General features: G+C 39.0%; 2 protein-coding genes and 1 long non-coding RNA gene across 13 annotated transcripts; 2 read left to right on the top strand and 1 right to left on the bottom strand.

Annotated features, from left to right (window-relative positions):
- The first annotated feature begins 39,229 nt into the window (after positions 1-39,229).
- LOC139075085 (uncharacterized) lies at positions 39,230-47,479 on the top strand. Of its 2 annotated transcripts, none has more exons than XR_011525133.1 (4): positions 39,230-39,413; positions 40,619-40,790; positions 40,969-41,037; positions 46,146-47,479. It is a non-coding gene; the product is annotated as an uncharacterized lncRNA (long non-coding RNA). The 2 variants fall into 2 exon arrangements; XR_011525132.1 differs by having other exon boundaries at positions 40,562-40,790.
- Positions 47,480-76,350: 28,871 nt separating this feature from the next.
- Positions 76,351-138,402, top strand: TCERG1 (transcription elongation regulator 1). 10 transcript variants are annotated; one of them, XR_011525127.1, is made up of 24 exons: positions 76,351-76,589; positions 82,590-82,815; positions 85,132-85,284; positions 86,294-86,723; positions 91,049-91,291; positions 96,176-96,238; positions 97,356-97,556; positions 98,303-98,415; positions 99,183-99,271; positions 111,102-111,262; positions 112,475-112,531; positions 112,683-112,749; positions 113,826-113,876; positions 115,265-115,400; positions 116,224-116,313; positions 122,112-122,230; positions 126,606-126,756; positions 130,879-131,043; positions 131,319-131,501; positions 133,544-133,723; positions 134,413-134,496; positions 136,064-136,164; positions 136,969-137,062; positions 137,332-138,402. XR_011525127.1 is itself a non-coding variant. In XM_070569287.1 (23 exons), the coding sequence occupies exons 1-23, from the start codon at positions 76,531-76,533 to the stop codon at positions 137,531-137,533; spliced, it is 3,324 nt and encodes a 1,107-aa protein (XP_070425388.1). In that variant the 5' UTR covers positions 76,351-76,530; the 3' UTR covers positions 137,534-138,402. The 10 variants fall into 10 exon arrangements, 5 of the variants coding, with proteins under 5 accessions (XP_070425388.1, XP_070425390.1, XP_070425389.1 ...); XR_011525129.1 differs by lacking the exon at positions 96,176-96,238; XR_011525128.1 differs by lacking the exon at positions 113,826-113,876.
- A 732-nt stretch (positions 138,403-139,134) lies between these two features.
- Positions 139,135-142,806, bottom strand: GPR151 (G protein-coupled receptor 151). The gene has a single exon (XM_008513881.2). The coding sequence runs from the start codon at positions 142,804-142,806 to the stop codon at positions 141,532-141,534; it is 1,275 nt and encodes a 424-aa protein (XP_008512103.1). The 3' UTR covers positions 139,135-141,531.
- Between the last annotated feature and the right edge of the window lie 1,373 nt (positions 142,807-144,179).

Below are 144,179 nucleotides of genomic sequence, written 5' to 3'. Positions count from 1 at the left end.
CTTGAAAAAGTCTCTATTGGAGTCTTCTGACCTGCTTCAGGCCGAGCTGGTTGCTTTCCAGGTCTGCTGACAGCTGTCATCCTAGGATCCCCTTTCACCATCATCCTAGGGGTTTCCTTTTGGGTTGAATTCTCTGTTTCTCAGAATCTATATCTTCTCTTTAGGTGTATGACCCATTTAGGTGGGACACATGCTACCTGTGGGAGAGTGCAATGGACACAGATTTCTTTGAAAATGATCAGGTCTAAAAATGTCTTTCTTCTATTCTCACACTTAAATGGTAATTTGACCAGTTATAGAATTCTAGGTTGGAATTAGTTCTCCCTCAGCATTTTGAAGAGATTGCTCCACTGCCTTCTAGCATTTGGGGTTACTGTTGAAAAGTTCAAGGCCCTTCTCATGCTTGATTTTTGTAGGAAGTCTGTGTTCTCTCTCTGGGAGCTTTTAGGGTACATTCTTTTTTTTTATTTATTCTGCTGAGCAATTTTCAGTCTTGAAACTCATTACTTTCATTCTGGGAAATTTTGGACTGGTTAAATTGCCAGAGAAGAATCTCTCAATTTCCTGTTTGGAGGATATATGTCTGCCTGCTCACGTTCAAGGTGCTGAGTCGGGGAAAAGTAATGGGATTGTCAACATTTAGAATGTAAAATATTATTTCATTCCTCTTTTTCCAATATGGTTGGTGTCCCAAATACAATAACTTAAAAAAACCCCCCATTGTCCAGTGAATAAATTACCAGTATTCTGCTAGGTTTGGGTGAGGCAGTTGCCCACCTGCGACAAGTGGGTGAGGTAATCTGAAAGTCTAACCACTTCTTAAACAAACTTTCAACCAAGCCACCCATTTGCAGCCTCATCTTAACTCCTACTTTCGGAGATATGTGGTACTAACAATGCACAAGCCTTTCAGGGAATCTACTGTGCATTTCTAGTTGCTTCTCAGCTTTTCTCACTGCTGACTTAGGATTCAGCTTTCTTTCTTTCTTTCTTTTTGCTGAGGAAGATTAGCCCTGAGCTAACATTCATTGCCAATCCTCCTCTTTTTTCGCTTGAGGAAGATTAGCTCTGGGCTAACATCTGTGCCAATCTTCCTCTACTTTTTTGCATGTGGGACACCACCACAGCATGGCTGCTGAGTGGAATAGGTCTGTAGCCAGGATCTGAACCTGTGAACCTGGGCTGCTGAAGCGGAGAGCACAAAACTTTAACTACTTGGCCACAGGGCCAGACTTAGGATTCAGCTTTCTTGAGTCCTGTTAAATCAATGACCTCTTACCTGTTTGCTTTCCAGTGTACTAATTGGCTCCTCCCTCATTCTCTTTGTCCCTGATGGCTTATGCTTTAAATATCCTTTAATGGTCATTTTAAGGTTAGGTTTTTGGAGAGAGTGGAACTGATGCATGTGTCCAATCTCCTACTTCAGCTGGAGGTCTCCAGAGCCGGGATTCTGAACTAGGGTCTGAGGATGCCTGGGAGAGCCAGGGTGGTGCTTTAGTGGAGGGAGTCTTTGTACCCCCTGAAACTACATGAAAAATTATGTCTTTATTGCATATTTTCGCCCTTGCTGAGTCTATAGCTTTTATCAAATTCTCAAAATGATCTGTAACCTCCTCAAAATCTAAGTACCACTTCTCCAGAGGTCAAATATATGTTACATTGGGAAGAAGATGCCACAGGCTTGAAGATTCTCAAATTTAGGAAAATATTAGGCCAGTTCAGAGCTCTTCAATCCTGTTAAGAGATGAAGGCTCCAATCACAGGGACTGAACAGTCCTTGAAAACCAGTTCATTCCTATCCATTGCACCATGTAGTACATGGTTCTCTCCTAGGTCCAAAGAATCACCACACTATCCAAAGGAAAGATCACTCACATATTTAAAATCATAGGTGGAAAGTAACTGATGAAACTTTTGAGATTATCCAATTCAGAATAACAGACTCAAATGCCAAAAGATCACAAATGAGAACAATGAGCCACACACAGGGCGTCAGAGAAGCTCAGATTGTGGTGAACTAGAGGGTACGTCCCTGGCCTAAAGCCAGCAGAAGTTACTCCGAATCAGCCAGTGACTGCCACGTGGGGCAATGAGCCCAATGTGAGCCAATCTTCTGATTTTTCCAGAGAAGGTGGAAATCTAGATTTCTAAAATGTGTTATCTCTATATCTCTTTTTCCTTAAAATAAAAGTTAAAAAAATCAGGTAAGCCAAACTAAAATACATAGGCCAGGGACCGGCCCTGTGGCTCAGTGGTTAAGTTTGCGCTCTCCACTTCGGTGGCCCAGGATTTCGCCTGGTTTGGATCCTGGGTGTGGTCATGGCACCGCTTGTGAAGCCATGCTGAGGCGGCGTTCCACATAGCACAACTAGAGGCACTCACAACTAGAATATACACCTGTGTACTTGAGGGCTTTGGGGAGAAGAAGAAGAAGGAAAAACGAAGATTGGCAACAGATGTTAGCTCAGGTGCCAATCTTTAAAAAAAAAAAAAAAAATGTATAGCCCAGATTTAGCTCACAGACCACACCAGTTTGTGACATCTGATCTAATCCAATCTTCTTATGCATATTGGGAGCCTGTGGCCCAGAATGAGGAAGCTCCCATGTCAGTGTTTCCCAGGAGGGTTCTAGACTGGCCCTTGGAGTCCTGAGAGCAGCCCTGGATCCTTCATATACAGACCAAAGGGTGGAAATTGATGGTGTTGGAGTGTGTGTGTGTGTGTGTGTGTGTGTGTGTGCGTGTGTGTAAAAGAGAGAGAGAGTGGGGGGGGAAGAAGGGGTGCACTCTGGTGAGGAGATAAGATAAAGAAAGAGTGTTGGCTTTGGTCCCAAGAGCTATACTTCTACAAGAGCGCCACAAAATTGGGTGGGGGTGGGGATGGTGAGAGAGGCAAAAATACTTAGTAGTTTTCAGATTCTAGAAAGATCCAGTGCTGTCCAATAAAACTTTCTGTGATTATGGAAATGTTCTGTATCTGCATTGTCTGGTATGGTAGCCACTAACTCTGTCTCTGTTGAGCACTTCAAATGTGGCTAATGCAACTCAGAAACTGAAATTTTAATTTAATTTAATTTAAATTTAAAAGTCACCTGTGGTTAGTGGCTACTGAACTAGGCAGTGCAGGTGTGATATTGTAATTTATAATAAATATATGTATATATTTGGTTTTCCTCCCATTTTTGTCACAGAGCTCCTAAAATCCTTGGGATTTCCTAAATGATGAGAGCATAAAAATGTCTTTGGTTATGTTATCGAGGTGACCACACCTAAGGATGGCGGTTGGTTGCCAGGAGAACCAACCTGTGATTAGAAGGTTGAAACTTTCAGTCCTACTCCCCCCACCTCCAGGGAGATGAGACAGCTGGAGGTTGAATCAATCACCAATGGTCAATGATTTAATCAGTCATGCTTATGTAATGAAGCCTCCATAAAAACCCAAAAGGAGAGGCTTCAGAGAGATTCCAGGTTGGTGAACACATGGAGACCCACATTTGGGGAGAGTGGTGCACTCAGAGAGAGTATGGAACTCTGCGCCCTTCCCCATGCCCTATGCATCTCTTCCATCTGGCTGTCCTGAGTTACATCCTTTTATAATAAACCAGTAATCTAGGAAGTAAAATGTTTCTCTGAGCTCTGTGAGCTACTCTAGCAAATTAATCAAACCCAAGGAGGAGGTCATGGGAACCCCTCATCTATAGCAGGTTGGTCAGAAGCACAGGTGACATCCTGGACTTGCCACTGGCACCTGAAGTGGGGGAGTGGTGTTGTTGTCTGAGCCCTTAACCTGTGGGATCTCAGGCTGTCTCCAGGTAGTTAGTGTCAGAATTGAGTTGAATTGTAGGACATCCAGCTGGTGTTGGAGCATTGCTTCTTGGTGTGGGGAAATAATCCCTCCCCAACATTGGAATTGGATACTAGAATCATTTTAGCAGGATAGACCAATATCTCCCAAAGTGTGTTATGTCTTCCTCCATGGGTGGCATGTGGATAATTAAGTGGGTACAAAGAAAAGCATGTCTATTTTTGTCACTACACCCACCACCTACACACACATACACTGACACACACACAGGCACATCAAGTCCATGATTTCATGGATGTTGTTGCCTGGTTGAGATCAAGTTTACAGGCCAGATTTAGCTCACAGCCCACACCAGTCACCTACACTTCAATGCAGAACTTCATTTGAGGTGAGCAGTAATGTTATTCCCATTTTACAAGTGAGAAAACTGGCACAGAGAGGTTAAATATCTTACCTAAGGCCACAGAGCTAGGAAGGGGCCAAGTAGGGACTTTAACTAGGACTTGCTGACACCAAATCGCCTGCTCCTTCCTTTACACCCTACATACCTCACAGGGTGCGCTGAAGCTCAAGTAGGAATATGTGTGATACATATATTCTTACTTGATACGTAACAGGTGCTTAACAAATGTCAGCCCTGCCCTTAATCCCAGTCCTCCACATCTAATCCTTCAGGGTGACTTCCCTGGGGTCTTCAGGTTAAGCCCCCAGAGAGCAGGCCCCCAAGCTTTGGTCCTGGAGGGTCCTGTGGATTTCTACACTGAAATAAATTGATATGAAACGGAAGAGGTGCTGCAGCCCAGCAAACGTGCACGGGAAGTAGGGGTCAGATGAGGGCAGGAGGACATTAATCCCTACCTAGACTTCCAGGTGAGCTCAACAGAGTGTCAATCTTCCAGGGACCAAAAGCGAAAGATGGGCTAGGTCTCTGAAGACTGGTTTCTGAGCACTGCGCCGTCCCCCACCTCCCTTGCCCATTCTGGCTTGCTCCCTAATATCCTGCTCTGCATCTCCCGAGAACTGGTGCCTCAGAGATGAAAGCCAAGAAAATGCAACAAGCCATCGGCGGCGCTCACTCAATTGATTTTTACACAAAATTTGCCTTCATGCACGAAGGATGGAAAAATGATCCCATAAATAATGGATAACAAAAACAAATGTAGGGAGGAAATCAATAGTCACACACTTGATACCGCGGAGAGATGGGAAAGGAAAATATGGAGCCCAGTCCAGCTAAACGGCACCCGGGGGAACCCCTTTCTAGCACTTCCTGCTGGGGTGGGAGAGGCACAGCTTGCCCTGGCAGGCCCCAGGAGCAGTGAGCTGAGTCCCTGGGGAGGGACTCGGAGACTTGTGTCTTATGGAGCCTCGGGCTTCAGTGGGTCTTAGTGAGGTCTGGGCTTCTGCCAATGTTTTAGAGTCAGTCTCAGGACATTGGAGCCATCTGCCCCTCAAGGGTCACCCTGATTTCCAGCCCACAGACCAGGGTATATTCCCTGAGTTTTTTTCCTAAGCTGTCTACGGCCTCAGGAGCTCCAGAGATCTTTCAGAGGTGCCAAAAGGCTTCCATGCTCTCTTTGAGGTTCCTCTCTTTTTCTATTCACAGCAAGTTGCCACGCCCCCACCCCCACCCAGTTCTGGGCACTCCCTCTGGTGCTACAAAAGCCCCCAGAGTGGCCTGAGGGTAAGGGTTTGAATCCTGGTTCTACCGTTTACTCTATTTGTGTGACTCTTGCTAAGTCACTTAACCTCTCTGAGCTTTAATTTCCTCATCTGTAAAATGGGGCAGACAAAATTTCTTACGTTAGTAGGAGGGATTAAATGCCGTCATGTATCTAAAGTGCCCGGAATATAATAAATGCTCAAAATAAAGTAAGTAACCCTCCCCCCCAAAATGATACCTGAAATCTGCGCCTTGCCTCCCTGCTCACTTCCACTCACTTCAGGGCTTTGCCGCCTCATGATTGGATGGGTGCAGTAGCCGCTGGTCTCTTTCCTCTTGGCTTGTTGCTTCTCACAGTGCTCACCTTCCTGAAAAACATACTGATTATGTCATATCTTCTTTTCTTTTAAGTTTTAATTGTATTCAATTTACTTGACCAGGTGGTACATTCACATGGTTCAAAATTGAAGAAGCGCAAAAATGGTATCCAGTGAAATTTCCTCCTTCTGCACCTCTGCCCATCCACCCAGCACTATTATCAGCTCCTTCCAGAGAAGTTTTATTAGTTATGAACATAATGTATTTGCTTATATATGTGCATGTGTGAATTTATATTTATGTATATGTATTTTCATGTTTTTTTTTCTCAAGATGGTAGCAAACTATGCATACTGTTCTACACTTTTCTTTTTATATATATAGTGACTGTATCTTGGAGCTTATTCCTCCTGTCAGTATATAAGGAATTTGCACACTCTCTCTCTCTTTTTTTAACTGCTGCCCACTGTATTCCATTCTAGGGATGTACCATAATTTATTTAACCCATTCTTGTTGATGGAATTGAGGGTTTTTTCCAGTCTTACTTTTATGAGCAATGCTTGGATGAGTAACCTCGTACATATGTAATTGCACAACATGTCTCTAGGATAAATTACAGATGTGTAATTGCTGGGTCAAAGGAGATGCGTATATTTTTACTTTTAATAGATATTGCCAGTTTGCTCTCCATAAAGAGTATGCCTTGAATGCACCCAGCAGTAATGAGAGAATGTATCTTTCTCCCCACTCTGGCCAACACCCCCAAGACATCTTCAGCACGCCATCCATGTTCCTTTACCTGTCTTTTCAGCCTCCACTCCATGTGTTCAGACTCTGTGTGGATTCGCTACTCCCAACATTCAGAAGTATCACTGTTTCCCCATCTCATACTCTTTCCTCCTGCCATAACTCCCACATGCTGTTCCCTCTGCATGGCAAAATGCCATTCATCACTCAAGTCCTTGCTCAATGCCACTTCCTCTGATGCTTTCCTGTCTTCCCTAGGCTGAGTCAGTCAGTAGCTCCTTCCTCTGTTCTCCCACATCACATGCCATTTTTATAGCCCTTATCACACATGTCGTAGTTGTTTGTGTACTCACACTCCAGGTCTTACTCCTCTGTGTATCCGCAGTGAGAGCTGCAAGTGCTGAGTTAATGTTCACTGTGTGGACGTGCAGGGTATTGTACTAAACTCTGTTGGGGAAACAATGAGGAAAAAGGCAAGATCCCTGCTGTTGAGGAACTTGCAGTGCTTATTAGAACTCTCTGATCCGAGGTAAGTGGATACCTGTTCATTTCAATAATTTCTATAGCTGTCACAGAATTCACCTTGCAATGAATGGTACACAGAGGTGAGGGAATGCCTGTGTACTCTAGAGAAAAGAAGTCCATCCCCATCTTAAATACATTTTCTTTTCTTTCCTTCCTTCCTTCCTTCTTTATTTCAGGAACAGGTGAGGAAAAAATGACTTTGCCAAAGTAGACAGGAAAGTTTGAAATGTCAGGTGTGTGACAAAAACCCATTGTCCCGCTTTCTGCTTTTCAAAAGACATATTTCACCATAAGACCAAATCAGATAGATGCCAAGAAGTGACACCAAATACAGTTTACAGTTCAAGAATTCACAACAAGGTGAAGGGAAAGTTATAGGAAGGAGAAAAAGTTGACATGAGAAGGAAGCAAATACTGAAAAGTTAACCTTGAGCATGCCAGGACCAATCACTTAACTGAACTAGAAGACAATTTTGAGCATCCCATTCTTTTGACTACCTTATTTGAAACCCCAAACCTATCAGAGGCGCTTGATCCTTAATGTGGATTATTATTTTATGAATTATTAAGAAGAGCAATATCTCTCCATTTACTGAATGTCATAACAAAAGAGATAGGAGGAAAACCAAGACATTGTCTACGCAAAGAGCCCAGCATTTGGACAGTGTAAAGTCACTAAATAATTCAGCAGCTATTTGAAAGTATAGTGTTTGTAATTTCGACAGAACCATCTTAGTCTGGCTCTCTGTAGCGCAGAATTTTAAAAAGATGCTCGTCTTCGTGTAGATCTATTTCTAGGAGAAATGGGAGTTGGTGGAAGTGCTGGGCAGGAGGAAGAGGTCTGTCTAATTAGAGAGCCTTGTGTTTACTCTGATTTTAAACTTTCATGAGACTGCCGAGGGTGAGGTCTAACCGTTTTTAGTAATATCTTTGATTTCTTTCTCTGTGCCTGCACATTTGTGCTCTAAACCGTATGTATCTGTGCCCTGTATGTCCATAGAAAGGGAAGCCACTGTGTATGAGGTGGTTGTAACATATTGATGGAAAGAGGATCGGAGCAAACAAACGTAGCCCTCTGAACTGTTGTAGTGAGGCTGATCATGTCTGGTCTGTCTTGTTCAGAGCAGTCGGAAACACCCACTCAACAATGCCTGGAAGAGGCTGCACCCTGAGAGGGCTGTGGTGAGATGAGGCAAGGCACTGGGGGCCGATTCCAAAGCAAGCCCTCATTCATAATTTTTTTTGGTTGGTTTATTAATATCTGACCTTATACAGAGAGGATTTCATGCAGTTTACTCTGGCCCATAGAATTAAACAAAGCATTCTGTGTGTGACTGGGAGCTCCAGAATAGCATTATAAAGAAGAGAACACTTGAGTTGCTATCTAGACTCTACCACTGGCCGGCTGTAAGATCTTGGGCTAGTGACTTCATCTCTGCATGCCTCGGTTCCCTATTCTTTGAGATGAGGATAATAATCATGCTTACCTCCTGGGGTTGTTGTGTGGATTACATCAGAAAGTAATGTAAAGTGACAGAACCATGCCGGGCACATGGCAGGTGCTCAATAAGTTTCAGCTACTACTATTCCTTTGTCCTTAGTTCCTCTGACCCCCAGGAATTAGGGTAGGTAAGTAGCTAGTTTCAGAGAACAGCTTTGTGTTTAATGTGGCTATTGAGTGAGGGCCTCTGCAAGTACTTAGTGGCAAGACAGACTCCTGTGGATGAGTTATGTAAGTGGCATCCCAGAGGTCCCGGCATGGATGCAAACCAATTAAGTTAAGCACTTACCGCAATCTCAAGTACAACTCATAGGTTTAAAAGTGGGAAGAGAGTATATGTGAACTTGGCTTTGCAGTCCTTTGCTTTGTCAACTCTATTAGAAATATAGCCTGTGAATTTGTTCTTCTAAATTCTGGAGTACTTTTCGTCTAATGAAGTATAGAACTCTGGATCCATTTTTTACTAGCTGTGCAACCTTGGACATTTATTTATACTCTCTTAAAACTCAATTTCCTTATCGACACAAAACAGGTTGAGTGCAGGAAACAGAAATCACCCTAGGAATTTTGAAGCACAAAGGGATTTAATACTGGCAATTAAGTACTTATGAAGTTGTTGGAAGCACTGAAGGCATGGGCTGTAGGTTGGGTATGTAGAAATGACTCCCAGAATATTATGGGAGCTATGATCTTTGTCACAACTGGGATAGTAAATAATTGTCAGCTTGCCGCCTGAACAACCGAGGTCCAGATTACACCATCTTGGCTGCTACTCAGAGATCAGGAAAGCCTGCTTTGCTAGTGCAATTGTCTGGACACCCGACTGTGGACACCAGCTGCTACTACCACTACAACTGCCTCTGGAAGCTGGAGATGAGACATTAGTATCTCCATCCTTTTTCTTGCCAGGTGAAAATAGCAAAGATAGCCGGAAATTGCTCTTCTAAGTCTTGCCTGAGTGCATCTACTTTATGACAGCTAGAACCCTAGCTGCAAGGGAGTCTGGAAATCAATTATTAGCTTTCGAGCCTCTTGACAACAGGAAGGCACCTCACAGAAGATGGAAATTGATGCTGAATACCAACCGACTATATCCAGCCCAGAAAATGATAGTTACTATGTCATAGAGTTATTGTGGGGATTAAATAAAATAATGAAATAGTTTGGAGGGTATCTAGCAAAAATTAGGCAATCAGTAAGTTAATTATTTCTAACACTACTACTGTAGTGGGATTCAATGCTTCATCTACAAGAAATAAACAAAGGGAATCATTCTTTCTTCAGATGCCAGGTGGAATTTCCTGTGAGGATGGGAGAAATCTTGACCTGGCTCAGTGTCCTCAGTGACCTCAGTGGCTCCCTCCCTACCTGAGGTCATTGCACAGGTGCCCATAAAAGCCCTCCTTGTCTATGTGCCAGGGTTTAAGGGAACTTTTCCAGGCCAGTCCTCCTCTTCTCCACTCAAATCCCCTCCCTCTATCCTAGACTCCACAGTTCCCATCCTGTTGTTTGAGGCCAAATTTCTGATTCTCTGCTTGCCCCTCCCCTTGTGAGACTTGAGTAGAGTGAATTTCTTGGCTTGATCTGGGTTTCCGCTCTGACCAGTATTGTTCCCACTTCATACCCAGCCCAGGCCTTGGAACACTGCACTAAGCGTGGAGCCTAAAACCCCACTTGTCATTAAAGACACTTAAACAATCAGGTAGAAGATGGAAGAAAGTACTGATAATTCCAAGATAAAACTCTATCAAAACAGGTTGGTCTAAGGCAAACACATAGAGAAAATTTATCTCCAGTGTATTCCCACACCCATGTTGTTAAGTGTTTACCACTTACGTATTGAACTTGGGAGCTGCTTTTTCACTTGAGATCCTAGTAGACAGTCTCAACAAACCTTCTTGTTTTACATTTCCTTTTTTTCTGGGTCTTAGAAAGTGGCCAGTTAGCTTGGGGATTCTCAGCTCAAGTGGCCTCAGCTCAGCTCAGTGGAATCAGAATCTCAGTGGGGAGAGTTGAGGTCTGGGCAGCAGGATTTTTTAAAGCTCTCAGAAATAATAATTATAATGTGTAGCCAGAGTTGAGAACCAGGGGGTTAGCTAATCTGACAGTCTATCTTGAGTTGACATGTCAGTGGGTGCAAATGTCTTAATATACTGCTCCAAGTGGGGCAATTCTATTTCTCTTTCACGTGGATTGTCTGCAGGCAATGCCATAGCTCACAAAGTAAATTTGTGATGGTGTCTCCAGGCCCCATGGCAGGACAAGGTAAGAGGTAAAGTTTTCAGGTCAGGACAATATTTTGATATCCCTCAGTTTACACTATTCAAGCAGGTAGCTTTTCCGCTTACGTATAGAACCAGTTCTGGCAGTTCATTCTTAATTATTGGTAAAAAATAATTTTATTCTATAAAATGAAATTATATTTTATTCTCTATCCTTCTGTGTAATCTCAGGGAAGTTACTTAACCTCTCTGAGTCCCCATTACTTCATTTATTCAATACGGATAATAGTAGTAGCTACCTCTGACAGTTGCACTCTGATAATTATATGTGATTGATGACATATGTAAAGTGGCACATGAGAGTGGCACATATCTGGCACATGAGAAGTGAAAAATAAATTTGATCTATTATTACTATTATTGGATTATCATTTATTCATCGGCATAGTGTTTAGAAGCCATTTGAAAACTAGGTGATGTCAGCAGGTAAATAAATTGGACATTCTCAGGTCTGTGATTAGTGGAAGGAATTAAAATGTGCCCTCTCCAGGAACTCTCAGAGTGCTACTTAGCATGGAATAACTTTAATGGAAATTTCCAATAAGGACAGCAAGTTTAGGGTTACCTGCCTGGTTTGTTTATCCAAGTTGAACTGCTCCTGCTTGTAAGCTGCAGAGCCAACGGAATAAGTGACATTTTCTGAGTTGTTTGCTCCACCACTTTTCACATGAACTGGATTGCCAAGGTTCCTTATATGAAGACGGCCAACATAGCTTCAGGTAGGGAAGGGGTGACAGAAAATTCAAGATGTTCTACTTGCCATATGTTCACAACAGCATGAATGGCAATCTTGAAAATTTGGAAACAATTCACATGTAGCCATATATAGAGTGTAATTCTCTTGATATTAAAATACGCCTAGAAAAAGCCTGAAAAGAAATACAATATATAAAAATGCTGGCCAGGGGCTGGCCCCGTGGCCGAGTGGTTAAGTTTGCGCACTCTGCTTCAGCGACCCAGGGTTTCAAGGATTGGGATCTTGGGCACGGACATGGCACCGCTGGTCAAACCCTACATAGCACAACCAGAAGGACCTACAACTAGAATACACAACTATGTACTGGGGGACATGGGGGAGAAGAAGAAGAAGAAAAAAAGATTGGCAACAGATGTTAGTTCAGGTGCCAATCTTTAAAAAAAAAAAAACGCTGGCTAATAATTTTATTTAGGTGGTGTATTATGCATAGATTTTCCCCTTCAGTTCTCTAGTTTCCAAATTTTATCTATTTTTTATATATTATTTTCTTAATGGAGAATTTAAACATAAAATATTTTTTTAAGTCCTGAAATCAAACAAAAATAATCCACCTTCTATCTCTTTGCTACCTCCAGCTCCTTATCTGCCTCAGTTTAGGTTTCCTGAAGGCAAAACCCGAGACACAAACTCAGATGCAGGTATTGTCTTCGGGATGCCAGGAAGGCTGACTGAAACCATGCGGAAAGTGAGACGCAGTGAAGAACAGCTAATACATACAAGGGTCTCTCATGAGCTGCTCACCACTGGTGCACCTGGAGCTCAGCCTCCCTGGGGACCCTCTGAAGAACCATGTAAACTGTGCTGAATTGTCCCTGTGAATGATGGGAAGCTGGGCATTTATCCATTGACATCTATGTCACATTGATTGAGAATTGCTCTTAGAAGATTTAACTCCCCCCAACTTCCAGGCTGTGCTGTGTGTGGGCCAAGTTTCCATCCTCCGCCTTGGAGAAAGCCTGGAGGCTGAATAGCAGAGAGACACCAGAAGGGGCGCCAGATGCTGACCATGTACACCGAGCTATCTGCCACTGCACTGAAACCAAGTGGACAGAGGTCATGGGCAGGGTACATAAAGCCCCTGCAATATCCAAACGTGTCTCAACTTAAGGGCTCTGTCCTCACTTCTGTTCAGTGTTTATCAACAACTCAGAAACCTGGAAGGCAGGCTTATCACATTTTGGAACATCACAGAGTTGAGAGTTAAGAATAAATTCATTGACTACCAAGTTCTGAAAGATCTCAAGAGGCTGGAATGATGGACTAGATTTAAGGATGGAATTTAAATAGTGAAAAATGCAAGTTAAAAATACATAGTTCCAAACAAAAAGTGCAAAGGCAATAGATTGGAAAACATGACAATACCAAAAAAAAATTTCATGCAAAGAAATACATGTGGGCTTGAGTTAAGCCTAAACATCAAATGTAAACCAACAGAAATTTCATTCCATTTCACACTGCAATCTCTTCACTGAATGAGGGGGATAAAAAGCCCATGGTACTCTGACCTAGCCAGCAGGAATGCTGGGCTGGGTTGTGGGCACCCCCTTGAAGTGGGGCACAGACCAAGTGGAATGTGGATATGGGAGAATCACCAGCGTTGGCCTCCAGTGATGGGGAGACAGAAACCATGTACTTTGGGATGAAGGGGCTGAGGATGTTTAGTCTAGAAAGGAGAAGCCTCAGGTAGGCAGGAGGGGAGGAGGGACATGAACACTTACTTCAAATAGCTCAAGGACTCTTGAGGGGAAGCCATGGGAAGCTGTGTGCCATTATGGTGGAAAGCATGGGATATAGAGTCAGACATACCTGAGTTTGTTGGGATCCCACTGTGATGTTTACTGGCTGTATAACCTTGGTCAGGTCACCTGTAAAGTGAGAATACTATTGATACTATGTCACTTGGTTGTGTGTGGATTAAGTGAGATGTGTACATAAATTGCTTAGCACAGGAGCTACCCACGTATAATGTTCAAATGAGGATGATAGGTAGAAACTTACATAAAAGAGGAATTAGACTTGATTTCTGAAGCCACAAATTGTTGAACTAAGATCACAAGAAGCTAGTGATTTGATCTTAGTCTATAGAAGGCTTCCGGCACTACCGGAATGGTCCAAAAATTGGATAGGCTGCTTTTGGAACAGTGAAGTCCCTGACACTGGACTGAACTCTTGGAGGAGATTAAGAACTCTTTAAGGGCAGGCCTGGTGGCACAGCGGTTAAGTTTGCACGTTCTGCTTTGGTGGACTGGGGTTCGCCAGCTCAGATCCCGGGTGTGGACATGGCACCGCTTGGCAAGCCATGCTGTGGTAGGCATCCCATATATAAGGTAGAGGAAGATGGGCACAGATGTTAGCTCAGGGCCAGTCTTCCTCAGCAAAAAGAAGAGGATTTGCAGCAGATGTTAGCTCAGGGCTAATCTTCCTTAAAAAAAAAAAAAAAAAAGAACTCTTTAAATCTTCTACATCTAGGGTCTTCACTGGGCCTTTGCTGCCCCCTGTGCCCAGCCAGGAGTTGCCAGCAGCAAGGGTTTCCGTGGGAACTCTGAGGGGCTCAGAACTCTGTGTCTGAACACTGCATCCCAGAGGAAGGAGACAAGCACTGGAGCAGTCTCCCTGGTAATAGTATGCATTTTTTCAAACTGTCTAATTAAATATTAACCCCAGAGACGGAGCATTAACGGGTCTCTTATGTAAACTTTGTGCATTTCATAACCATCCGGGAAAGGGCTTAGGTAGAACACTCCAAGGAAATTAAATCTATATACCCGTCTACTTCCTCCATGCCATCACTGACAAATGGCACAGTGGGCCGCCCTGGGGTCACTGCTCTCTCTGTATCTCCTGTATTGACCACAGCGGCCCTTCCACTGGTGCTTGGGGTGAGGGTGGGGTGGGAGTGTCAGCAGGGAGGGCCAAGGGCCAAACCTGACATCATCTTTGATCCTTTCCTGCATTTCCTTCTCACCTTCTGCTTTTTCTTCCATCTCTGGAAACCCAAAGTATTGGATTCCTGGGAGGGGATGCAGGCAAGAGGCAGAAGAAGTAGTGTGTGTGGGTGAGGAGAGGGTATTAAAGAGTTAGAGAATAGAGGTGGGTGGGAGGCAGGAACATGGGTGGAGAGCTGGGCATCAGGAGACAGGTTTCGCCTTGGCTTTGTGTCTTGGGCAAACCCAGTGATCCCTCTGAGCACCTTAGAAAAAAATATATGAGCATTTGAACTACAGTTCATTGATTTCTTGAGCAAAAAATTTTGAGCATCTGTTATGTGCCTGGGGTACAGTGAAGAAAAAGGCCCAGTTCCTGCCTTTGAGGAGCCCACAGGATGGCTCAGAGGGTCTCAGTCTGGGGTCCATGTATTCCTTAGTGATCAAGGAACGGCCTTCAGGGCACCTGCAAAACCCTTGCCCTTGCACCCTAAATTTATGAGTATGTGTATTTTGGGGGTGGGGGAAGTCCTCTGCTTTCATGAAGTTTAAAAAAATTTTTAAATTAAAAATAAAGGCTTTTTTCCATCAGGTATTTATAGGGAATCCATGACCCTCCAAACAACGAAGACTCCCTGGCCCCCTTCCAGTTCTTCCTGAACCTCTGTCATTTGTGTGTCCTTTATTATCTTTGCCATATCTGCATATCACCTGACATACTTTAATTTTTCTCTAAAATAAAGTTGGATGCAAGAGTATATCTACCTTAATAATAATATCTGTGTAATTGTGAGTGTGGGTTTGATGAGCTCTATCGATTGATGCATCTATCACCTATCAACTTTAAAATAATACAAATCCATTAAATAAAAAGTTCTCCTTAGTATACCACCCCAAATACATCCCACCAGTGGCACACTTCAGGAAACACCGGTCTGCTGGTTCTCCCAAAACCATCCAGCTGTAGACTCCTGAGTTTTCCACCCACCCTCTATCTACCCCCTTCTCAACCTCCTCTGTAGCCAGCCAAGGGCAGATACTCATGTCCCTCCTTTCCACATTGTCTGCCTTTGTGATCAGACATTGTCTGAGGCAGCTGCCAAACCCTAGAGTTGTCCCCAGACCCAAGTTGGCAGCAGGGGACCCCGAGTTTCCACCTTGAGCGTCCCCTCCCCGCTGCCGGGGCCTGTGCCGCTGGCTTTGCCTCCGCCTGGCTGACTTTCGTGTGAGTGACAGGGGCTGGCGGAGGGCTGGCAGTGAGTGGAAGTAGTCCTGACACCCGAGCTGTGTGCGGCGCGCTAATTACTCTGATGTGGGGTCTGGGCCGCGCGGTCCTTTGCTCAGAGGAAGGATGCGATGCAGGCGCGGGGAGCGAGCGGCACTACAGAGGAACCGGGGAACAGCAGCACCTAGGCGCATCCATAATTTATAAAATGCCAGCAGCAACAAAGGCAAAGAGGGACCAGAACCAGGAGAACAGAATAGCATAAAGCTTTTTAATGGTCTTTTTCTATTAATGTCAGATGGGCGACCGTTTTTCAAGTGGGTGGAAGGGTTCCAAGCCCCCACAGTTCAGTCACAAAAGCTAAATGCTGCCATTTACCCCTCCTCTGCCAGCTTTATGCAAGAGCTTTGCTGTCCTATAAGCCAAGTGTAATATTTGAGGTTCAAGTGGGCATCTGATCCTTCCAGAGAAGCTGCCTGCTCTTTTAAAGGAGTTTCCAGCAGAAGAACTGAAAGCAGCTCTGTTCTCTTGTAATAACATCACCAGCAATTTAGTATTTCTACCATTTGTAAGAGGCCGTACAGTGAAGACTTTAAGAGCACAGTCTCTGGAATTGGAACTCACCAGAGGCGACATCTTGAAACCTACTAACTCTCTGTGCCTCACTTTCTTCACTCATAAAATGGAGATGATAAAATTATTTACCTCTTGAGACTATTGGGACAATTTGATGATAACGTACGTAAACTTACCTGGCAGAGTAAGTGGTTGTTAGCAAGCACAAAGCTTTTAACACTTTCTGAGTGCTTCCAAATTCAATCTTATTTTTTCTGCTATTCACATTCCCCCAGAAGTAACCACTATGCTAAAGTTATTTTACCCATGCATACTTGAAAACTTGTTTTCGCTATACAAGTATCCTTAAACAACTCCATATTTTTGAGATTTGTCTACGTTGCTACATGCAGCTCTGGTTCATTTATGAACTCTGTTGTATAGAATCTCATAATTGATTTTTCCATTCTTCTATTACTATTCAAAATGTGTAATAATTCGGCCCTTCCAATTCCTTTGCTTTACTTATAGCCACACTCTGTCTGAATTTCCCTCAACTCTTTCCTTTATGGATCTTGCTCTTGGCTTTTAAGTAAGGAGACCACACCATGCCCCCAGAGGTATCCTTTCCAAGGGATCAACATGACTTAGGCATTAGAAGTAGGAAAAGAAAAGTCCATGATCAACATTTTACTCCCACATATTTTCTAGAGGCAACTTTTCTCCAAGACCCTCCCCTTGAATCCAGGAACTCCTTGGAATCAAGGATCTCTCTTATGCCTAATGTATACTCTTCATAAGCAGCCTGAGCCGCTGAATATGAAAACTGGCAAAATTCTCTTATAGTAAGCAGGGAAAAGGTAAATGCTATCAGTTATACTGAACAATAGCTAATTGCAAAAGTGCTGTACAAATGTTTTAAGATCAAAGGAAATTCAAGGGCTCAGTGGATGGAATTAGGCCAAAAGAACAAAAAGCAGAATGATAAAGAGCTAAAAAAGACAAAAACAAAAAACAAAAAGAAACCAACTAGGGTGACAAAAGAAAGAGAAATTGATGCCAAAGCAGATATCCACTAACTTCAAATCATTGATCTTTAATTTGGATGCCAAGATGACTCATTCCAGTGTGTACTGGTTTGCTAGGGCTGCTGTAACAAAGTACCACATCCTGGGTGGTTTAAACAACAGAAATGTATTGTCTCGCAGATCTGGAGGCTGGAAGTTCGAGATCAAGGTGCAGCAGGGTTGCTTCCTTCTGAAGGCTGTGGCGGGGAACGTGCTCCAGGTCTCTCTCTTAGTTTCTGGTGGTTTTCTGGCAATCTTTGGCATCCCTTGGTTTGGAGATGCATCACTCCAATCTCTGCTTTCATCTTGGTGTTCTCCCTGTCTGCATGTCTCTGTATCCAGATTTCTCCTTTTAATAAGGACACACTTGTCTTAACTTGATCATCTGCAAAGACCCTATTTCCAAATAAGGTCACCACCACAGTTACTTGGGGTTAGGACTTCAACATCTTTTTGGTGGATACCATTCAACCCATAACACAGTATAAATTATGTTCTTTTCATACTTTCCCCACAATGTCCCAAATCAAATTTTTCCACTCAGTCCATGTTAGAGACTGTGTGGGCCTTGAAGTCAAGGAGTTTACAATCTCTACAGACAACACTGACACAGCCAGGCGGTGCAGAAGTGTGCTCAAATGAGAAAATCTGACTTTTGAGAGCTATTTGGCAAAATGAATTAAAGTGGAAGATGTGCATATCTTACACCCCAGCCATTTCACATCTAGAGTCACAAGAAGACATGCACAAGGATGTTCACTGCATCGTTGTTTATATTAACAAAACCCAGGAGACAACCTAAAGCTCCAGCAGTAGGAGAATGGATAAATCTATTACAGAGTTCTGTACAACAGATTAAATAAATGCACCAAAGCAATGTGTAGCAACAAAGATAAATCTCAAAAATATAGGATTATTTAAGGATACTTATAAAGCAAAACTAACTTTTTAATTTGATTTAGGATAGTGGTTAATTCAGGAGAGCTGGAAGGAAATGGAATGCAAGGTAAGTTCAGAGGGCATGTTCACTTAATATATGGGTCTGAGACAAGAACGTTAAAATATTACGATTTATTAATTTCTGTGATAAGTTCTTGGTTTTATTATATTATCCTCTGTGCTTTTCTTATGACTGAAGTATTTAAAGATAAATTTAAACTGCTTTATGAAAAGAAGTTTAGGGATATACTAGATTTTTTTTAAGTTTTTACTTTTCAAAAACGCTCACCACATATGTCCACACAAAAACTTGTAAACGAATGTTTATAACAGCATTATTCATAATAGCCAAAAAGTGAAATCCACCCAAATGTCCATCAACTAATGAATGGATAAACAAATTGGATTATACCCATAAAAGGGAATATTATTCAGCCGTAGGAAGGAATGAAGTATTGATACATGCTACAACATGGATAAACCTTGAAAACATACGCTAAATGAAAGAAGCCAGACACAGAAGGCCATATATTGCGTGATTCTATTTATATGAGATGTCTAGCGTAGACAAACCCTTAGAGAAAGAAAGTAGATTAGTGGTTGCCAGGAGCCAGGGGGAGTGAGAAACAGGAAATGGCTACTAATAGGGATGGAGTTTCTTTTGGGATGATGAAAATGTTTTGAAATTAGATAGTGGTAATTGCTACGCAACTTTGTAAACATACTGAAAACTGCTGAATAGTACACTTTCAAAGGGTGAATTTTGTGATTTATGAATTATATCTCAATAAAATTTTTTCTAAAAAGGGATTCACCTATGAGCAGGGTTCCTTAAATTAGCAGTTCTTTTACTACTTTGAAGGACTGAGTACAAAAAAAGAGCATCTGCACACACAGATAGCATCAGAATGTTAGGGATAGTTATCTCTCAGAGGTGGGATTAGGGGTCATTTTTATGTGTTTTTCTTTGTTCTTTTTTACATTTTCCAAATTTTCTACTACAAACATCTTCTAATTATACAATAAAAAAATTTTTTTAAAGAATTGTTTTCAAGTGGTGTTTAACACAGTTGGAGAGCACAGAAATGAAAAGAAGAGTTAGAAGTAATAATAATTGCTAAAATTCATTGGATGTTTACTTTGTGCCAAACACCGTGTGTTGTTGTGCATTGCTCACTAAAACAAGGACAAATTCTATTTTATAAACATAGAAAACGAGATTCAAAAACATTGAGTAACGTGCTCAAAGGGGTATAAGTAGTAAAAAAGTGGGGCTGAATTCAAACTCAGGCTGGCTGCTTCAAAAGCCGGAACACTTTACTGCCGCTATCATGCTTCTAAAGACTGAAACTTACACAGAAATGAAGCCATTCTGAACTTAGTAGCCCTTGAGAAAGGGGTATTAATTAATCTAACAACAACAAAATGAAAAAAATTTCTAAATCATTTACATGTATCTTTCCAGAAACACATCTGTTTTGCAGAATAAGACTCCTGTGTAAGAAGAGTCATATTTGCCTATAACCTTCTTACTCTGCAACTATTTCTCCATGATTGAGTTAAAAAGAGAAATATCTTGACATTTCTTTTTGCACACAATTAAGTGGTGACTGGGATGCATAAAGGACAACTGTAGTCTGGGATCACAATGAAGTGTGTGAGGTTATTTACTACAAAGGCATTAGGATTCTCAGCCTGCTGCATGTGCCCAGCACAAAGGAAAATGGGTATTTGATAGCTCTCCAGTTCCTCTTTCTGGGGATCCAGCCAAATGGAATCATCCAGACTCAAAACATACTTGGGGTCTGAATTCTCTATTTCAGCTGTCTCCGCTAATCAAATGAGCCAGGTAAGGGAGGTGCTCCATCCATCAATATCCCAGGCTGAATTTGGGGATTTTGAAACCCTAATTCAGAGGAAGGAGGAAGATTGGCCAGAGAGATGGCGATACCCTGTTTTGCTGTAGTGCATGAAGATTTATCTATATGTTTAAGTCCAGGAAGAAGATAGAGAAAGAAGAGGCAGGTAGAAATGATAGCCAAAGAGGCAGTGTTGCTGGAGAGGAAATCAAGGAGGGAATCAGTGGGGAATCTTGGTTTGAATGATTACTCTTCAGGGCTCAATTACATGAGGTCTCTCATGCAGCTGGGTACTCCAGTGTCTCCTAGGGGCTGTGGTGAATGTCCAGCCTCTATTCTCTGTTCTGGCCCCTCAGTGTTCCTTGGGTGACATCTATTCCTTGTCTTGCCAGGACTGTCCATCAAAGTGTCCTTCCCTTTCCTGGCCTAAGGTAGATTTGTGACCTGCACAGATCGTGCTGCACCCTGAGAGTGCTACCTTCAAGAGAGTTCTTATGAATACCTGCCATATGGATGCCCCAAGCTGCTTTGGTTTCTGTCCTTTCTGGTTCTTTAAGCTTTGTGTGTTTGTTTTTGTGAGCTCCTCTATAGCCTTCTGATGTGTCCTCTCACTTTTTTGGCTTAAGTTAGCCAGTCAGTTTCTCTCGCCTAGCTGATGAGTCCCTACTACGTAAACTTTCCATTTTATGATGCTACAGTCGTTAAAGAGAAACTTGAAGAATTTGGAAGCATCTTGATGGGGCCGGCCCGGTGGTGTAGTGGTTCAGTTCATGCACTCTGCTTTGGCAGCCTGGAGTTTGAAGGTTCGGATCCTGGGCGTGGACCTACACACGGCTCATCAAGCCACGCTGTAGCGGTATCCCATATACAAAGTGGAGGAAGACTGGCACAGATGTTAGCTCAGGGCCAATCTTCTTCATACACACACACAAAAATAATTTGGAAGCATCTTGAGGATAGTCACAAAAATGAGCAGAGGGTGCTAGAACTTATGAAAACATAACTTTGTTCCAAGAAAAGAAATTTGAGCTGAGTTAGAATAGCTATCTATGACTGAGTCTATGCTCTCAAACAAGACAGAGAACTGAGGAAATTGTCTTGGAAACTCATGTAAAAATGTTACCCCTGAGATATTGTGACACCTGGGATCAATGTGTCTTTTGAGAGAGAAGTCATGTGAATATTTGTACCCAATTCTCCATTTTTTTTTACACGAAGACATAACAAACTTCTCAAAGAATTGCTTACATTTGCTGTCTACAATTTTTCATCTCCATATAGCTCTTTAGTTCACTGCAGTCTGGTTTCTGTCCTCACAGCTGCCATAGTCAAATCCAATGGACCTTTTCCAGACCTCATTTTATTCAGTGTCTTGGCAACATTTGACACTGTGGACCACTCCTTCTTTCTTAAAGCACTCTTTTGCTTTGGCTTCCGTGACTTCACATTCTCCTGATTTTTTTCCTCCTGCTTCTCCAGCTGATTTTTCTCAGCATCTTTCAGAGGCTTCTTCCTCTGCCCATTCCCTAAATGTTGGTGTTCTTCAGGGCTTTGATTTAGGTCTTCCTTTCTTCATACTCCACACAGATGATGGATTGCTTTATCCACTCCCATGGCTTCAATTACCATCGATTTGCAGATTATTCTTAAATATGCATCTGTATCTCTCTTTCTTTCTCTCTCAGACCCTGTCTACAACAGCCTTTGAAAGCACTCTTTTGGATGTGTCATGGGCACTTCAAACTCAACATTTCCAAAGCTGATTTATTCCCTTGTGAGCCATATTTCAGCAGATGGCATCACCAGCCACCCAGTTTTCAAAGTCAGAAACTGGAGTATCCTCTTTGACTCTTCCTTTTCCTTGTTTCTCCAAAGCCAATAAATTACCAAGACCTTTTGCTTCAACCAACTAAAAGATCTCTTAAGTCGATCCACTCCTCTCTAGCTCCATTGCCACATTCCTAGTCCAGGCCACCATCATCTCTCACTCCATGACTGCATCAGCCTTCTAGTTAGTTCTGCTATCCCCAGAGGTGTTTTCCTCCAACTCTTTACCCACACCAGGCAGCTAGAGTGAACCTTTCAAAGCACAGATTGGTGATGTCACTCCTTTGTTTAAAACTCATCGATGCTTCCACTGCCCTTAGGATAAAGCCCAAATTCTTGGTATAAACAGGTAGCCCTTCCTAACATGCTCTTGCCAGCCTCACTAACCTCATCTCTATTGGTTTTCTCCTGCCTCCCTGTACTCCTGGTACATTGAACTTCTCATACTGTGCTCTCTCTCTTTCCCCACCAGCCTTTCACATATGTCCACACTGCCTGAAATGCTTTTTGTCCCTCCTGCTTTTCATCTAACTCCTGCTCAACTTCCACATCTCTTCTTCCTGGAAGCCATCCATGAGCTTCTCCTTCCCTCTTTCTCCCCATCAATGGGATTAGTGCCTCTGTTATGTGTTCATGTAAGACTCTGTTCCTCCCCAATCATATCCCTTATCAAAGCATATTGAAATCAGCTGTCTTTAGCCACATGACGATATAGTTGGGGAGACAAAGGACTGTGGTTTCCCACCATTCCTACACCCAGTACCTAGTTCATAGTCAGTACTCATTATACATTTCTTGATTAATTAATTAATAACATAAAAGAATATAAGGAAAGTTGGCAAGTCATTCTTTATCACTGCCATGAGTTTAAGATAAGGAAATATTTAAATAACAATAAGGTAAGTTTGATTAAGTTATTTTGGAAATATTTCCGTAAGCTTAGGTTACTAAACATTTGTCCTGGTTTTTTCTGGGAAATGGTGGCATCTTCTCAGGAAACACAAAATACAAGAGACTGTCACTTGCTTAGGAAGGCAGACAGAAGGGACTAGGTGACATCTCCATGTTGTTCCTATGAATTCATGAAAAGCTTGCCAAATTTGGGATCTGGCTGACTCAACAAAGTGCTTTTTACCCATTTCTATGTTACAAGATTATACCTACATTATGAAAATGTACATTATTAAAAAATGAATAGCTTAAATCCTGAGAGGAACTCTTATAATTATTCTTTTTTGTATATCCTTAACTCCTTTGCTATTCTTTGGCTTCTTCATACTTGATGAAAACCATAGCTTTGGTTCAATCTGACACCTGTGTACTCTGAGCCGTATCTAGGCAGCTGAATGTGCTGGAGAAAATCCCATAACCATATTAACTGGTCTCACTTTGAAAGGAAGACTTTGAAACTCAAGTGGCCCCCTACCAGATAATCATATTACTTGTCCTTGGTTCATTCATCCTCCTATATCTTAGACAATTATTTCACACATTTCTTCTCCGAGTCTCTAATACCTCCTCCCCAATCCTCATTTTCAACTGGCAAGTCAGTTTTATCCATCACTGAGAAAACCAAAGCAATTAGCAACCAAATCTAAGCCTCCCGACATTTTCACGCACCTACTCTGCCTTCCTTCTTGTTACCGTACTCTTATCTAAAGCCAATACCTTTGCTTCTGTACCAAATCCCTTCTCTTCTCACTTATTTCAAGGTACAATTCTGGCAAGTTTGTATTCTTTCCCTTAACAATCATTTTTTTGCTCTCTACAGCATATTGTTCCCATCTTGCAAAAATCTTCTCTTGACCCCATTCCCCTCACCATCTACTATGGCTCCATTTCTTTGCTCTTCTTTTCATCAAAACTTCTCAAGTGTTGTCTGTGTCTCCTTTCTTCAGTTCCTTTTCTCTCATTCTCTCTTGCACCCAGTTCAGTCAAGCTCCACCCAAACTGCTCTATCATGTTTATCAATGACCTCCACTTGGCTAAATCCAATGGTTAAAAATCAGTCCTCAGCACCCTAAACCCATCAACAGTATTTGACTGGTTGATCAAAGGACCAGTTGATCCTTTCTCTTTGATACACTTTTTCACTTTGCTTTCAGCTTGGCACATTCTCTTGGTTTTCTCCTACCTCATTGGTTAATCCGTCACAATCTCCTTTGCAGGTTCCTCCTCTTCTCTCCAAACTCGTAATTCCAGTGCTCCAGGCTCAGTCCTTGGGCCTCTTCTCCATCTACATTCAGTCTACTGGTCATCTCATCAAATCTCATCTCAGTTCTGTTGACTCACATATGTACGTTTCCAGCCTTCATCTCTCTCCTGAACTTAAGACTTGTATATCTAACTGCTGATTTGACATCTCCACTCGGATCAAACAGACACCTGAAACTTAATATGTCCAGGCTGAACTCCTGATCTTCCTCAGTAAAGCTGCTCTAGCCCCAGCCTTCCCCATCTCAGTGTATTGTAATTCTATCCTTCCAGTTTCTCAGGCCAAAAACCTTAGAGTCATTCTTCACTTCAATTCATCAGAAAATCCTGTTAGCTTTTGAAAATATGTCTGCCCATTTCTCACTACCTCCACAGCTACCACCTAATCCAGGCTATCATCATCTCTTACAATAGCCTCCTAACAAACAGGTTTCCCCCTTTGCCCCTCATTCATCTGTTCTTAACAAAGCAGCTAATATAAGTCAGATCATGTCATGTCTGTGCCATAAACCATTCCCTCTGGGTAAATATCAAAGTCTTTACGTGGCTGGCCCATGGCATAGTGGTTAAGTTTGGTGCACTCCACTTCAGCAGCCTGGGTTGCGAGTTTAGATGCCAGGCTCAGACCTACACCAACTGTCTGCCATGCTGTGGCAGCAATCCACATGCAAAATAGAGGAAAGTCTTCACAGTGGCCCACAGGGCCCTGCATGATCTAGATTCCTGCTCCCTCTCTGACCTCATCCTCTACTGCTCTCCCCTGGCTCACTCTGATGCACACTCTGGCTTCCTTGTGTTAGGTAAGCATGCCAGGCCACTCTGACTTAGAGCCTTTGCTGTAGCTGTTCCCTCTGCTTGGAACACTGTTCCACAGATATCTATTTGCCTATCTTCCTCACCTCCCTGAAATATTTGCTCAAATCTCGCCCACACACCTTCTGACCATCCTTTATTATACTCCCCAGGCCCGGTACTCTTGATTCTCCTTACAAAGTTACTCAAGTTTGTCTTGTTTTGTTTTGTTTTGTTTTGTTTTTCGGTAGTACTTATCACTTTCTAATTTACTTATTACTTTTACAGTCTATTTTCTGACTTCTTGTAGAACTTATATTCTACAAGAGCAAGGATCTTTGCTTTAAGATTTTGTCTGTTTAACTTTTCCAAACCTCTAGAACAGGGTTTCTCATCCTCAGCACTATTGACCTTCAGGCTATATAATTCTTTGCAATGGGGCGCCACTCTGTGCATCAAGGGATGGTTAGCAGCATCCATGGGTTCTAATCACTAGTTGCCAGTAGCGCCCCCTAGTAGTGACAACCAAAAATGTCTCTGGACATTGCCAAATGTCCCCTGGGGGGCAAAATAGTCCCCAGTTGAGAACTATAGTTCTAGAAGAGTGCTAGTCACTAGCAGACATTCAATGATTATTTGTTGAAAGAAAGAAAAAAAGGATGAGCAATTTTAGGTCCATCTATTCCACATGGATTCTCCCAGCATTCATAATTTACCATAGTCATCACTACGATTAGCTTTCATCCCAGAGCAGTGAAACTTAACTCTTAGTCACTCATGCAACACAGTGGCTGTCTCTGTTACTGTTTTTGTGCAAGACAACTTGTGGGGGAGAACGGTGCAAAGCGAAGGGTAGTGAAATAAAATTAGGCATCAGAGTGAAGCCACACTGAGAGTCACGCTGCCTAGGAAGGTATTGCATGTGAGGGTTACATGGATTTGCCCAGTAGGGTTTATAGACCTTGGGACACAGCAGTTTTCCATACTGCTTCCATTCCCTTATACAGCCATATTTCCTCCTTAATACATCCGTAAATCAGTTTGAGGTTTCAACATCTGGTTCTTTCCAAAGATAGTAGTAATAACAGAAATATTAATAATAACAAAAATGTTTGTTGAGCACTTATGTGCTAGGCCTAATGCACTGTCATTTAATTCATGAAAACCTTGTGAGGGAGATCCTATTATTAGCCCTCATTCTACAAATGAAGAAACTGAGGCTCAGAGATGTTAAGTAATTTGTAGAAGGTAGCACAGTTGGTAAATATCCGAGGCAGCACAGCTGGGATTGAGAACAATCTGGAATAACATAGTAAGTACGTTAATTTAAGTTAATATTATATTTAACACTACTTATAAGTAATAGGCATAGTAAGTAATATAGTACAATCACAAGACCTATGCAAAAGTCAGTCTCACTAATTGACAGCTATACATGCCATCTGGGGCTATCACTTCTTTTTCATAATCAGAAAATGTATAGCACACCAAATCATAAAGACAATAATAATTTAAGACTTTTTGCTGGTTCTTTGATTTGAATGCTCTTTTTTGTTTTTAAAGGAAGAATATTCTGTAGGAAAGAATGAGGCCATCAGTTCTGCTCAGTGAAAAGACTCAGTGGGCTTCGGCATGATTTTAGGATAAGGAAAGGTCACCCTTACTGAAGAGCAGTTTTCCTAAAGGATGTGTCCCAGGAGACAAGGCTCCTTTGAGCTTATTAATTTATTTATGTTTTATGTTGAAAGGTAGATCATGCACAAGGTACAAGATTCAAAAACACCCAGAAAGATCCAGAGTGAAAAGTAAGTTCTCCTTCGCGCTCCTTCTCCTAGTCACTGAGCTTCTTTCTCTAGCAGGAACTCCTGTTTCCAGTTCTATGTGAGTCCTTCCAGTTCTCTGCTTAAATGGGCATACAGGTGAATTCAGCGCTTCATCTGTAGAGGGTTTTCCTGTTTCCGGAGCACGCCCATGTGCATCTTCTCTTCTGACCCTCTCAGCAAACAGCCCAAATGCATGAAAGAAATTTGTGGATCCACTCTTGTCCCCTTCACAGCATGCATCCAGGGTCCTGAGACATTTAATGAGGTCCGGCATTTCTCCCACAAGTCACTGCTCCCTCTTCACCCTCTTGGAAAAATCTGAACATAAAATGTCTCACAGGTATTTAGTCATAAAATCCAAATAAAATGGATAAGTACTTGCCAAGGTTGGCTTTTTTTTAAAAAAGTAGTGATCCTTGAATTTCCCTTCACACGCACGTTTCTCCCCTCCTCCACTGGGCTCAGATGCCAGCTGTACGTTGCCATGGTCCGAAGAAGGACCTGTGGGTCTCCCCTGGCAGATGCTGCCACTGTTTTAGCCTGAGGGCCCTGCAGGCAGCCCCTGGCAACATTTTTAATTCAACATCAAACTTCAACTTGAAATTTGAAAAAGAGGGGGGAAATGACAAGATGTCAATGTCTCAGAAGCTAGCAAGTAGAGCTTGTAAATGTACCCAATCTGGATTACTTTGAGCTGGGGGAAGTTTCTTGTTCTTTGTGGCCACTGAAAGTGACTGTACCCCATCAAAGGGACCCTAAAGGGTTCTGGGAAAGCTCAAAGGGGATGCTATGTCTCAAGAAGAGACCTCCAGATCTGCTCAGAGAGCCTTTTAAATGACGGTGAGTGGAAAGCTGTCCAGGGTATATTTTTAAGTCAAGAGGACAAGTTGCAAAACAATGTATATAAAAGCCTTATCTTTGGGAAAAAAATACATGTGAATGCACAGCCAAAAGTTTGGAAGGCAATACCCCTAAAAGGTATAGCTCTAAGATTGTATAATATTTTAAATTTCTTCTTTATATATCTTTTTCCGTTACCTGAAAATTTTTGCAAAGACTCAATGCCTTACTTTTATAACCACAAAAATGCTAAATGCATACAATTTGAAAATAAAAAAGATAACAAAGCTGAGTTCCTGTCCATCAGTGCCCACAGACTCCTGGAACAGAAAACAGCAAGTCCCCAAATGTCCCCAAGGGGAGCTGGGCTTGGCGCTCAAATCTCCAGTTACATAGAGTTCAGGGGCTAGATCCTTCAGCACAGTGCTCGGCCGTGTGGGAACATGAGTTCAGTAATAATAGCTTCCATCTGAATAGAACTTGACAGTTCTTCATGGCTTTTAGCATCTCTTTTGATCCCATAGCAACTCTGGGAGGTATACAGAGCAGGCATTTTTATTCTCAATTAGCATATAAAGAAACTGAGGCTCAGAGAAATTTAGGAGGTAAGTAGTAGTCTTGGATGGAAATCTGACTTCAGATTTGAAGTCCACAGCATTTACCACCACGTGCTTTAAGATGCGTGTGCATTCAGAACAGTCTTGTGAATTCCTGCCCATAGACGGCTCCTTTGGGGTGGTGATGAAAAAACCTTCCTCTAGAACCAGAAGCGTAAACTTGGGAATCATTTAGGGCGAAGGCTTCTGAAGGTAATACGTTATCAACGCCTGTTAACTGCATTGCTGGGTAAAGATCTGATGTTCTCTGAATTGTGCTGTCCTACCTGGCCTCCCAGGAAGATTTTGCAGGATCTTAAGGCACTGAAATTTTAGCTGTCTCTTGTTCTAGATTGAGCTCTGGCACCTAGCATGTGCTTGACACAATGTGACACTCTTTTCTTGATGAACAAAAGAATGAGTGAATTTGGATGGGAGCTTTAGAGGAGGGAGAACCTTCCTTCTGTTCCCCAAGCTCTGAGTCTGGTTCTCCTCGTGGCTCACCTCTGATCCTCTCTGCTCCTCGTCTCCTACCCAGCTGCCACCCTGCCCATGGATTGGGACTTCGACTCAGAAATGAGTGGAATGGAGGGTAAAGGTGAGGGAAACGTGGGGAGTATAGAAAAGAAGGTATGCTGAAAAGAGAGAAGTGGGTAGTTAAAATCTGAGATGTAAAAAAAAAAAAGATATTAATCTCTTTGCTCCCCCATCTCCCAGAAAAGGAATGCAATTTCCCCTCAACTCTAACTGCTCTGAGCACTAACTATAAAAATAAAAAATGAGAAATGGAGTTTGGTTGTTGTCATTTCCAATACAAATGGGCATGCACATTCAGTCTTTACGGCTAGATAGCTTCCACTTCCAGTGCTCTGTATTTATTGGCTTTGACTTATTGATAGAACATCCTGGGGCCTGAAGTCCTCCTTCCCACAGAGCAAAGACACCATCAGCAACCGCTTTCTCCTCTCAACCCATGAATAATAATGTGGATGATGATGACGGTGTTATTATTATCATTTGGTATTTAGCCAATGTCTTTCCCCGAAGTACTTAAAGCACTTTATAGGCATTGCCTTATTATTCCTCACAATACCTCCCTAGAGAGAGGGCCAGAACAGAGGTTTGATTTCCATTTCACTGAGAGGAGAAGCTGAGACCCAGGGCAATGAAAGGGCTGCTCCAAGGTCACCTGGAGAAACTGGGCTGAGGTTAGGAGAAGAACCAAGGGCTTGTAATGGCTGTTTAAGGGCGCCTTTCCACCCACCACAAGGGAGAATGAGTCATTAGCCCATTCACTGAGTTGTAAGTGTAATAGGACATTAAAAGGGAAATTTTGGCCGAGGCACCTTCTAAAGTGAGGTGCTGGAATAAGCCATAAACATTATCAAAGTAGGTGGCTGAGAAACCCCCCACTCACCTTAAGGGAATAAAAGGGCCATTAGTTGGAGATTAGAGGATTTTTGAAGAGGTTTTCTTCACCCCAAGGGGAAGGGTGGGGGCTCTCCTTCACCTCAAGCACAAAGAAAAAGTCTTCAAGGGGACCACTTGAAGAGCTTAAAATGAGTCCTTTGCTCTTTCTGGTATACAGTGGATGGGTGTGAGCTGGGTCCGAGAAATCTAAGGAGCGTGAGGTTGACTAGGGTGTCCTCTGGTGCTGAACGGAGGGCTGAAACTTGGGAAATAATTGGTCTTCTAGAGTTTAATGGAGCAAAGAATGGATGAGAGTTTTCCACAAGCAGATGTAGACCATGTGCAAGAAAAAGTCAGTGTGGGGCCGTCTTAGATTCTGCCCAAGAGGACCACCAGAAGAGGCAAGGCGGACTTGGTAGTAAGAAGTTAGAAGTGGGGCTACGAGTGGAGTCACGAGCAATCAGCCAGAACAGGAATGCATTCATTCATGTCAAGGAAACTGAAGGAGCAATCTACATTGATGGGGCATTCTAAAGGACCCAAGAAAGCCACTCAAGAGAAAGTCAGCCTTACACTTCTGCCAAGACTAACATTAGCATTGTTGAGTGAGAACTTTACTGCTCTTGTAGCCTCTTCTTCCTCAGCCCACCTGGCCCTGCAGGAGTTAAGATGGGGGTGGAGATTAGAAGCACTTACAGAATCCTCTCACGTCTCGTTCCCTAACTCCAGGTCAAAGGGGAAGGGGGTTAACTTTAAGTCATATTAGATATATTTATTATTACATGACAACTGGGCATCTTAATTACCAAACTGAGAGAACGTCTTATAAATTAAAGTGAATAAAAGTTACCTAAGAGTAAACAGAGAAGTCATGGGACCTGCCTAAATTTTCATCCGGTGGCAGGAGAACTTCTCCCACAGGGCTAATTGAAATGGACAAGGGGCAGAAATTAAATTGCCTTATGATTACATTCCATGAGATGTGCTTGTTCAACACAATGGTTATATAAGCTTAATAGGGTCAGAGGTTGTGCCAAGAAACATGAAATGTTGCAAACTCGTGATGCTCATCATCATTTATACCTAGTTTTATCCAATATCATAATAGCAGCTACCATTGTAAAGCTTTGCCTCTGTGTTAGGTAGGCACTGACAAAGCATTTCACATATCATCTCAGTTAATACTCTTGGTTACCCTAAAAGTAGATTTTCCCTCCCATTTTCTAGATGAGGAAACTGGGGCATAGAGAGGTACAATAAACTTGCTCATAAGCACACAGCTAGTTAAGTGGTGTAGCTAGAATTCGTCCCAGGTTTATCTGACTCCAAAGCCTTGCTTCTAAGACACGCTATGTCCCTCCTCCAGACAAGCTGTTCTATGCCCCTTCAATGCCCAATGCGCCTCCCAGCCATGGTGGCACGTATTTAACCTTTCTATCCTTTGAAAGTCTATATCACAATCTGAAACTAGCCCAAACTGAGTACTCTGAGCTCAGTACAGTGCTGGTACATAGCTGGCACTTAATAGTAGCTACTGACTGCCTGATAACACATATACAAGCATGGGCTTTGGAGTCAAGCTGACAGCTGTGTTTACTAGCTGTGTGGTCTTGAGTAAATTATTTAACCTCTCTGAACCTTAGTTTCTTTGTCTGTGAAATGGGTTGATCATGCCTCCCTAAGAGGACAGCTGGGGGAGGATTGAATAAGCCTGTTATCATTCTGTATACCTTTAATAATTATTTGTTGAACGAATCACTGGGTCAAATGCTGCCTTGTATTGTGCCTTATTCACACATTTAAAGCCTTATCTTTCCAATCAGTTTAGAGGCTCCGTGATGGTGTGTGTCCGCTCTCATCATCTGTACAAGTGTTGGACAGACAGTGCTGGGTGGATACTAGCAGCTGATTGACATTGTCTTTGCCATGGAAGACTGCACAGTTTGGAAGCCCTGCTATCACTGTGGAGAAACATACAGTCAGGGAGAAGCGCATTTCAGGGAGGTGAAGTAAGGGCACGTAGCTAATACAGGTGCTCAATTAAGTTGTTGGATGATAAAAAATATATGTTTTGAGCCAGTGCATATCCTAAGTGCCTTATATGTGATCTCATTGAGTCCTCACACAACCCTGTGAGGTACACTCTATTATTGCATCCTTTTTTCTTGGCTTGAGGAAATTGAGGCTTAGAGAGGTTGAGTAACTTAGCCAAGATCACACAACTTTTATAGGGATGATGATATTGAAACCCATTCACCATTACTGGACCTAGGAAGTCTACCCTTGGTAATTCCTACTTCTCCCTTATACACAATTCTAGTGCTAACCTAGCATGAGATTAGTTGTTTCCATGTCTTTTCCTGCTATTATTTTGTAAGCATTTTAAGTGCAGGGACCATGTCCTCCTCTCCTTTGAGTCTTCCCCAGGCCTTGTTCAGAACATGTGCTCAATAACGTGTGCTTGTTAAGCAGACTGTTGGCCAGATCTACACCCAAAACAGGTATCAAGTCCATCTACTTCTCTCCAACTCCACGGCAACTCCAGATCAAGCTGTTAATATCTCTCCCCCGGAGAACCATAAACCAGCTTCAGGGGCCTCTCCTTCTATCCTTGGCTCCTTCAATCTCCACACTGCAACTGCAGTGATCTTTTTATACTATTTGTAACAGGAATAATAATTTGAAAATATTAGACCAAGATATCATTCTTTTCCCCGTAAAGAAGAGCCTCAAACAGCTCATCTGCCACTCAGTCTCTGGCATGAGTGAATGGTGATGTCATTCCTGGAGGAAGGAGAAAGTGAGGCATGGAGTCTACACCAGAGGAAAAGGAAGAGGGAAGCCAGCGGCTTCCACTCCAGGGGTGGGGGGTAGGATTAGGGGACAGAGATGGTGCAATGTGTGCTCGATCTTCCTTGTTAGGTAGACTGAGGGAAGACTTTCACCTGGCTTCCTGATGCTGATTTAGACTCTGGGAGGAGACTGCCATGCGAGGTGCCATCCAGGAAAATGTGGAACAGCCACATCTGGGTAAAAGCTGGTGGCATAACATGAGTAGTGTTAAATTACAAAAAGTCTAGCCTTGGCCCCTGACAGCATGGAAAGTATCCAGGAGTTCCCATGTGCTCTGTGGAGGGATATCGTAGAGCTGTTTGGAAAACTTACTGACCATGGAAAAGCTGAGGACTGCAAGGCTGCCCTGGGGTTGAATGGAAGTCAAGGGTAGGCTGCAGGTCTGCGGCACCAGCAAGATCAAGATTGAGGCCAGTCAATGGGGCTGGGGGGTTGGAGGTTGGAGAACACCACTTGGCGTAAAAGAGGCGTGCTCACCAGTTACAGCTTTCCGTGACAGGGAGGCAATGAGGGGAGAGCAAGGGCCCATTCTTGCTGCAAGGGCTAGAAAGGACTCTAAGATGCACACAAAGACTCTTAGTGAGAGTCCAAGGTTCTCCCCTGGCCAGCACGAGAATTCATGTGTTAGCTCCCCATTTCCCAGAGACCATCTTGGGGAAGAAAAGGGCCAAATTCTCCCGGCATTTTCTGAGAGTGAAAAGTCAAGAAATGTCAAGTTTCTGCTGGAGTTAGGAGATGTTTAAGACTAGATCCATGCAAGGAGTAAAGAGACTACATTTTCTTAGCATGTCTGAATGCAGTTGAGTAAGGTTTCCAATTGCAGGTACATTAAATCTAGGCTCCTTCCCATGGCCTACAAGGCTCAGCATCACCTGGTCAAGGCAAACTCCCCAACTCATCCCTGACCTCGCAGCAGTTCCTAGAACATGGGAACCTCTTTTCCCCAGCTGCTGCAGATATTGGCTGCTACTGGTTAACATACTGTACTCTTCTCAAAAGGCTTATCCTTGGTTGCAGAGAGTCTCTTGGTGGGAGATGCCTTGGAGGTTACACTCCACCCCAAGGGTGGGCATGGCATGGCATTCGGCTGACTGATGGGGAGAGCATCACAGCTCAACCCCTATCTGTGCAGAACAACCTCTGTGATACAATTTATCCTGCAGCGCTCCCACTGCGATCAAGTCTAGGCCGGACTTTTCCTCAACCACGCCTTTGTCCAGCACCTTACCCTGCTCTGTCCTCTTTTTCTTTTCCCCTCTGCCTCCCCATTACATTCTGAGATTGGTCCCTCAGTAGATCTTTTGCATAAGAATCCCCATCTCAGCCTCTGCATCAAGACAAGCCTTTTTCCCATGGACGCTGTGCTGGGCATGGGCGATGGAGGAATGGATAAGAGAAGAGACTATGGGCTACTGCTGAGGCAGGGACCACAGCAGTGTCACCTTCCTCTTCCCTGTCTCTGATTCAACCACGCAGATGCCACGGATGTGCCACTCAGAACACCATCAATTATTGAAGACGCTCTGAAAGAAGGGAATGTAAACGAAGATGAAAGATTCCAATGGAAGGCAGACAGGCCCCACTGCTTGGGGAGGACCTAAGCCATCATGTCTGGGAAAAAAGCATTTTGGTTTCCTGCCGTGAGAAAGCTCCAAATGCTTTGGAGGCTGAAGAAGCAGTTCTGACAAAGACAGGAGAGAGCGGGCGGGGCTGACACATCTTTTTCATCTCCCCTCTCTTTTGCTGATCAAGAGGCAGGCGCTGTAAATTTGATGGAAGGACTGAGACATAGCAACCCTCTTTTCATTTCCCTTGTTGTTTTTTGGAGACAGAAGGAGGGGAATCCAGCCAGGCCCAACTGTCAGGAAGGTGGCAGCCTCAGAAGGAGAGGGACCAGGCCAAGGGGAGTCTAGCCCTGGTCCTCAGAAAGGATAGAAATGTTTGTGTGAGGCAGGAGATGTCAGTTCCTTCTGAATCGTCCTCAGAATCATGTCAGGCAGTTGCAAGCAAAGGAAGAAGGAGGGCAAATTCAGGTCAAGATTAAAATCAAAGCAGGAACCTTTTTAAAGGGATATTGAAATAAAGGGTTTTCATCAGAAGCAACATTCCCCCTCTCTTTTGGAGGCCTAAATGTCAAACAACAACTACAAATATTTATTAAGAACTTATCATGCTGCAGACACTGAACGAGGCATTGAAATAAATCCCAGCCCCAAACTGAGAAATGCTCAGCAGTGGATTCAAACTAGCCAGGGAATCCAGTCATGCCAGACACGTGGACCTTCCACCATGTCTGTGGGTGAAAGGCCAGATTTGTGATTCAGGCTTGATCGGGAAGCTGGGGAGATTGCAAGCTCATTGAGAACAGGGAACTTTGTCTGTCTTCTCCAGGCGTCTCCAACGTTTAGAATGGTGGCTGGGACCTAGAAGGGGCTCAGTAGATATTTGTGGAATGAAAGAATAAACAAGATATGTGTACTGACTTTGGATTCAGTTGGTAATCCAGTTCCTTTTCTCATGAGCAGGGTTGCTTGGCAAGGTATCTTGAACTTTCTGAACTTCAGTTTCCTCAACTATGAAGTGAGAAAAACTAGTTGCTGCCTCCTAGGTTTGTTATGAGGTTTGAACAAGCTGTGATGTGCATAGCACGTTGAGTGGCACAGTAAGCACTGGCAAAGGACACTTCCTGTCATTATTAAGACGTGCATTTCTTATGACAAATGAGCAACAAAAATAGAATTTTACAGGAGCGAATTCAGTGGACATCTGTGAGTAAAGTTAAATAGGGCAGTGACCCTATTTTTCTGACCAATCATTGAGAAAAGTGCCAGAAAAAAACAAGGCTATTCTTAGTTGTCAAGAAAGCTAAAACGACAATTTTGAAATAAAAGAGGCAGTAATGTGTTACAAAATCCAATGTATCTATTCACTCTATTTCAAAAGACTCAAAAGTAAATGATCATAAAAAGATCTTTGAGAAATACCATTAAAGGAAGAAAGCAAGTTACCTAATTATGCATTGTGTGAATTATATGTAATCTAATCCAAATTTAATATAAATGCAGTCATTTATACTAAAAACTAACAATGATTTAAAAGCATCCTACTCAGCTTTGATTTTAAAGTGAAATATTCTCTCACACAGATTTGCTGTGATATGTCTAGGAGAGCCTATGAATATTCATAGCCAGTGTATGAACGACTTGTCCACATCCATATAATACACTTCTTACCCAAGCTGAAAGATGCACCCTTTTTCCTCTGGAAAGAAAATCATTAACATGTAGTTGAAAATGGAAAAGCCAACAGTCCCTTAAATAAAAGTGGCAGCATCCAGAGGGGTTGTCAGTCTAATAAATTGTTTGTTTAACTGGTTTGGGATGATGAGGTTGACAAGCCAACACGAAGCTTAAAAAGGAAATCTGCCAAGGTGGCCGATCTGCAGGCTGCCTTGGGTGCCTCCATCAGGCACGATGGAGTTCTCAGAAGGCCCCCATGCTCTGCTAGAAGCAAAGGCACAATTCTTTGACCAGCATCAGTTGGAGATCTCACCCAGCCCCTTCTGACCACAGGCAATCCTGATTGTGGGGCCCAGGAGGGTCCTCTCTACTTGGGGCTGCATCTGGCTGCTCCATCTCTTGAAGAACCACTGGGTGGAGACATCTCCAATGAGAGTTGGGGGTCTTGAGCAAGGATGCACACCTACACAGGTGCACTTCATTTGACTCACCAGCTGTGTCCTCAAAATGACTTTGTTAAAAACATTTTTCTAAGTTGACTACTGTTTTCCACGTACTATATGGTAAAAGTATCCTATAGCAAATTCTGTTGTAAAAAACAAGGAATGTTTTTGGAAAGCTATTTCCTCTTTTACAGTATAGGGTGGAGTCTGGCATTCAAGGAGCACTCAACAAATAGTGGAGAGTGGCTTCGCAATGAAATGCATGGCCCTTGGAGTCAAACATCCTACATTTGAATTCAGGTTCTACCACTGTGTTGGGGAGGGTTGTTCATCCTAGCTAAGCCTCAGAATAGAGGAATCTTCATCTCTAAAGTGGGGATAGTAATATGAGCCCTAGAAAGGAGCTGAGAGAATGAAATGAATGTGGGCCCAGTGACACAGGAAGTACTCACTAAGTGTTTGCACTCAATACAGTTGATGCTCCCTGAAGTGGGAGAGGCAGCCCACAGGATGTGGCTGAGTCGAGGTTGTGACTAACACAGGATTAAAGAGGGAGAACGTCCAGGCAGATGTAACTACTCCCTCCCTGCTGCCCAGCCTTTGCTGAACCTCCATGAAGGCTCTTATTCCGCTCTCCCCTGGTTGTTTGCATGTCTGTCTTCCTGTATAAACAGAAGGTCTTCGAGGGTCTTATTAGATTTTGTATCACTAGGGCCCGCCCAGCACAGTGCCTGGAACACATTAAGTGTGGAACTGAATTAATTCAAACGGCAGTTTTAAATATCTCCAAAGGTGGTTTTGGGCATCAAGAAAAGGAGAAAGAAGACCCTGTAGGTTAAGATTTTTTATTTATAAGAACATAAAATCCGATCTAAATTGCCTTAAACCTAGGTAATTGAAAAGTCCAGGATAAGGGTTGGCTCAAATGATGCCACCAGGAACTGATTTTTCTCCTTCTATCTCTTGGCATTCCTTTCTCTGGTTGGCTCCATTTCAAACAGGCTCTTTGCCTTTAGCTAGCAAAATGGCTGCATAGCTCCAGACCTAATCCTTATCCAGTTTCTAATCCAGCAGGAAAAATATCAAGAATTTTTGTCCTAGCAAAAGACTCATTGCAACTTTAATGTGGTCGTATGTCCACTTCTGAGACAATCAAGATGTGGTAGATTGATTGGCTTAGACTGGAGCTGCATACTCGGTGGGAACAACTCTCCATTAATCATGAATTGAGACTGGAGTTGGAGTGGGTACTCCGGGTTGGGACTTACTTTAAAACATACCCGGGATTTTGTTTTTATTCACATATGGCTAGGCCAACACATCAGGAGACCATTACCCTTGAAAAAATAGTTCGTTACTCACAGTGCCCAAGAGGAGGGGGCATGCGACACCACACAGGGCCACATGGGGGAAGCACCATGAGGCAGAAGGAGCAAGGGGAAAGCATGGGCAAAAACCTTTATTGCCATTTTCACGGGAAGGAATGGGCAAGGAAGGGCAAACAGCTGAGCAGGCTTAGGATTGGCTAGTTTGAATAATTTGAATAACATTGGTGGGCTGTGGGCTAGAGGGGTAGTCCCTAGTTGCCTGGAACATCTGGAACATGGCCCTGCGGTGATTTACGCTGGTGGTAGGGGGGAATTAGTGTCCAGGACTGCAGGAGGCTGATGAAAGGAGGTGGATGGGGGTATGGACTCAGGATTGACTGGTTTGCATATTAAAGCAGTGCTCACAGGCCAGTGGTTTGCTATTTCTAGGAATTAGATATTCCTGTGAGCAGTATTCCCTCCCTGAGTCCACAAGGCCCCAAGATGTCAAAGTGTCATCAACTATAGAAAATTAAAAGCATGATTAATACAGTACTGGGTGGCAAAAAGCACAGATATCTACTACAAAGACCAAAGTCTCATACAGGGAGGTCATCTCATTTATTTAGCCACTCATTCATTTATTCGCTCATTCTTTATTCACTCAACATTTATCGAGCATCTCTGATGTACCACACACTGAACTAGTGCAAGGGACGTAGAAATGAACACACCAGGCATGGTTCCTGCCCTCCTGACATTTACAGCCATCGATCAAATAATTAGAATTCTTCAGAATACTAAGATCAGTCCTACTAGAACCTATCCCACGTGATAGGGGATCCAGTAATTCATTTTTAAAGGTATTAATCTACTTATTTATTTTAGGCTATAGTGAGATGTTTGTCCTGAAAGTATATTCTTGGCCACTGGAGAAAAGATCTGATACTCGTAAACAAAAATACTACCACAAGTGAGGCTAATCCCTTATGACATGGATAGCATTTTAGAGATTACAGCTGCTGTAATTATTCTCATTTATTCCTAATAATATCTCCGTTAGACAGAGACTGTTACCATCTCATTTTACAGCTGGGGAAGCTGAGGTTTTAAGATGAGGTGAAGTGATTTGCAATCAGCAAGTGGCCAGGCCAGGTCTCAAAACCAAGTCCAGCTCTCCTTCTACTTTACTGGTACTTTCCAAACTGTGGGACCTCCACCAGTGGCACGTAGATGGAGCATCAAAATACACCTCACACAGTGAGAAGTGCATCTCCACTCCAGTTCTCCTTCAGTCCCTTTAGTTCCGTCAAGGGCAAAGGCTCATATCTGTGCTAACACGTCTTCAACACCTTTCACTTGCTGATCTCTCTCTCTTTTGAAACCAAGAAAGTGCAGGACTCAGTACTTTTGGCAGGTAAATTAGGTCTAGAATCTAATAACATCATTTTGCCTTATTTATCACACGCAATATTGGTTTTTCCATTTATGGTCAAGATATTGTTTCCCTTTGAAATAAATTAATTTTTGAAGTTAAAAAAGTGTTGATTTAAAATGAATGCTAAATAAATAATCGTATAGGTGGTTTGTGGAGATGTGCAAGTCATGAAACTGGTACCCAAATTACTGCAGTCTGGGAACACCACATAGACCAAGCAAGTAGGAAGGACTCCTGGAAGGAGTAGAGGGTTTCTCTCACTTGTCTCTTGTTCAGGGAGGAAGAGGACTGGGTCACATCCTGCTCCATGTAGAAGACATGGTCAGGAGCCTGTAAGACAGTGGTTCTTAATCCGGGGTCCACAGACTGATGCCAATTCAAAATGATGTTTCCAAATTCTTTGTGAGAAGAAAAATAAGGACCATGTGTACGTCAGTGCAAGAATGCCAATTGTTCTTTCTTAGGTAAGAATGCACTTTATTCTGGAATTCTGTTCTTTTTCTTTTGTTGGTATGAGCGCATGTGTTACAACGCACATTCCTTAGTGATTTCTTGATGATAGTAGATGGCCAATGTTTATCGTAGTTGTTCCAATATCTTTGCTTGGCAAAACAAAAGCTGGCAATCCTAACAACCTCTCTTATATTTTGTTCTATATATCACTGAACCTCTGTTCTAGAAGACTTCAATTGCAGGAAACAGCTTGCCTTCTATTGTGAGAGGAAGAAGATATTGATAGACCCAGCATTATAATTGTGGTTACCAGCAATGCAAAACAGCAAGCCATAAATCCTTATTGAACCCAGGCGCTGCTGTTTAGCATTGAAGAGATCCTTCTTTCTCTCCAGTGTAACTAAATAAAGATGGGAGATTAGCGAAATAAGATCGCTGTTAAATTAAAGAGGAAAAAAGTTCAAGTTTCAAGGAGGGTGTTACAAAGACAAACAAATATACAAACCAACCACCCTGTAAACTCCTAGACAAATATGTAGCTCTCAGGGACCTCGCAGCCCATCTCACTTGAAATGGGAGAGCTGACTGCCCATTAAAAATGATAGCCCCACCCTCTCTCATATTCTGATGATGGAAATGTAAACTGGTAATATCAGGCTAACTTTTTGACCTAGCAATTCCTTTTCCACTAATTGGCCTGAGAAAATGTCATAACTGCGCACAAATAATTAATTATAAGGATGCTTATCAAAAACATCACTTACAATAGTGAAAAGCTAGATACAATTAAACATCCGACCCCAAAAGGTTGGTTGCGTAAATCATGGCGCATTCATACTCTAGAATACTGTGTAAATATATGAAAATAAGCTGGAGAAAAATACTGAGTGTTGCGTAAAGATTTAAAGAATGTTGTTAAATGAGAAAAGCACAAAAGCAAAAGAGTGAAACACAGGAGGAACATTGAATACCGTATGATTTAATTTTATTTAAAAACTGGTACAATGCATCTGGATGGTGAAATTATGGGTGAGTTCTCTTTTCTTCTTTTCATGTAAAGGTATTTTCTAAAAATGTCTACCATGAAAGTGTACTGCTTTTACTTTAAGAAAAAAAGTGGTTTCTTTAAATCAGGCCCCATTTAACCTGTTTAAAACAGGTCAGCAACCAGACGCAGAAGCTTAAAGATGTGGATTTGTGGATTTGCATTTTGCAGCGCTGTCGTGCTTCCCCTAGAACCAAAGGGAGACACTAAACCTCTCTGCAAACTCTTTGTATGTTCCCATCTGTGACTTCATAAATATTTGATGCAGTGGCCAGTCAACATCCCTACATTAGTGAAACTTCTGCCCAGGAGCAACTGCACAGCTCTCAGCGATGAGATCGGAGTAAGTTAAAAAGAGTGTATTCATTAGCCACTTCAAAGGGGTTGGTTTTTTTAGCTGGCAATTTTGCAGACTGGATTATTGGCTCTGCTGTCTGCTGCGCGATGACCAAAAAACATACTACAGTAAGGAGGAGCCTCCTTCTCCCCTTAACAATATTTTCTTTCCTTTGTGTTCACAGCCCAGGAGGCAAATGCAGCATGACTCACTCCCTCCGTTGCCCTTGGTTAAACAGCCGTGAATATCTAAAGTGAGTTTGGGATATGCCCAGCAACTTTGATGCCCAAAACCTGGAGTCTGGTCTCCCTGTCTGATACGGATTTGTACAAAGCAATAGACCACTTCTTCTCTCTACACCTCCATGGTTACAAATGATAATTAAAAAGTCAGTACTTTTGTCCGTAATCTCCTGAGTGGACAAGTAGAATGGATGAACCAAATGTAGCCAGGCAGAGAAGGGACCTGAAACAAGTTAAAATTAATCCCAGCTACAGGGGCTTTTAGAAGGACCCGAGCAAACTCCTACTCATTCCTCAAACCTCAGTTTAGATGTCACCTCTCCCAGGAAGTCTTCCAGGATCCATCTCCACTGTCCCAGGCTTGGTGCCCCTCCCTCCTCTGAGCTTCCATAACTTTTGTGCTTCTCCTGTGAGAGCCCCTAGGTTGTATTGTAGCTACATGCTTGTTTATGTCTCTCCCTAGCAAACTGAGTTTCAGGAAGACCATCCTGTCCAGCACTGCCTAGTATAGTACAGTATCTGGCACTTAGAAAAGTGCTGAATAAATATTTATTAAATCAAGTACACTTTTCTTGAAATTACTGCTGCAGAGGACTTTGAAAATTACAGGATCCACAGGGTCAAATTTAAAAGTCTCCTCCATTCGTTGCTTGATGTCCTGCCTCCCATGGCTCTCCAAGCAAGCAGTTGTCCAGTCTGCTTGCATACTTCTGATGACAGAGAGTTCACTTCCCTTCAAAACAATCAGAGGTAGACTTTGAAATAACTAAGGAAGATGAGTAAAATAAAAGACGAACAGGGCAGGTCCTGAACTAAATTGGGAAGAAGTTAATTCAGCTTCCCCTTTTTCTGCAGGGCCTTCATCTCCCCTGAGGGTAGAGTAAACCCCACCAAGGTGGCCCCAGGTAGCAGTTAAAGGCTCTGCTTTTCAAACCAGATGACTGGACGGTACGCCCAACAGTCCTTGAACTCTGATAGGAACATGGAATCTCTTCTGAAGCATCATTTTTATTTGAAGATCTGGAGGGAAAATATTTTTATATTCAAAATATGTATATATAGGATGGAGAAAGATAGATGCACGATTTTAAAGAGAAAGCACAAGATTTGAAAGAAATTGATCAGAATCTTTCCGGCTGAGCCCACAGACTCCTGGGGGTTAAGAATTCACTCTTGGTCTGACGGGTTCCCTTGATGGAAAAAATATGGGAAATATTACTGGCTTTACATGCTATCATCATACACCCCATGGGGGTATTTGCGTTTCCAGTGGTTTCTTTTGGAGATTGGAAAGGCTTTAAAACTAAAAGGAATCAGTGCATAATAGTGGAATTTCAGGCGGCATGAATTGGAGGGGAGGGACAGACATTTCCCAGAGGAGGCCTTGCATTCATCAAGCCCACTCCCTAGTATTCTGTCAGCCCTGAACAGCTAGCCCCAGTTCCAGGTGGGCAGCCAATCGCCATTTGATTCAGCTTTGACAGGGTTGGGGCACGTGACTTTACCCCTCTAAGCCTCAGTTTTCCTGGCTGTAGGATGGAATTAGAATATTTACCTCATAGAAGTGCTGTGAGCTACTGTATAAAAAGGACCTAGCTCAGTGCCTAGCACATCATAAGCATTCAATAAATAGCTGTTCTTATTGGCATTAAATTATAAAATTAGCATATGCTCATCGGACCCACCCCAAAATTTGTGGGTCTGGTACAAAAATATAAATGGAGAACTATATGTCTAAATATTTAAAAATTATACACACGTAACAAACTGTTAAATATAATAAAATAGATTTTCTCCTTCTACCTTTGTAACAAAATCAAATACAGGTCTTTTTTGTCCCTTTTTTAAAGAAAAGCTTATTTTAGGGGCTGGCCCGGCGGCACAGCAGTTAAGTGCGCATGTTCTGCTTCTCGGCGGTCTGGGGTTCACTCGTTCAGATCCTGGGCGCGGACATGGCACCGCTTGGCAAAAATCCATGCTGTGGTAGGCGTCCCACGTGTAAAGGCAGAGGAAGACGGGCACGGATGTTAGCTCAGGGCCTGTCTTTCTCAGCAAAATGAGGAGGATTGGCACTAGTTAGCTCAGGGCTAATCTTCCTCAAAAAAAAAAAAAATTTATTTTATTGTGGTAAGAACACTTAACATGAGATCTAGAAAACAAGTTTTTATGTGACTGAATATCAACAAACTTTAAAGTTGACTGGTCTTAAATTTTTTGCATATATCTGGGAGTTCTGTTGTTTGGCCGATGTTTGGATGAGTTGTAATAAGGGAATACATAATTCATACATTACTATATATTTATTATATAAATTTTATTTTTTTTTCACTTTAGCAAAATTACTAATAATGTTGTTATAGTCAGGATTTTTACATAATTTGTGATCTAATGATAGTAATGTCAAATTAGACAACCTTTCTTAAGTCATTGTATTCTTATTTTTAAATTATTCTTATTTTTTTTTGGTGAGGAAGATAGTTGCTAAGCTCACATCTGTGTCAATCTTCCTCTATTTTATATGTGGGACACCACCACAGCATGGCTTGATGAGCAGTGTGCAGGTCTGCACCTGGGATGCGAACCTGCAAATCCCAGGCCACTGAAGTGGAGCATGGAATCTTAACTGCTATGTCACCGGGCCGGCCCCTCAAATTTATTGTAATATGGAGAAAACTTGCTGTTAACCTGATAGCAACCAAAATTGTCAATAAAGTTATTATAGAAACATTTACATTCAGAAATTTGCAATGGATTTTACATATAAAGATCAAATAGTATGATGGAGTCTTATGATAAATTGTTATCATAGAAACTATTATAAAATATTCCAATTTCATCATATAAATCACTATCACTTATATTGCAATTTTCGCTATCTCTAAAAGCAATATCTAGATCCATAAAATAAAGTTCTTTTTTCAAAATTTTCAAAGCTGGAATATTATAAGAAAGACCAAAAAATGGCAATATGTCTGTGATTTTTTTCAAATCTTTCTAATTAACTATACCTTGATCTATAATAGCTTCAAAATAGTCTCAATAGGGGCTGGCCTGGTGGCACAGGGGTTAAGTGCACACGTTCTGCTTCAGCGGCATGGGGTGCACTGGTTTGGATGCTGGGTTAAGACATGGCACCGCTTGGCACGCCATGCTGTGGTAGGCATCCCACATATAAAATAGAGGAAGATGGGCACAGATGTTAGCTCAGGGCCAGTCTTCCTCAGCAAAAAGAGGAGGATTGACAGCAGATGTTAGTTCAAGGCTAATCTTCCTCAAAATAATAATAATAATAATAATAATAATTTTCTGTTAAAGACCACGATTCTCTTTATTTAAGGATCGTCTTTTATTTCTTGTACAATTCTAGTGCATCTTGTTACCTTGTGTAAATTAACTTTTATTGCATTAATGGCATTTTAGTCAGCATTTCCTTTGTGTGTCCAAGAGTGATCGTAGTGGCAAATATGATATGTTTTTCATCAAGATGTGTCATCTTTAAGCAGATACAGAAAATATCCTATGTGAACATTGAATTGGTCCAAAGATGCCATCATTTATTGGCACAGTTGAGAACATGTCTCTGAATAAGAAATTCAAATGACACATTGTCCACGGCTCGCAAAAAATGCTTGTTCCTTACCTATTGCCATCATCAATAGCTTGCCCTCAATATTCTTTTAAATCAATGCCTAAAATTCAGTTATTTTTGCAGTTCAATTTTTTACAATGGGCATACAACTAATAAAGTATTCATAAATTTGACTTTAATTTTTATCTTCTGATAGTTTGACAACATATATGATAAATGTTAGTTCAATATGATTTGTCCTGATGTGATCTAGTTAAATTAGTTATTAATTTTAAAAATTGTATGTGTAATTTATTTTCTCACTTTTAATACTATTTTGAATTCTTTATTTTTTAATATGACTTTTAAATTAGTTTTTACTTATCTTATATGCTTGAGCATTCTGGCATCAAATTTGAAAGTTATTTTTTCTACTAAACTAGAAAATTTCCATTGTTTTCTATGAATATTGTGCTGTTGTTGTCAAGCTTGGCTAAATATAGAACATCTATGACTATTCTTTAAGGATATCACAGCAATATTTATATCAATATTTATTTGTTTACTCATTTCTTGTTGACTACTATTGATTGTTTGCTGTTGTTTCAGGCTTTTTTTTTTTCAGTTCTAGTATTTGCATATGCTGGGGTTTTGGGGGTTTTTTTTGGTGCAAGTAACATATTGTGTTCTTTTAATTGAGAACCTAAGTATTTGCAGTCACAAATAGTTTCCCTAGGGGCCGGCCCGGTGGTGCAGTGGTTAAGTTTGCATGTTACACTTTGGTGGCCTGGGGTTCTCTGGTTCGGATCCCTGGTGCGGACATGGCACCGCTTGACAAGCCATGCTGTGGTAGGCGTCCCACATATAAAGTAGAGGAAGATGGGCATGAATGTTAGCTCAGGGCCAGTCTTCCTGAGCAAAAAGGATTGGCGGCAGATGTTAGCTCAGGGCTAATCTTCCTCAAAAAACAAAACAAAAAACAAAACACAAAAAACAAATAGTTTCCCTAGCCAAAGCTGATTGTGAAGACCAACTGTGAAATATGCAATAATAGTAAAAAAGTAGTGTCTTTGACTTTAAAATATAAAAAGCTTCTACAATTTTTCCTCCACTTGAAAGTCTTTTTATTTTAATATGAAATATTAGATTTTCTGCTATATTTATCTAACGGAAAATTCATAACCAATAATTTGAATCAACTTCTGTTTTCTGGAAGCATTCTCATGATTTCAGAAGGATATGACAGACTTTTTCCAGGATCACTTTCCAATAAACAGTAAAGATCCAAAGTTTTCATCTTTGTCATCCAATCTGTCAATTTTCTTGCAATTTCTTTATCTTCTAATGGGCAGGCCAGAATTGTATTTGTTTCTTCTGAGTTGTGAATTTTCTATGAAAAATTGCATTATTCATTGTCTTCTTTTCATCAGGAAAAAAACTTCATTAGTAAAGAACGTAAAGTTACAGGTGTTTCATCTGACCTGTTCAAGTTGTGGATGCTAAGAATACTGTTTTTTTTTTTAAAGCTTTTATTTTTCCTTTTTCTCCCAGATCACCCCAGTACACAGTTGCGTATTTTAGTTGTGGGTCCTTCTAGTTGTGGCATGTGGGACACGGCCCCAGCATGGCCTGATGAGCTACTCCCATGCCCAGGATCCGAACCAGCGAAACCCCGGGTCGCCGAAGTGGAGCACACGAACTCAACCACACTGCCACGGGGCCGGCCCCAGCTAAGAATATTTTTGTATTTGTTTTCATTGTTTTGCTCAGTACCTAAATCTTCATTAAATGAAGAGTTTGTAATGCCCGTTTTGAATTGTATGTAGGTTTGCTTAGCAGATCTGTTTACTTTCATTATCTGCAATTTAAAAAATTGAAGCTGACCACCTCTTTGAATATATTCTACTTTTTCCTTTTCAGCCCTTGCTTTGCTGAGCTCCAATTCCGTATTTTTGTTCATATCCCAATCTCAACTGTTCTCATTCTCAGTGATCTGTAGAATTAAAGACAAAATGTAATCATATTCAAAAGGTTCCAACTTCATCAAAAATGTAATTAAAGTAAATGTTAAAATATTAAAAAATTAAAATTATTTTTCCTATATGGGCTCAAAAAGTTATTTTTCTTCTAAAATATTCAAAATTATCTATTAAAGCTAAAGAGCAAAATAAAAATAATTAATAGTGAACATTAAAATTTAAACAAAAATTGTTCAAATAAAGCTTAGTTTTTACTTAGTTTTAAAATTTAATTATATCTTATAAAATATTTTTATAAACAAAACTATTTGCAGTTCCTGCATTCAATGTCCGTCAGTTGCTAATGCAAAAAATTTGTATTATGCTTTATGCCTCAAACATGCTATGTCTAGAGTATGTATACAAAAGATTCAAGAATAATATTGTTTAATATTGGAAAATGTTCTTTGGCTGCCAGGTGTAACTTTTGCAAATACTGCAGTAATTTGTGAGTACTTACAGGTCTACCAACTGGAACTCAAAGAAAGCAAGAAAACAGATGCTCAGCACTCCTGGGACATAATACTTTATTATGCAAGAGTCTATAGCATTCATGACATCTGAGAGGAAGGATTTGACAAGTTAATTAATTTGTCTTTTCTCTTACCTAAATGCTTCCATGGCTCAAATTCTCCTCGCACTCCTAAGCAGTATCCTTCCATGATGTTGGCAGCAGGACAACCCACGATTCTTCATGACATCTGAATAAAATCACCTTTTGTTTCCAGGACAGAGAGCAAGAGATGTGGAGAAGCATTTCCTGGGGACTCAATGGTGTTAGTCACCAGTGTGGACGTTTAGGGTTATGGCTGCTGTGTCAGCAATGTGTATCCAATTCCATAGGTTCTTTAATAAATTTACCTTTTCATTGTGTGTTTGTGATATTTCAGACTCTCTAACACATGAAATCCAAGGTAGGAGCCCCTCTTGGCCAGATCTGAGGGCTGTCTTGAGCTCAATAAAAATTCCAACACTACTTATATGTACAACCCATATTTATAAAATGGAAATAGCTTCCCCCCACCAGTACCTGAATAAATTACCCTATAAATAGTTTGGTTGTTTCTTTTTCCAGGCATTTTTTTTTTTTTTAAGATTGGTACCTGAGCTAACATCTGTTGCCAATCTTTTTATTTTCTTCTTCTTCTCTCCAAAACCCCCAGTCCATAGTTGTATATTCTAGTTGTGGGTCCTTCTGGCTCTGCTATGTGGGATGCCGCCTCAAAATTGCTTGATGAGTGGTGCCATGTCCACACCCAAGATCCGAACCGGGGAAACCCTGGGCCATCGGAGCAGAGCACATGAACTTAATGATTCAGCCATGGGACCTTCCACCCTGGCATGTTGTATGCTGACATATACTTACATATATTTCTTATATGTAATTTAAAAATATATATAATTGAGATCATAACACAAAAACTTTGTAAGCTTCTTTTCCTACTTAACATTATATTATGCACTGCTTTCCAGGTTGTTACATAAAATTCATCAACTTAATTTTATTAATAACTACATGATATTATGCTAAATCTTTTTAGCCAATTCCTTCTTAATTGACTGTTTTTCAAATTTTTGCCATTATAAAAATTATACAGCGTATACGTTTGTATGGGTGACTTGGTTTTCAGTACATTTTTAAAAATAAATGTTTTACTTTGGAATAAGTTTACACTTACAGAAAAGTTGCAAAGGCAGTGCAGAGTTACTGTATGCCCTTCAGCCAGCTTCCCCTAATGTTAACATTTTACATAACCATTGTCCATTTGTCAAAACTAAGAAATTAACATGGATACAATATCATTGAATAAATTACAGATTTCAGATTTTCCACTACTGTCCCTTTTTCATATTGTGATAGGAACATATAATGTGAGATTTACCCTCTTAACAACTTTTTAAGTGTAGAGTACACTGTTAACTATAAGCACAATGTTGTACAGCATTATCTCCAGAAGTTTTTCATCTTGCATAGCTGAAACTTTATACCTGTTGAAGAGCAGCTCCCTATTTCCCCTCCCTCCAGCCCCTGGCAAGCACCATTCTAGATTTTCACTACTTTTAAACTCACGACTGCATTTGGTCAATTATAGCTAATTTATAAATGTTAGAAATGGGCTACATATGTCTTCTACAGGGTCGCTTAGTTCCTACTCCTGTTTTTCATCTTCTGAAGGCGTTCCTGAAGACTTTGCTGGACAAGTAAGTTCCAAATGAATATTTTACAGTAATGTGACTTGTCTGGGATCCAAGGCTGTCTAATATATTAATATGATATATATTCCTTTTCAGAAATGGCAGAAAAATTAGAAATCTATATTAACTAGAAACAGCAAATGAAAACTCAAATATATGTAACAATTCTATATTTAAATATTTTTATTTTTCTCTATTAATTTATATATTTTACATCTATCTAAAACTTCATCTTAATTATAAGCAGCATATGCATGCTGCTGGTTCCAAGTTTTGTTTGTAGCTAGAAAGTGGCAGATCCAGGATCAAAATCCAAGTTTGGCTAACACCACTGCCAACAGTCTTGCCACCATATCACGCATTTGAGTAGGTATTAGAATCTGGTGGTGGTCGTGGTGCCTCAAGGAGCATCTAGTTCTTTTCAATAGGAACAAGAATTTTTATGTACACCAAACTGATCACAGTGGCCACATTTAAGGAGTGGAGGGAGATTGAGGAGAAGAGAAATGGGATATTTGCCTTTCTGTATTGATTGACTTATTTAAGTAAAGAGAATGGGTTCATATAGTACTAGTCAAATTTTAAAAATTAACGAAAAATAATTTTGTATATAGCTGGTGGAATGCCAAACAATACAGCCACTTTTGAAAACAGTTTGGAAGTTGTTTATCAAGTTAAATATACACTTACCATATGACCCAGCAATTGCATTCTTAGATATTTACCCAAAAGAATGAAAGCATATGCCCACAAAAAGATCTGTACACAAATATTTATAACAGCTTTATTCAAAACCTCCAAAAACTGGAAACAATCCATATGTCCATCAATAGGTCAGTGGATAAACAAGCCGTGGCACATCCATGAGATGCAATAAAACTTAGCAATAAAATTAACAAACTACTGATATGTGCAACAATGTGACTGGATCACAAGAGCATCATGATAAGTGGAAGAAGTCTGACCCAAAAGGTTACATATTGTATGATTCTATTTATATGGCATTCACTAAAAGGGAAAACTTTGAGGATAGAAATCAGATCAGTGGTTGCCAGGGGTGAGAAGAGGGCATTGTCTAGAGAGTGGCATAAGGGATCTTTTTGGAGTGATGGACTTTTTCTACATCTTGATTGTGTTGGGGGTTACACGATGAATGTATATACATTCATCAAAACTCATTTAGCTTTGGTGGAGAGGCAGGACCAAGATGGCGGAGTGAGTGGTCTTCTTTGTCTCTCCCCCGTCGAATCCACAACTAATTGGACATTCACCGATTAACAAAGGATATCCAGATAGCATCTCAAGATGCCTAAGAGTCTTGTGCTACTACACATCGGAAGGCAGACAGACTTCCCCCCGGGAGGAGGTGGAAATAGGTGAAAACTCTCCAACCCACGACCCCCGACCCCCAGACAGCCTAGTTCCTGCAGGAGGCTCTCTTCCAGCGGACTCCCCCATAGCATCGCCACACACCAAGGGTGGGAGTGTGCACTCACCAAAGGTGCAACGGTGGAAACAGGTGACAACAGCCCTACCCAAGCCCCCTGCACCCACTGGCAGGGAAGGCCTCCGCTCGCCATTAGCAGGGAGGCCCCGCCCAGAATCCAGAACAAAGAGAAGCTCCTGGTGGGCCCGGCACGGCACCAGACCGCAAGCTGCAGCTGGGCTCACAGTCTCCGGTGCACGGGTCGGTGCAGGGGGCACCTGGACTTCCCGTAGATGTGCTTGGGGACATGGTTGGAGCTCCAGCGCCTGGCTCTGCGGCATGGGGGAAGGCTCCGGGGTCCCGCACCTCCCCGGCAGGGAAAGCCTCTGCTCACCATTAGCAGGGACGCCATGCCCAGAATCCAGGACAAAGGGAAGCTCCCGGTGGGAGGAAACCCCGACACGGCACCAGACCACAAGCTGCCGCTGGGCTCACGGTCTCCGGCTCACGGGTCAGTGCAGGGGGTGCCCGGACGTCCCATAGACGTGCTTGGGGACACGGTTGGAGCTCCAGCGCCCGGCTCTGCGGCACGGGGGAAGGCTCTGGGGTCCCGCACCTCCCTGGCAGGGAAAGCCTCTGCCCGCCATTAGCAGGGAGGCCACACCCAGAATCCAGGACACAGGGAAGCTCCTGGTGGGCAGATTCCCCAGCACAGCACCAGACCATAAGCTGCTGCTGGGCTCACAGTCTCTGGCGCACGGGTCGGTGCAGGGGGTGCCCGGACTTCCCGTGGACACGCTTGGGGACAGGGTGGAGCTCCAACACCTGGCTCTGCAGCCTGGGGGGATGCTCCAGGGTCCTGCACCCCCACAGCAGGGAGGGCCTCTGCTCGCCATTGGCAGGGAGGCCCCTCCCAGCATTTGGAACACCAGGAAGCTCCCTAGAGCAGAATTCCCCACAAGGCAGCAGCTTACAAGCCACCTCCAGGCCCACAGACTCTGGCCATGTCCCAGACGAGGCAAGGGGCTCCCAGAGATCCCGTGAGAGTGGAGTAGGGCAGAGTGCAGCTCTGTTGAAATGGCTACATAGCTCAGGGGGGAACTCCAGGTTCCTACAGCAGCCTCAGCGAAAGCCTCTGCACAGCACTAGTGGAGAGGTCCTGACTGGCAATCACAAGGCAGGAAGGCCCTAGGGCAAAAGCAGCACAGCTAGGTGAGCTAAAGACAGACTGTAGAAGATACCCATAGCTCTGCTGGGACCTATAGTGGACAAGTGTGATTTTGTGGGCTCTGTTAGGGACAAAGTGGTGATTATAGGTGATCCTGCTCCTGGCTGATGGGAATGCCCACAATACCACTGCAGACCACAAGGAGGGAGCGCGTCTAAGTGGGCTGCAGCAGTAGGCACCAGCAGCCTGAGGCCCCCTTGCGATTGCCCCCACAACCGACGAGGGACCCCACAGGACCACTGTGACATGAGGAGGGCTCCAGGTCCAGTCAGTAACAGCTGACAGGGTTCCTGGTTGGTGCAGTCTAAACAGCTGCCCCCCCCCCCACACCAGTCACAACAAATGGAAGCAGCGACTAAACTCTATGTCTATGCGGAGGCACAAATCCACGTCATAAAGCAGTATGAAAAAAATATATTAAATCTCCAGAACAGAAGGAAAATGATAAGCACCCAGAAAACAATCCCAATGACAATGAAATCTATAACCTAAATGACGATGATTTCAAAACTGCCATTATTAAAAACCTCAACGAGTTAAAAGAGAATTCAGATAGACAACTCAATGAGTTCAGGAGCTATGTCACAAAAGAGCTTGATACTATAAAGAAGAACCAATTAGAAATACTGGAGATGAAGGACACAATGGAGGAGATTAAGAAAAATCTGGACTCTCTGAACAGTAGGGTCGATAATATGGAGGACAGAATTAGCAATTTGGAGGATAGGAATATAGAAATGCTGCAGACAGAGGAGGAGAGAGAACTAAGACTAAAGAGAAATGAAGAAACTCTCCGAGAATTATCCAACTCAGTTAGGAGATGCAACATAAGGATTATAGGTATACCAGAGGGAGAAGAGAAGGAGAAGGGGGTAGAAGGCCTGTTCAAAGAAATAATAGCTGAGAACTTTCCAAACTTGGGAAGAGAGATGGAACTTCATGTGACAGAAGCCAGTAGATCTCCAAACTTTATTAACGCAAGAAGACCAACCCAAAGGCATATAGTAGTGAAACTAGCAAAAGTCAACGACAAAGAGAAAATACTAAGGGCAGCCAGGCAGAAGAAAAAAACTTACAAAGGAAATCCTATAAGGCTATCAGCAGATTTCTCAGGAGTGACCTTACAGGCTAGAAGAGATGGGAATGAAATATTCAAAACTCTGAAGGACAAAAACCTGCAGCCAAGAATACTCTACCCAGCGAAAATATCCTTCAAATACGATGGAGAAATAAAAACTTTCCCAGATAAACAAAAGTTAAGGGAGTTCATCGCCACAAAACCTCCTCTTTAAGAAATGCTCAGGAAGAACCTCATTCCTGAAAAATCGAAAAAAGGAAAGGGGTTACAAAATCCAGAACAACGGAGATAAGCAGAAAGACAATAACACAAAGTAACAGCTCTCCATCAGGACAAAATGCAAAAGAACTGGAAAACAAGTGATAAAATGGCAACAGTAGGCCCCCACGTTTCAATAACCACTCTAAATGTGAATGGATTGAACTCTCCAATCAAAAGGCACAGAGTGGCAGGATGGATCAAAGAACAAGATCCAACAATATGCTGCCTCCAGGAAACACACCTCAGCCCCAAAGACAAACACAGACTCAAAGTGAAGGGATGGAAGACAATACTCCAAGCTAATAATGAACAAAAGAAAGCAGGTGTTGCTATACTTATATCAGACAAAGTAGACTTCAAAGCAAAACAGATAAAGAAAGACAAAGAAGGGCAGTATATAATGATAAAAGGGACGCTCCACCAAGATGACATAACACTTATAAATATATATGCACCGAACACAGGAGCACCAAAATTCGTAAAGAAACTATTAACAAAACTAAAAGGAGACATCAACAGCAATACAGTAATAGTAGGAGACCTCAACACCCCATTAACACCAATGGACAGATCATCCAGACAGAAAATCAACAAGGAAATTATAGAATTAAATGAAAAATTAGATCAGATGGACCTAATAGATATATATAGGACACTTCATCCAAAAACAGCAGGTTACACATTCTTCTCAAGTGCGCATGGAACATTCTCAAGGATAGACCATATCTTGGGAAACAAAGCAAGCATCAATAAGTTCAAGAGGGTTGAAATAATATCAAGAATCTTTTCTGATCACAATGCTATGAAACTAGAAATCAACTACAAGAGTAAAGCTGGGAAAGAGCCAAAAATGTGGATACTAAACAACATGCTACTGAACAAACAATGGATTATTGAAGAAATTAAAGAAGAAATCAAATATTATCTGGAGACAAATGAAAATGAAAACACACCGTACCAAATTATTTGGGACGCAGCAAAGGCAGTCCTAAGAGGGAAATTCATTGCAATACAGGCTCACCTCAATAAGCAAGAAAAATCTTACATAAACAACCTCAAATGACACCTAACAGAATTAGAAAAAGAAGAACAAACAAAGCCCAAAGTCAGTAGAAGGAGGGAAATAATAAAAATTAGAGCAGAAATAAATGGTATTGAAACAAAAAAGACAGTAGAAAGGATCAATGAAATGAAGAGTTGGTTCTTCGAAAAAATTAACAAAATTGACAAACACTTAGCCAGACTCACTAAAAAAAAAAAAAAAGAGAGCAGCCTCAAATAAATAAAATTAGAAACGAGAGAGGAGAAATCACAACAGATACCGAAGAAATACAAAGGATCATAAGAGAATACTATGAAAAACTATATGCCAACAAACTGAACAACCTAGAAGAAATGGATAAATTCCTAGACTCATACAACCTACCCAAACTGAATCAGGAAGAAATAGAGAATCTGAATAGACCAATCACAAGTAAAGAAATAGAAATAGTAATCAAAAACCTCCCCAAAAATAAGTGTCCAGGACCAGACAGCTTTTCTGAAGAATTCTACCAAACATTCAAAGAAGATTTAATACCTATCCTTCTCAAACTATTCCAGAAAATAGAGGAAGATGAGGAAGATGGAGCACTCCCTAATACATTCTATGAAGCCAACATCACCCTGATCCCCAAACCTGACAAGGACAACACAAAGAAGGAAAACTACAGACCAATATCACTGATGAACATGGATGCAAAAATCCTCAACAAAATTTTGGCAAACCGAATACAGCAATACATCAAAAAGATTATACACCATGATCAAGTGGGATTTATACCAGGGACACAGGGATGGTTCAACATCCGCAAGTCAATCAACGTGATTCACTACATTAACAAAACAAGAAACAAAAACCACATGATCATCTCAACAGATGCAGAGAAAGCATTCGACAAGATCCAACATCCATTTATGATAAAAACCCTCAATAAAATAGGTATGGAAGGAAAGTACCTCAACATAATAAAGGCCATATATGGCAAACCCACAGCTAACATCATACTCAACGGACAAAAACTGAAACCCATCCCTCTCAGAACAGGAACAAGACAAGGGTGCCCACTTTCACCACTCTTATTCAACATGGTACTGGAGGTTTTGGCCAGAGCAATTCGGCAGGAAAAAGAAATAAAAGAAATCCAAATAGGCAATGAAGAAGTAAAACTCTCACTGTTTGCAGAGGACATGATCTTATATATAGAAAACCCCAAAGAATCCATCAGAAAACTATTAGAAACAACCAACAACTACAGCAAAGTTGCAGGGTATAAAATCAACATACATAAATCAGTAGCATTTCTATATGCTAACAATGAACTAACAGAAAAAGATCTCAAGAACTCAATCCCATTCACGATCGCAACAAAAAGAATAAAATACCTTGGGAGAAATTTAACCAAGGAAGTGAAAGATCTATACAACGAAAACTACAAGACCTTCTTGAAAGAAATCGATGATGACATAAAGAGATGGAAAGACATTCCATGCACATGGATTGGAAGAATAAACATAGTTAAAATGTCCATACTACCTAAAGCAATCTACAGATTCAATGCTGTCCCAATCAGAATTCCAATGTCATTCTTTACAAAAATTGAACAAAGAATCCTAAAATTCATATGGGGTAACAAAAGACCCCAAATTGCTAAAGCAATTCTGAGAAAGAAGAACAAAGCTGGAGGCATCACAATCCCTGACTTCAAAACATACTACAAAGCTACAGTAATCAAAACAGCATGGTACTGGTACAAAAACAGATGCACAGATCAATGGAACAGAATTGAAAGCCCAGAAATAAAATCACACATCTGTGGACAGCTAATCTTTGACAAAGGAGTTGAGGGCCTACGATGGAGGAAAGAAAGTCTCTTCAACAAATGGTGCTGGGAAAACTGGACAGCCACATGTAAAAGAATGAAAATCAACCATTCTTTTTCACAATTTACTAAAATAAACTCAAAATTGATCAAAGACCTAAAGATTAGGCCTGAAACAATAAGTCTTCTAGAAGAGAATATCAGCAGTACACTCTTTGACATCAGCTTCAAAAGAATCTTTTTGGACACCATAACCCCACACATGAGGGAAACAATAGAAAGAATAAACAAATGGGACTTCATCAGACTAAAGAGCTTCTTCAAGGCAAGGGAAAACAGGATTGGAAAATAAAAACAGCCCACTAACTGGGAAAAAATATTCACAAGTTATTTATCCGACAAAGGGTTAATCTCCATAATATACAAAGAACTCACACAACTCAACAATAAAAAATCAAACAACCCAATTACAAAATGGGCAGGGTACATGAACAGACATTTCTCCAAAGAAGATATACTGATGGCCAATAGACACATGAAAAGATGCTCATCATCACTAATCATCAGGGAAATGTAAATCAAAACTACACTAAGATATCACCTTACACCTGTTAGAATGGCAAAAATATCCAAAACCAAGAGTGACAAATGTTGGGGAGGCTGTGGAGAAAAGGGAACCCTCATACACTGTTGGTGGGAATGCAAACTGGTGTAACCACTGTGGAAAACAGTATGGAGATTCCTCAAAAAGTTAAGAATAGAAATACCTTATGACCCAGCCATCCCACTACTAGGTATCTATCCTAAGAACCTGAAATCAGCAATTCCAAAAGTTCCATGCACCCCTATGTTCATCGCAGCATTATTCACAATAGCCAAGTCATGGAACCAACCTAAGTGCCCAGCAACTGATGATTGGATAAAGAAGATGTGGTAGATATATACAATGGAATACTACTCAGCCATAAAAAGGACAAAGTCGTCCCATTCACAAGAACATGGATAGACCTTGAGAGTATTATGTTGAGTGAAATAAGCCAGACAGAGAAAGACGAACTCCGTATGACTCCACTCATAGGTGGTAGCTAACATATGGACAAAGAGAAATGATCGGTGGTTGCCAGGGGAAAGGGGGGTGGGCACTAGAGGTGAAGTGGTATACCTACAACATGACTAATAATGATGTACAACTGTAATTTCACAAGGATGTTAACTTTCATAACCTTAATTAAAAAAAACTCATTTAGCTTTATACCTAGAAAGGGTAAACTATAGATTAAATCATAAATTATAGTTTGCATTGTCATTATATTAATATATAATACAGTATATAGTATATAATATGGTATATTATATATAGTATATAATTATAAGCTATATATTATAATAATGTATGATATAATTATAAATTATAGTATATCATATACATTATATTATTATGTATAATATTGTAATACATACATATTATGTAATTATATATTTATGTAATTTATAATTAATACAATTACGTATTATTGTAGGGGCATTACAATGTGTCCTTGAGGCTCCTGTCTGGGCAACACACCAGCACTCACGATGATAACAGTCCTGGGCTTGGCCAACACAGTTGTTTTCTTGTGGGAGAGTTAGCACCAAGACCCTCGCAGTCTGAGGGAACATGGAGGCCTTCTGTGGGGGGCGAGTGGGGGCTCTGGTCCTTGGAATGTAGGTCATACAGGAATGATCCCCCTTGGGAAGCATGCAGCCTTTGTTCCTCTGCCTACTTGAGCAAACTTCTCTCAGGGGGCGGTAGCAGGTGCACGTTGCTGTCCAGCCAGCCGCCACTGGACCTTCCCTGTAACTCCCAATAAACCCATATGTCTAGTTCGCTGTCTCTGGGTCTTTCCTTTGGTCTCTTGGCAATCTATCCCGCAGTGTTCACCCAGCTGGGCATGTGGCAGAACAATTATATACTATAATTTATAATTATAATTATACAATATATTATCTGCTACATATAATATAGTGTATTATAATTATGATATAAATTATAATTTATATTAATATTTGTAGTTTATATGATAGTATATAGTATATATAATCATAGTTATAACATAACATTATAAATTATATAAATTATAGATCAAAAAATATGACTTAAAAATGAATAAACAGAAGGACCAAGGCAAAACTTTCAAACAACTGCAGTCACAAATGAGATAGTGAGCACTTCCTCGTGGATTAGTCGAGCAGAGTATGGAGCATCTGGCAAGGATACAAGAGTAGGAACTTGGTGGTAAGTGAGACTTGATGGTTTCTGAGCTTCCTATCTCTTGTTCTAGGTGCCCATCTTTGTTTATACACCTCAGCAGGGCAGCCACCAGCCTAGATCTGACTCTTGTGTGAATTAGAATAAGCAACTCCTCGAGGTGGAGGAGGTACAGTGTCATGGAACAGTCCTTGGCTAGCAGACGATGTCTTTGTGAGCCTCATGGATGTCTCAGGATAAGCAGAACAAAGAAAATGTGCCTCGTGATAGTCCACAGGAGGGAGAAGGGAGAGGAAATCTATCTGCCAGGATCCTTCCTTTTTTCTAGTTCCCACTGGTCATGGTTTACATGGAGAGTTAACTCTTCCATGCTTCATGTTGCTTTATGCAATCCTTTCAGCAGCATTTTAGGAAGCCAGATAAATGCCCTGTGCTGTGGCATTTTATCTAAGTTCAGAAGTAGGAAGAGAAGCAACAAACACAGGGCATGTAGCTATTCATTGTGGCTGCACAGAGGCAGTGGAGAAGAGGGTTCTTGACTTTCCCCAGTAGTGAATGATCAGCCCAGGGTGGCAGAATCCTATGAGCCTAGGTGGAAGCAGGTAGTTACAATGGCAGTTGGGGCAGAAGAGGCAGCAGGGTTCTGAAAGTTAATGGCACCAAGGGAATCTGAAGAGGCATAAAATGTTGCAATTCAGGGCTCAAAATTATTTGTTGAATACATGAATGAATAAATAAATCAATGGAGAAAACTATGGGAAGATGGTAGCAGTGGCAGTGAGGTTTTTAAATGTTCCTAAATCCCCCTGCTCCCATAAAAAAGGACAGATCAACTCTAATGGCAAAATCCAAAACTCAATGTTGACATCGTAAAAAAATCTAGATGAAGAAGATATCCTCATTAACCCCAAATTATGCGCAGGTGGACGAAAACTACCAGAATCTAAAGACCCGCACTGTATCAGTATCTGTGCGGGAGGAAGCGATGAGGTATTTAACAGATCTGAGAACAGGAGAATTCTAAAATTGGCAATAGGTACTCACTGAAAAGCAAAGTAGACCAACTTGAGAACAACAACTGAAACTAGGATGGGTTTTTGCACACTCTTGTAAAGAGGTGGGTGTGTGGGGTCCCAGATAAGGTCTAAAGGAGCTGGTGCAGTTTTGGCTCTGTGAACTTTCACATATGTATGACCTTTACCTTTAGTGGGCTATATTCTAATATTCTAAGGTTAAAAAAAGCTGCCAACAATATTGAACTTTATTAGTAGGTTTGTGGTTGCTGGTGGTATTGACGTAGTAATTCTGATACTATTGGGGGTATGATAGGGAGGAGCAAATGAGTCAATAGACTGCTGTTGGTGAAAACTAGGGTTCTTGCTGTCGGAGGGAGGAGATAGAAATATGGACTGAGGGGAAAGAGGAAGAGCTCTGTGCTGTTGGATTGGAGGTGGGGGGTCATGATAAAAGTCATGATTTAAAATAAAATCTACTCCTGGCCCTGTCCACCAACAAGGCCTAGAAGAAATGACACCTCAACAGCAATGAGCACTCCTACCACCCAGTTTTTGCTTTCTAAGAACTAGTTCCCACTGAAAGGAACCAAGTTTTCCTGGAGAAATGGCTGATTCCAGGTCTGGATCAGGGAAAGTACAAGATGAGTTTGGAATTTCCTCTGCTAGTTTCTGAGCAAAGAACTGCTCGAAACTGATGGGGATATGTCAGAAGGACACAGATCAGCTGGAGGGGGCCCCCTCCTTTTTTTCTTTGTGAAGAAGATTGGCCCTGAGTTAACATCTGTTGCCAATCTTCCTCTATTTTTTTACGTAGGATGCTGCCACAGCATGGCTTGATGAGTGGTGTTAGGTCTGTGCCCGGGATCCGAATGTGCAAACCCCAGGCCACCGAAGCAGAGTGCACAAACTTAACCACTATGCCACAGGGCTAGAAAGGGGCTCCCATTTGAAGGACCAAATTTAGGATAAATTGAAAACAAAAAAGAAAATTGGTTATAATGAATAATCTGAGTTCATAATGGTACTCATGAAAATTTAAAAAGTGAGTGTGAGGGAAGAGAAAGCTCTTTTTCTTAAGTAGAATGCCAACTAATAAATGTAGAAAAAATGATAGAATTAGAAAAACTGTGATTTTTGTAATCACTACTATAATCGTTCATTCAGGCAAAGTTTATCAATGGGTGCTAAAACATTGGATGAAAGTTATTGGAGAACAAGATATTCTCATATTCTCAAAGTACCATCCCACAGATGACCTATTAATTATAAAGGGAGAAAAGATGCCTTTACAATGGAGAATTCTTGAAGACAGCACCTTAATCAACTGACTAAACTTAGCATGACCAATAATAGGACACAATGGCATCATGCGCCTCTTGTTGTGATGCACTGAGAAGGATCCAACATCACCCCTGTAGGGTTTTTTTCGAAAAATCTTTAAAAAAATTTTTTTCATTGTGGTAACATTGGTTTATAACATTACATAAATTTCAGGTCTACAACATTGTCTTTTGATTTCTGTGTAAATTCCATTGTGTTCACCACCTAAAGACTAATTACAATCCATCACCATACACATGTGACTAGTCACCTCTTTCTCCCTCCTCCCTCCCCCCTTCCCTCTGGTAACCACCAATCCAATCTCTGTCTCTATGTGGTTGTTCATTGTTGCTCTTATCTTCTATTTCTGAGTGAGATCGTATGGTATTTAACTTTCTCCCTCTGGCTTATTTCGTTAGCATGATACCCTCAAGATCCACCCATGTTGTCACAAATGGCCAGATTTCATTCTTTTTATGGCTGAGTAGTATTCCATTCTGTATATATACCACATATTCTTTATCCATTCATCCCTTAAGGGGAACCTAGGTCGCTTCCAAGTCTTGGCTATTGTGAATAATGCTGCCATGAACATAGGGGTGAATGTATCTTTACGCATTCATGTTTCCATGTTCTTTGGATAAATAACCAGCAGTGGAATAGCTGGATTGTATGGTAGTTCTATGCTTAATTTTTTGAGGAATCTCCACGCTGTTTTCCACAGTGGCTGCACCAGTTTGCATTCCCACCAGCAGTGTATGAGGGTACTCATTTCTCTACATCCTCTCCAACACTTCTTAAAAATCTTTAACTAAATCTAATTCTGAAGAAATAACCAGATAATCCAAATTGTGGGACATTCCATAAAAAAACTGGCTGAAAGTCAATGACAGGAAAGACAAAAAAAAAAAAAAAAGGCAGGAGAACTGTTTTAGAGTAAAGGAGACTATAGAGATATCACCGTTAAAACAGCATGTGATTCTGACAAATCCCAGATAAGAACAAAAGCAAAGATAAAAATAAGGCAAAACAAACCAAAAAAAAAACTCCAAAGGACATTACTTGGAAAATTGAACAATAAGATTTTTATATTGGAGAATAATATAATCAATCTTAAATCTAATACAGTGACCATTTGTTTATATAGGAGAACGTCCTTGTTTCTTAGGAGATAAATGTTGAAGCGCTTTGGGGTGAAGCCCTAACTTCACCCCCCCTGAAAAATTCAAAGCTTCTAACTTACTGTCAAATGATTCGGTCAAAAAATACCCCCATATATATGAAAATATGTATAATGTACATATGCAGCTAAATGTTAACAATTGATGAATCTAGGTGAAGGATATTTGAGTGTTCATTGTATCATTTCCTCAACTTTTCTGTAGGTTTAAAATTTTTCATAATAAAAGTTTTGGGGTGATGAACATATGGACTGGAGGTATGTGTGTGACTCCAAGGCAATCAATCTACAGGGTAGCCAGCTAGTCACCTAGGACCTGAGTGACCCGGCCTGAAAAGATGAGCTATATATATCAGTCAGGATCCTTTTGGCTTCAAGTAACAGGATACCCTAGTCAAAGTAGCTTAGACTGTAAGGACACCTAATTAGCTCATGTAACAAGAAGTCTAAAGGTAAATGGCTCTGGAGCTGGTTAATTTGCTAGCTCAAGGATGCTTTAGCCTGCTTCTGTCAGTTCCCCTGTAGTTCTCTTGGCTTTACTTCATGGTTGCAAAATGGCTACCATGGCTCCAGGTATCATGTCCTTACATGACACACCCAAAGCAGACAGGAAGGGGATAGAGTGGCTCTTCCCTGGGCTTTGTCCTCTTATATCAAGAATAAAATTCTTTCCCATAAGGCCCCCGGAAGATTCCTCTTACATCTCATTGTCCTTACAAACCAATTCTGATTCACCACCTGGGGTTGTTCACCTGAACAAAACTGATGGGGAGGGATGGTTGTTGGATGGGCGGTCAACAGTGTTTGCCACATGAGCCAATCGGTCTCATTTACTCAGGAATATGAGCCAAGAAACCCGGCCTGGGCTTGCTGTTAGCAGTCAGGCTGATGGTGAGAGGACAGCAAGAAGTTAAGCTGAGGCCTTGGCACGCCAGGCCATGTACAAGCCAAGGTGGAGACAAGAAAAAAACTCAGTAGAGAGGGTGAGGAAGCCATTTGGTAGAGAAAGGAGAATGGGGCACATGTGCTGAGGTGAGTGGAGCTGCCTTGAGGGTTAGAAATTGATCCCTTAACTGCCTTGATCCCTGTTTTTTGGTTATGATTTCAGTTCCAGGCCACACAGAATCTACCTGTTAGGATTAATTTGCCAATAACAGAAAAAAAAAAACAAAAAAATCCCCAAAAACCCAAAACCCTGCCCTAGCACAAAAGAGGAATTAGTTATAAATGTAGAGGAATGTCAACCCATGCAAGGCAGGAAGTTTAGCCTATCCTTGGGAAGTACTAGAACCGGAAAGTGCTAGAACTAGGTGACCTCTCTCTGCCTCTTCCTCTGTGTTTCTCTATGGTCCATTTCATTCTTGTCTCTGCAGTAGGATGTCTCTGCTTCCTGGGCCCCATGTTATCATACATCCACACATACCTTCTAAATTTGTGTTAAAGTGTTGGCGCCACAAAGAACCCAGGTGGTAGTCAGTCCCTTGGTCCTAGTTTCAAATTCCCAAAGAAGAGAAGCTGAGAGGCCTAAGTTGGGTCAGATACCAAGTCCACAGGCTTCAGGTCACAAGGGCCAAGCGTGGGCTAGGGAGCAGCAGTGCTAGGAGAAAGGGGTCATTGACTCAAGGCTGAAAGGATACCCCCAAATGTATCCACCACGATCCTGAAGAGAGTGTTTTTCAAGATTAGAGGTGGGAATTTGCCCCTCAGGGGCCATTTATCAATGTCTGGAAACATCTTTGCTTATCACAACTTAGGGGGTGGGTGCTACCTGCATCTAATGCGTAGAGGTCAGGGATGTTGCTAACCATCCTAGAACGCTCCCACAAGAAAGAATTATCTAGTCCAAAACCTCAGTAGTGCTGAGCTTGAGAAACACTGCCTCCCTTTTGATTCTAGTAACTGTTCCTTCAATCAAATGGAGCATCGGTACCCACAGGGCACAGCCCCAGGCCTGGTGTATCATAGGACTCGGTACACGTTTGTCGGGCAGGGAGTGAATGAAAACACCATTCTAAGATTCTGATTCTACTGCTGATTACCTGGGTTCAGTGTGTATTCTCGGTGAAGGTACCATGGGAGCCCACAAAGGCAGGGGACGTTGAGGTTCTTGCCCTGGGTGGGAGGATTGCCAAACAAAACGAGAAGATGGAACAAGTAGAAACAGATACGTGCAGAAGACAGAACTATAAACACACACAACTTGCTCTTGCAAGTGCTCAAAAGCAAACAGCAGCTGCCTAGCTGGTACCTGATCCTCCCCACACACTGTAAGGGACAGCCGTAAATCCTTAAGTCCCAAACAGCTTTTGGCTGTGATAGGAGCAATTTTTTTTTCCATACTAACTTGTCAGGCAGGAAGGTACAGGCTCCAGGCCACTGGGTTTCTTTTTTGGCTCAGTCAATACAACATCTGCTTTCATATCCTAAGGAGCATTGTCAGCCTGAAATCTTGAAAAAAAAAAAATTTGTAAATGATTCAGTGCACAGAAGGCTTCAGGAACAAGGAGAATAAAGAGTGGGTAAGGCTGGTCATTTTCCTGAAATTCCTGATAAACCCAGCTCTGCTATTTGGCAAAGGAGCATAAGTTTTCTGAAGTTTTCTGGCATAAACCCCAGAAGTTGGATGACTCAGGGTCTTTGCTGCCCTCTACTGACTACAATGAAGACTAGCAGGGGTTTGGAGAGGAGTGGGGAGGCTTATTTAGCAGATTGCTTCATTTCTTCGTTTAATTTCTCAACACGTATTAACTGACTTTATTCTCTGTGCAGATGCTGTGCTAGGCATTGGTACACTGGTGAAAAATACACACAAGGTCCCTGTTCTCATGGGGCGCACATCCTAGCAAAGGAGACAGGCTGTGTATAACTCAACAAGTAAGAAACATCTTAAGATTGTTCAAAGTGCTCTGAAAGTGAGTAAGAGGGTAATGTGGGGAGGGGGCAATTTCAGATTGCACAGGCTGGGAGGTGACTCGAGAGCTGAGACTGGAAGGGTGAGATGAAGCCAGCTGTGCTGAGAGCAGGCCCAAGGGCTTTCCAGGCAGATTGAGAAGTGGGTGTAAACTCTGGAGGCAGAAAAGAGCTTGGTGGGTCCCTGAACCCAGGGCAGGAGCAGAGCCAGAGTGGGAAGAAGGCCAGAGAGTTGGGGAGGGGGGAGGGTCACCGAGGGACCCTGCAGTCTGTTAAAGAACTCAGATTTTATTCTGAATAAATCTTACTCAGTAGAAGAAGCTATTGAAGCATTGCTATTTTTGTTTTTAAAAGATTATTCTTTTCAATAGGACATATTCGCTGTAGGATATCAATAAAGATTTTTCCAGAAGTATCAGAAAGTTTACGAAAGGTTCATCCATTAAATAAATAAGTAAACATTTGGAAGGTTACTTTGTCTCCTGCTTGGATAATGGAAGGCAGGGCAGGGGACAGGACTAGGAGACAGCGCCAGACGGGGCTGTGTGGGAGTCAGGCTGGGCCAGAGAGATGCCGTGGAGATGGACAGAAATGGATGGACGTGAGATGCCTTTGGGAGTTGCGCTTTCAGGACCCACTGAGGAGTTGGATGTGGAAGATGATGACACACAGATTGCTACCAAGGCTACAAGGGCAAGAAAATCAGCTCTGACATGCGGTTGAAGAGAAGTGGCATCTGTAGGCTCCGTTCTTGGCTCCTTGTGGGCCAGAGGGTGAGGGCCATTTACTTGTGTGTCTTTGCTCTCTTCCCTTCTGCTCAGTCTGGGTGATTATACCTGACGGTTCTCAGGGAGGCATCCCTCATAAAAATGGCTATAAAGCCTTTTGCTAATACAAAGTCTCCCATAAATGTCAGGTGATGAGAATTACAGCCCCGCAGGCTCATAAAAGAGAGAGCGTGTCGTGGCTTGAGGAAGCCACAGCGACTATGAGGGCACCGAGCTGTCTTTCCAAGCTGTATTTTAGTTTCGGGGAAGATATGACCAGAGGAAGTGGAGTGCTCACTGAGGCCAAAGTGGCTCCAAGCCTTTCTTGAAAGGCCCAGTTATCAAACCTGTCAGCAAAGCTTCCCTTCACCTGGCACAGGGCTTCTTCAAGGTGAAGTGGAACATATTCTTAACTTGTACCAACTCAGCCAAGAGTAAGGGCGTTAGGGAACCTGGCCTCAGGCAGCCTCTGATTCTGGGGAATAAACAACATACTGTTTCCTACCTTTTCCAATCCTTGACCCACCTGTCAGCTAATTAGTGCATAGTACCCAGGTGTGCTCCTATGCTCACCATCTGTCTGGCAATCCTTTGATGCACCCCATATGTCTAACAGCCCGACCCCAACTCTCTTCATTTCTCCACTTTTCTTTTTTCTGTCTTTAATATGCACTCAACATACAGCTAAAAATCACTGGTATCATATGATAACCATGTCATTGTGCTGGGGTCCTGGAAACTGGGCTGAAGAGCAAAGAAATATGATATGAAGACCCTACTCAGACTTACTCGGAATAAGTTACACATCTAGCTGACTGCCATCTGGATGAGTAACTTCTGGGAGCACATACAAACTGAAAAAGTAGAACAATAGCAAATAATGGTTGCTAACATCTATATTGAGGGCTGACCTCATGTCAGGCACCTGCCAAGGGCGTTATCTCAGGTGGGCCTCGTGATAACCTCGTGAAATGAACACTATTGCCATTCTCATTTTCAGAGGAGAAAGCTGAGGCTCAGGGACGTGGTGACTTTTGCAAGGTGACACAGCTAGTGAGTGGTGGAACCTTTTTGCAACCCAAGTCAGCCTGATCCTGAAGCCTATGCATGCTCTGTCTCTGGCCCATCAGTTAGGATAGCGTGAGATTCCTAATAGCGTGAGGCTATTCTGCATGTTGCTCCAGCTCTGAAGCCATGCTGCCTTATGTTTTTCCCTAACTTCTCTTCATCACACCTGTGCACACTCACCTCTTGATCCACACCCCCATCCTGACCCTGATCTTTGGACCTTAATGGCACTTGGACATTGAATCAAAATTATACAAATATTGTTATGTGTTCATTGAGAAAGCATTTTCAGGAGCAAATGCCAATAGCCCCAATAACCTCCAATATAATAAACTCCAACAACCCCCAAAGACACCAGTACATTTCTGGATGAATTTTCTATATTATAAAATATTTTTGCTACTAATTTTTTTATTTACTAAAGTTATTTTGGCAGAATTAATTCTTCATTTAAATTTCAGGGTGAAGATTTGAAGCATCCAGGTCTGTGTGCATCAAATTTTATGAATTTTTATATTGTTTGTGTGAAGTTTCTTTAACGACTATTATTTCTACCAGACCCAACATTCCTGGGTCAACTTTTGCAGATCTGCATTTCAATATTTGATCTTCAGTCAATTTTCAGTCAATACCACATTTTACCACATACAATTATAGCCATTTTCAGTTTTAATTTATACTGGTTATTTTTACCAGCAATATCCATTACAAACTGAACAGCAGAGTAATAGTTTGTATTTATTTCTTAGCTAACCAATGAGAAAATTCAGAGTATTTTATGCAACAGAGAGAGCTAGGTAAAACAGAGACAAAGATTCAGACATAGAGAGATAAAGACAGCAAGAGGAAATAAAATAATAAGAATTAAAATTATACGGGGCTGGCACCCCCGGTGGTGTAGTGGTTAAGTTTGTGTGTTCTGCTTTGGTGGCCCAGAGTTTGCAGGTTTGGATCCTGGGCACAGACCTACACACTGCTCATCAAGCCATGCTGTGGTGACATCCCACATACCAAATAGGGGAAGATTGGCATGGATGTCAGCTCAGGGACCATCTTCCTCAAGGAAAAAGAAGACTGGCAATAGATGTTAGCTCAGGTACAATCTTCCTCGCACACACAAAAGAGAAGTAAGAAAAAAAAAGAATTAAAATTATATTTCTAGTAATGGTACTAGCTAACGTTTACTGAGCACTTACTATGAGCCCTGTTCTAAACACTTAAAATGGGCATACATTCATTTAACCCTCATAACAACTCTTTGCATATATATATAATTATTATTTCCATTTTAAGATGGGGGAAAATACAGCACAAAGACTGGAAATAAGTTGTCCCAAATTACATAGCTGGTAAGAGGCAGATCCAGGATTCAAACTTAGGCAGACCATGACAGAGAAGCTGCCATGGTTCTTGTATATTGACTGCTTACTTCTTGATATTGTGGTGCCAAAACATCCTGTGGAACAAAATGACAGTGAGTCAAAATGTCCTTCCATCCCATGCCTTTCTACCTCCTGAAATGCCCTCCCACGTCATCTGTGCAGACACCATCATATGCTTCTTTTAGAGGAGCCGGCCTGACCTGGAGGAGGAGGGGACCACTGCCCTACGGCTGGGTTCCCTGCCCCTCTGCTGGGCTTCCCAGCATCTGAGCTAATCCGTGTTGGAGATCTTATCATCTGTGAGCAATTTCTGCTTCTTAGTCTTCCTCATTAGACCACAAGCTCCTTAGCGGCAGGAGTTGGGTTTTATTATACTGTTTCCATTTCCTAGTATAGGACTGGTACAAATTAGAAAGGCTATGAAAATTCTTGAATTAATGAATGTGTCATTTCATGAATAGTGAATTCCTCTAATAGTGATTTACTTTATTATTTACTTTTTAGTATGATTTCTTTGGCCTAACAAGCTCTTCTGCATAAAGAGACCTGTGACCTTTTGTGGTAGTTCTGGAAACTTCCCAATTCAAAGCTCATGAAGTTTTGATGTTCTCATGCAAGTGACTGGAATGTGAGTAAATTACTTAATTTCCACATTCCTCCACTTTCTATTTTGTTCTAAAAGTTCTGTAGCATCTGGTGATAACAGAGTTCATTATCAAGGGAATTTGGATATGATGCAGAGTAAACCAAAGTCCAGAACCTGAACAAGTCTATTTAGAATATATGTCTGTGATTATAACTATATACTCGATCTATAAGGTTGGATAATTTCTCCCTATATATTAACCCAGGATGCCCAACTCAGAAATTTTACTGTCACCTAAAACACCTCACCCACCCCACACTCAAAAACCTAATCAATCACCTAGTTTTGTTGATTTTACCTTTTAAATTGCTCCTGAATCTGTCCCCTCTTCTCCAGTCTCGCTGTCATTGTCTTATTCAAGGTCCCATCATGGTCAATCGCAACAGCTTTCTACTGTCTCCCTAATCGCAAGCTTGCTCTGTTCTAACTCACCATTCTCACTGTAGTCAGAGAGATCATTCTAAGAAGCAAAGCTGACCCTGTCACTCTCCTACTTGTAATCCTTAAATAATAACATCTTATCACCTACAGAATAAAACATAACCTCACCCACCTTTCTAGCCCCATCTCCTGCCACTCCCCTGTACATCAGTGCTTTAGTCATAGGTTCCTATGCACCCCTTCCTGGTCCTTGTTTGCTTCCTCAGTTTCCACCTCCACAGTGTCTCCTTCTAAACATAGCCTCCTCTGTTTCTGCTTGAATGTCAAACCATATGGCATAAAGATTCAGAGCAAATGCAGTAGTGTGGCGTAGTGACCATACCACATAAGTGGTATGTGTTTAGGCAACTTGCTTAAACTCTCTAATCCTCAATTACTTCATCTGTGAGGAAGGGATAGTAAGTAGCTAGTGTATATAATTGTCATGAGAAATTTCACGTAAAATGCTTGCATATGCTACTTACTTAATAAATACTAGTCCTTTGTCTTGGCTAAGATTTGGTTTATCTACTTCCTCTTCTAGACTGTGTACCCATGGAGAACGACTCTTGTGTCTCTAGCAACTATGATAGTTCCTGGCACAAAATTGGTGTTCATTAAATGTTTGCCAGATGGACAAATGAACGGATTTACCACATGGACAAATGAATTATCTCTGAACCCCAAAGTAAAACACTTGGTCTGATACGTTTGTGTAATGGAGAAGAGTTCAAGTAACTTCTAAAATGGTGAGTTACTGCCATAGCAATAAAAAATTATTACCTCACCCCATGTCCTGAGACTGGTGTGGTGCTTAAAGACACACTGTAGGTGTTGAGTTTTATAAATTTTAAGAGACAGAGCTTTTAGTCAAATTTAACTGAGAGAGCATAATATCCTAAAGACTTGGGTTCTAGTCCTGTCTCTGCCACTAACTGGATCTGTGACTGTGAGAAAGTCAATAATCAAACTCACAGAGTCTCTATTTCCTCAGCTGTGGACAAAGAATGTTGGCCCAGGTGATCTTGAAGAGTCATTTCAGCTCTCCAATCAACTTCTTTTGTAACTTCTCAGGGTGGTAATTTGGGGGAAATTGTAAATGAAAGATAGTATATTAAACAACTGCATTATAAGAGAGTCTTAAATATTACCTTTACATAAGGATTTCTGAGATGTTGTTGTTTTAACTCTGAGAAGTAGAAAATATTTAATAGTATGATTTTAGGGCTGGAATGAACCTAAAAGACATAATTGTTGTCGATAAAAGAAAGATGGAGAGGGGCCGGCCCCGCAGCCGAGTGGTTAAGTTCGCGCTCTCCACTTCAGTGGCACAGTGTTTTGCTGGTTCCGGTCCTGGGTGCCGACATGGCACCACTTGTCAGGCCATGCTGAGGTGGTGTCCCACATAGCACAACCAGAGGCACTCACAACTAGAATACACAACTATGTACTTTGGGGGGGCTTTGGGAAGAAAAAAAAGGAGAAGATTGGCAACAGTTGTTAGCTCAGGTGCCAATCTTTAAAAAAAAAAAGAAAGGAGAGACTCTCCTCCCCGAGCTCAGTGAAAGAAATAGCATTGACTTTACCCAGCGGATTTAATTAACTGTTTATGTTAATAAACCAGGAGATTGTAAATGTGTATTGAGTATTTTGGGACAAAATTGAGTATTTTGGCACAAATCCAAAATTTCTGAGAATTAAGCTAGCAGAATGCATACCCAATGGACTTAGATATAGTCATCTATGTTAATAAACCAAGAGACTGCAAATGAGTGGCTGATTATTCCAGGACAAACCCAAATTGAAGACAGGGTCACAGGTTTCTTTTCCTCTTCCTTTTGTAGTCATCAGATTTTCCACAAGTTTTGGCGTTTTCAAAAAAAAATCACACATGCCATTGTTGTCAGCTTTCCAACAGAAAGTTAAACATGAGATTTTTGTTATCTTAATCTTCTTTATGAGGCTGCTCTCACTCTCTACACAACTAATTTAGCTGGTGTCAGGATAGCTGGTATCATCAGCTCACCTTTACTTTCTTATCTGCTATCAGACTGTAGACTAATAATGTAAGCAAATATATTTTGCTATGTTTCAGTTTAAATACTTTTACGCAGTTCCCTACATTTTAATGTTTCAAGAGCTTAGAATATTTAATGGAAAATTGCAAATATTAAAAAGTAGAAAGGATCATATCATGAACTCTCATCTATCCATCACTCAACTTCAACCGTTATCAGGGTACAGTCAACCTTGTTTCATTTATATCCCCCTCCCTTCCCCTGCCACTGGCTCCCCTCCCTTGCTGCTTCCCACTCTTGTTTATTTTGAAGGTAATAATTTGAACATATTACATTATTTCTTCTGAAAGTCTTCAGTAGGTATTAGAATTTTTTTCTGTGTCTAGAATGTCAACTACAAATGATAATCAATTAATTAATTTGTTCAGTGACTGATTTAGTGACTGGCACTGAGCTACATTCAGGAGAAACTGACTAAAAAACATGAATACATTTCCTACTCTCTTGAGTCTATATGTATTCAACTGGACATTGACGTTACTCTCTGAGCTACCTTAGTTACTTAACTTCTTAGTTACTTAACTTCTTAGTTACTTAACTTCTTTGTCCCAGCTTCTTATTATGAAAAAGGGGCTAGTAATGATACCTAACTTAGATGATTGTTGTGAAGAGTAAATGGATAAGGTATGGAAATTTTAGCATCAAAAACAATTATTGATTGTAGTTAATTGAATGGATTGAATCTATTGAAAACCCATGAATCCATAATAATACTTAAAGAAGTCAGAAAAACTAATTGGTCCCCAATTAAGATGGCTATCAAGGCATCCTTTTATTTTGAAAGTTGATAAATAAAGAGAAAGAATTAAGTATTTATCCACTTTTTTAAATAGAAACTGTATTTTGGGGGCCAGCCCCATGGCCGAGTGGTTAAGTTCGTGTGCTTCACTTTGGTGGCCCAGGGTTTCGCTGGTTTGGATCCTGGGTGTGGACCTAGCACCACTCATCAAGCCATGCTCAGGTGGCGTCCCACATAGCAGAGCCAGAAGGATTTACAACTAGAATATACAACCACGTACTGGGGGGCTTTGGGGAGAAGAAGAAAAAGAAAAAGATTGGCAACAGATGTTAGCTCAGGTGCCAATCTTTTAAAAAAAAAAACAACTGTATTTTGGGGTAACTAAATAGCGCCTGTTGTTGAAGGAAATCTCTAATTTACAAAAGAGTTGATAGCTAGTAAATGTAGAAGGTAACACACAATTATAAAATTATTATTTTGCCACCCCTAAGGAAAGTATTGATTCGGGAAAAGATAAAACCACTAAACCATTAGGTTACTCGTTGATAGATAAGGTAAACATTCATCCAATTTTGCTGGAGATAGTCTTGGTTTTTGATGGTTGTCCAAATGTAATTATTAATAGTGCAGATAATATTCTGATTACAATGGAAGAATTGCACTTCATCACCTCAACCCAGACTCAATCGGAGCATCATTAAGGGTGGGACAATCAGATATTCATGTGACTCCTGGTGTGATATAATTGAAATACACAGCACTACTTATGAAGTTCTCTTGATAAAAATGTTCAACTTAAATCTGACCAAGTCTTCAGATCTAACGTCCAGCTTACAGGAAATACAAAGGTTAGAGGAAGCAATCAGATCCAGAAGGTGGAACTGGTCTGGTGTCTTCAGCAGGTCACGTCATGATAAAAGGGACTGTTGTAGGTTAAGCGACATAACAACCAGATGCGTTGCACAGTTCTGAATTGGATCCTGATTTGGCCAAACCAGCTGAAAAGGACATCTTAGAAACAGTTGGGGAAATTTGAATATGGAATTGGTATTACTGTTAATTTTGTTAGGTGTGAGAATGTAATCTTTGATATGTACAAAACCATACTTGTTTTTTTAAGAGATACATACTGAGGTATTTAGAGATGGGATGTTATGACGTTTACAATTTACTTTAAAGTGCTTCAGCATTAAAAACAATAAAGTGAGTTGACAGGAAAAGAAACAAGATAAAATACGTAAAACATATACACTTAATGCTCAAGTTGCAATATGTAGCAACAAGTGGTTGGAATGTTACAAAGACATCGGTGCTACAGGAGAAGAACATCATAGGGAAATTACCTAGATGGGGGCACAGGAGGTCAGATTTTTTCTCTGAAGAATGCTTCCTGGAGGAAGCCATGTGTAAGTCGAGACCTGAAAGACAGTGTGGTAGAGAAGGTGGCTCCCAGTGATCTTGATGATTAGCAAATTAAGAAGTATCATGATTTTGACCTTTTAGGTAAAGCACTAGCTAGGAAAATGCCCCAAATCAACTCAGTTAACAAATATTATTTACTGAGGCTTGTTAGTTGCTGCCTAGGCCATGGTAAATACTTACAAAATCTCACAGCAACTCTTTATTTTACAAATAAAGAAGCTGAAGTTATGAGAAGTCAAGTGTCTTGCCCAGGATTACACAGCCAGTAGTTGACAGAGCCAGGACTAGAATCCTGATCCCACTTACTCCAAAGTCTGTTAGCAACTGCTATCCATACTGCCTGTGAGATAGCCAGCAGGTGTATCTGGCCAGGTGCTCTCTGTTCCTGAGATCTCTTTAAATGTTTCGAAGATCAGTATATCAGGTAAGGAAGGATATAGCTGCACAGTACAGTAGACAGCGCTCGCCTTACGGGTGAAGGAACACTTGACTAGGAGCTGGAGATTCAGTGAGGAAAATAGTCTTTGTAAAGTATTCACAGTCTAGAGGAAAGAGGAAGAAAGATGTATTAGCATATGCTATCTTTCTGATTCGGGAGAGAGTCGGGATTTAGCAGTCCCCAACTGCCTGTGCTGTGAGATACATCTGTGCCTGAATCCTGCCTTTGCCTCTTATCAGCTGTGTGAATGTTACCTTGCACCAGTCATGCAATCTCTCCAAGCATCAGTTTCCCCATATGTAAAATGGGGACAATGTGTCTGCCTTGCAGGGCTGTTGAGGGGATTAAAAATAGTGTATGCAAAGTACCTACCGGTGCAAAGTACCGGTTTAAGATAGGTGTTCAAAATAGCAGTTATAAATAAGAAAAGCTTGATTCTGCATTGGAACCACTTCTCAAGAGTCACTTCTGAAGAGTCACTTCACAGCCAGAACTTAGAGCCCTGATGATATTAATTAGTCTTAAGCCAACATTGTCTCTTCACCTCACTTTGATATCCTAAGTTTTAGGATCTATAATTCAACTGCTGCCACTTGGGCAAGGATGGTATCTGTTTTTCTGTTCTGTACAGCTATGCGCATTTTCAGTATCCTAAGAGTGATCAAGCTTTGACTACAGGAGAGTCCATTCAATCTCTTAAAAGATACATTGAGTCTCTCTAATTCTTTTTTCATATTGAGTCAGTAAAACAGTTCACTGTAGACACAGTTCAGATCAGATATTTGCAATATGTTTTGTATAACTATTGAGTGCAAAACTCCTAAATTTCAAGGACATGTTGATGTGAGTAAACTATAGTAATGAAACAATGAAATGATTATATATATATAATCATATACGTATGATAAATATACAGTCATGCACCATATAACGATGTTTTGGTCAACAATGGACCACACATATGATAGTGGTCCCATAAGATTAGCACCATATAGCCTAGGTGTGGAGTAGGCTATACCATTGAGGTTTGTGTAAGCACACTCTATGATGTTTGCACAGCAATGAAATTGCCTAAGGACACATTTCTCAGAACATACCCCCATAGTCATACATATGTATATACACCTGCTCTATATGTTTAAAAATAAGATAATACAATAAGATATGAATATCATAAATATATAGAAATATAAATAACATAACTATCAAATAAAACTTTCATTACATCTTCAATGAGTTTCTTCCATTCATTCAAATTGAGTTTGTTTTCATCTTTTATATATGCCAGTGACTCGCTTTCTATAAAGTACCCATTTTGAGTGTTTTTTTCAGTAGTGGGAAGTAGTTTGTCATGAGACATGTACGGCAGTATTATTTTTGGGATAGTGTGCCAAGACTTGGGGACGCATGTGGATGTTGAAAAAGGGATCTAACCTCCCACTGTTAGTCAGACTCCAGTTTGTTCGATTATATTTATATATTTATATTTAGTTATATTTAGTTATTTTTAGTTTAGATGGTTATATTTAGTAAAATTTTAACCATCCTTCCCTTCTCCAATTGCTCATGCTCAGAACTGTGTTCATCCCTTATCACATTTTGTCATAATTCATTGATTTTGAATATTTAACTGGGATTCAGTATAGCATGGTGTTTACCGAAACATAATTCACATACAATAAAATTCACCCTTTAAAGTGTACAATTCAATGGGTTTTAGTATATTCACTAAATTGGGCAATCATTACCACTATCTAATTCCAAAACATTTTCATCATCCAAAAAGAAATCTCATACCCAGTATAGTCATCCCCTCACCTCCTGGAAACCACTAATCTGCTTTCTGCCTCTATGGATTTGCCTATTCTGGACATTTCATATAAATGGAACCATATAATATGTAGCCTTTCACGTCTGGCTTCTTTCACTTAGCATAATGTTTTCAAGGTTCATCCATGTTGTAGCATGTATCAGCACTTCATTCCTTTTTATGGCTGAATAATATTCCTTTGTATAGATATATCACATTTTTTATCCATTCATCACTTGGTTGACATTGGGGTTGATTCCACTTTTTGGCTATCATGAATAATGCTATGAACATTTGTGTACAAGTTTGTGTGTGGATGTGTTTTCAATTTTCTTGGATCACGGTATTTGAGAACTGGGCTTTGCTGCCACACCACCTTGGGTTTAAGGCCAGGCTCTGCTATTTACTAGCTGTGTGAACTTGGACGAGTTACTTAACTTCTCTGTGCCTCAGTTTCATCCATAAACTGTGGCTATTCATAGTACCATCTCTTAGTGTTTACAAGCCTAAGAGATAATACATGGAAAGTACTTAGGACAGTGCCTGGTATATATGGTTAGGTCTGAATAAAATTTATCTATTATTTTAATATTTTGAGCTCCTTAAGATAGAGTTCATCTTCATTGTGCCTTTGAAACCTCAGAGCCTAATATTTTTTTCTTTAATAACAAGAGAAATAAATATTCAGAATTCCTTCTGGATATCACGGTGTGCTAATTTCAGACAACGCATTTTGAAATTGAAGGACAGATGCTTTAAACTGTAAATTGCAGAAAGGGGTTGCCTTCCCAACTTATCTTAATATAGTAACTTAAAACACTCAGCCTGCAACTAACCATTTAATACAAGTTAGGAGGTACTCTTGTAGTCAGTAACATATTATTCAATAACAAGGCTATAATCGGGCGGCGGCTTAAGACTCCTGATTCTGAAAAGCTGGGAAATAGCTCATTTCCACAACAACTCTGTGATTGGTTTAGGCGCGACCCAGTTCGATTTTTGATTGGTTCTCGCAATGGAAATGGTTTCGGCCTGAGCCAATATGGCCAGTATGTGGCAATATGGCTCCACAATTGGCTTTCCTGGAAGTCGGCAGACACGTGGCTACCGCAGGCCGGGCAGTACGTGGGAGGACCTAGTTTCGCTTACCGCGAGAGGGCGCCGGCCGTTCCTCGTGGCTAAAGTCTCATTTCCCATAAAGCCTCCGAGCGACCAATCAACTGGCTGTCTCCATACCGCTTTCAAAGTCGGCGGGCCCTTTCACCAATAGTGAGGCAGATACCCTCAGGTCGAGGATTGATGGAAAGCTTTACCAATCATCTCATAGGTCTCCGCTATCTCCGCCTCTCTCGCACGAGATTGACGATTCGTCCGACCAATAGGGGACGCCGGGTCGGCGGGTGGATAAACGCGGCCCTCTGTAATGGCGGAGCGTGGTGGGGACGGGGGGGACGGTGAGCGATTCAATCCGGGGGAGCTAAGGTAAGGGGCGCTGCCTTTCCTCACATCGCGCCACGCTGGGGTTCTAAAGGCTAGTCCTGCCGCGCGGAGGTCCGGCGTGGAGGGCGGGCAGAGGAGCCGCGGCGGCTCGGGGCCGGGACCGCATGGGGTTAGAGAAGGGGGAAGGGGAAGGTGGCTTGAATGAGAGAGCCGGGCCGGGGCTGGGCCGCGGCCTCTTGCGCCTTCTCTGGGCGCTTCCTGCGGTTTTCGCGGGGCCCCGGCGCCTCTCGCGGCCCGTGGCCCAAGGCCCGGGCCGGGCCCGGCGTTCCCGCCTCGGGGCCCCGCCTCAGCCGCGTGTCGCCTCCGTCTCGGCCGACCTCAGCCTTCCTCCCGGCTGCGAGCCGGTCGCCGCGGGCCCAGTTTCCCTCCTCGGCGCCCCTCCTCTCCGCAGTGACTCCCCGGACCCCCACCCCTGCTGGCTCAGCCTTCTCCGCTCCCTCCGCGGCCTTTGGGGGTCCCCACGTTTGCCCCGTCCCTCCTTCCCCGCATCTCTTGCCTTTTTAAAATTTTTTTTAAAAAAACTTCGTGTGGCTCTTCCTCCTCTCGTCCCTTTCTTCCTTATCCGGTATTTGTGAATAACAGCAGCAGCCGCCGCCGTCTATTACACGCTTCTCGGTGCCAGTAGGCCCTTTACTTAGAGTTGTCTCATTGCATCCTCACAACCACCCTTGGGAGCGGTTGCTGGTCTCCTTTTGCAGGCCACAGACCAGAGCCATCTTCAGTTAAGTTATTTGCTCATCTTACAGGTGAGGAAACTGAGCCTCGTAGAGGTTGACGATGTAGAACAAGGTCGCATAGGTGAATTGTGGCTCCAGGAAGTGGCTTGAACCCAGGCCTTCAGGCTCCAGAGCCTGCGATCGCGATCGCTGTTCTATTAGTCTACTCAGCCATTGCCCTAAAGAGGGCAGTGACCTTCCTTTCCCTGGTTTCTCAATGCCTCTGGAATTTGTAGTTAAGATTTGATAAGTGAAAGTGTCTTGGAAAAATCTTGAGCCATTGGTTTTTGAGGAAAAACAGGTACTCAGCTTTATGTATAGTGGATACCTTTTTTTTTTTCCCCTGCATAGGAAAAATCTCATTTCAGATGTTTCAGCTCCCCTTCTGAATCGTGCCATTGTCAGCAGTTGAAAATGAAAAAGAGCAGTGTAGGTTATGAGCACTCTAGTGTTGTCTGGAGCTCAAGGTGAAATTGTTTAAGGAAATGGGTATTCTTTTTCAAGGTTTTAGGGAAAACATATCTTTTCGGTTCTGAATTATCACACACAAAATCCTTACTTTGGCAGGAATGAAATCTTGGCTTATTTCAGAGATGAATCTCAGATCCTTTAAACCCCGTATGTACACCTCAGTAGCGAGTGATCTAAGTGCGTTGTCAGGGTCGTTCAATATTAGTGGTGGAAGGTTTATTCCTGATTCTGATCTCAAGGGGTTACCTAGCTAGTCTCATATGGATTATCTGGGAACATTACTTTGAATTTTAGAGAGTATCTTTTTTCATCTTTACAATGAGTAGCCTTTTAGACTTTGTTAATAGTAGTCTGGACTTTGTTGCAAAACTGATTTGAATAGGGCTTTGAATTAGGTGTTGTGTTGCAAATATTTTTACCTTGGCCTCTTAGGTTGGAAGTTGCTTCCAGAGCGTATTGTACCCACCTGTGTTTTAGCATTTCTCATGGCTTAAGAGAAATTGGGTGTTCATGTGGCCTCTTTGATGGCAGAAATTTGGGCTTAGTTTTTCTCTTTATATCCTGACCGTATTTCATGGTGTGTTTAGCATAGAGCCTGGCAAATAAGGTGTTCAGTGGATATATGGTAAGTAAATGAATATAGGAGATTTAGAGGTGGGTTGCTTATTGGATCCACGTTTATTGAGTGTGTGCTATGTGACAGTTACTGACCTAGGTGCTGGCAGGAGAGCCTGGAACCAGATCAAAAACCTTTGTTCTTGAAGAGCTTCCGTGCCAATTAACATTGATCTGAATTCCAAACTAAACTAACCACATCAAATGAGGAAATCAGCTTGCAAATGTGAAAAGACTTACGCAAGGTCACCAAGTAATTGGCAGGGTCTGGATTAAAACCTAGGTGTCCTCACTTACAGTCTACTACGTAGTTTGCCTCCCATATATCAGTAGTGTCTTTCCATTATTGCCTGTCCTATTCAAGTATTTGCAGTCTTGTCTATACCATTGGGGAGATTGTGTATCTGGATAGAGTACTTCTAGAGAAATATATTTGCTCTTGTAAAAAAATTTTTTTGTGTTTCTGTTCATGCAAGTAGGCTTCTGTTTTCTGAAAATGTTGAAAGTGGTAGGAATGCAAATAACCTACAGTAGACAGAATTTATTCAGAGATCCCAATGCCATCCATCCCTTTATGTTTGAGGGCCGTTAAGATAACTTTTAGAGTCATATTTGTATAGATCCTTTACCCAGGGCCTTTGTTTACCTATTAATACTTTATGAATTAAGATGACAAGGTACTTATAATCTACATTTCCTCAACTATAAAATAGGAATAAGAATACGCTGGTGTTACCACAGCCTAGCTGCCTTAAACAAGTTATTTTTCTGTGCCATAGTTTCCTCTTTAAAAATGAGGAATCGGTTAAAAATGTGCCATCGTTTCCTCTTACCTTACTGGGTTGTTGTGAGGATTAAAAGAGTTAGTACAAGTAATATCCATATAACTGTGCCTCGTATATAGGAATTACCCAGTATTCACCTTCATTGTTAAAACAATAATATTTGAACGCCTACATCCTGAGCCCTGGGATGCACCGCAAACTATATGCTAGTGGGTAGAGATAATACAAAAGTAAACAAATAAGTGAGAGATTTCTTCAAAGCATTTCTCACAATTGAAAACTCAAATTGGGTAATGAGCCAGAGAGGGGCTGGGGGAGGCTAGGGGTGGGGAAGGAGTTTGAGGTGACATTTGAGCTGAGGCTGAATAATGAGAAGGAGCTAGTTATATAAAGATCTGGGGAAAAGCAGGCCAAACAGAGAGAACAACAAGTGCAGAGGCTTCAAGATAATGAACTTGAAGTATTTGATGGCAAAGAAGCCTATAGTCTATAGAGAAGTCAACAAAAGCCAGGTTATATAGAACCTGATAATAATTATAATAATAATCATAGTTAACGCTATTACTAATATTAATACCATTTAACACTTACTAATACTATTACTATACTAACGTTATAGCAACAGTGCTAATAGCTAATACTTAAATAGAGCACTTATGTGCTAGGCACTGTTCTAAGTACTTTATTAGCTCATTTAATCCTCACTCAGGTTCTGGTAGGCAGTGTGTGTGAATGAAGCCGTGTATGTGAAGTGTTTGTGATGGAGCAGTGTATGTGAAGAGCTCAGCACATGAGATCCAACATCTGACATTAGAAAATGGCAACTTTAGGCTGTTGGTGGAGGAAATTACATGGATTTTATTACCATTTCAGGGGCAGACTTTTGAAAGCCATCTAGTCACATTGACTATGAAGTGCATTTTACAGGTAGAGCACTGTGCTAGGTTTTGTGGGGGGATGAAAGTAATGGTAGTTAAAGTAATTTACTATACCAGGTACTATCCTAAATGTTTCATGGGGATTATCTCATTGAGCAAAGATATGAGATAGGTTTTATTTCTACTCCCTCGCCCATTTGCTTCTGAATATATTCAGGCTCAGAAATTATGTAACTAGCCTGACAATAAAAGGCAGAGCCCTGATTTGACTTTTTCGTGATTCTAGAGGCTAAACGCTTAACTTCGAGCTATAACTAGGAAGTGTGAAATTCTAAAGAAAGAAGTACTGTAGATTTTTTGAAAAGGGAGAGGCAGACTCAGAGGAAATCTAAGATTAAGGTACATTGTTAACTCGAGGCTGAAACAGTATATCTTTCCTTGGTTAACTTTTTTTTTTTTTTGTCCTAACGGTTAAGACATGCCTTTCAGTAACAGTGGCTGTGTGTCTTTTGGGAGTGCATATAATTTGAAAAAGACTGATTAGTCTGATACTGTCCATACTCCTTTTTTGCAGTCACTGATTTTAACTCATACTTTATAACCTTGAGTGTAGGATAATTTACAAATTTGCTTAAATGGTCTTGGTATAGTAGTTCTGGAGTTGTTTACAATCCTAGTCTTCTCTTAGGGGGCAAATTGGTTCTTTATTAGGATTTTTTGTGTGTGTCAAAATTGAGCTGTAATGTGGAAAATATAGAGAAAATTTCAAAGGGTAGTCTTAAGCAGACAGTTGAAAAATATAGGAAAGTTGGAAGAGTCTGGTGAGGAGAGAGTGTAAGAATGATTATCTTCAAATATACATTAGGAATATAATTGTTAATCTTGAGCACAGAAATGTAAACATTGTGTAATGGAGAGATTTATAGTTGCTATTGGGAAGACTGTGATAGGTGCTCAGTAAATTGTTGCAAATTATAGTAAAAATAATTTTTATGCGTACCTACGTACCCTATTTATAAGGTAGCTTAGGTACAGTATCTCTTAGGTATTCATTGGTTTATTCAACAAATATTTATTGAGCCCCATTATGTACAGACCTAACTATGTGCTGAGGATATAAGGGTGAACAGGACAGACAGAATTCCTACTCTAAAGGGGCTTAGATAGACAGCATGGAGTGTTGAGCCGTTTGCCAGTGTTTGAATCCTGGCTTTACCTCTGAACCAGCTGTGTGGCCTTGGGCAAGTTACTGTGTGCCTTAATGTCCTCATGTGTAAAATGAGGTTGATAATAGCATCTATCTCCTAGGGTTGTTATGATGATTAAATGACTTCGAAAGAGCCTAGAGCACTGCCTGGCATGTAGTAAGCACTTTTAAGAGTTAGTGATTTTTTCAAAAAAGCACTTTTGAGAGGAGATAGATAATACTATCTTATGTGATGTTATTTATTATTTAAATGCTGTGGAGAGATTAAACTGGATGTTTAGCTAGAGATTAAAGGGTGGGATGGCGTGCAGTGTAGGGAAAGACTGTCCCTTTAGATAGAGAATCCTAATGGTCTCTTAAGCTGCCACCCCTCCCCTCATAAAAACTTTGTGTATTTGGAAGTAATTTAGAATTTACTAAAAAGTTTCAAAAATAAAGATAGTGTACTTAGTGTTAATATTTTACCTCTTCTGCTTTATTATTTGTATGTGTGCATACTCTTATTCTGAACCATTTGAGGGTAAGCTACATGTACCATAGCCCTTTACCCCTAAATACTTGTGTGTATTTTCTAACAACGGAGATATTCTCTTACTTAACTACAGCACAGTTATCAACTTCATAAATTTACAGCGATACGGTACTTGAACCTCTTGTCCATATTCCAGTGTTGTCCATTAATCCAATATGTCCTGTCTAGCATTTCTTCCCTCTAGTCCAGGATCTGGTCCAGAGTTAGTATTGTGCTATCATGTCTCTTGAGCCTCCTTTAATCTAGAATATTTCCATAGCCTACCTTTGTCTTTTCGGTATAACATTGGTGTTTCTGAAGAATATGGCCCCTGTTCCCTCCTTTTTAACAGAACATTCCTCATTTTGTGTTTGTCTAATATTTCCTCATTATTAGGTTGAGGTTATACATTCTTGCCTGGAATAGGTGAATTGTGTCCCTCTCAGTCACATGAGGTACCTTTGTCCTTTTTAGATGATATTAATTTTGTTCTCCTGGTCAGGGTGTTGCCCAACTTCCATATTAGTTAGTGTTTTTTTTTTCATCCTCCCTTGCTTCTATAAGTAACGTGGGGAGACATTTAAAGACCGTCCAAATATCCCCCTCATCCAATTTCCTCCTAGATTTGGTATCCGTTGATCTTCTTACTGATGCACTTTTTACCATGATGGTTGCAAAATTATGACTTTCCAACTCCACTTACTCTTAAGGGCCTTTTAAATTCGGTGTAGTTAGAGATCAGTAGCTACATTCTGGTAATTTTGAGAAAGAAAAATTTATTCTTTGCTTTCCCACACAGGATGGCTCAACAGCAGGCCTTGAGGTTTCGAGGCCCTGCTCCCCCACCAAATGCAGTGATGCGAGGCCCACCACCTCTCATGCGACCTCCTCCGCCTTTTGGTATGATGCGAGGCCCTCCTCCACCACCTCGGCCCCCCTTTGGACGTCCTCCTTTCGATCCTAATATGCCGCCCATGCCGCCTCCTGGAGGGATTCCTCCACCTATGGGCCCTCCACACCTCCAGGTAAAGAATGTAGAGGTTGCAGTTTCTTTGTTGGCATTAGTACCAATGTTATATATGAGTTTTGCCTTAAAAGCTTGTGTTCTTAGTTTCAGTTTATAGGGAAATGGGGGCTAAAGAGAACATCCATATATTAATGTGTTGCTCCAAAAGCAGTAGTAACAGTAATTAGTATAGAAATTCAGAATTGGAATTTACATGGTTATAGGAAAATATACATATAAAACTATTATTGAATAAGATAGTTCTTACCTGCCTTTATCTCTGAGATTGTCTTTAGTAATCTGTCTTCTTTAAGAGAAATGAAGTTTGAAATCTTAATGTACAGAGTGGAGGATGTTTATTTGTAATGATACATGTTGCCAATAAGTATAAATATGTATGCATATATGTTCCTGAGCAATTCTCCTGAGCAGTTCTCCTTAGAAGTGATGCCTAGGATGGAATCTAGAAAGTGACAACAAACACTTTTTGTAAGCACCATATTTGCATTTTTTTCTCTCTCCTGAAAAAAAATGTTGGGTTATTTTACAATTTTAGAAATAGAATTATTGTAGGATTTCTTTAAATAAAAACGTTTCTGATATTTTAACCTGAGGCATACATATATCCCCCTCTAGTGTATGTAGACTAGGTTGTTGTCTGAAATGAAGTCACGAGAGTGTCAGCTCTCAAATGACTACACTTTTGAGGTTGTATTCTTTTTGTTTGAGTATGTATCTGTGTTTTCTTAGTTTATCAAGCCTGTACAGTTCTGTAACCAAATAAATATAGTGGTATCTCGTCTGCCTTCCATGAGCTTAAATATTCAAGAAGGAACTTAGTAAAAATAGAAAAAGCTGGCGTATTATTTAAGTGATGTTAGCTTTGCTTAGATAGGGTTATACTTATGGAAAAGACACAAGGTTTTAATACTTTGCTTAATTTTATTGCCTTCCTAGTAATGATAGCTCCTTTCCCCCTTAAACACATTGTTAAATGGTTTTATATTTTCTTTAAGATTAGAATAAAAAAATAGCTTTTTGACCCACTGACTCTGGTATAACTTGTTACATGTGAATTTATTCTAATATGTGCCTTTAATAGTTAAACCTACTTGCAGAAAATTGTAAATTGTAATGGACTGATGTAACCTGCTAATGGAAATATATCAAATGTTGTAATGTGATACTTTCTAGTGTTGTGATGCTTTTCTTGGTCCTGATGGATAATTGTGTGGTTTTACATTAAATCCAAGTGATTTCCAGTTAATGGTGCATGAGACATATTTAGGGTAGATATTTTATAGAACATGGGTGTGTGTGCTGATGCTTGAGAGACACTAAACTAAATCCAAAAAAAACCTGGAGTACGGGAAAGAAAACTTTTAGGAAAATGAAATACAGTTTCACATTGTTAGCGTAGTGTCAAATCTGTTATCCAGAATAAGGTGCTTTGGATAATTAAATTTTAATGTTACTTGTAGATTATAGAGGAAATCTTTTAAATCCTTGTTCAAAATCTGTTTTAAAAATGTCAGGCCACTTCTGCTTTAGTAAGATATAGCCGTTACAGTTCAGTTGTTTGGTTTGGGATCTTGTGTTACATCAGCAATCACTGAAGAAAGACAGTGAAGCAATTGTCAGAGATAGGATTGAATCAATAGTGGCACCAGGACAATTTTTTTAAATTGTAATATATACCATTTAAATTCTTATTTTCCACTAAAAGTAAAATATTTTACTGTATCTTTGAAACTTACTGATGTTCACGTCTTTGATGAGGTACATTATTATTATTTGAAAAATAGAAAATGATGAATATTTTCCTAGCTAATACTTTTTTCCTTGTAGGAAAAGAAAAGGGTATCTCGTTTTTCCTTTTTAGTTATTGCTGTGTTACTTATAAAATGATTCTCTTGTGGTTGGTTCCTTTTGTAGGTGAGCTGTGGTGTGCTGGTATTAAACAATATGTAAAAATCAGTTTTTTTCTTTTTGAAAGTAATCCACTGCCTAGTTTATGAAGAATAAAGCAAAAGTCACCCATAGTGCTATAAGCCAGAGATGGCTACTCTTAGTATTTTGAGGTATTTCTTTCCAGAAGTTTAGTAATCATTTTTATTACAGAGAAGCTTTGCTTGTACAACCTAGATGAATGTGTTATAATCCATACTACAGAGAAGCTTTGCTTGCACAACCTAGATGAATGTGTTATTGTCCATTCAAATTGACTATAAAACTAGTGTCTCTTATAGTTCTTTACTTTTGGGTAGAATTTAGTAATAATTTGAAGGAAAAAAGATAAATACAAGTGACCATTATTGTTCTTGTGAATTAACAGAGACCACCTTTCATGCCTCCACCCATGGGAACCATGCCTCCTCCTCCGGGTATGATGTTTCCACCAGGAATGCCTCCTGTGACTGCTCCTGGTACTCCAGCACTGCCTCCTACTGAGGAGATATGGGTTGAAAATAAAACTCCAGATGGGAAGGTAAATCATAAAATATATTTAGGTTATCATCTCTTTGGTGACAGAAGAGTAAAACTTAAGAGTTTGGCAGATTGAGATCAGGGAGTGTATCCTTGCTAATTAACAGTGAGCCTTGAGTAAGCACCAGGTGGGATAGAACTCCAGGAAAGGTTCACTGGATTGGGCCTCTGTGCAGAAATAAGGTTGCCTGGAGTGCTTACATACATTTACCTGTGATTCTGGAAGCTTGTATTTTAAATGTGTGTCGTGGGTCCCCAAAAATAACTCTCAGGTTGAGTGTTCGCTAGGAGGACTGACTATATGCAGGACTAAGCATATAGTTGTACTCACAGCTAAGATTAATTGCAGTGAAAAGATAGAGAGCAAAGCCAGGAAACAGAAAAAGGTGCATAGGGCAAAGTCTGGAGGAAATGAAGCACAAGTTTCCAAGAGTCCTTTCAGTGGAATCACTTAGAAAGGGAATTGTGACTACGTGTGAGGTGTTGTCTACCAAGGGAGCTTGTTGGACTGGTCATGTATCTGTTGCCATCTGCCTAGCACATACCCAAATTCCAGCAACCCAGAAGGAAGGCAGATATTTAGCATAAACTGCATTGTTTGTGTAAACAGTTTAGGCACAGCAAACCGTTCCTGCCCATTAGGGAATTGTGGTAACCCCCCTCCCGAGATCCAAGTACCCGGACTCCAGCCAAGGGCCAGCTTTGCAAGCAGAGCTTTCTAAGGATACCAGTCTCAGGCCTGCTACATTAATTTTCTGCACAAAATATAACCTTGGTTTTCCTTTTTTGGTGTGTGTTAAAAATATCGTATGCTTATTATAGAAAATTAGGGGAAGAGGAGAAGGGAGGGAAAAATTACCTAGTCCCATAATATATGAACAGCCAATGTTGATGGACTTTCTCTTTTCTACATTTTTTTTTTAACTGTTTAAGAGAAAATGTTGTTGCATTAGCATTTTGTTAGTGATAATTGACATTCCATGATACCAGTGATTTTGCTTCCTCTGCAGGTTTATTATTACAATGCTCGGACACGTGAATCTGCATGGACCAAGCCAGATGGAGTTAAGGTTATTCAGCAATCAGAACTGACACCTATGCTTGCAGCCCAGGCACAGGTTCAGGCCCAAGCCCAGGCCCAGGCCCAGGCCCAGGCGCAGGCTCAGGCACAAGCACAAGCTCAAGCGCAGGCCCAGGCCCAGGCGCAGGCCCAGGCCCAGGCCCAAGCTCAGGCGCAAGCACAGGCACAGGCCCAGGCCCAGGCGCAGGCTCAGGCGCAGGCGCAGGCGCAAGTGCAAGTGCAAGCACAAGCAGTAGGAGCTTCCACCCCTACGACCAGTAGCCCAGCACCTGCAGTGTCCACTTCAACATCATCATCCACCCCATCCTCCACCACTTCTACCACAACAACTGCCTCTTCGGTTTCACAGACAGTATCAAGTGAGTACCAGTCAGTATGTGTTTCTGTTTAGGGGCCACAGAGGTGGACAAGTAGGGACTGCATTCCAAAATTATCCTAGCGTTTCAGGTGTTGTCCTTGATATTATTTAAAATACATTTTGACTTTTGAGTTAAAGAGGAACAGAAATTTACATTCGTAGAAGAAAGTATCTGCCCACTTGGAATTTGTGAAGTTAAGCTGGGGAAGTGCAGTTACCTATTTAACTTGACCAACAGTAATGCTGTCTGCTGTGGCGTTTGCAAAATAAGTGTAATTCTTGGCCCCTACCTTACAGAACTTCCAGTTTTTCTAATTGAGGAAGCAGGAATAATACATGTGAAACAATTAGAGAATAGTGTGCAAAATTATACAGTGAAGATAAAAGATGTAAGAATTCAAGAAAATGGAGAGAGAAGTGGGTGGACTATATGGGTGTTGAGGTTGATCATGAAGCATGTGTGGTAGGATCTGAGTAGGTTCAAAAGTAAAGAGAGGTCTTTCAGGTAGGGGGGAACAGCATAAACAGAGGCCAGGAAATGAGGATAAATGTGTTTATGGGATTGCTAAGAAACTCTTCTGAGGTGGGAAGGTTTATATAGGTTAATAGATTGAGTAAGAGTGAGACGAGGTTATGAAGAGTTTTAAGAACCAGGCAAATGGGTAAGGCAGATGGCCAGTAGGGGTCCTATATAAATGCAGTGTTCTGGAAGATTTTTCTGGCGCTTGTGTTTTGGATAGTGTTGAAATCAGGGAAACTTATTAGGAACTTTTCAACAATCTTGTTTAGAGGTGGGTAGGTCCTAAAATGAGACACAGGCAGATGAAATGGGGAGTTGAGATAGAAGCAATTAGAAAGGTAAGAGAATTTTCAGGTGAAGTCACAGGCCCAAAGGTTAGATCTTTTCTGAAAAAATGAGAGGTGATTAAAGTAGATTTCAGGAATGAGGAAAGAAGAATCTGTTAATTTGCCTAAAAAATTATCATTGATACTTATATTACTAGTTCTGGTTTTTCGTTGTTTTTTTTTTTTTTGATATGTGTATGTTGTTTCTTATTCTACAGGCTGAGATTGAGCCCAAAAATATTTAAATAATGATTTTATTGATTTGATTATTTGTTATACTGGTATGAAAATATGTAGTTATCCCTATAGGGTGATTATAATTTGGGTTATTTTGCTACCTGGATGACAGATGAGAATAAGAAAAAAAAGGTGGTCCCTTCTACCGCCCCAGTAACTTCAGGGACTTGGGAATTATTGGTGTCTATTACCCTGTAGGAAATAGGTATATGAGAGAAATTTAATCATAGTAGAATCAAATTTTATTTTATCTTATTGATATAAGAATTATCTAAAGAAGTAAGGTACATGTAACATGGAGGCAGTTTTTTAAAAGCTCTACTTTATATTTTTCAGACAGCTTGCGGGAAATGTGCTTAAATAGGAAGATGTAAATAATGCTTTACAAGTGTTTTCTTTCATAGGCAAGGTGAATTCTGACTTGGAAGTACAGCAGTGATACTAGCTACCTGCTTGCAGGTCTTTTCCTTTTTATGGGCTAGTGCTTCTAAAGCTTGTCTGGCAGGGCAGAGAACTGCCAGTTTTTATGGGGTACCTGAGGTGGTAATGGGAGAAGGGGATTAATAACAGCAGTGCGGTTCTCTTTGGAGGCTCCCTCTTGCTTCTATTTTGTTCTCTGCCTTCTTAGGAAAGAGAAATAGTAGTACTTTGTTTAAAGGAAGGTGGGTAGCTAGATACTTTCACTATCCTGTACATATTCCATTTCTACATCAGAGTGGTCTGTCAGTCCTATAGCTATCTTGTGATTATCAACTATTCTATTCAGAAGTTCCATTTGTCATCTTTTTTATTGCCCTTCAGTGATTGGAAGACCTTTATTCCAAGAACAGAATAGCGAAATCATCTTCCTTTTACTGCCTTTAAACATCAACTTTGATGTCGTCTTTCTGAGTATTCCTGATGTCTGTTTTTATTTCACCTGATTCAGTGTCATGAAGTGTTGCCATACTACAGTCTTAATATAGCTCCATTTATTATAGTCACTTGTCCTTTTTAGTTAAGATCTGAGGCTGGATTAGTAGTATATTTTGAGGCCTAGTGTTTCCCTAGTTATTTTAGCAAATGGAGCTAGTAGGAATTTACCCACTATTAAGTCCTAACTACCATCCTCCCGGTTTCCCATTTAACTCTTTTATTGCCTTTATCTCTTTCCTCTCGTGACTCACAGCCACGCATCAAATTCAGAAAATCCTGTGTCAGCAAGAGGAATGGGTTGAGTGAATACTTTTTGCCGTCTCCATTGGTGTTCCTTTCCACTTAAGATTTGATGCCTTTTTAACTCATTATTTTATTTTCCTGACTAAAGTACTTGGTATCATAATTTTAGTAATATATTTAACTACTATTAACCATAATATTTTTAAAAATCTAATTCTGTGAACTGTAGTATACACCTGGTAAAAATTAAGGAATTTCTATTTTAACCCCAGTTGAGCATGAACTCATTTTATTTTGTGGAAGCTGTGAAAAATGCTGATGAAATCCTACTTCTCAGGGAGGTTGGGAAGAATAACTAGATATGTTTTCAGCCATTACAGCAGATTACAAATGCTAAGTGATATATGTATGGGACTGGGCAAATGTTGCATGTAATTTGTATTTTTCACACTGTTATAAATTATATTAATATGATACTGTACCCTAAGGCTAGGTCTATGCTAGACCAACAATTCATTCCTGGGCCCCTGAAGATACTTGTTTGGCCCTGCTGTCTATTTAGCCAAGGTGAGTCCCTCATTAACAAGTATGAAATTGCTCACATCTTCCCAGCCTAAGTGAGTTTTTCATTATTAGGAACTGAAAAAAGATACTGACGAATTTTGTTGTCAGTTGGATTATTGGGTGGTTTGTATTAAACAGTGTGCTTTCCCTTAGAATAAAATTGATGTAAAGATTGGGAAAGCACTGTTTTATTTCATTTAGTTTGGTAAACTCGTTCTTAGTTCAATACAGATAGAGTTTGACATTTTTCTCTACATCGAGAAAATGATGAACTATTTGTTACCAGTGAATTACCACAGTGAATTTTGTTTGGAACTAGATGAGTTATGAATAAATAACAGAAATATTTTGTAATATTTGAGAACTGAAATTTTTTTGTAATTATGAAATATGAATTTTATTTTTGGGTCACAGTTTCAGTTTAAATGTGATTACTAGGGATTAAATGTTTTATTTTTGATACTTAAAAATAATGTATTAACAGAACCAAATTATCCTGAATTTCACATTCTCCTGGTCTCTCACACTGGAAACTTGAGGGGTTTTTTTTCTTTTTTTACCTTTTAATTTTGAAATAATTATAGAGAAACCCAAGTGGTTTTTGACTCCCTTTCTTCATATCCAGGCAGTCATTAGTGGTTGCGTATCTTTTCTTTCTATTCTTCCTTGGTTGGACAATTCCAGATATGTTAGAATTGGTTTTCTCACTTCTGTTCTTCTTTTCTTCCCCTGCATCTACCAGGTTAATTCATCAAATGAACACTGATTATTATTCTTCCATACAGAAACCTTCATTCTGCCTCCCTCACACCCCTTTTACATTCATAAAGCTACGCAAATATTTGTGAATGCCTTCTAATAAAAATTTCAAACTCTAATGAAGCACATGTAATAAAAGTGAAAGATATACATAGATGTAACGAGTTAATACATTTTGTTGTGCATTCTTCTAGATCATTTCTCTACATTTACATACCCAGTAAGGTGCAGACTCTTTAGCCTTCTGTTCAGGGCTTTCTGTTTTATGCCTCTGGCCTACCTTTGCAGCCATAACTCACTGGTTCTGTTGGTATGCCTTGGGTTTTACTAGCTGACTGCTTGCCTTCTATTTTCTAAACAATTCCTTCTTGTCCTCTACTCTTTGCTTTTACTCACTTTTCCCACCACTTGCTTATTTTCTCCTTCCACTTCCTCATTTTCCTTGTTGCCATCCTAATCTTTCAAGGCCTATCATCACAGTATAAAACGTTCTGTACCCTCTCACAGTTAGAAAAATGGTCTTTGGTTCTTGATTTACACTCCTATACATTTATCTCATTTCACTTTGTGTTTTAGTTATTTTTGCATTTCATTTAACTGACTGTTTTCGAGCTTCTTGAAGGCAGAGACCTTGTTACAAATTTCTTGCGGTGCTTGGAATGGGCCCTTAAATACTTACTTACTGAATGGGTGAATGATGAATGAATATAGTAAAATGGTTTATGACGGAGTGATACATATTTTTGTTTTATCTTTTATCAGCACCCACAACACAAGATCAGACCCCAAGTTCTGCCGTTTCAGTTGCTACGCCTACAGTTAGTGTTTCAACTCCTGCTCCTACAGCCACACCCGTGCAAACCGTTCCCCAGCCGCACCCCCAGACGTTACCTCCTGCTGTTCCTCATTCAGTACCTCAGCCAGCAGCAGCAATACCTGCCTTTCCGCCAGTAATGGTACCTCCGTTTCGTGTTCCCCTTCCTGGCATGCCAATTCCACTTCCAGGTAAACTAATAGATTATAATAGTCTTTCCAGCTATGTTTTCATATTGTCAATTAGTTTGTTCTCATGTGTCTGTTGCATTTGAAATTTGCCTTGAATCTCACCTGTTTGAAATGTTTTTGAAAGATTCATGGCTAACTGCAATATTTTCTCTTCAGTTTTGGTAAATGTCCTTTTTTTGTTGTTGTTTACATGTCTTAAAATTAGAGCCACATTTAAAGCTATATTCATTTTGAATGATGGCCTCAGTGAATTAAAAATGATCTTTTTGTGTAAATATGTTCTAAATGCAATATTTTTAAGGGATTGAGTCTATAAAGTTGAGAAATCACAAGTCATTAACAATTAACACAAGTTGAGGGATTTATATGTCGTGCACTGTTCGACGCACTTTGCATATAATAACTCATTTAATTTCCATAACCATCTTTTGAGGTAGGTACACAGACAGGTTAAATTACTTGCCCATGGACACATAGCTAATAAGTGATGGTGTTAGCATCTGAGCCTGGGCACTCCAAATCCAAATACCATCCTCTTAATAGCTTTGTTATACTGGAAAGAAATGTGAGTCACCTGACTATAAAAAATTCATCTAAAATGGAAACCAGAAGTTTCCCTTATACCAATGTGAAGTTAAGTATAACATGCACCATGTAAACACTTAAATAACTATGGTGAATTTGTGTGTTTTTTTGTCTTAGGGGAAATCATTATAACTAGAGAAGGGATTAAGTTTGTGAAGTAGAATTCTTCCTGTACAGATTAAACAGGGATAGTGTTGGGCATCCTATTTTGAACGCATTTGTTGTCAAACACATTTAATCCTTAATCCATGGTCTGTTCTCCTAGTATTATAGTTGAAAATAGTGATACCTTAGAGATGTCAAGTTCACAGGGCTAATTTGTAGCAAAGATGACTAGGCTTCTTGTTTCCCAGTTTTACATTCCTCCCACTGTCTGTTATTGCTACTTTATTGTACTAGTTTCTGTGTAAGAATAGGGTCGTAATACAGCTATTTCTTGGATTTGCACACATTTTAAATATCACTATTGCTCTAATTGTCTTTTTTTCTTGTGACCACTTTGAAAAGAACACTTTCAGATGTTACACCATAGCAAGTAAGAAGCCAAAAATTTCAAGAGTTAGTGTTTTTTGGGTAGGAAAACCTTTTACACATTGTTGATGTAGTGTTAATTAAATGCCCAATATGTAACCTTTACGAAACTCGTATCATTTAAAGTAAGAAAACCAAACCAAAATGTTTTCTGTATTACTAGGGATTACCCTTTTTCTAAATTAAGTCTAAGACAAGCAGCTGGATACTGTCCTCTTTGGATCTACTTCTTGTAGAAAACTAAGTGATGAATGGAGAATAGCTCGACTTTCATCGTAATCTCTTACATCTTGGTCTACTTTGGGGTCAAGTATAGTATCAAGACCAGATCCTGGATTCTGAGTTATCTGAAGGAGCTGGGGTTGTTAATTCTGTAGAGAGAAGATTGAGAGGTAGCATAATAACATTATTGAAGTATTTGAAAGGCTGTCATCTAAGAGGACTTTTGTTTTGCTTCAGTTATAGCTCTATTTTGATGTCGTGGTCTTCTCTGACCCTCACCCCGTCATTGGAACAGATGGTGGTGACCATATGACCAAATGAAGTAGTCTTATGAAGTTTGGCAGTAAAAGGCATTTAATAAATGGCAGCCACTACTGACATTTTATAGGTCACTTGGTAGAGAATCTGAGTTTAGATAATCAGTAAAATTTTGTCCAAGATAACAAGATTCTTTGGAGAGGGAGCTAGTGTTTTATAGAAAGTAATAATATGTGTTTATATTGTAAGGCATCTTTGGTATTAACAGTCATTCATTTTTCCTTTTAATTCAGTCCTCCAAGGTGCTTTAGTGAAAAAGAAAAAGACGACTTTTGGTTTTCGGTACAGTGAGATCTCTCTCTGTTTTTCCTTCTTTATATAAATTTAGCAGCAAGGTGAATCGGAGGGATTTGGATATGATTTATCTTGGAGCCTTAAATTCTGTTTGAAATAGCAATGTATGGCTCTAATGAGGATAATTAAGGGATAGTCAAGACGAAAGTGGAAGAACTAGGTAAAATATAGGAATAAGAGGTGGAATTGGGGATAGTAAATTTAATTAGGATTATAGGATTCTACTTGAAGACTATAAAATCTTTTTTGGAATTTTAAGAAACTTATTGTCAGTGACGTCAGAATTATCTAAAATACTAAATGGAATTTTCTGGTTTCTTATAGAACATAGTTTGAAGATAGAGTTGTAGGAAAATTGAACAAATGCGCTCTTCAAAAAGGTGGTTAAAAATTTAGATTGTGGTTTTTTTTTTATTTACTGGGTTCGTGGCCCCAGTGCTGCTTTTTTTTTTTTCATTTGAAGATTGGCCCTGAGCTAACATCTGTTGCCAATCTTCCTCTTTTTTTTTTTTTCCTTCTCCCCAAAGCCCCCCAGTACATAGTTGTAGGTCCTTCTTGTTCTGTCACGTGGGATGCTGCCTCAGCATGGCTTGATGAGCCATGCTACGTCTGCGCCCAGGATTTGAACTGGCAAAACCCTGGGCTGCCAAAGTGGAGCGCACAAAATTAACCACTTGGCCATGGGGCCGGCCCTTAGATTGTGGTAATTTTTTTTTTTTTGAGGAAGATTAGCCCTGAGCTAACATCCGCCGCCAATCCTCCTCTTTTTTGCTCAGGAAGATTGGCCCTGAGCTAACATCTCTGCCCATCTTCCTCTACTTTATATGTGGGACGCCTACCACAGCATGGCTTGATAAGTTATATGTATGTCTGCACCCGAGATCCGAACCAGCAAACCCTGGGCTGCAGAAGTGGAGCATGCGAACTTAACCACTACACCACTGGGCTGGCCCCCGGATTGTGGTTATTTTGTGAGTCTTCATGATATGCATGTAATCACTCTCAGAGAAAACCTTAAGTTTGTCGTTTTATTTTATTTTATTTATTTATTTTGAGGAAGATTAGCCCTGAGCTAACATCCGCCACCAGTCCTCTTCTTTTTGCTGAGGAAGATTGACCCTGAGCTAACGTTTCTGCCCATCTTCTTCAATTTTTTTTTTTTTAATAATATGTGGGACGCCTGCCACAGCATGGCTTGATAGGCGGTGCATAGGTCTGCACCTGGGATCTGAACTGGTGAACCCCAGGCTGCCAAAGAGGAGAGCATGAACTTAACCAGTGTGCCGGCCCCAAGTTTTTTTTTTTTCTATCATGAGAAGAAACACATACAACCTTTCAGTATGGTCTGTATGTCAGCAGTCAAATAACAAGAATTGTGTATGTTTAACAATGGCAGTTAGGCCTAAATATGAATAGATTTGATTTTTTCTTAAGTTGTGTAGTTAAAATTATTTATTGGGGGATGGTTTTGGAGAATAGTCTTTGAGAATAAAGTTCATATATTCTAAGAATTGAGTTTCTAGTGCTGACTTAATAGGTTCAGTGGTCCTGCAGATGGCAGTATTTATACTAATTTAAACCTGATACATGCTGTAACTTCCTTAACCAAATGAATTTTTCCATTGCTTTCTTTAAACATTAGAGAAAATAAAACTATACATATAACTTTATTCATCATGCTGTTATGGTCCAGTGTTTTTGTTTTAGTTTCACAGTGAATAGAAAGTTTAGTTTTAATATTCTTTATTTAAAATAGTAATTAAGAAATAAAAGGCACTTTTCAAAAATTGGCAGTATTTTTGTGTGTGTGTGCGTGAACATAGGTACATTATTTACAAACCCAGAGGTTTAATTTTAATTTTCGTCTCTGAATTAGGAGAAATTTCTTTTCCTGTACTTTAGTGGGGAAAATAGTTTATTATTTTTAATTTTTATTGGTGCCAAACTAGGTTCAGTTTTTTCAGCCAAAACAAATAGAAGATAAAATTTAATTTCCCAACCCTTTTCCTTTAAAAAAATTTTTTTCACTCTTAATTTTGAATTTCTTCAATTAATCAGTCTTAGTTTTCCAGCTTTTCCTTTCATCCCCTTTTTATCACCATTGTAATGCATCATGATGAGTCTTCATTCTTCTAAGAACTGTACGTAATTTCCATTCTTTAATACAAGTGCTACTTCCTTAGCTGGCTTAAATGATAGAAGTTTTTGAAGCAATCAGCCCATGTTGTCATTAATGGTATTAAAGGGGCTGTGTTAGCCTGCCTCCACAGTGTTCTAAGCCCATGGCATTCCACAGAGCAGGCACTCAACATGGATATTTTCTCGTTCATTGAATGCTACCCTCTTCATCTTTGCCCTTCTTTTATTTAAAGTATTATTTGCAGCGGAATATTTGGATCCATCTCATGCCTTATTTTCTTCCTTTCCCTCCCACTCCTCTTTGTCCTATCTTATTCCTTTTCTACTTCTGCATGGTTATGCTCCATGCCTCAGCTTCTGCATGTAGTTTCCACTTAGCAGCACATAGAGAAAGTGCCTTGTCAGTGTCATGCTGCATCTGCCTTTCACTGGTATCTAAGCAACAGCAGCATGGGTTTGATGTCCTGTGGGAAAATGTCCCACATGAGAACTTGTTATGTATATGTAATGAAGGGGCTTTCCTTTGTTGAATTTAAACTCCTAAGACTCCTTCAAATACTATAAGAGCTGGTTTAATAAAAAGGTAATTGATGCTATAAACACAGAATTAGTTATCATTGGATTTGGCACCACTTCCCACAAAATGTCAAACATAAAGAAATTTTACTCCATTCTTGGTCTTTTTCATTGGAAATAGCATTCTAAATTGTAGTGGTAAATTATTTCCCTGAATCCCAGTGGTAGCTGACATACAATGGCAGCTTTCCAACGTATGCTTGCTTATCCATTTTACAGGTGTAGCAATGATGCAAATAGTCAGCTGCCCGTATGTAAAGACAGTCGCTACCACCAAGACCGGTAATTTTTAAAACCATCTTAGTTTGTTTTGTCTGTAAGTTGGCATGGTAGTGAATGTTGTTGTTTATCCTTTTATTTATTTATTTTTGCCCAAGTGAGTGGATTTTTTTATATTTTTCTTTTTAATGAGCAGTATAAATGCAGTTGTCATATTTGGCCAACACTTAATTTTCCCAATTGCCTGTAGTATTAGCTTCTTTGGTTCACAAAAGCAAATAAGGTCAGATCACTTTATATCTTAATTTTTGTAATAAGTGTAAACAACTTCATTCTCATATTCATAACATTTAGTTTTATTTTTTGATGTGTTTTTAAGTTAAATATAAAAAAATCATTTTCATGTGTAAAGTGATGTGATTATGCTTGCATGCTAGTGAATATATGTGTGTGAATATTTGTGTATAGTATAAATTTACATTTTAAAGTTATTGAAGATAACTACCTGAAACTTAAATTCTAGTATAGGATTTGAGGGGTTATTTTTCAATTTTGTTTCTTGTTTCCTTAGCTTGTTTAGCTGTCTTATAAAAAATATAAATCTTGGCTTACCTTTTTAAAAAATAGAAGAAACTTTACTTTCTTTTAGGAAAAGACTAAACTGATAGAGTTTACAGGGATAACTGACTTGAGTTAGTATATTGAAATAGATTAATAAACTCAGTCATTTACTTTAAAGCAGAATTTTATTCATACCCTTTTAGGTACCTTAAAACTAGAAAATAATTTTGCCTCAGTAAATATGCTTGTTGCCTTGATTTCATTAGAATTTGAGAAATTCTTTTTAAAAATATATTTCTATTAATAAGTAGATAATGCACCATAATTTTTATAGTTTATAAAGACTTATTAAGACTTCATGATAGGTATGACCCAAATTTCTGGCTGTTCTTAAGGTACTTCTTGGGTTGAATTTCTGAATCTAATTGAGTTTAGGCATTAGAACTAAACCAGGATATAGATTTAAGTAATTAAATCACATTTTATATGATTTTTTTGTGTTGTTCCAATTGGTCATTCATTTATTAATATTTAATAGAAACATTTAGCTTATGTTTTCAAGTTTTACTTTGTATTGAAATGTTATGCTCGGCTCTAACTTTTTATTATTCTCTTTTAGGTGTATTGCCAGGCATGGCCCCTCCTATCGTACCCATGATACATCCCCAGGTCGCTATTGCAGCTTCACCTGCTACTTTAGCTGGAGCGACAGCAGTTTCTGAGTGGACTGAATATAAAACAGCAGATGGGAAGACATATTATTATAATAATAGAACATTAGAATCAACCTGGGAAAAACCCCAAGAACTGAAGGAAAAAGGTATAGTTTTAATGAGTTGGTGGAACATAGTACAAACTATGATATTATAAATACAATGCTACTTGAAATTCTGTGTTAATTCCTTTTTAACACATTTGAGGGATTTTCTAATTACATAGTTGTTGGATTATTTATTTCTACGGAATTGATAAATGTATATTTATTTTCAAAGCCAGTTCTTCTACTTAATATTTGTCCGTCATTTTTTCATCTGGAGAAATTAACTTTTACATCCATGCAAATATATATTTTTACTGTAGTCAGGAGTTGCATAGTTATTCTGTTATATAATTATTGTTATCCTTATTGAGACTGATAGTACTGATCAGGAAGTAATGTGTGTATTGTATGTGTTCTGAAGAAAACAAAATTAGGCCTTTGGAGTCTTAGATGAAGATGACTCATAATTTTTTACATCACAATACTCTGTTTCTGTTCCTGAGTATCTTAGTATCTTATCCCTTTCAGCAGAATGAATGATTGCTACAAATGATAACATGAATGACCTGAAAGACTTTATGTCCCTCTGAAATCAGTAGTTCTTTTCTAGTGACAGTTTCCTGATAGGCATAGCGAGGTATTTGAAGTTGAACATTACATTAGATTCAAATTAGTGATATTACAAGGAAAAAATTTTATCTTTGGGATTAGTAACTAGAAATGGAGTATCTTAACTGCTTAGCCTCTGAAAGTTCTTGAAAATTACATAAAAATCCTTGAATGATATTATCTTAACTTTTTATTAGAAAAATTAGAGGAGAAGATTAAAGAGCCAATTAAAGAACCTTCCGAAGAACCTCTGCCAATGGAGACGGAGGAGGAGGATCCTAAAGAAGAGCCGATAAAGGAGATAAAGGAGGTAAAGAGCCACGGCCTGTTACCCTGGGAGCCAACATTGTCGGGTACAATTTACTTGCAACTGAAAAACAATTTGATATGGTTTTAGATAATTGTTATAAATTGGATTTCTGAAATTTTAGAATTCTTTGAAGTTTCTAGTTCAGTTTTTCTTTTGAAAGTTTCATTAAATTACTTCTTATACTAAACTGAGGCCCCTAGAAAGAAAAGGCCTTGGGCCAGAGTTTGGCCCTGATACCCAGCTGCTGCCCGACTTATAGACTGATACATGTTCCACCATAAATACAACTTCATGTTTGGGGGAATGTTCGTTATATTTTATGTGTTCTCTCCTGGAATAGAGTGCTCTCTATACAGCAGTGAAAGAAATCTGCTTTTAGGAAGCTTCCTTTATTCAGTGAGGGACCACTCATAGTCGGGTTTTATTAGTAAGGAAGTTAGCAGAAAAGAGAAACGACCCTAAATGAAGAGGTCTCCTCTAATTTTCTATACTGTGTTCCCCGTTTCTGCTGCTAAGAAGGTGGTTAGTGAGTGTAAGATAGGACCATCTGCTGCTTTGGGATCTGCTCTTGTGGAATTCAGCTCTGTCTAGGGGGGAAAGGATTTAGAACTTTCTTAGAAATTCCTACGCAGTCTCCCCTCCCTGTGCTAGCAACAGACTTTATGTTGTTTGTACTTTGAGATATCGGCAGTGATACTTGTATTTGTGGAATATTCAGGTATAGTTTTGTGATATTAATTAAGTGAAAGTAATATCTTTTCCCATAGGAGCCCAAAGAAGAAGAGATGACCGAAGAAGAAAAGGCTGCCCAGAAGGCAAAGCCGGTAGCTACTACCCCTATTCCTGGTACTCCATGGTATGTACTTGGCTTAATGAGTAAGTTTTATTTATTTATTTAATTTTTGCCATACTTGATTGTTACATGGTTTATTCTGTAGGAAGAAAAAATACTTTACTTCAAAAAAAGTATATGTCACATATATGTTTTTATCTACTGAATATTTGAGTTCTTATTTATTGTATTTTGGGTGTTCACACCTAAAACTCAATGGCTACAGTGTCTTCCTCCCTTCGTGATTAATGTTTATTGTTCATAAGTACAGACTTGAATCACTGAGATCCTGAGTCTACTTTTTATTGTTTAACATTGTAAAAAATAGCTTTTATATAAATAGCTTTTACATATACGCACGTGTGATAATGTTTATAGAACTATGTAAAACTATGTCTTTTTATCTAAATGTTGAGTAGTCTACTTTTTCTTTTCTTCTTTTGTTGGTTCTCTCTTTTCTTCCTCTCCCTGCATCAGTGCTTTCTCTCTTATTTGTGCTCCAACTCATTTAATTCGTATATGGTCCACATGTTGTAATGAGTTGGCTTGTTTCTTAAGTCATGGAATTTATAAGTTCCATTCCAACTTGTTTTCCTTCTTGTTTTTGTTATTGAAAAAATAAATGTTTGTTTTATGGAGTCCCACAGTCTGGATTTTATTATTGCATCCCCGCGGTACTGTTTAATAGAGTCCTCCCTTCCTGAATTTCCTGCAAACTAGCAGGCAGATAGAAAGATGTGATCAGATTCAGGTTTGATCTTTCTGGCAAGACTAGTTCATAAATGATAATGTGCCTTTCCCTCAGGATGCATCTGGTTGTCTCTTTTTTTGTGTTGTTAGCAACCATTGCTGATTATTATTACCTAGATCATTGATTCTCAACCAGGAGTGATTTTGCTTCCCTTCCCCCGGCCCCGGCCCCCCTGCCGATGTATGGCAACCTCTGGAGACATTTTTGGTTGTCTTAAGTTGGAAGGTGTTAATAGCATCTAGTATCTAGTGGGTAGAGACAAGGATGCTCCTCAACGTCCTACCATGCACAGGACAGCTCCCTACAAGAATTAATTATTTGGCCCAAAATGTCAGTAGTGGTGAGGTTGCAAAACCTGGCCTAGATCCATTAAATCTTTAAGAGTTGAAAGTGGTGATAATGTATTTCTATAATTTCTTTTTCATTTGTTAACTGGAGTACTTAGAGGTACTTCCCTTGCCAACATTGGTTATTTAGAGGTATAAGTTGTATAGGAAAGAAAAGACTTAGTGATTTTCAGAATGATGAGTTGGTTTGAATATTACAAATTCACAGATTTGACTGTATTTTGTATATTCCTATCCATTGCAGTTATTATCCTTACTGATGTTCAGTTGTTTCATCTTTGGCTAGGGGAAGCCTCTAAAGGTTGACTTTTGAGGGTTTTTTTTGTTACAACTCTAACTTTGATACCTTCCTTGCTGTCTGCTCCAACAAGATGTTCCTGGCTTATTTCATGTATGTCCTATCACAGACCTAGATTCAGCCATTTTCCCAAGGAGCCCTGTTTTCTTTTTGTGGGCACTGGCGTTTATAGGCCATGGAGTAGGTTCTCAGGATAGTTGTTACTACTGCCTTAGTCATTATTTTAGACATCTTTGGTAGACACAGATGGAAGATACATACATTTAAAGATACATCATGAGTTCATACCATTACTTGGAATTCGGGTCTACTACAAGATTTTTACTGAGCCTTAATTCACTCTTTCCTTTCCTGCTGAAAAATCCTGCTTCTGAGTGGTAGCAACATAATTACTCGTTTACTTTTCTCACAAGTCACAGAATAACAATACCAGCACTATCACTAACAGTGTGGTTACTGAAGAGAGTTTAAGCTTTTTTTTTCCCTAGTTATTTTTATGTTTAGGGTATATCACTCTAAAGATGTATAGTTAAGTTACTGTGGTTTTGTTTGTTTGTTTTGGTTTTTTTGCTGAGGAGGATTAGCCCTGAGCTAAGATTTGTGCCAGTCTTCCTGTATTTTATATATGGGTTACCACCACAATATGGCTGACGAGTGGTGTAGGTCCACCCTTGAGACCCGAACCCGCCAACCCAGGCCACTGAAGTGGAGTGTGCCGAACTTAACCACCAGGCTGCGGGGCCAGCCCCAAGTTACTGTGTATTAAAGGCATTTGGAATAGTTATTTTCTATATAGTTATTCCACCAACTTGATACATAGGCTCAATTTTTAAAACAGTTATGCAAAATATTTGTCTGCTTCCAAAATCAAAGTTATGAAAACAATCTGTATTCGAAGAGTATATTCCTCAATAGTTTCTCCATTTAAGTATTGTACGTGAAAAGCTGCTAACCAACTCCAAACCCCACCAGTCTGGAACTTTGTGGGCTTCGTCAGTTTTCAGATTTGAGTCTGTCCTCAGATTAGTGAAATTTTCTTTTGGAACTTGTTTTATTATTGCTTCTCTGCATCTGTTTTTTTCCTTTTCTGGAACATTTGTAGTTTGCACGTCAAGTCTCTTGTATTTGTTATTCTCTAAACCCCTTACTTTTTCGTTTATGATTTATATCTCTAGTTTTTGTGCTCTACTTTGAGTTATTTTCTCATTGATCTGGTATGATATTATTAGAAAAGAATGCATGAATGCATTAAACAAGCATACAATATGGTAGAATTATATGAAGTAAAAAATTGAGGAGTTCCATCTTCACCATGCTTCTTCATGAATAAAAGTTTGGTACATATGCCTGTAGACCTTTTCCTACATTGTGTTTTGTGTATGTATGTGTATGTGTAGAGGTGTGTGTGTGTGTATGTGTGGTGTATATGCACATAGTGTCTTAAAAAAAGCATCTTATTCCTCAGTAGTATTTTTTACTAAATATGTCTTAGAAATGTTGCAGTTTTAGTACCTCTAAATCTACTTGTCATGGCATAGTTTTCCGTTGCATGAAAATGCACAATTTTCCTACAAATGGATGATTAGGTGGTTTTCTGTTTTTTTGCCCCTGGCATTACAAATTTTGCTGTTTAGGACATCGTTATACATATTTCTTTGTGAACACATGCAAATATTTCTGTTGGATTGATTCCTAGAAATGAAATTGCTGAGTTAAGTGGTATAGCTATTTTAAGTTTTGATGGATATTGCTAAATAGATCTCAGAAAGGATTTTTTGGGGGGAATAGAGGAGGGGCTACACCAGTTCCTATGCCCAACAGCAGATTGAGAGTACCAGTTTTCCCTCACTCCAACCAGTGTAGGGATATTCCTTTTAAATCTTTGGTAACATGATAGGAGAAGGAATCTTCTTAGATGTTTCCAGAATGCTGGTATAAATGAACCTATTTCATATTTGTTGGCTATGGATTGCCTCTTCACAGTTTTCGCTTATCTTTTCATGGACTTGTCTTTTTCTTAATATGTGAGGGCTTTTTATGTGTACTGCTATTAACCCTTTGACCTTTACCTGTATTACAATTTCTCCCTATCTCATGATTTTTGTTTTAATATCTTATCATATAAATTTTATATTTTGGTGAGGTCAGATTTATTGATCTTTTTATTTATAGCTTCTAGGTTCTGTGTCTTTCTTAGGAAGAAGCATCTCCATCCCCCCAGAAAACTCCCCAACGTGCAACTGTGTGTTCCCAGTACTTTTACAGTCCCTCTGAGTACGTGAAGGATAACCACATGTCCAGATTATCTTGCGAGTTCTGTCAGTGAAGGAGTGTATCATCAGTGTAACTTTAATTCCCTATTTTATTATTTTCCATTTCTTATAAAACAGCTGAGTGCTGACTTTAAGCTAAACAATTTGTTCAGCTAAGCATTGTATGCCACTTCATTTGGATAATCACATTTTTATTAGTCTTTTTCTCTGTTGATAGCTTCAAATGTTGCTCTTCAAATTACTGTTTCTTTAGAGATGTTAAGAAGCTAAAGGTAAAACATGAAGTTTCATGTTTCCCTTACCTATGTTGGGATTTTTTTCCTGGTGTTTCATGCCATTAGTTTGACTATTTTTTTTTTTTAATTACTAAAGAGAGGTCAAAATTAGAAGCATTTTATATTCTGTAGGATCAGTGAACTTAGGTTCTGGTTCTAAGAGAGTTTTAGTGTTTTGACAGGTTTTTAAAGGTCATGAACCAATTTTAATTTTTTCCATTTCTTACTAATCTGCGTCACACAGATTTAGCTTGCAGTATTTGTACTGTCCTGTACTAAATGCAAAGTGAGAGAGGGGCTGCCTGTGTTTGCCATGCTTTATTTGTCTGTAGTCTGTGTTGCTGGGTTTTAACTTATGAAAAATTTATCTTTGAACTTTTGGTTGCTTTTGTATTTACTGAAAGTGGCATAAGGCCTTTAATTAATTAATTTATTTTGCTGCTTTGTTTCTATAGTGTTTTTTCTATGTTTCCATAGGTTTTTACTCTCAATATTTTATTATGAAAAAATTGAAACATAAACATTGATAGACTGTTTCTAGAATAGTGAACATCATATATTGACCACCTAGATTCTACAGTTAACATTTTATCCTATTTGCTTTATTTATCCATCCCTCAATGCATCTGCCAGTCAGTCTTATTTCTTGATGCTTTAAAAGTCGCAGATATCAGTATACCTCTCCTCTAAGCACTTTATCATGCATACTTTTAGCTCAGGGCAGTTTTATGACACACGAATTCTTTGTCCATATTTTTTCCGTTAATTTTGAAATGTCCTGACAACTTCTCACTCCACCTTTACCACTAATACCATTGGAGGTGTGTTAGCACACTTAGATATTTTGAAGCCTACGTGAGTTAGTAGAATAGCATCTCCATCTTAAAGTAGTTACTGCTGTTAATAAAGATCAAACAGTGTTTTAGAACCTGGCATAGAAAATTTAGGCTTAGTTCTTTTCCTGAGTAAAGTTAAACATCTAACATGAGGCCTTAAGTGTCTCCGGATGGTTCTAATGGAAATTCTTGAAGAGATTTCTGCATTGACTAGTTGGATGAAAATGTATAACATTCATCTTCCCCATCCCTGCTTTTAAAATTGATTGTGAAAAGACGTCGAAACTAGAAGCATTGTGTATTCCCTAGGATCAGTAAGCCTTAGCTTTTGGTTGGATTCCATGACGAAAAAAGGGTATCTAGTCCGTCTCCACGGAAGATTTTGGTTGAATAGTACATTATACATTTTCTCTTATTTTTTATTTGTGTTATTGAGGTACAATTGAAGTACAATAAGCTGCACATGTTTAAAGTTCATTACTACAGTCAAAGTAAACATTTCCAGTACTCCCAAAAGTTCCCTTGTGTTTCTTTGTAGTCCATCCTTCCCTCTGTCCCCATCCCTAAGCATCCCACTCCTGTCTATTATTATAGATCACGTTGCGTTTTCTAGAATTTTTATATCAAGAATCATTTATACGTTCTCTAGCTTCTTTTTAAAAAGTATGACAGCTTTATTGAGATAATTCGTATACCATACAATTCAGTCATTTAAAGTATACAACTTAATGATTTTTAATATATTCACAGAGTTATATGATCATCACCATAATCAATTTTAGAACATTTTCATTACCCCAAAAAGAAACTGCATGCTCATTAACAGGCACTCCCTATTTCCTGTCATCTCCCTTCGCTGTAGGCGACCACTAGCCTACTTTTGTGTAGATTTACTTATTCTGAACATTTCACATAAATGGAGTCATACAGTATGTGGCCTTTTATGACTGACTTGGTAAATTCTTTCACTTGGCAATAATGATTTTGAGATTCATTCACATTGCTGAATGTCTCAATAGTTTATTCCTATGTATTGCTGAGTAGCATGCTTTTGTTTGAATATGCCACAGTTTGTTTATCCATTCACCTGTTGATGCACTTTTGAGTTGTTTCCAGGCTTCAGGTATTCTACTCCTAGATATTTGCCCATTTGTAATAGCCAGAAACTGGAAACAGCTCAATAAATTACAAATGAAACAGCTATGAACATTCTTGTACAAGCTTTTGTGTAGATGTGTTTTTGTTTCTCTTGGGTAAATAAAGAGGGGTAGATTGGCTGGATTATTTGGTATATATGCCTAACTTCCTAAGAAACTACCCAGTTGCCTTCCAAAGCACTCCTACCATTTTGAAATTCTCATCAGCAGTGTATGAGGGTTCCAGTGGCTCACTACCCTCTGTAACATTCAGCATGCTCAGATTTTGAAAATGTTAGCCATTCTAATAGGTGTGGTTTTAATTTACATTTCCCTGATTTCTGATGACATTGAGCATCTTTTCACATGCTCATTTGCCATTCATATCTTGTTGGCAAAGCATATGTTCATATCTTTTGCCTACTTTTTCTTGGATTGTTTTTCATATTACTGAAATTTGAGTTCTTTATATGTTCTGGATATGGAAGTCCTTTGTCTGATTTATGTTTGAGAATATTTCCCTTGGGAATCTGTGGATTACCTTTTCATTTTTTTAAGAATATCTTCCAAAGAGCAAAATTTTTAATTTGGAGTTCAATTTGTCAGTGTCTTTCTTTGTGGTTTGTGCTTTTTTATGTTTTAAGAAGCCTTTCCCAACCCCCAAATTACAAAGATTTTCTCCCATGTTTTCTTCCAGAAGTTTTATGGCTTTAGATTTTACATTTAGGTCTGGAATCGATTTTGAGTTGATTTTTGTGGATGGTGTGAAGTAAGAGTCCATGTTCATTTGTTTCCCATATGGGTAGTTGATCCACCACCATTTGCTGAGGAGACTTTCCTTGTTCCATTGAATTGCATTAGTACCTTTGTCAAAAATAATTTGTGAGAGTCTATTTCTGGACTCTCTTGTTTTGTTCCAATTGATTTATATGTCCATTTGCCAATACCAAATTGTTTTGATTATGGAAACTTAGGCTTTGAAATCAGGTAGGGTCAATTTTTAAAAACTTTAACTTGGTTTATCTATATTCTTTGCATTTCCATGTAAATTTTGGAAATAGCTTGTTACTTTCTATCAAAAAAAGAATCCTGCTGGAATTTTGACTGAATGAATTTTGCATTGAATCTGTAGATAAATTGGGGAGATTTCACGTCTTCACGATATTGAGTTGTCTAATCCATGAACAGATCTTTCCATTTATTTCAGCAGTGTTCAGTGTAGAGTCTTGGACAAATTTTGTTAGATTTAGTCCCAGGTACTTTTTCTGATGCTGTTGCAAATTAGATTTTTTAAAAATTTCATTTTCCAGTTGATTACTGTTAGTATGTAAGAATATAATTAATTTTTGTATGTTTACTTTGTAGCCTTGAATCTTGCTAAATTCATTTATTGTAGTAGTTTTGTGGATTCCCTGAGATTTTTTATGCAAACAATCATATCATCTGCACATAGGAGCACTTTTATCTCTTATTCTCTGATTTTTAGTGCCTTTTATTACTTTTTCTCTCCTTATTAGGAATGTCAGTGCAATGCTAAATAGAAGAGGTGAAAGTAGGCATTCTTGCCTTGTTTCTGATATCAGGAAGGAGACAATTTAGTCTTTTACTGTCAGATATAATATTAGCTATAGGTTTTTCATAGATAGTCTCCATTAGTTTGAGGAAGTTCCCTACTATTCTGTTTGCTAGTGTTTTTATCATAAATCTGCATCTTTTGAAAAGAGTTAGATTTATTCCTTCATTCTTTAAAATATAGTGAATTACATTGATTTTTTAAATGTTAAACTAGCTTTGCCTGTCTAGAATAAACCTTGTCATAGTAAATTAACCTTTTTTTTTTTGGTGAGGAAGATTCACCCTGAGCTAATATCTGTGCCAGTCTTCCTCTATTTTGTATGTGGGATGCCTCCGCAGCATGGCCAGTGAGTGGAGTAGGTCCGTGCCCAGGATCTGAACCTGTGAACCCGGGCCACTAAAGCGGAACATGCAGAACTTTAACCACTCGGCCATGGGGCCAATCTCTAACCTTTTTTTTACTATATTGTTGGATTTGATTTGATTTGCTAATGTTTTATTAATGATTTTACATCTATACTCATGTGGGATATTGTTCTGTCGTTTTGTAATGTTTTTGTTAGGTTTTGGCATTAGGTTATGCTGGTTTCATAAAATGACTTGGGTGGTGATTGGTGATTTCTACTTCTCTATTTACTGAGAAAGTTTGTACGATGGTGTTACTTTTTCCTTAAGATTTTATAGAGTTAACAAATAAAACCATCTGGAACTAGAGTTTTCTTTTGGGGAAGGTTTTTGGTAATATATTAAACTTCTTTAATAGCTATAGGACTATTCAGATTTTTTGTTTCTTCTGTCAGTTTTGGTAAGTTCTATTTTTCAAGAAATTTGCTTCTTTTGTCTTAAGTTGTTGAATTTGTTCATATTATTCTCTTAATGTCCTTTAAAAGTCTCTATGATCTGTGGTGATAACCCTTTTTTCCTTTCCAGATAGTGGGGATGTGTTCTCTTTTCTTGATCAGTCTAGCTAGGAGTTTGCCAGTTTTGTTGGTCTTTTAAAAGACCAGCTTTGGGCTGGTTGTCTTTTTTTTTTAATTGATTTCTACTCTATTATTTCTTTCCTTCTGCTTGCTTTGGTTTTCCTTTACACTTCTTTTCCCAGTTTCTTATGAGGAACTCTTAGGTCATTAGTGTTAGTTATTTCTCCTTTTCTGATACAAGCTTTTAAAGCCATAGTTTCCTTTTAATCACTGCTTTAGCAGCATCATACAAGTTTTGATGTGTTGTATTTTCATTGCCATTCAGTTCATATTATTTTAAAATTTACTTTTTGATTTTGTCTTTGACTCATGAATTATATAGAAGGCTGTTGTTTGATTTCCAGAATTTGGGGGTTTTCTAGATGTCTTACTGTTACTGATACACTTGCCCTGTGGTCAGAGAATGTGATTTTGGTACTTTCAAATTCATTAAGACTTTTTTTATTATTCAGCACATGATCTGTCTTAGTACTGTTTGTTTTTGGGTCTGATTGGTCTATCAATTGCTCAGAAATAGTGGGATTAATCTACTATAATTGTGTAATTTTCTCTTTCTTTAATTTAGTCCGTTCTTCATCTGTTTTGAGGCTCTGTTAATAGACTTATACACCTTTTACAATGATTACTTGTTGCTGATTGTCTTTTTTATTGTTATGAAATGATTCTCTTTGTCTCCTGTAATACCGTTTGTCTTGAAGTCTGTTTCATCTGTTATTAAAATAGCCATTCCTATCTTTATGCTAATTGTGTGGTATATCTTTTTCTGTCCATTTACTTTCAGCATTTCTATGGCTTTATATTTAAAGTTTGTCTCCTAAGACAGCTTATAGTAGTGTCTTGCTTTTTAATTGGAGTGTTTAGACTATTAGCATTAATGTAATTTTTCATTATGGTTGGTTTTAGATCTTTTGTTTTCTGTTTTTTGTTACTCTCTTCCTCGTCTACTACCTTCAATTGAATTACTTGAATATATTTTAGCATTCCATTTAATAATTTATTTGTTGGCTTTCTGGTGATATCTCTGCATTATTTTTTAGTTCTAGGTGTTACACACCTAACCGTTATAGTCTACTTGAAGTTATTATTGTACCACTTCATATAAAATATGGAAACATAGCTACCATATAGGTTCTTCTTTTTTTTTTTTTTTTTTTTGCTGAGGAAGATGCAACCTGAGCTAATATCTGTGCTGATCTTCCTCTATTTTGTATGTGGGTCACTGCTGCAGCTGACAAGTGGTGTGGGTCCATGTTTGGGAACTGACGGTGTAGGTTCTTTTTTAATCCCATACCCGCTAACCTTTATGTTATAGTTGTCGTATGTATTACTTCTACATGCATTGAAAACTCCACCAGACTGTTATAATTTTCACACATATTTTAAATAACTTAGGAAAACAATATCTTTGATATTTACCATTTGTTTTCTCCCCTTCATTCCTGAAGATCCAGGTTTTCCTTTAGTTTCATTTTCTTTCAGCCTTGAAAAACTTTCTTATAGAGCAAGTCTGCTGGAGATGAAATCTCTTAGTTTTCCTTCTTCTGAGAATATCTTTTTTGCCCTTGTCCCTGAAGGATATTTTCACTGTGTAGAGAGTTCTGGGTTGGCAGTTCTTTTTTCCCAGAACTTTAACTGTTTAGCTCTTTTACTGTATTCTTGCCTCTGTGGTTTCTGGTAAGAAATCCATGGTCATTGGACTTGTTCCCCTGTTTGTATTCTGCCATGTTTTTTTCTTAGCTGCTATTACGGATTTTTCTTCATCTGTTTGATCATGTTGTGTCTAAGCATGGTTTTCTCAAAGTTTGTCCTATTTGGGGTTCACTGAGCTTCTTTAATATTTGTCTTTTACCAAATTTGGAGATGTTTTTTGGTCATTATGTCTTCAACCTTTTTTCTGCCCCCAATATCCTCTTCTTCTGAGAACCCAATGACATGTGTATTAGGCATTTTGATATAGTCCTATAGGTTCCTGAGACTCTACTCATTCCTTTTTTTTTACCCCCCCCCACCCCATTCTTCAGATGGGATAATTATTGATCTATCTTCTAATTCACTGATCATTCCTCTTTCATCTCCGTTCTGCTCTTGAGCCAATCCAGAAAAATTTAATTTCAGTTGTATTTTTCATTTCTAAAATTTCTGGGATTTTTTGTTTTTGTTTTTTTACAGTTTCTATTTCTCTGCTCAGGACTTCTATCTTTTTGTTCAAGTTTGTTTTTCTTTATCTCATAAAGCCTCATTATAGTTGCTGCTTTTAAATTATTTCAATAATAGAGGCTTTGTCTGATAATTTCAACATCTACATTACCTTGGGCTTGGCAGCTATTGATTAACTTTTGATTATCTGGCCACAAAGACCTGATTTCTCTTGGAGTTTTAGCTGCCTTTGCTACTGCCACCATGCCACTGTGGCACTCTCAGGGCAGAGGGTTGAGGGAGGGAAATGGGAAATTTACACCCTTGCATTTCCTTCTCTGAATTTTGACTCTCCATACTTCTATTTATTTTTTTTTAATTTTGTTCAGAGTCCTCATGTACTTGTTTTTTGTATTTTGTCTGAATTTCTAGTCATAATTAACAGGAAAAGTGGGCTGTATGGGCTACAGTGCCATAGCATAATGGGTACTTCTCTCTATTTCTTATACCAGATATAATCAGATATTAAAGGCTTCACAGAAGTTTGCATTTGACCATGTAATTCTGGTTTGGTAGGAAGTATTAAGTATTACATAATATCTAGGTTTCTATGGTCTGTTCTTTAGCTTTAGAACTGCTTATTTGCATTATCATTTGTTGCCATTGAACTTGTCCGTTGTAATAGGTTAAAATGTAGGACTTTCAAATTTAGTGTGCCAAACCAAGTTCCTGAGCATTCTAAACCCCGATCACAAATTGCTTTGTTTTCCCTGGTTTTATCAATTAATGTGTTAAGTTGCTGTTTTAACCTTAGCCAATCAACTCTCTTCTGCTCTAAAAACCATACTTGGTTTTCTATAAATAAGTATTAAGATGGACATGTCCTTCCCTACCACCACCTCCCCTTTTGACAGGATGACAGTAAAAGACCTACTTATAAAACATTTTCCAGGGGCCGGCCTGGTGGTGCAGAAGTTAAGTTCACACGTTCTGCTTCGGTGGCCTGGGGTTTGCCGGTTCGATCCCAGGTGCAGACATGGCACTGCTTGGCAAGCCATGCTGTGGTAGGCATCCCACGTATAAAGTAGAGGAAGATGGACATGGATATTAGCTCAGGGCCAGCCTTCCTCAGCCAAAAGAGGAGGATTGGCAGCAGTTAGCTTAGGGCTAATCTTCCTCAAAAAAAAAAAAAGAAAGAAAACACTGCATTTTCCATAACATAAGAAAATATTTGAATCAATTCTTAGGTGTGTTGTTTGGACTGGTGATGAGCGGGTCTTCTTTTATAATCCTACCACTCGTCTTTCTATGTGGGACCGACCTGATGATCTGATTGGAAGGGCGGATGTTGACAAAATCATTCAGGAGCCCCCTCATAAAAAAGGAATGGAAGAAGTGAAGAAACTAAGTAAGTTTTAAATTAGGAATTTATCCTCCAATTTTAAGGTTCTTTTCATGTTTTGACAGAAAATGTGAGGCCATTGAGAAAAACTTTCTATTTTCAAGGAATATAAGAAATTTGAGAAATGGAAAATAGACTGATAATGCTAATTTGAGTTCAGTAATAGAGATAGAAAAAATAGAGAATTTGGATAAAATTATTTTTTGTAAAATATTTATATATATATCTTTTAACTTCTTGTCAAGATTTCAGTTAGCACAAGATACATTGGTATGACTGATGCTTACTTCATGCTTCAAGATTTCAGTAATATACTGAAACACCCCTCAGTGAGCCTTTTAGCACCTTTTGTGACTAGTCATATATTTTTTGAAATAATCATAACCATACAGAGTATTTTTAAAATATTTTATTGTTTACTAAAATCTTGTGAAATACAAAATTTTGTAAAAATACAAAAGCTTAGTCTTAAGCTAGTTGAAATTGAGGGAGGGTAATCCTTATTCCTGAGAGTATAGAGACACTTAAACCTTGATTATCTTTTAATCTCCCTCATGTTCAGACAGCATTCCAGTATATATAATGAAGGCAAATATGTGTACCTAATTTTTATTGCATATGTTTCAGTGGTAATTTGCACTTGTATTGATATGATTGTGTTTTTATAAAATCTCCCCTTGTAGTATAGAAGCATGATAAATAAATCATTTAGTACTTCAAATGAAACAACCCCTAATATATGTCATTCATATTAATTCAGAAATCGTCATGGATTGTATATATGTTTTACTAACGTTTTCTGTTTACAAGTGATTTATAAGTCAGTGGAACTTTACCTCCCTGGGGCTAAAGATAGTAGGCACCAGTTTTTCCCCTCCAGCAATATCTGTTTTATAGCTGTGATATTGATAATACTTTATAACTATAGTATTGAATCCTGCCAAGAAAGTATGTGATTTGCTTTTGTTTTTATGAATCTGTTTTCAAATATTAAATCCATTTATTTGATAAATACGTGCATCATAAAGAATCATTTCATAATGAATTGAAAATTTTATATAAAGGGAGGATTAATAGAGGAGATGTAGAATTATTCTTTATTTACTGTTTTATTAAGGACTGAATGTTATGGGATTTATATAAAAATTTTTTAAAAGAAAAGATTGTGTAATATATGCATATAACTATTGATAATAATATTTGAAATGTTTTTGCCAGGGCACCCGACCCCGACAATGCTGTCCATCCAGAAGTGGCAGTTCTCTATGAGTGCAAGTGAGTGGACTAACTATAAATTGCAGCTTCTTAAAATGCTATTAAAGCAAGTCATCTGGTAGTGGATAGCAGGAGGAGTCATACCTAAGTATTTCAGTTGTTACTTGCTTCTTTCTATTCTGACAGAGTTTAATTAAATTTTATCTTACAGTTAAAGAAGAACAAGAATTAATGGAAGAAATTAATGAAGATGAACCTGTTAAAGCCAAAAAACGGAAGTAAGTAATACCTACAGTTTATGTAATTCAGGTAGAGTTTAGCTTTTAAAAGTTGATTAGGTCGCAGTCAGTTTGTGATTGAGACAGGTAATGTGTATGTTGTTAGGACACATGAGTCATGATTGCTCTCTTAGGCCTGATATTAATTAAAAGCTTTGCTTACAATGTAGAAATGATGTTCTTCTGTTGCTAGATTTCCAAAAGATTTGGTTATTCAAATATGTATTTTGAAGCCAAGTGACATTTAGGAGTTAGTTGATAAATTATTTTCAGACATTCATTAGGCCTGAATTTTATAAGTTTCCTACCTAATATATACCCCAAAAGGCACTATTCCAGAAATCTCATAAATACAGAGACTTCTCTTGTTATATGCTTGTTGCTTCCCTAGTCCTTGAGTCTGTGGTCATACTTGTGGTGAAGAGGGAACTCATGAACTTAGAAAGTGCTCTAAGAGAAGGAGACTGCTATAAGTACAAGCATTAGCTTGGCCAGTGCTCTAGAGTTGGGTAAAATATAAATGTTAGTAATTATGGGAGGTGGAAGGGTGGGGTAGAGGGTGTTTGTGTGTGGGTGGGGGAGGAATGGGACCATTATTTAGCAGCAAAAAGGAAAGTTTGAAGATATTATCTGAGACTGGTTGATTATAGTCCTTATCTAAAAAGGACAGATTGAATGCAGCCAAATTATGGCAAAGAGAAATCAGTAAGACAACCCCTGTCAAGGGTGGTTCTTTTAAAAATTTCTTTGTTGGCAACAAACTTAAAGAAATTAAGATATTAAAGAGAGTCATTCATAATCGGCCACAGTTACAGTTCTTTTCATTTTTGCAGTTGGCTTTTTGGTTTTTGACCAAATGTATAAGTATTTTTATTTAGTTGTAATCAACTGATTTTGTGTTCTTTTTTAAACAAATCTAGAATAAGACATTTGTTTTCTTAATTACTATAAATGACTGTATTCATTCTGTTTATGTACCATAATTTTGGATGTTCCTACAATGTTAAACTTTTAGGTTGTTTTTAATTGTTTGTTCTTATAGACAACTCTGTAAGGTTTTTAACTGCTTTTATCAGGAGAATGTCAAAGAAGTCCTTTATGTGGATTGCCCGAGCTTCTCTATTTAGGTACAAAGCTAAAAGCCTATTTTTCCTGGCTTAGTTTTTCTTTATTTCTTTTATTGAGATAGATAGTGATAGTTTGTATTGTGACATTTTCATTTAGTATAATTCTGTAAAGGTTATTTGTTTTCATTAGTTATATTTCTTGGATGTCTTTTAACTCTTTAACTATTTTAAATAGTTCTTAAATAAATTATTATAAGAGGGTATATTGTTTGGCAAATTGCTTTTACCTGTTTGTTTTGTGCATATCGTAGGTCACAGACTATCTCGCTAAGTTCCTGCAGGTCCCGGACTAAGTCTTCTCTTTCTTTTGATTCCTTCCCTAAGTTTTTAATTACCTCTCACTTGCCGTATCTGTGGGTTAGCCTTAGTTTCATTTAAATCTCCTGGGCTACCTTCACTTCCCTATATAGCATGCTTTTGAATTTTCTTGATGTTCTGGTTTCCTAATTCCCTTAAGTTTATGTAGGGAATATGAACCAATTTTATTTTAATACTTAGCAGATCATATTTAAGAAGGAAGATCTGCTCACACACACCTGACTATTATTGAATTACTTTTTTGATTATTTACATGAACTGGCCTTCTTCATAGTGCAGATGTTTGAGAGGTGACTTGATTTCATGTTTGCAATCTCACTTGAGTACCATACAGCAACAGTGTTGCTCTTAGCCCTGAGGTGCATTTTTGGAGGAACAAGAAGTAGTTTAGTCATTGATGAACAGTTCTAATTCCACCTAACTACTCCTGGGCCTATGTTGCTCTCTGGGACCTGTCCTTCAACTTAAATCTCCACTTATCACCCAGAAAGTGAGTAAAAAAAATGTCAGGTAGGTAAGGTATATATCTCACATATCCACTTGGCCGAGTTTGCAGATATTTTAATTTTATTTTCAAAATAAATATTTGCGATTACTAAGACTTATACCAATTTTTATTAGATTTTTAAAAATCTTTCATGTATTTATACTGTAAAACATTTTGGAAAATGCTGTTTTTCCTGTATCATTTCAAGAACTAAAAATTACTTTCTGTACTGTTTGATTCTAACATAGACTTTTACTGGAATGTTAGATAAGGTTTTTTTTTAAGTAAGCTAGTTCATTTTGTGTATCAACTAGTGTCAGGGAGAGATAGCACATTAAAGGTATATATTTTTCCTAACAAAGTAGCCACTGTAACATCATTAGAAGCTCACTGTAATATTATTATTATTGTAATGAAAGTCGCTTATCCCTTAGAGTTCATTTGAAACCCTCAATATAATTTGTTTTTGCCAAAAATATGCTGCTCAGTAGTGAGTCTTGAATATTCCATTGCTTTTAAGATTTTAGTAAGATTCCTTATTAGTATTTTTGTCAGTTCATGCTTTATATTTTATTTTTTATAGGAGAGACGATAATAAAGACATAGATTCAGAGAAAGAAGCTGCCATGGAAGCTGAAATTAAAGCTGCCCGAGAAAGGGCCATTGTCCCTCTGGAGGCCCGAATGAAGCAGTTCAAGGACATGCTGCTAGAGAGAGGGGTCAGAAAACAATCTTTGGGGGAGATATTTCTGTTTTGTATAAGTAATATAAATATGTCTTGCTAAAAGGTCAAATCTAAGGTTAGTGCTCATGTTGTGGGGGGGGCATAAGGGAAGCCTATCAAATTACTGTACTCTTTTTCAAAAGCCTTTTCCTTGGCTAATCATATCATGTTTAACTAAATGCCATTTTACTATCCTTTTAAGTACAAATAACATTTAACATTTATTGGGTCATTAAATTTTGGTGAGTAATAATAAGACGAGTATTAACATTACAGAATGGCGGACTACTTGGGATAGGTAAGGTTTATATGATTCTTCCTTTAATATTTTCAGAATGGCTTTTGGTTGAAGGAGAACTGGTACTTTATGATATTATTGTTAATGAAGCTTAATTGAGAAGAGATTTCAACCTTTTGGTTATATTCACAGATTCATTTGAATAAGTAAAATTGTTCAATTTTGAATCACAGCATTTTGTTCACAAGATTGGAGCAAGCATGGGAAATCAAAATGCAAATCTTCAAGGCTTTTTCTGATGTACTGGTTTTTAAAATGTCACACAGTAGTGGTTATTTTAATGAGTAATTAAATGTGTGTTATTTCTATATAATATAGAAATGTTCAGAGCCAATTAGTGTGGAAATTTGCAATTGCTAACCTCCCACTGTTTGTCATTTATTAGTGATGGAAACTTCAGTATGGTTTTTATTATGTCTCCTTTTTAAGCAGATGTCCTGTAGATTTCAAGCAAAATTATATGACCTTTATGTTTTTAGAGCAAATTTAATTATGAGGCAATACATATTTTATTTTAAAGGTGTCTGCTTTTTCAACATGGGAGAAGGAGTTGCACAAGATAGTTTTTGATCCTCGGTACTTACTTCTCAATCCTAAAGAGAGAAAACAGGTAAAAGGAAAACAACGTTATTTAAGAAATGTATATCCTTTGCCAGCATAATTTTTAAATTGTCAGGAATAAAGTACCATCCCTTTTTTTCCCCTAACGTGGTACTTTAAAAACAGTCTCAGATCTTAGAACATAGTCATCCTCAGTGTGGACATTTCTGCCTCAGAAATACTTAATATTTTTGCCCTTATGGATGTGGCTATTGCCTTATGCACATTTTGTCCTTATGCCTCATATACACTGAGGTTATATCTAAAGAAGTTTTCAAAATTCATTTCAAATGCATTTATTAATTTACTTTTTATCGGATGTATGATGCAAATTCAGAGTAGGAAAATAACAAAATACAGATGAGTAGGAAGGAAAAAAACCCCACCTACTGTCTTGCCCAACATATAGGACCACTATGGAACACTGCTTTATAGCCTTCCTGACTGTTGTGTGCTGTTGTACTTATATATGTGTGTGTATTGTGGATGGACAACACTTGAAGACATGTTTATGTCTCACACACGCTACACACACAAAATCCGCATCTAAGTGGCGTTTGTTAAAATGTCTTTTCATTATAAACTTAGAGAAATGGTGGATGCTTCAGGGTCTCTGGTGAACTAGAGTTGCCTTGTTACTGAGTTACCATTCTCATGATGATTCAGTGACACATATCATCTCATGGTGATTGCTTCTTCCTCTAAAGCATTACACACTTCCAACTTACATAATTTCTGAGTTACCTGGATCACCCCGTCACTGATCTCTGTAAAATGGTGAGTATGTTGAACCACTTACTGCAGTGCTGTTGAGCTACCAGATTTCGTTTGGTAACAGTAGTATCCATCTTCCGTAATTTAATGGTTGGAATAATTCTCTACACAGGTTGTTGCGTTATGTACGTAGGTCTAAACATAGACTTTTTATGAAGAGAGGAAATTTACGGTGCCAGACATGTATTTTAGTCCTTGTAATAGAAAGACATGACTTACCAAATATATTTACACCTGCATTTCAAGCACAGTAATCTTTTTCTTTTAATTTTAAATTTGTGTGATGGTCTCATTCTCACCTGAGTTGATGGCCCTATCAACACCTATAAATTAGCCTTCGTTCTTTTCCTCACTGCACCTTTCAAGTCTGTCAGCAAAATCTACCTCCAAAAACTTTTGTAAATCCAACCTCTTATTCAGCATTTCCCCCAGTAACACTCTAAAAGCCCTCATGACAGATTCTCATCATCTGTGTAGCCCCTGATTGATTTCCTTGCATCCTTCCATTCTCGCTCCTGTGCAGTCACTTCTTTTCCCTCACAGCAGCCAGATTAATTTTGAAGTTTAATTGACAAATGAAGGCAGTGTTTCCTTGCTTAAAAACTGTGCAGTGCTTCCCGGGTCATTTAGGATAAAATTGAAACTATTTTTCATGATTCTACACGCAGTCATGCCTGCATACTTCTTGAAACTGTTTGCTCACATTTATTCATCCTAGCCGCACTGGCCTTGATTGTGCCTTGAACAAGCCAGGCACCTTCTACTTGGTATTCCTGCTACCTGGAATGTTTTTCTCCGGGTGTTTGCAGAGCTGGCTCTTACCATTTCATTCAGGTACTTGTCCAGATGCCTTTCGATCAGCCTATCTCTTTGCTTTCTTTACTTTCTTCGTAGCACTCATAGTTGTAATTATCTAAAATTATCTTGTTTATCATCTTTCTCCTACTGCAGAGTATAAATTCTGTGAGGGCAGAAACTTAGTCTTGTGCGTTGCTCTATGTGTAGTTCCTGAAACAATGCTTAACCAAAATATCCCTGAAGACTTACTTTAGAACTCTTATGACTTATTCTTCATGGCACTGAGCGTTATAGTTCCTGAATGAGTAAAATTACAAGTATATATTGAAAACTAAAATTCTTTCCTAATTTTGGAGCCATTTTGTAAGCTGATGGTGCTAACTCCTTAACACTTAAAAAGAGAAAAGTATCAAGTATTATTCTATGTATTGGAATTTTTTTTTTAATTTAAAGATTGGCACCTGTGCTAACATCTGTTGCCAATCTTCTCTCTCTCTCTTTTTTTTTTTTTTTTTTTTTTTACTTCTCCCCAAAGCACCTCCCGCCCCAACCAGGTACGTAGTTGTATATTCTAGTTGTGAGTGCCTCTGGTTGTGCTATAGGGGACGCCACCTCAGCATGGCCTGATGAGCGGTGCCATGTCTGCGCCCAGGATCCAAACCAGCGAAACCCTGGGCCGCCGAAGCAGAGTGCACATTCTTAACCACTTGGCGACGGGGCCGACCCATAGTCTATTTTAAATAAAAACTCTACTTAAAGGTTCTCATTCATTGAAAATGCCCCATCTAAAATTATATCTCTTTCAGTTCTTTTTCTGGTTATCTGTAGATTCACATATTTCACATCACTATAAAAGATGTGTTTTATATAATCATAGCTGAAAATTTTAACTTAGTAGTTTCCTTATTTAATCTTGTTTTTGATAAAAGGTTGCTTAAGGGATCAGAAATGTTTTAATTTGTTTCGACAAATTTAAAAATGAATAATATGGGGCTGGCCTGGTGAAGTAGTGGTTAAGTTCGTGCACTTCACTTCAGTGGTCTGGGGCTCAGGGGTTTGGATGCCGGGTGCAGACCTACACACTGCTGAACAAGCCATGCTCTGGTGGCGTCCCATATACAAAATAGAGGAAGATTGGCACAGATTTAGCTCACAGTCTTCCTCAAGCAAAAAGAGGAAGATTGGCAACAGATGTTAGCTCAGGGCCAATCCTCCTCACCAAAAAAAACAGTAAGAAAAGAAAAAAGTATATAATGAGAAAGGAGAGAGGGATTGGAAACAACTTCTTTCCCCCTCCCATCAGCATGCAGATACTTTCATGATTTGAAAATGACCTGCATGATTAGCAGCAGACTGGTGAGATAATTAAAGATATTTCTATACAGCTTTTAAAGATTGGTAGATATTCTGGACTGACCTGGAAAGATGTTTAAGGTATTTTAAAGAAAACATTTTTTGTTGTTTCACTTTTTCCAAAAATGTAAGTGCACATATTTAAAGAGCCAAATAGTTCTATAAGATATGTTAGGAAAAATATTAGACTGCTGCCCAGTTTTATCTTTCTGAAGTCATTTCTTCCAGAGCCTTCTGATTTGCTTCAGTCTGGACTGATTGCCCTCTACACCTGATGTACAGCTGTCACTTTTGAGGATGACAGCACTTTACCATCATCCTGGGGATTTCCTATGTCTCTGTTTTTTGCGGGGTGGGCAGCAGGGGAGTTGACCTGTTCATATATCGTAAGTCTTTTCTTTCTTGTTTTACTCCCTTTTGATGCATTCCTTCCCTGTAATAGCTTCTTGAGAGAATACCTATAGGAAATAAACTGTTGAGGCCTTACATATTTAAAACGTATTTATTGTACCCTTATTGGGAATTACTTGGTTGGCTAAGGAATTTGAAGTTGGAAATCTTTTTGCTTCAGGATTTTGAAGACATTGCTCTGCTTCTAGTTTTCGGTGTCGTTTTTGAAGCCATTCTGTTACCTGTTCCTTTGTATGTAGACTGACTGACTTTCCTTCCCTGTAAGAATGTAGGATCCTCCGTAGTCTTTAGTGTTCCGAAATTTCTTATGTACCCTGGTGGAAAGTCCTATTGTGCTGGGCACTCGGTGGCCCTTTCAATATGGAAACTCCTGCCTTTAGATTCTGGCAGATTTTCTTGCATTACTTTTTTTGATTTTTTTCCAGCTTTGTTCTTTATTTTTTCATTCTGGGACAGAGAATTTGCCCTTCTGGGGTGGTCCTCAAATTTTTCTTACCTTTCTCTCCTGTTTTCTTCCTCCGTCTTTTTAAACTGTCTGGATGACTTTCTCACCTTTATTGTCTAACCCTTAATTAGACTTTTCATTTCTTCCGTCATTTTTTAATATCCAGGAGTTCTTTTTTTGTTCTTTGAGGTTTTCTTGTTTTATAGTTTCAGTATCTTTTCCTAGTTCTATTAGATCATTTAGGATTTTTCTTGTTTTAAGTTTTTGTTTTCTTGCATAGTCTGTTTCTGTTAAGTTTTTTCTGTTTTGGTCTGTGTTTTTAATGTTGGAGAGTTCCTTAGATGTCTTGTTGACCCTGACTTCTCGTGATTAGGAATGAGGCACTAGAACACTGTTTGGGAGATCTTAGCATCTGGGTGGGCTCTCACGATTGTGGGCTTTATTGTAGAGCAGTGGTTCTCAACCAGAGGCAGTTTGGTTGTCACAGCTGAGGGGGTGCTGCTGTCGTCTAGTGGCTAGGGATGCTGCTAAACATTATCTAGCCCAAAACGTCGAAAGTGCTGAGGTTGCACTTAGGCTGGTTTGTTGAGAACCCCCTGAAGCAAATAATTTTTAGGCAGGTCAGATTCCTCATAAGGACTCTGACCTCCTGGCTGGAGGGTACAGTTCTTGAAGCTTTGGTTCTGAAAGAACTATGTTAGAATATTTGTTGTATAAATGTTTCCTTAATTCCCTCTGTTCTCAGTCGGGTATACCTCATTCCCAATTCATGTTCCCCGAGTCCAGAAACAGTGTTTTACTTTATAGAGCAGGGGTCAGTAAGTTTTTAACATAAAGGGTCAGATAAATATTTTAGCCTTTGTGGGCCAAATGGTCTCTGTCACAATTGTGTAACTCTGTTGTAGTTCAGAAGCGTCCATAGGTATCTGTAAAGGAGTAAACATGACTGTGTTCAAAGAAAGCTTTATTTATGGACACTGAAATTTGATTTCGTTTAATTTTCATGTGTCATGAAATTTTCTATTGTTTTTCTATCCAATCATTTAAAAATGTCAAAACTATTCTTGGGCTGTATAAAAACAGGCAGCAGGCTGGATTTGGCCAGCAGATCATGATTTTGTCAATTCTTCCTCTAGAGACTAACCGCTTGCCTTTTACTGAGGTTCAGAAGTGGCAGTGACCCAGATACATAAAGTTGGCGAGGAGGCGTCTAGTGATTGAACTGTTTCTTAAACAGCCATATTGTAGCTGTACTGTCCCCTCAATTCCATGGCTATCCGGTGCTACCAATTCCTTAACTGAGGATTCTCTAGTAAAAATAATTGGTTCCTTTGTTTTCTTTACTGATGGGTTAGGGTCAACTTTCTCATATCTGCTAAATCCTTTGCTGCTTGTCCATTTGCTTTTCAACTTCAGAGTTGCTGCTTCTCTTTTTCTCATTTTCCTGTTCTTGTTGGTTTGTGACTTAAAAAAAGAAATTCCTCTACTGTCATTTCATTGGTGTTTGAAGAAGGCAGGAAATAAGTGTGCATGTTCAGTACGTCATCTTGACTATATATTATTAAGAGGGGAAAAATACAGAATAGTTGTAAAGTATGATTACATTTTGGTGAAAATAGTGATGTCTTAAAGAGAAGCACAGAAATAAAATTAAACTATAGATGCCAGTACTGTTAATGTTGTGACTGATTTCTCTTAAACATTTCTAAATTGCTTGAGATTTTTTTAATAAACATGTATTCAGTTTGTGATTAGGGAAAATAAAAATTAAAGGGGCGTTTTAACTTTTTTCTGTTTAGGAAGCCTACATAGAGGACTGTGTGCTTGTGTATTACTGTCAACTGCAGCTTTAGAGTGAGACTTGCTGTAGATAATCTGCATATAATTGAGTTACCTATAATTAATTATAGGTATATATTATAGTTTGGGCAAAGATATTGACTTAGTATTTTTTTTGTAGATTCCATAATTTGGTACTTAGATTACCTGAAAGACTAATTTGTCAAATTGGTTTATTTTTGTGATAGGTATTTGATCAGTATGTAAAGACCAGGGCAGAGGAAGAACGCAGGGAAAAGAAAAACAAAATAATGCAAGCCAAGGAAGATTTTAAAAAAATGATGGAAGAAGCAAAATTTAATCCAAGGTATGTGGGTGATTACTGTCAAATATCAAAATATGTATATATTTTCTCCTAAGATCAGTTAAAAAAAATACATATGTATAAAATAGATATTTCTCATTTCAAAATTTTCTAAGTGTCTGGATTGTGGTTTTGTCTGATGCTTTCAATTGATTGTTGATATGTATTGAATATATGTAATGGGCTGAAGAAAATGAGACATTTTTAAACTTATGTGCCTAGCATTATAGCAACAATAGCATCAATTATTGGATATATTATGTGCGCTTAGATATATATATGAACTTACACCTATATGTGTACATATATGCCCCTAAACTACGTGTGTGTGGTCTCATTCAATCTTCAAAACAGCCAATATGATTTAGGTACTCATATCATACCTGTTTTACAGAGAAGGAAAGTAAGACATAGACAAATTGGGTAACTTGCCCAAGTGAATGTGGGATTTCAGCTAGATTCCAGTGTTACACAGAATAGTCCAGGGAGGGAGAATTAGTTCCTTATTTATGGCTTAGGTGTGGCAATGGTGGTATTAAGTTGTTCTCAGAACATGGAGAATTTCTAAAACTATAGGGTAGAATCATGGAGTCTCTGGGTTAAATGGCACTTTTTTTTTTTTTATGAAAGTTCATCTTGTTTAAACAGTTATTTCTGTCAGTGGAGGAAGAGTGATGATGTTTGAGAAAGTATATTCGGTATTATAATTTCATATTTGAAATGTGAAGAGAAGCCTGCTGTGGCATTAAGACTAATTTCGGAAAATAAAACTAATAAAAGTATTTGTGGCTGTGAAGAATGTAGTAATCTTCAATGGGTAATAGAGTTTCAGACTCTCCAGGGCGTCTTGGGGTTTTCCTTAATCAAACGGGTGAGTTTGTGGGTCAAAATAGTTGAGGCTGAGTTATAAAAGACATTCTGGGAGGCAGTTGGGGAAATTTGAGCATGGATTGGTATTACATGATATTCGAGAATTAGTAATTTTCTTGGGTTATTGTGGTTATGGAGGAAAAAGGATTTACTCTCAGGAGATGCATACTGAAGTATTTATAGATGAAGTCTCATGATGTCTACAGCTTATTTTCAAATGATTCCCGAATACATACCTATTTATTGAAACCCTTTATGAGTCTGGGAATAATTGAGATTCCAAAGAAGTTTCCCTCTTGTGGATTTGACGAATTAAGTCACAGTACCCTACTCGTCTTCTTTTGGGGCAGATAGAGTTGTTGCAGTGATGTGAAATATGCAGGTTACTTCAGAAAATAAAGCCATCAGGCACATAACTGGAAGTCCTAACACTCGGGGCATTGTGTTGTATTGCTGTATTGATACATTTAGTGCTAGCATAGAGATTAGGATCAATTTCACTAAGTAGCAGGAAACAAGGAGGAAAAACTTAAAATTGAGAAAATACTCTCCACTGACATAAATTTCTCTTTGACTTGAAACCTAATTTTCTCTTGAAAAGACCACAATCACAAAACTCTTTAGTAGAGTTTATAGATAGAAAGCACTGGAAGGCAAAGAATGACTGCGGAGAATTAACTTTAGTGTCTGTTTCTTTTATGCCTTTTTTCTTTTTTAATCGAAATTTCAGGCACCGCCCATAGGCAACTCCTGGTCACTATACTTTTCCCTATCCCCTACCACCAACGATTATCCACCCCTCATCCCCCAAGAGAAGGATTCTTATACCATGTCTGTGACCAAGGAGCAGTTTTTTTAAGAGATGAGTCATATAAAAAAATCTCCCTGGGAATCTAGTGCTAAAACTTCATTTTAGTCAGCTCTGGTAAAAAATATTAATTATTTTACCTATTATAAGTAATATAACTGTACAATAATTGAATTCTTACTTTACACATTGATTTTACATTTTAAAGTTTATTCTTTTATCGTAATAATTGCCTTTTCTAGCTTAAAATTATAAAGTAAGGTGCTTAATTTATCATGAAAAGAAAACAGATTAAATGTACTGCATGTGATCCCTTTTCTGGGATATGCATTTTTATTTTACCTTAATTTTATTATAGTTACATATCCATTGTTCAAACCAGGTTTGCAGTATATTCTGTTAAAAATGTTGAATTAACGAAATTAGACTGTGAGTAATAACAGTTGCATATAAAAAATTTATTAGAGTCTGGCTTTGGTTAGCAAAGCTTAAAAATAGCAAATATTAGCTGTGAGTGGTACTCCACATCTTCAGTTGATATTTTAAATTCTAAATTTTGAAGTTAACCAGTCAATTTTTTCTTTCTAATTAAAGTTGTAATATAATCTGTTTTAACACCTAAAGAATGTGTTTTATTTTTGCACAGTTAGGGCAAAATAGTTAAATAGTTTTTAAAAGGGAAAATAAGCTTTATTTTTCTCCTCTAAAAACATGCTAAATATGGGAGTGTTTATTATAAGGGTAAATTCCTATTATGTAATGTGAAAGCTTCAAATATTGAAACATATCCAAATATATGAAGGTTTTGTAAGTGCCTTTTATTCATGGAGAAACTTCTTTTTTTATGCCTCATTAGCCCTCTTAGACCTCATCTTTTTATTTAGCCTGCTTTGCATTTGCTGAACTTTTTGGATCTGTACATTGATGTTTTTCATAAAATTTGGAAAGTTTTCGGCCAGTATTTTTTCTGCCCTGATTTACTACTTTCTCTTTTAGGATTCTTGTTACACCTATATTAAAATGCTTGATATTATCTCACGTGTCCCTGAGACTGTTCTCCTCCTCCCCTCAATCTTTTTTCTGTGTCCTCTTTTTTGTGTGTGAGGAACATTTGCCCTGAGGTAACATCTTTTGCCAATCCTCCTCTTTTTGCTTGAGGAAGACTGGCCCTGGGCTAACGTCAGTGGCATTCGTCCTCTATTTTGTATGTGAGTTGCTGCCACAGCATGGTTTGATGAGTGGTGCTAGGTCCATGCCTGGGATCTGAACCCGAGAACCCCGGGCTACTGAAATGGAGTGTGCAAACTTAACCACTACACGACTGGCCTGGCCCCTTCTGTGTCCTCTTTTGATTAGATAGTTGTTACTGATCTAACTTCAAGTCATTGACTCTCTATTCTGCTATTTCTCCTCTCATGTTAAGCCTATCCAGTGACTTTTTCCTTTCAAGTTTTGGGTTCTTTTTCCTATTTTCCATATTTCTGCTGAAACTCCCGTTTGTTCATTCTTTAAGACCATCTTTTTAATTCTTTGACCTATTTTTATTTAGTTCTTTCAGTATAATTATAATTGTTTTGAAGGATTTGTCTACCTAGAACAACATCTGGGCACCTTGGGTTCAGTTTCTATTGACTTCAAAATGTTTTTTTCTGTGGATCATGTTTCTTTGAACATTTAGTGATTTTTTTTTTAAACTTTTTATTAAGATTATGATAGTTTACTGAATGTTTAGTGATTTTTAATTGAATATTGGAAATTGCGGGTAATAGGTAGAGACTCTGAAGTCTTATATTCCCCTGAAGAGAGTAGATTCTTGATTTAGTATGCCCTTCAATTAGAGGCTGATCACCTTAATTTTAGGTTTGATTTTATGCTTTGTTAGTGTGGACCTCAGGAAGTGGAAGGTATTTCTCTCAACTTCCCAACTTTGTCTCCCTTGTGGATCTTTTGTGGGCTTTGTCGTTGTAATACTGTTCTTTTCCCAGCACTACTCCGTCTCTAGTATCTCTTTTTTGCGGTTACCCATGTAGCAGCTTGGTACAGGAGTGGCCTTTCTCTGCTGTTGTACAGCTCAGTCTTGGCCTTCTACTCATGGGGACTCCTGTGTGGTATTCCTCTGGGGTGCTCTCTATAGTTTCTTCCTCTGGCATTTTAGCATCCAAACTCTGATCTCTGCTGTTTCTACCTCGTTGGGACCACTGTGCTGTGCTTGGACTCTAGCTCTTTTCACCCTGGGAAATTGTCCTAAGGGAGAGGGCAATGGCGCTTAACCTCATTCTTACTCTGCCTGTTGTCCACTGCTTGAAATTGGTTGCTTCATGTATTTTGTCCCAGTTTTATAGTTGCTTATGGAAGGAGAGCTGATTCAGTGAGATTTCACCACGCCTAGAAGCAAGACTCAGTCTCATCTAAGGGTAGAAATAGATGAGCTCTTAAGTCTCTTGAAGCAAACAAATTCTTTGCTCTCTGATGTGTATCCCCCCTAACACAATGCTGATAGTATACAAATCTCTAGCCACATTTTTATCCTTTAGCCCTTTTGACTCCTTTCTTTAGCTCATTGTTCACTGGCTAGGCAAATGTTGGTACTCAGTGTCTCTTTGGCACATACTGTTGCTGGAAAAATGGTATTTTCTGCTATATCTTTCTACCAGCAGAAATAGCTCTATCAAAGTTAGCACAATTGCCGTTTTGTTACAGAGCTACTTTTAGTGAATTTGCAGCCAAGCATGCTAAAGATTCAAGATTCAAAGCAATTGAAAAGATGAAAGATCGAGAAGCCTTGTTTAATGAATTTGTGGCAGCTGCAAGGAAGAAAGAGAAAGAAGATTCGAAGACCAGAGGTGAGAAGGTAAGATGGTTTTAGTTCCAGTGGTGTGATTGATGGGAGTGTGAATGGGAAGGGACTGAGCTGGTGCTGTGTTTCTAATCACGTAAATGGGCGTAAATAACGGGACCCACATTTACTGTTTAGCGTTTTAACTTAACATTTACACTTGTTTATATGTGTGTATTTTATTACTTTACTTCCATAATGCTTATTTCTAGTAGCTTCACTAAACTACATATGTTTGCTTTACATTTTATTAATATTAAGATGCCCAGTAAATCCAGAACTGGTTGTTAGGCCTTTCTGTCCACTGGTGCCTGCTAAGATTTCAAGATTCTCTATGATGGTAACATTTAAATCTCAAAAAGCTTCTTTATCTTTTTGCCCTCTAAAAGATAGCATTTTAGTGACTTTCTAATCTTTTAGTAAACATATCTTACATATAAATTATTGCTTATCACAACTAAAGGTCAGCTATTAAAGATTAATGAATTCCAAATGTCATTTGATAGCAGTGTCAGGAAGTGGAGAGGAGCACAGCACTGGGGAGGCAGACTGGTAGGGAGAAGGCACCAGTGGTGCGTGAACCATCAAAACATGCAGCTACTCTTTCTTAGTGTCCCTGTATGCTTTGTGAATGAAGAAAAACCCTCTGAAGCCTAATCGTTCTTGACATTTACAGTTACCTATTATTCCAGAAAGTTAAAATATTATATATTCTACTGAGAAATGTTGTTAAGGAAGTAAATATCACTCTTGTTGGGAGGAAGACTCTTTCATTGAAAATAGTCACAGTATTAGGTGAAATAACTTTTGTCAGAAATATCTGAAATTCCCTGATTGTCTGATTTATTGGGCTTCAAAGTAGATTTTTCCAGAATTATTTCACTATTAACTTTCTTTTGTAAATGATTATGCCTCTCAGAGGAAATATGCAAAATTGAGTTCTACATAAACATTTTATATATTGAATTAGAATCATCTTAATGAATTGTTTTTGCTACTTTTGACTTTTAGTAGTAACCTATTTGATTAAAGAAAACCAAGTAAAAATAAATGATTGATATTATGTGATTGCTTTTATACAAATTGAATGTTTTTCTCTTTGCATTTGTAACTAATGTTCTTTTTCTAAACATTTTCTTTTGTAACTATTTTGTGTATTCTGTTTTATAACAAGTGGATAGACTTGACAGTTTTGTGCTGTGCGGCCTGTCAATCAGTTCAGTCTGACAGCTGTCAATCACTGATACGCAAAGTATTATGGGATTTCCTAGTGAGGAAAGAATTGGTATCTCTCTGTGTGGTGACTTTAGCCTCCCGCAGTTCCGGTACTTTACATTTTTTAGTCTTTTTCCTTATGAAGTAATGAGAGTTGTGCCCAGAATGTGTTAATTAAAATAAGAAATTAAATAGACATTACATCTAAATCAACCTAATATGTTCAGATTTATTGTCTTTTTATTATAAAATTTTAATTCTCTACATTATAGATTTGGCTTTGTACCATTACTAAGTTAAAAAAAATAAAGCAGGAAATTACTAAAGTGAAACCTTCTCAGCCAATTTAAAGAATGCAAAATAAATTACTAACTAGGCTATGAAAGCAGAAATCTTTAAAGTAAGGGTTTAAATATAGTATATTTTATATTCACATTCTGAGAAGTTTCTGGTTAATGAAGTTTTATCACTTTATGACTTTCTCTGTATATTTATTCCTATGAAGCATATTGTCTACACTGTTTTCTTAAATCACATGTTAACTGTGTGTAATTGAATGGTGAAATCAGTACCAGTAGCATGTTGGCATATTGAAGTTTCTTCCTGTTCTTGTGATTCTCTAACTGGTCTTTATAACATTGAGATAACTGAATCAATAGCTGAACAGTAAGAGTTTAAAAGTAATTACTTGCTGGGTCAAAAACCTTCACAGAACATTGACTTCTGCTGAAATCCTTTTTTTTCTTCAGTAGGCATTTTCAGGCTAAGGGTATAATCATCATTTTCATGTATGTTTCACTGGTAATTTTCCGTTTTATAAAAAATGCTCCTAGAACACTGTTTATTTTTACTAGACTATTTAGTTTGCCAAAGTACCTACCCTCAAGTTTTCATTTATTTTACTACAATTTATTTATTATTGTAGCCAATTGTTATACAATTGTGATTCAGATAATTTACCTTTTGGAACAACCCTCTTGAAGTTGCACATAATGGAGTTAATCTTCTTATGAAGTTGACATTTTTCTCTCTTCCCTCTCTTAAATTTCCTGCTGAACAAGTTAAGTATTTTTGTTACATTAGGCCAAAGACCCTATGTCTCCATATTAAACTGAACAGCCTAGATGGTAAGATACTTGCATTTTTGGAGAGATGAAAATAGGGAAAATAGGGCTTTGAATTGCTGCTAATGGTAATTGACATTTTTTGACCTTTATGCAGTTGTTAAGTAATTTTTCTCATACAAACAGCAGCTTTGGTAAGCCATTTATAGCCTGTCATGGTACAGTGAAAGGAAGTAAAACTTATTTAAAGTTCACTTTGTTTATACGTCACACATTTTTAAAACTTTTTGATAATCCTTACTATATAGGCTTTGTGTCTCATATTTGAAAATTGTTTTAATATAAATTCCTATGACTTAGAAAGATTCCTATTTGATAATAGCTTTCATGTTTTATTTAACATAAATTTTGTAAATTTGCCTTCTACTTTCACATACATCTAGGAATTTGGTGTTCATCATGCAGATACAAACTAGACAAGATGAACCAAAAAATTATGTTAAATCACCACATCAAGTAGTTTCTTTATCACTATCTGGAAATACTGGAGTATTTCTCATTAATCCAAACAAAGTCAAGAGCCAAGTTCAACAGTGGAGAAATCCACAGCTGGTTAGCTTTTGTCTTTTTAAAAATTCTCTAACGCAGAAATTCTGTTTCTTATAACCCTACAAGTGTTACCCAGAAAGGAGATCAACCTCTCTTTTAATCCCCTAATGGTGAATTAAAGTTTTTGGGGGAATGGGCAGAAGGAATGATTCACTTATTTTGTGCCCACACAGTTTAAATTGTGATTCCATTCCTGATTTCTCATTCCCTTGGTCAGGTAGGAAGGCAGCAGTTTTAATCCGTATAGGGAGGAGAGGTTCTTGACATGGCCAGAATCTTCTGGTGAAATAACTTTGGTTACCTTGGGTGACTTCCCTGGTAGAAGTAGAGTACAAAATGATCTAAATGAGACAGAATTTTAAAACAGGTCCTTAAAGATGCATGAAAATAAATGCCTCATTTATCTCTTTCTTCCCCTATTTAAAAAAATTAAAAATACAGTTTGGAAGAGGAGTTCTAAGTATTGTATATGTTGACGCTAAAGGATTAATGTTATTTAATACCTTTGATATAATGTTACTAACTTAGTACTTGATTTGTTAAGAGTACTATTTTGTTAACACTTACCTTCTTAGTTATATAATGTTAAAGGCATAAATTTATTGGCTAAAAAGTACAGAAAATCTGAATATAGTTTTCTTAGTGATGATTAATTATGACCGTAGAAATATATAACTTTCTTATATATAAGGGTACAAACATTGTTCTTTTTTTAACCAAAATATAAAAATTTATCCTATTTTTTTTGTTTTTAGACATTTGACAGTATAGTTTCAGGTTGTAATGTATAAGACTTGCTATTTGTGCTTTACTATTTCTAAATTCCCCTATCTAACAAACAAGAATTTTATTTATATACTTTTTAAAATAAATCATTCTTACCATCTGGATATTATAGTATTTTACTGTCAGTTCATAAGCCTGAATCTTAGCCAAAAATAAATGCAAATTCATGTTCCTTATAAAACATGGCAGATCTGAGATCATCATTGGAGAATATGATTTATCTTGAATTTGGTAGATTTTAAATGAGAACCTATGTGTGTGTTGATTTTTATATTTCCCATAAAAGAGCAATTCTGATACTCTTTTTTACTAAAATTTATTCCGCTCTGAGTGTATTTAAAAAGTTATTATTCTCATCTTTAAGGTAAGTGAGCTTTTTTTCTAGTTGTAAACATTTAGATATCAAGAATTTCTCATGGGCACATTGTTTTCCTCCCAACCTACTACCTGTTCTGAAATACAGATTAAATCGGATTTCTTTGAACTATTATCTAATCATCACTTGGACAGTCAGTCTCGATGGAGCAAAGTAAAAGACAAAGTAGAAAGTGATCCACGTTACAAAGCTGTGGATAGTTCATCAATGAGAGAAGACCTTTTCAAACAGTACATTGAAAAAATAGCCAAGGTAACCATTGTGTTTACTTGTACTGTAACCATGAAATAATAAAATCCTTAATTGCACTATAAAGGTAATTGCTGGTGTTTGGGGTCTGGAGTTTTCCTTGTTGGTATTCTTAATATAAGAATCTTTAGTAGTTGATTTGGAAATGAGGTACAGCGTTTAAATATATTGTTGGTAAAAAACTAGGTTTGAAATTTTGTATTTGGTAAAGTAGCTATTCTGTGGAAGCATATTTTGATGCACTGGGTAAGAAGGATAATGTAATTTTACTTTTACAGAATTTAGACTCAGAAAAAGAAAAGGAGCTTGAAAGGCAAGCCCGCATTGAGGCAAGCCTTCGAGAACGAGAAAGAGAGGTTCAGAAGGCTCGTTCAGAACAAACAAAAGAAATCGATCGAGAGAGAGAGCAACACAAACGAGAAGAAGCTATCCAGAATTTCAAGGCTCTTCTGTCTGACATGGTATATATTACTCTTTTGATATTTTCCTCTAAAGTAGTGGATATTACAAAAATCCATTATATAACCTCATTGGTGAACGTTTCGTACTCTTTAACTTGACTCTCAGGGGGATGATTTGGTAAGTTATTTATAAAGCATTTTACAGTTGAGTACTTGGTATTAGCATCATTAGAATGGGAAAACCCTAGTTATTTAGCATTTTCAGAGGTTAGATGTTTTGTATATATAAAAAATTCATAATCTTTTAGTCTCAAAGCTTTATTTTTTATTGTTCTTAAGTTATTACACACTTAGATGCAGTAGTAATACACAAAGCGTGCTGAATATAATTTAATCTTTTTCTTGATGATTTAGAGTCATCATTGTGATGATCAATTATTGTACATGTAGATGGTATGAGATGTAGGACTGAAGGTATACTGACCCCAGGAGATAGCCTGGAACTTTCTTGAAAATCCTTCTGCATTACCCAGGCTTGTTGGAGATAGCCTGGAACTTTCTTGAAAATCCTTCTGCATTACCCAGGGTTGTTGAGGTATGTAGGGTTTTCTGTCCCTACAGTGAATGCCCCCAGACTGCTCTGCTGTTCTACTTGTTTTTTCTTTCCTCTTCTTGTCACCATCTCTCCTGCTCTTTCTTTTCTGTCTTTCAGTGGGGCTCTTCTCATCACTCCTGTTGCTTCTTCTGATTTCTTTCCTTGCTTCTGCTGGTCTCTGTTCCATTTCCTGCTTCTGTTCTCTGGACAATTACAGTTTCTCTCCCTGCTTCTACTTTCCCCAAATTCATCCTCTTTATTGCAGTCTCAGAAATCTTTGTAAAAGGCAAATCTGATTTTGTCACTCTGTCTGTTGCTTGCAGAGAGTGAAATTTCTCCCTACTTCCAGCAGTTATCTGCATTTCAGATTCAGTCTCCTTAGCGCAATATTCTGTTCTTTCCCTGACTCCCCGACTTTCCTATTGCCTTATGCCCATTGGTTTCCTCTTGCTCCCTATGCTCTAACCTAGCTGAACTTACCTCTAATGAACCGTACTTAAATTTAACAGATCCTACCATTGCTCATGCCAATCCCACCTCCTAGAATGCTTTTAAACTTCGCACTGTGGTGGCAAACTTTGTCATTCTTCAAGAGCACACTCACATCTCTCTTCTGTGAGGCTGATCCTGACCTCTCTAGACAGATTTGACCTCACTGTTCCTTTTACCACCCTTGGGCTCAGCATACACCTCTGCTGCACTCACTCCATGTTATTGCAGTTATTTACTTAAATGTGTGTCTTCCCTAAACAAGACGAGCCCTTTGAAGGAAGGGAGGGCTGGTGTCTTATTTATTATGTATTCCCAGTGCCAAGCACAATGTTTACCTGACATGTATTTAGATACTTGATAAATGTTGGTTAAATAAATGTTTTTATATTTTCATTCATTCTTTCTGTCTTTTCGGCTTCCCATATTTCTTAGCATTGGCAGCACTGTGACTTAACTAGTAATGCTCTTACCAGCAATGAAGCAGTCCTTTCTACTGGTTGGTGAACCAGCCAGATCTGTCATGTCTTCTGTTATCTTCTTAACCATGTTAATTCTTGCTTCTGCTTGAAAGTGTCACTTTCAATATGCAGTTGATAAGTCCAAGTTTGAGCTCAAGATTTGTTGAGTTTTTTTTCTGTGAGCTACTTAGTGCTACAGGAAGACAATGTATTTCCTCTTTTATCCGTATCCAGTTCTCCTATTAGAAGTTGATAAGCTGTTAAATAGAGTATCTACATGTACTGTTAAACTTCTTAGGGACGATAGTTGATGGGAGATACCTTCTTTTCATCCTTTCCTACCTCTAAACCCGTAGTTGATAGCTTAGGTTTGCTCTGGGAGGTGAGATTTCTGGCTTCAAGAAGCAGATTTTCAGTGACTTCTTACCTAAAATGGAGTCACCAGAAGCTGCTTTTATTAAGTGTATCATTCCTGAGCTAAATAAAAATGAGCCTTTTGTTGTTGAAATATGAAAAGATAAGTCTGTCTGGTGATAGATACAGTTCTCTGTTTTAAGGTACGTTCTTCAGATGTTTCGTGGTCTGATACTCGGAGGACTCTCCGGAAAGATCACCGCTGGGAATCTGGATCCTTGCTGGAAAGAGAGGAGAAAGAGAAGCTTTTTAATGAACACATTGAAGCACTTACCAAAAAGAAGAGGGAGCACTTTAGGCAACTTCTGGATGAAACTTCTGCAGTAAGAGTCTTTTCCTATTTTAATCTAGACGAATCTTCGTTAATAATTCCAGAAAGTAAAACATTGATATGATATTTAGTGTCATGGTCTTTAGATCCATTACTGGAATTCGTGGGTTTTATGATTCTTTCTTCTCTGATTTTTTTTTTTTTTATAGTAAAATGTTGATGGCATTCTTACTATTTAAAAATTACTTCCTTTTGGAGTTTTCAAATTCTTATCTGCTCCTGTGGTAATTCAGGATGTCCTTAGCTGTATGTCATCATTGATCGCTTGTGATGATAGATTTAATAGATTCCTTCTTTCGCTCCATTTTCAATTTGGTACTGTGGCCCCCTTGTTTGGCAGTTTGTACACTCTGTTGTCCAGGTTTTGTTCCTGTTTATCTGCTCTCTTTTTTGGCGATGGCTTCTTCAGAATTTATGATGTTGCCCATGGAGATACAGGGTTTGCAGGTGATTGTCTTAGGCCACCCTGAAAGGATGGCCATGAAAATAACTCTTGTGGCAAGCCAACAAAAAGAAATTACCTTAAAGCTGCTTCCCTGTCCCTAACTAGTCCAGTTACGCTTGGGCATTACAAGAGATTGCAGGTCAGTGTGTAATATTATGTACCATATGTGCTGCACTTTGACCCCCACAGTAAGAGTGAGTTGTATTTATGTTTTTTATTCACTTGTCATTTCAAAGATTACCTTAACATCCACATGGAAAGAAGTAAAAAAAATCATTAAAGAAGATCCTCGGTGCATTAAGTTCTCCTCCAGTGACAGGGTAAGTGGGTTTTGTCTGAAATTTACTGTGAATTTATAAATATTAATTGGGTGCTTAATCAGCAGCACTAATATCTTGACCAAAATGAAGTTGGTATTTTAGGTGAATAACTTTTAATCGTATGAGAAATAAATCTGAATTTTAAGTGTATTTTTTTGTTGTTGTACAATATATGAACAAGACAGCACAACAGAAACTTTAAAAATTTTAATCCTGTGTTTTGGCATCTTAGAGATTTAATGAAGCTATAGTTTCTATTTATTGTATAGTCAGGTCCCACTAGATAGATATATTCAGGCTGGCAGTTCGTCCCAGGCTGTCAAAGTGCCTGACTCTTAAGCCATGCTAGCAGAACACCGTAATGTGATCTCTAGTTCTTATGTGCTTCCGAGACTTTGTGGGGTAAAGGAACCTCAGGTGAGTGCAGTTTGTAGAAGCTGAGCCCTGTTCTGGTGCACTCTGATGCTGTGTGGGAAACGAACTCACCTAGGGTCTGAAATAGTGAACAATGTCAAGGAAAGTGTAGCTTACTAAAGTCCATTTTATCCTTTGGCCTTTCATTTGTTCTCTCTTCCTGTCATTCTCCTCTCCTGGTTGGTTTTTCTAGGTCTAGAGTCCAAAAACCCATAGATCTAATATTCCTTTCCCATCACACCTCATTAAGTTGGATTTTATTAGATGTGCAGACCACAAAATACACATGGCTAGGAAAGATGGGTAGACTGATAGCTGAGAGAGCCAGTCTCTAACTTTTTAACTTTTCTGACTCTTTAGAATTGATACTAAGGTCTTTGTTTTAGCCCAAAGAGTTTATACCTATCATTACTGTCCCCTTAGAAGAAAAGCTAAAGGCTTAGTAAAACTTAGGTTCTGGGTGTTATCTCATGGTTAGTGTATCCATAAATTATACTACATTAGTGTCTTTGTGCTTGAAGATATAAATACAGTCTGCAGGAAATGCACATTTAACCCTTAATTTCCCTATTTTTTTTTTTTTGTAAGGAAGATTGGCCCTGAGCTAACATCTGTTGCCCGTCTTCCTCTTTTTGCTTGAGGAGGATTGTTGCTGAGCTCACATCTGTGCCTATCTTCCTCTATTTTGTGTGGAATGCCACCACAGCATGGCTTGATGAGTGGTGGTAGGTTGATGCCCAGGATCCAAATCTGCAAACCCCTGGCCACTGAAGTGGAGCACACGGACTTAACCACTACACCAGTGGGCCGGCCCCTAATTTCCTTATTTTTAAGAGCATCTAAGAGGTTGTTATGAAGAGTAAAGGAGATATCTTCATAAAACCCTCAGCACAGTGTAGAACATAGCAAGCCCTCAAGTTTTAGCTACTGCTGTTATATCAATATGGTTTCTCTTTCTTGCTTTCTTTTGGCCTTAACAATGTACATTGCAGATTTTGCATTTTAATAAATTTTATATGAGCAAAAATAACCTTATATTGCCTTTTTCTTGTGCAGTTTTTATGATGCAACTTAAAAATTACTGGTTTAGTAAATAATTGATACTAATTTTGGAATTAGTGGATTTTTTTCTAATTTTATTGTCTTTTTGCAGAAAAAACAAAGAGAATTTGAAGAATACATCAGAGACAAATACATCACAGCCAAAGCTGACTTCAGGACGCTTTTGAAAGAGACCAAATTTATAACATATAGGTGTGTGCCATGAAATGTTTCATATCGGCAGTCATTGTCTTTACTAGCTCTTACTCTAATGGCCAAGGCAAACTTTGCATTCACACACATGTTGACATTATTAATTTTTAGGAATAAGAAGCAGCCAACTTTTATCAAAAAGGCCAAATACAGCCCATATCTATCGTACCTTTTTTTTTTTTAAGAAAGGGCCCAGATGTCAATTCTTATTTTGTTACCCACCCATCTAGTTTTTTAAACATACTTTTGTTTTTACTTCACTGCTTTTTTAGGAGTTTCCCCAAGTATATAAGAATTGCATTTCATGAAGAGACTTTTTAAATAATTCTTCACTGTCAATTACCATTGCCTCCTCTGAAGACTATTCAGTGTTGTTGAACCCTTCTACAGCTAGAAATCATCTTATTTAAGCTCAGCAAAAAATGTTTTTTCTCAGAGGAAAGGAGTTTGCTGGATACTTGTAAACGAAAATTTAAATGATAAAATCAGAGCTTTAAAACGAGATTTCTCTGTGACCTATCCAGTGGTTCCCCATGCCAACAATTTATCATCAGCAAAACAATTTTACATTGCTTATCAATCAGTATGCAGGAAACCATTTTTGTTTCATGCTCCAGCTTTTCTTCTTTTATGAGAAAAATTTGAAACATCTTAAGGGTATGTGCACGGGAGGATAGATAGTGCTGAGGGTGTGGTTTTTAGATATTTTGTCATTGGATTTTTTGGTCAGGATCCTTAATGTTTTGCATCAGCTTGGGCTTTTAAATTAGATGTGAAGTAAGACTTCTTTCTACATTTTTATAGTTAATTTAGTGAAAGATGTGAAAGTGAAAGCTTGTGAAAGATGCTGGGATTGGCAGCCCCGCAGACTGAAGTCCTCTGTTCATCCACAGAACAGGTACAGCACGGGCGAGATTTACCCACCCACCCTCAGCCCTGATCTGGAGGGACCACCAGTAGGGGCGGGAGGGTAATTCAGCTTCTGAGGCCCTTTCACTCCTTGGAGTCTTTGCTGAGGCGACTTACAAAGGTGACCACTGCAGTGCAGTTTTTCTTAAAAAAATAAAAATGGAAACACAATTAGGAACTAGATGGACATTTCCAGCTCATTTCTGAAAGACCTAGGAACAGCAGGCAGTAATTCTTCGACTTCTTTTCTTCTTTCAGATCCAAAAAGCTAATTCAGGAATCTGATCAGCACCTGAAAGATGTAGAAAAAATTTTGCAGAACGACAAACGGTATCTAGTACTAGACTGTGTGCCAGAGGAGAGGCGTAAATTGATTGTGGCGTATGTGGATGACCTGGATCGCCGGGGTCCACCCCCACCTCCCACGGCATCAGAGCCCACAAGACGATCAACAAAATAATTCTGAAAACTCTTCCACGGGGGTATCTATTAATTCAAAACGCTTGCATGAGCCAATTTTCAGGTTTTTACATGTATGTGCATTAGTCAAACTATTCAAAATCATCTGATGAACAGGAGGAGAAGCATTCATGATCAGTTTCTGAACAGAGAACACTTTGGAAATATTTATGCTTTTCTTTGTGTGGCATGACTGACATACATACTCAAATATAGGCTGTCTCTAGTAAATCTAAAATCTTGAAGCTAAAAATCATCCTTTTATGAGGTGTGGAAGTCAGTGACTTTGGTGACGTTCTTTCTAGCAGTGTTATACATGCAAGACGTGAGAGCATTTGTGGTTTGAACTTGCAAGATGCAAATACCACAGACTCCAAGAAAACCTAAGTTGGGGTTTGTTTTATTTCGATTTTGTTTTTTAAAGCGGGTAAAAGAGAAAACACTGAAAATTGAATTCTTATCTTCCAGAGGCTAAGATTATTATAATGGACATACTTTTACCTTTGTCTCTAAAGAACACTTTAGTTTTATTTGTTCACTTATGTGCTTTGATTATCCCCTCTGCATTATAGGCCACGTCTTGTTGTTTAGCGTAAGAGAAGATTTATTTAGTCATTTCTTCTCAGGTATGGAACCACGGTCATAACTAACATATTGGCCAGAATAGGACTGCTGGTTAAACACATTTTTATTCACCATTAAGTGATCTCTCAATATTCTGGATTAGACAACAAATTACCTTTCTTGGGTGTTCCCTGTAAACTATACTCCTGTTTGAATGTTAAACTTTTGTTTCTAAAGTTTAATTTTAAGATGTTTGAATGTTCAGTTTATGTATTTGAACTACAATAAACCAACCCTTTTTATATATGTGGATTGTATATGATTATTGTTAACATAATTTATAAAAATTTCTTTTAAACCTTTTCTTAAAAGCAGCAGCAAATGTAATGTGGCACAAAGAAAGGTGACTTTAAGTCTTGAATATCACACAGTTTTTAAAGACCTGAATGTAATAATAAATTATCTGCAGTATAAAAGGGAAGGAGTTTGTGAAGAACCATTTTGGTGCTCAGTCTCTTAGCAAAATCTTACTGCTTCGTAGCAAGAAGATGCTGATTTTTTTGTTTTCTTGTTTTTGTCTTTTATATTAACATATTAATGATCAATGCTTTTTTGGCATCCTTTTAATGTGTTAGCACATCATACCATGAATCTTATCTTTGATTCCCAGTTGCTCTTTCTAGCTTTATCTCCCCAGTTTAAAAACCCCTTCTATTTCAGTCCTTTATAGATTGCAAGTTTCAGAGTAGTAAATGAATAAAATGCTTAAGAAACATATGTTAATAGGATATTTTATTTTCCCTATTATCTCACACCTACTATGGTTTCAACAAAACCTAAAAAGAAGGAATATCACCAGATCTGTATTTGTGTTATGTGCACACACACATCACACACACACAAACATTCACATCTGTGTTACTGACTACTTAGCTTAAATATATGAAGTGCTACAGAAAGTATATGAACTCTGTATGTAGAAACCTGGAATTGATTATCTGACTAAGGTCTTAAATTGTAAAATTGATAATTAATAGGGTACTTTTTTCTCTTTTTTTGAAATTTATTTTTATAAATTCATTGAGTGATTTCTAAGTTCTATGAGGAGTGAAACTGAGTGTTTGCCAAAAGGAACACAACTATTATAGAAATATGAGTGCCCTACAAAGGTGGATTTCTAGAATGCTTTCTTTTGTTATTCTAAATGCCATGTAGTATTGTTTCCCCACTACATTCTGCTTCTCACAGTAGAGAAGTGTGAAGAAAATGGTTTGGTGATATCTATCCTAATAATGTCCTGCTTTTGTCATAAAGTATTTGGGATTGATTGTTCATATAAGGTGCAAATCAAACTTTTCTGTGCAGATTTCTTACAGGGATCAAGTCAGGACTTTGTGTATTAGGTTCTTAATCAAATGCTCGTTGTAATTACACGGTGTGTCAGTATCTGCATCTTGATTTGGTGCTTATCAGCAAACGCTTTTAAAATACGTGATTCAGTTTACCCTGAGCCCAATGCCAGTGTTAAGGTCTGACCTCCCCATGAAGCCCCATTGTGCCAAATGATGATTTTGAAAGGAGCATTCAAGACAAAGACAGCTTTAAGTCGCCAGAACTATCTGAAGTAAAACGTAATTGTTTTATTTGTTTACAAGTTAAAATGTCAGACACTGGAAGCTTTACATCCTACATTTATTATATATAATGAACATAAAAATCTTTAATTCAAATAGTTCATCACAGACAATTTTAAAGGTAATCCCTTTGTATAACTATTGTCTCACAAAACTATTTTTTATACTTGAGATAAATTGTACTTTATGTTATCCTGTGAGCCTTAAAATAAAATTTGTAATGAACCAAGTGAAAAGAAAATAGCCATATCTTCTGTGTTAAAAAAACAAACCATAACCATTTGTAAAAAAAGTAAACCCCAAAAACCCACACTGAACATTTTTTTTTAAATAAAAATTTTGTCCACAGCATATTTTTATATTTCAAATTCTCCATTGCTTACCCTAAAGGCAATTTTTTCTGAGGGAAACCCTCAGTGAAAATACCCCAGGATTTCCATAACAAAGTAATCAAGAATCATGGATAAATGTCCTTATTATGTTTAATAAGGGAATAAATGTATCAGAGTCATTACGTATGCTTTACGGTGCTGTAAAATGAACAGTAATTGCCTGTTATTCAAATTACACTGTTAATATGTTTGGGAACACAACATTTAATTTTATTGTTTTTCTTTCTGTACTGCCCTCATGCTTTTTGTTTTCTATTCTTAGCCAGATTATCTGTCTTGTGTCCATTGAATTTTCTCTTTTCCATATGAATCTCTCTTTTTTCTGGTTACTCTTGATTACCCTTATAGCTTAAAAGCCCTGAGGTGTTTTAAAAGTTGGGCATGATTCAAGTTCAATATATGGAAACATTTAATATCATTTAACAAGAAAGAGCACCATCTCTATTCCTCCTTTGTATCTGTATTTTGAGGGTTGCCTTCAGTAGTTAATACCTCTGTCATTTACCATAGCTTATAGTGTATCTTGAGAGAAAAGAGATACTGGGACAGATTGATTTTAGCTTGTAGAAGAGTAACTGTTTCCTGCATTTGGAAGCGTAGATAATTGGTAAGAGAAGGAAGGATAGTCTTTAAGTTCTTTCTCCATATCAAAATAGAATGGCATGCTAAGCTGCTAAAATCCTCAGAAACTGAAGTCTCCCTGAGGTGGCTTAAAAAGACCAATGAAGCAGGTTTTAGTATATGGCAAAGTTTGAATTTACCTGAACTTAGCCAAAATAAGCCATGGTTTGAAATTAGCCCAGAATGAGAATAAGGTGCTGGTCCTTATTCTGCAGCCTTCAGTCATGGAAATTCTGTATGGATTTTCATCAAGTAAGTTAAGATTTTTTTTAAAAAAAAGATAACATTAAAATTTATTTGTTAATGTGTTAAAGTAAAATCTCTTAATTGGAAATAGATTTTGAGCTTTGGTTATGTGAAATAAAATTTGATAGGTGAAGTTAGAGCTAGCACATTCAGGAGGAAACTAAAGGTAAAGGGGTTTATTTAGCCTTTGACAATAAGCTCTACTCCAACCAGTAAAGGGCTGGTGCTAAAAAGTACCCGAAAACAGCCATTGTGAACAAGAGGCAAAATAGCTGGGCTTTCTAATCACTGTGGCAGGAGCATCTTCATAGAACACTTACGGTTAATTCTTTAGGCAGCCAGGTTATAATTCTGAAACATAATTATTACTCCTAACATGGTGTTCTACTTACCAAGTTGCACAGTTTGAAAATGCAGACTGTGAAGCATTTTTGTAGTTCTTAACAGTAATAATTTTAGCATGTTTTATATGGTAAAGTCAGCAGTATTGATAAGCAGCAGTACAAGTAAATACAATAATCGCATTTGCTTTGAAACTTAATCTATTTATCACAATCTCCGCCTGTCTCTTGACCTTCATGTTCCCAGGGCATAGGGTCATTGTCTTGTACACAAGGGACTGTGTCCCTCTCATGCCAAAACTGCTCTACATCAGGGAGGATGGGAATCTCTGCCTTGTCACTTTTCTCTTTGCTGGAGGAGGGAGAACCAGTTTCCTCTTTGTCTCGTGTGGATGTTGGGGACTCTAGAGATGGCACATTGTCAGGAAGGACCTCTGAGTTACCAGTTGGTATTTCCTGAGACTCAGAGGCAGTGGGATGTTTTTTGGTTATCATCCATTTCCATAAGCCTTTGAAGCCTTCCTTGAACTCCTCTGACATCACTAGAAAAATGAGAGGATTTGCTGAAGAGATGGAAAACATTAGAACTTGAGATAGGGCTATAAAACCTTGTGGTGGGGCTGGGCCTCCAGCTTTCACGTGCCATATCCACAGCCAAGCTACCCATTCAGGGAGCCACAGAATAGCAGAGATGATGGCAATGCTCAGCAGCATCACTGTGAGTTGCCTTGAGCGCATCTGGTTTCTAAGATTTTGAGTCTTAGTTCCTCGTTTTTGGCATTGGCCATAAGCTCTCCAGAAATAAAAGCTGGCGAAGAGTAATGGAAAGCAAAATACCAGGAGAGGGTAGAGCTTACCAAACATTGACATGAACTCTTTGGCCACAGCGGGTACATCCATGAGGCACATTTCCACACCTGCGTAATGCCTAGTGGTGCTAAAGAACCATTCTGGTAAGGGTAGCAGGCTGGCCACAGCCCAGATGGCCACCAGCACTGACCAGATGGTGCAGTTGTGGATACTTACTTGCTTGGCTGGGTCACTTGCATACATGAAGCATACTTTGGCCACTGCAACGATTGTCAGGCTCTTGGCTGCCATGCATGTGTGGATGAACCAGTCAGAGGACTTGCAGACAAACCAGCCTAGATCCCAAACACCTTTGGAGTATGCTGTAGCTCGGACAGGCACAGAAAAGAGCAGGAGAGAGAGATCAGCCAGGCTGAGATTCAGAATCAGGGAGTGGATCATGGATGGCTTTCCTTTCCAAGCACGATGAAGGAGGGTGCCCATCACACACAGGTTTCCCACGAAGCCCACCAGGCAGACAGCCACCAAGAGAGCTGGGACTATAGTCCTCCAGTCCTTGGAGTCAGAAGGCAGGTACCCTCCAGCAAAGTGGAGGTGAGCAGAAGACACATTCATGGTGCTGGAGTTGGAGTCTGCAAAGGCAGCTGCCAGCATCACCTTTTCCATCCAGCTCCTTCTTACAGAAGTTAGCTTCTCTTTGTCTTTTTGCCTTGGCTGTTTTGCATAGGAAATAAATACGCTGTCATCAGTGTCAAATGACACCTCTGGCTCCTCCTCTTGCTTGTTTCCTGAGAGCAGGATGTGGAAGAAGGTTGACTGCTAAGCTCTTCTCTGCTGCCTGTGATTCACCTTGACTGCACTGAATGACAGGCCGCAGGAGCACATGGTTACTGCTCATTAGCAAGTCTAATGTCAAACTGGCAGCCCTGTGTAGTAAAAAAACCAGTATACCCATAAATGATAAATGAGGAGAACATACATGTAAGTGGGATATGTTTCTGGGGGGTCACTAGAGCCAGTCAAGGCAATTATTTTCAACCAGCCGTTTGTAAAATCCTGGCTGTGGTCTGTAATTCAGTAAACACTATATCTGAATCGAGTCCTTTAAACTTAAGCCTGCACAGGAATCACCTGGATAGCTTGATCCAGTTAGTCTGGAGTAGGGTCCAAGAATTTGCATTTCTAACAAGTTCGCAGGGGATGTTGATACTGCAGGTTGGGGAACCACACTGTTAAAGCAAGAACTGATGCTGCTTATTTTTTCCCCTGCAGAAACGAGCTTCCTCTTCTTTTACCCGGCCCTCACCACCACTTCAGCCCCATCAACAGCTGGCTGAGATCAAACACACAGAGCTGGATAATGAAAAAAAGCTGGAAAGAAGTCCTATTGAAAAGTCTACTGGAGCCAGCCCTGATGGCCTAGTGGTTACAGTTGGGTGCCGTCACTGCTTTGGTGGCCTGGATTCATTTCCCGGTGGCAAAACCACACAACCTGTTTGTTAATTGCCATGCTGTGGCTGCGGCTCACATAGACGAACCAGAAGGACTTATGACAAGATATACAACCATGCACTGGGGCTTTGGGGAGGGAAAAAAAGTCTAATTATGGATGACTTTAAATATTTTCAGTTTTTTATAGGTGATTTTAGAGCTCTGAATTAGAACAGGTTTAAACCTAGTAAGACTTTTCAACAACCGCGGTGATTAAGGCAACCAAATTTTGAATTAAGCTGCCTTTCAGAGAGAATTCCTAAAGGATTTACTGAGACAAGAAATAAACAATTTCTACGTGAAAGGTATTTAAGAGATTTTATAGAAAATGACACTTTGAAGTTGGGAAAAGACAAAATTCTTGCATAAGATGATTCTAGAACCAGTCTTGAAATATTATAATGGGCAGTAGAAAGATGCTGTAGAGATCAAAGGAGCTAGAATTGTAACAGCCAGATCTTAAGTTTACGTGAAGGAAGCCATGTTAGGGAAAAGAAGCAACACTGTAACTATGATCCTGATTCACTAGTCTCTGAATACATTTTAGC

The sequence above is a fragment of the Equus przewalskii genome, chromosome 13, assembly GCF_037783145.1.
Source record: "Equus przewalskii isolate Varuska chromosome 13, EquPr2, whole genome shotgun sequence".
Lineage (NCBI taxonomy): Eukaryota > Metazoa > Chordata > Mammalia > Perissodactyla > Equidae > Equus > Equus przewalskii.
The sequence above is the reverse complement of the archived record's forward strand: the minus strand, read 5'-3'. Positions and strand labels throughout refer to the sequence as shown.

Bases quoted from the DNA above. Each gene is read 5' to 3' on its own strand.
- TCERG1 (XM_070569287.1), top strand. From the start codon at position 76,531: ATGGCGGAGCGTGGTGGGGACGGGGGGGACGGTGAGCGATTCAATCCG. The intron at 122,231-126,605 runs GTATGTGGGTGA...GTTTTGTTACAG, and splicing joins GAAGCAAAATTTAATCCAAG to AGCTACTTTTAGTGAATTTG. The intron at 126,757-130,878 runs GTAAGATGGTTT...TCTGAAATACAG, and splicing joins CGAAGACCAGAGGTGAGAAG to ATTAAATCGGATTTCTTTGA.
- GPR151 (XM_008513881.2), bottom strand. From the start codon at position 142,806: ATGGAAAAGGTGATGCTGGCAGCTGCCTTTGCAGACTCCAACTCCAGC.